This window comes from Canis lupus, chromosome 1 (assembly GCF_048164855.1).
Source record: "Canis lupus baileyi chromosome 1, mCanLup2.hap1, whole genome shotgun sequence".
Classification (NCBI taxonomy): Eukaryota; Metazoa; Chordata; class Mammalia; order Carnivora; family Canidae; genus Canis; species Canis lupus.
In genome coordinates this window covers 111,080,884-111,192,693 of record NC_132838.1, presented here as the reverse complement: position 1 = coordinate 111,192,693, position 111,810 = coordinate 111,080,884, and the positions used below count along the sequence as shown (strand labels likewise).

The 111,810-nt window shown below is 52.2% G+C and overlaps 4 protein-coding genes, 1 long non-coding RNA gene, 1 other non-coding gene and 1 pseudogene across 10 annotated transcripts; 5 read left to right on the top strand and 2 right to left on the bottom strand.

Moving 5' to 3' along the window:
* The first annotated feature begins 7,989 nt into the window (after positions 1-7,989).
* PVR (PVR cell adhesion molecule) lies at positions 7,990-28,306 on the top strand. 3 transcript variants are annotated; one of them, XR_012007021.1, is made up of 9 exons: positions 7,990-8,256; positions 11,093-11,452; positions 15,784-16,086; positions 17,035-17,152; positions 19,693-19,841; positions 20,690-20,806; positions 22,547-22,578; positions 23,016-24,223; positions 27,855-28,306. XR_012007021.1 is itself a non-coding variant. In XM_072774812.1 (8 exons), exons 1-8 carry the CDS (start codon positions 8,190-8,192, stop codon positions 23,085-23,087), a joined length of 1,218 nt encoding a protein of 405 aa, XP_072630913.1. In that variant the 5' UTR covers positions 7,990-8,189; the 3' UTR covers positions 23,088-28,306. The 3 variants fall into 3 exon arrangements, 1 of the variants encoding a protein (XP_072630913.1); XR_012007014.1 differs by having other exon boundaries at positions 23,016-24,447; XM_072774812.1 differs by having other exon boundaries at positions 23,016-28,306.
* LOC140608673 (haloacid dehalogenase-like hydrolase domain-containing protein 2 pseudogene) lies at positions 12,882-14,613 on the top strand (annotated as a pseudogene).
* A 65-nt stretch (positions 28,307-28,371) lies between the features above and the next one.
* CEACAM19 (CEA cell adhesion molecule 19) lies at positions 28,372-49,020 on the top strand. Its single transcript, XM_072784366.1, is given in 8 exon segments — positions 28,372-30,230; positions 31,276-31,302; positions 31,305-31,643; positions 43,998-44,148; positions 45,550-45,596; positions 46,477-46,562; positions 47,462-47,506; positions 48,195-49,020. Coding segments are annotated over 8 exon segments (804 nt in total). The 5' UTR covers positions 28,372-30,175; the 3' UTR covers positions 48,249-49,020.
* Positions 30,483-30,664, bottom strand: LOC140608983 (small Cajal body-specific RNA 16). Its single transcript, XR_012010982.1, has one exon.
* A 14,538-nt stretch (positions 49,021-63,558) lies between the features above and the next one.
* On the top strand, positions 63,559-70,322 carry CEACAM16 (CEA cell adhesion molecule 16, tectorial membrane component; the record flags this gene model as incomplete). The annotated part of the gene is made up of 4 exons (XM_072784253.1): positions 63,559-63,958; positions 64,280-64,555; positions 65,557-65,835; positions 68,019-70,322. Coding segments are annotated over 4 exons (1,359 nt in total), but the record flags the coding sequence as incomplete, so codon positions are not given.
* Positions 70,323-71,180: 858 nt separating this feature from the next.
* Positions 71,181-92,883, bottom strand: LOC140603961 (uncharacterized). Of its 3 annotated transcripts, none has more exons than XR_012007002.1 (3): positions 85,948-92,883; positions 74,175-74,392; positions 71,181-73,215 (listed from the first exon to the last, which is right to left on the bottom strand). It is a non-coding gene; the product is annotated as an uncharacterized lncRNA (long non-coding RNA). The 3 variants fall into 3 exon arrangements; XR_012007007.1 differs by having other exon boundaries at positions 71,181-74,392; positions 85,948-86,129; positions 86,340-92,883; XR_012007003.1 differs by having other exon boundaries at positions 71,181-74,392; positions 85,948-88,257; positions 88,981-92,883.
* Positions 92,884-93,889: 1,006 nt separating this feature from the next.
* Positions 93,890-103,116, top strand: BCL3 (BCL3 transcription coactivator). Its single transcript, XM_072774786.1, has 9 exons — positions 93,890-94,267; positions 96,006-96,159; positions 100,468-100,576; positions 100,711-100,915; positions 101,020-101,108; positions 101,278-101,355; positions 101,766-101,933; positions 102,054-102,171; positions 102,499-103,116. Exons 1-9 carry the CDS (start codon positions 94,012-94,014, stop codon positions 102,684-102,686), a joined length of 1,365 nt encoding a protein of 454 aa, XP_072630887.1. The 5' UTR covers positions 93,890-94,011; the 3' UTR covers positions 102,687-103,116.
* The last annotated feature ends 8,694 nt before the right edge of the window (positions 103,117-111,810 follow it).

Below are 111,810 nucleotides of genomic sequence, written 5' to 3'. Positions count from 1 at the left end.
ACTATATCGTGTCATTAAATATTTATTGGTGTGAATATTTAATATTTATATCAACCATTAGATTATCAGCTCCACGATAGCAAGATCTGTATCTGTTACACAGTCTGTGCTCAATGCTACAGCATGCACACTGTGGAAATTGGAAAGCAGTACAAATCAAAGGTGTCGGGGGATCTCTTTTTTTTTTTTTTTTTTTTTTTTTGAAAGCCAATTATCAACACCCTCACTGAAAAACAGGTGCCTAGAGACTCCATGAAGCCATCCAACTAGCCCTATCTTAAATGCCTCTGGATTATTTGTACATGAAAGAAGAAACACACCTCTTTCTTACTTATGCCACTGTTTTAATTTCATCGTTCCTTACAGCCAGTCTAATACCAATGGATACATCTAACCCTAAGATTTAAACCATAAAGTCAAAGATTTAAATGACACTTGGCAAAACAGGTAGGTGCAGAGGAATTAGGCCACAGTGAAAATGTGAGCCAAGAACAAAATCATATCCCAACATCCCCCCAGGGGTGTGAAAAGTGCTGTCAAAAGTAGAATATACACAGGCGCCTGGATGGCTCAGTGGTTGGGTGTCTGCCTTCAGCCCAGGGTGTGATCCTGGGGTCCTAGGATCAAGTGCCCCATTGGGCTCCCCGCAGGGAGCCTGCTTCTCTCTCTGCCTATGTCTCTGCCTCTCTCTCTCTCTGTGTCTCTCATGAATAAATAAATAAAATCTTTAAAAAAAAAGGTAGAAGATGCAGGATTAGAAAATTGAGAATCTCGTACTTGTTCTTCTTATTCTGTGACTGGACAGACACAAAGTCACACACTTTGTGTTCAGGCATTCCATACATCCCAGGCAACCATATCTGTTAGGTGCTTGAAGGCCACAGGCAGAATCCAAGAAGGAAGAAGTAGGAGAAAGGAGATAGAATTTCTAACTTCTGGCCATAATTCCTCCCCATTTTCCTTTTTTAAAAGATTTTATTTATTTATTCATAAGAGAATAAATGGGCTCCTGCAGGGAGCCTGATGAGAACTCAATCCCAGGACCCTGGGGATCATGACCTGAGCCCAAGGCAGACGCTCAACCACTGAGCCACCCAGGCATCCCAATTCCTCTCCATTTTTGCATCCATTTTGCCAGGGTGCATTTCTCTTCACTACTATTTTTTTCTCTTCACTACTTTTTTTTTCTTCACTACTATTTTTGATAGATTGGCAGTAGCTACTCTAAGTGGTGTACTGAGAGTTCTGGGAACCCACACACACTCACCAGGAAGGAGCTCCTGTATAGAGTAAAAGCTCAATGTTTCGGGAAGCCTGGAATAGAGTGTTGATGGCAGCCCCATATTTGCCTCCCTTGCTTATCAGCAATGAGTCAGACTCTCTCATTCCTAAGAGATGAAAAGAACCTCTGGTTCAAGACCTGCCCAAAATATACTGTGATCCACAATTAGAGAGGCACAGCAAGATTCCTAGGCTAATTCAACGTCTGGTTCATTCACCCAACAAATATTTACCAAGCACCTTCTGTGTGGCTAGGTGCTAGACACATGGCCCAGAATAAGACAGACATGCCCTCAGAACTCTGTACTCACAGAGTTCACAGATTCCATCTCCAAAATTCAAAACTCCAGCCTATTCTTTTCCCAAGTCCTCAGCCCTCCCTGCTTCCTGCCACTACCACCCCATCTCTTCCTTATTGGAACACACACAAACTCTCTTCCTCAAGCTTTCAAGCTTGCAGGCTTGTTCTCTCTCTCTCTCTCCTCTCTCTCTCTCTCTCATACACACACACACACACACACACACACACACAACTTCATAAGAAGTTTCTTATGAATTCCAGTATTGACAGAAAACACAACAATGAGCTAAGGTGGAAAGATGACTAATAGATAACAATCAGATCAAATAATTGCTAAAGCCATTCATTCATTCATTCATTCACTTATTCATTCATTTATTCAACATGCCTTCCTCCAGCCCCTGGTCAATGTAGAGCCCTGTACTGGTCAGTACTGGGGACACAGGACTGACCACAGCAGCTGCAGCCCTGCCCCCACCCCCGGGGCTCACTGTCCAATAGGGGAGAGAGAACCATCTCCAGCAGTGACAACCCAGAGTAGTTCATGCTGGGATGTGGGAGCTCAAAAGGAACTTCTGATCCACCCTGGGAGTCCAAGAGGGCTTCCTGAGGAAGGGGTCATCTGTACTGAAGAATACACTAAGATGATTAACAAGAACAACCATGTCCCTAGAAGGTGATATTTATGCTAATGGACTTTAATGTATCCTCTCTGTTTATTAATCCAAACCCTAGAAAGTGGGTGCTATTATTAGTCCCATGTTGGAAATGAGGAAGCTGGGGTGCCTGGGTGGCTCAGTCAGTTAAGTGTGCACCTCTTGATTTTGGTTCAGGGCAGGATCTCAGGGCCATGGGATCTGTCCCTGCGTCTGGGGCTCTAAGCTCAACGGGGAGTCAGCTTGAAATTCTCTCCCTCTTCCTATACCCCTCCCTTGCTTGCACTTCTCTCTCTCTCTCTCTCTCTCTTTCAAATAAATAAATAAATAAATAAATAAATAAATAAATAAATCTTTAAAAAATAGAAATGAGGAAATTGAATTCTCACTACCCTGGACCCTGCCCCCATGGAACTTACTACAGCTTAGGGGACTTAGGAACACCAGAAGAGGGATTCCCCAGCATGGGAAACCAGGAAGGCTTCTGGGAAGAGGCAAGGGCTCAGTAGTGAACTGAGTAGTAACCATTGCCGGGTGGAGAACAGAGGAAATGTGTCCCAGCCTGGAGATGAGCAAACACGATTCATTCAGAGGGACTGCAAGGGCTTTGGCCTGGCTGACTTATAAAGCAGAAGAGGAAGTGACATCAAGCTGTCATCAGTGGCCAGGTCATGTAGGAGCTACAATGTGGCCTTTGTCCTTCACACTGCAGAGACCTATCTGTTAGAGGGTATGGTTCTGATTAGTTACCAGTGATAGAAGTCGGCTGGGGAGAGCAGGCTTCGTTTCCCTCCTTGGGTTGTGAAAGGCTTGTGGGATTTGGAAGGGAGGAAAGACAGAATGACCATCCACCATCGGGAGGTACCACTACAACCCTGCATGCCCGTGGGTGTGGGGGTGGGAGCTCAGTGGATGTGGGGGTGGGAGCTGGCAGGAGATGACGGAGAGGAAATGCCCACTCTGGGTAGCCAGTCAGTTCTTGGGCAAGCACAGGCAGGTGGTGGTGGTAGTTTGGGAGTTTCTTTCCATCTTTTTCCTGCCTAGCCTCAGGGTATAGAAGATGAAAATTGTGCCCTAGGGCACCAATAATAGATTCTGCCATTTGTGAAGCACCTAAACCAATGACTTTTTTTAACCGTATGACTTCCTTTCAAATAACTTATTGAACCATTACCATATGGTTTTTTTGATCCCCTATTTTATGGATAAGAAAAAGGAGGCAAGAGCAATGATCCAGGTGGTTTAGGATCACCAGCTATTAATTGGTGAGACCAGAATTTGAACCAAAAGAGTAACGTTCCAAACCACTGCTCCCTCCTCTCCTTCTCCCTCTCCCTGCTCTGTCTCCTCCACCCATCTCTCTCCCCTGCCACTCTTTCTTCCTCCTTCCCCTCTACCCAGCCTCCAGGTTTCTACATCAGACCTTTGGGACCAAGCTCCACATCTGAAATTTTAGAAGCTCCAGCTTACTGCTATGAGGGCCTCTAGGTAATAACACGGCACTGCCATCATCTACCTTGCTGGCAAGAGTGCTTCTCCCAAAACACACATGCCCCGGCCCTTGGACCCAGCCAATCAGCTTCTAGGAACGCATGGAACTGATTCCGTCACACACCAAGGAAACAGTGTGGACGTGGTTACTCCACGTCCTGCAAGGACAAAGCATTAGAACATTGGAAATACCCAAAAGGCCCGTGCCCTGAGAGTAGGTTCAAAACTGATGATGTGTTCATGCACAGGAAGACTTTGACAAAAGGAGAGTGGTTGCAAGGAGCCAGACCACCTTCAGGGCTCAGAGATGGGGAAAGATCGCGGGTGGGGCTGTAGAACATCTTGTCTCAACCTACCCATTCCAACTGGCACCACTCACTCTCCCCCATCACATCCTCAATGAGGCCCATCCAGACCTGAAATAAGACATTTGCTTTAATTCAGTGATTTTGACACCATGGTGCTTTTGGCCTTCCCAAGTATTTATTGACTTAACTTTTTTGGGGGGTGGGGGGAGGTGGCCAGGAATACCAGCTATGGAAGGCCCTCTCCTACCCACTGACCCTCCCCTCACCTTAGCCCCATCCCTGAGACCCTCACTTTTCTAGACCCCATCTCTGGCTCCATCCTTAACCTTCACCCCATCCCTGACCCTCAGCTCTCCCTTGACCCCCCTCCCCCATTGACCCACTGAAGAGAAGCTTCAGTGGCTAAGGACTGGTATCATTCCTTTATGTGACATTGTTTAGGACCAGGGTTCAGATGGCTTGTTTTCAGACAGAGGCTCCATTCTTGTCAAAGAGGAGTCAGATGTCCAGTGGGGAAGAGGTAGAGTATGTGGTGAGGTGGGCCCCAAATCCGAAGCTCAAACACCAGCGGAGGAGGGGGTAGCCTCTCCCATCCAGAGCTCTGAGAGGAGGCTCTCCATGTTCAGTATCTGGGGAGCCCTGGAGGAAGGGGAACCCCAAAGGGTGACAGCATGGTCCAGAGGAGGAATGTAGAAGCAGCCACAGGTTCCGGATTTAGAGATAACTCAGCACCTCAGAACAAGAGTGCCAAAAAATTCAGAGATTTCCCCAATCAAGAAATGGGCAGAAGACATGAACATTTATCGAAAGATGATATACAAATGGCCAACAGACACATGAAAAAATGTTTCACATCACTTGGCATCAGAGAAATACAAACCAAAACTACAATGAGATACCACCTCACACCAGTAAGAATGGCAAAATTAACAAGTTCAGGAAATGACAATTGTTGGTAAGGATACAGAGAAAGGGGAACCCTCTCACACTGTTGCTGGGAATGCAGGCCACTCTGGAAAACAGTAAGGAGGTTCCTCAAGAAGTTGAAAATAGAGCTACCCTACAACCTAGCAATTGCACTACTGGGTATTTACCCCAAAGATACAAATGTAGTGATCCAAAGGGGCACCTGCACTCCAATGTTTATAGCAGCAATGTCCACAATAGCCAGACTATAGAAAGTCCAGACGTCCATCGACAGATGAATGGATAAAGAAGATGTGATAAATATATATATATATTTGCATATATTTTATATATATAATGGAATACTACTCAGCCATCAAAATATGAAATCTTGTCATTTGCAATGACATGGATGGAACTAGAGGATTTTTTAAAATTTTATTTATTAATGAGAGAGACAGAGAAGCAGAGACACAGGCAGAGGGAGGGGCAGGCTGGGCTCCCACATGCAGGGAGCCCAATGTGGGACTCAATCCCAGGACCCTGGGATCACGCCCTAAGCTGAAGGCAGATGCTCAACCACTGAGCCACCCAGGTGTCTCGGAACTGGAGGATATTATGCTAGGCGAAAGAAGTCAGAGAAAGACAACTATCATACGATCTCACTCATACGTGGAATTTAAGAAACAAAACAGAGGGTCATAGAGGAAGAGAGGAAAAAAATAAAATGAAATCAGAGAGGGAGACAAACCATAAGAGACTCTAAATCATAGGAAACAAACTGAAGGCTGCTCACTCAGCCCCCAGTGGGGGGAGGGATGAGGTACCTGGGTGATGGACATTAAGGAGGGAGCATGATACAAGGAGCACTGGGTGTTATATAAGACTGATGAATCACTGACCTCTACCTCTGAAACCCATAATATATTATATGGTGATTAATTGAATTTAAATAAAATAAGATTTACATTTAAAAAAAAGAAGAAGAGGGGATCCCTGAGTGGCTCAGTGGTTTAGTGCCTGCCTTTGGCCCAGGGCATGATCCTCCATGGAGGCTCCCTGCATGGAGCCTGCTTCTTCTCCCTCTGCCTGTGTCTCTGCCTCTCTCATTCCGTGTCTCTCATGAATAAATAAATAAATAAAATCTTTAAAAGAAGAAGAAAAAGGGAGGAGGAGGAGGAGGAGGAGGAGGAGGAAAAGGAGAAAATTCAGAGATTTCACAGAGACCAGCCTCCATGTTTCCATTCAGAAATTTACCTGCACCCAGGACAAGAGACATCAGGCATCAGAGCCACCCACCCACAGCCACACACCATGAGCGGGCACTAGGTCCAAGTCAAAGACATCAGCAAGAGACAAAAAACCCACAAAACTGGTCAAAACCTAAAAAGGGAATTGTCTAGAAAGATATAGGGATGTCACAGAACAAGGGTCAGAGCTGCTAGGGGGCCTGGTGGGGACCATAGCCAGGATGGGCAGAGCTGGGGACCAGGGAGTCTCCCAAGCTCTGTGTCTGAGTACATGGCTCTCTGAGTCTCTCTGTCACCTCTTAATTCTCTCTCATCTGGCTGTCTGTCCTTGTGTCTGCCTCTCCTCTCTTTTGGTCTCTCATCTTGTGTCTCTTTTTTCATATCTGTTTCTCTCTTTCTTGCTCCCTATCTCCCAGTCACTGTCTCTGAAAGGTGTCTCTATTCCTCTCATCTGTCTCTATCATGCTCTCTCTCTCTCTCTCTCTCTCTCTCTCAATCTCTCATCCTCTCATCCTTCTCCCTGTTGTATGTTGCTCTCTGACCATCATCGCCACCAGACAGGGTTGTGTTCTCTGTATTAATTAACCTGTTAACATCTGTTTCCTTCCAGCAAAAGGCGGGCTTTACAAAGGCGAAGATTTGTGTCTGTATTATTTTCTGCTGCCTCCCCGTGCCAGGAATAGTACCTGATTCAATGAATTTATGTCAAACTAAGAATGGGTGGAACATCATTCTCACCGACAGGATTATTCAATAACCGTGAACACATTGATACTAGTTGTTATTGTTATAGCTGTTGTCTATTGAGTAATACAGGAATTGGGCTAAACAGTGGCTTGTTTAAGCCTCATAAACCCTCCTGTGAAGCGAGCACTGTTATCATGCCCGTTTTTCAGGTAAGGAGGGCAAGGAGGAGCAGCTTGCCCAATATAAGCCCAGGCCTTGTCTGCCTCCAAAGTCCAGAGAGTTTCTGCCTGGTGGTTGAGAACGTGGGATCTGTCTGGATTGTAGGTCGGAATGTCTGCTCCCGCACTTAGCCAACTTGACCTTTAAAAAGTGAAGTAAGTCAGTCAGAGAAACACAAATATGAAACCATTTCACTTAGGTGGAATTTAAGAAACAGAATACAGAGGGAGAGGGGGGGACAGGTTGTTAAATAGAGAGAAGGAGGGGGAAGAGGGGGAACCAGGCTAGGGGCCTTAGGAGTACACTTGTTGGGCACCTGGGTGGCTCAGTGGTTGAGCGTCTGCCTTGGCTCGGGTCGTCATCCTGAGGTCCTGAGATTCAGTCCCCCATGGGGGCTTCCCCGCAGGGAGGCTGCTTCTCCCTTTACTTCTGTCTCTGCCTCTCTCATGAAAAAATAGAATCTTAAAAAAAAAAAAAAAAAATTGGGACGCCTGCGTGGCTCAGTGATTGAGCATCTGTCTTCGGCTCAGGCCGCGATCTCGGGGCGCGGCATCGAGTCCCGCATCGGGCTCCTTGCGGGGAGCTGCTTCTCTCTCTGTCTCTGCCTCTGTCTCTGTCTCTCACGAATAAATCAATAAAATCTTAAAAAAAAAAATAGCAGTTAAAAAAAAGTATACTTGTTGCGGTGAGCTCGGAGAAAGGTACAGAAGTGCTGGATCACTCTACTGGAAGCCAGGAATTAATACAACACTCTGTTAGGGACACTGCAACAAAAAAGGACAAGAGCACCGGGCGGGACGCCCAGCGCCCTGACGCGGCGGCTCCGGCCCCAGCCGGCTTGCGGCCTCTTCTGCGCAGGCGCGCACGGGCAGCCCCGCCCCGCCCCGCCCCGCCCCGCCCCTACTCAGCCGGCGCCGGAGAGCCGGGGTGCGGGTCGGTGGGAGCTTTTCCAGCGCCCGCGGGGATCCGGTGCTACTAGGCTGCCGGTTCTCTGGGCAGTGGCTGGGCGTCCGCGGCGGCCGGGGAGGGAGCGCGAACCCCGAGATCCGGGGAAGAGGCTGTGCGGAGGGGCACCCGGAGGAACCCAGTTATGTGGCCGCCGCCGCTGTGGCTGCTGCCGCTGCTGCCGCTGCTGCTCTGGGCACCCACGGAAGCCGGTGAGTCACCCCCGGGCGGGCCAGCGGCCGCTGGGCCCCCTCTCCCTCTCCACCAGCCTCCACCAGCAGATGCTCGGCCTCCCCGCGCCCCGGGCTGCGGAAACCGGCGGGCCCTCGGGCTCCCAGAAAGCGAGTTCGCTGCCATGGGTCCTGGAAAATTACTGCGGAGGGTGACTCACGGGCCGCCACCTCAAGTCCTGTGACTGCTCACCGGTTCTTCCCCCCACCAGATGCCAAACCCTGGCCCGCTGATCCCCACAGAGAATGCTTGATGGGGGAGGGGGGATAAGAGCGCGGTGGCACATAACCCTTTCCCCCTTCTGACCCCAAGAGGATGGCTCTAAGAGCATGGCCATTCATTCATTCATTCATTCATGCACGTCTGCATGCATTCAGCGCTTACTATGTGTCTGTCAGTGTTCCAGGTCCTTGGGGATACAGCTCTGAACTCCAGCGGGCCCTGGTTTCAAAACAGCTTTTGGCACTTTTAAAAAAGATTTTATTTATTTATTCATGAGAGGCACAGAGAAATAGGCAGAGGGAGAAGCAGGCTCCCTGCCGGGAGCCAGATGAGGAACTTGAGCCCAGGGATCGTGCCCTGAGCTGAAGGCAGACGCTCAACCCCTGAGCCACCCAGGCATCCCAATTTTGGCATTTAATGCCTGTGAGAGCTCAGGAGAGTTTCCTAAGCTCTCTGTTTCCACAAAATGTGTTGGGGATTGGGGTGGCTGGGAGGGGTTGGGGGGCAGACACTTTTTATGACTATGTCTTGGGAGGATGCTGAGCAAAGTTGGATGCACTTGGTAGCATAGTGATATTGATAATTCGTATGAACAGTTTATTTTTTATTTTTTCTTATTTTTTTATTTTTTTTGGTATGAACAGTTTTAATACTGAATGTAGACTCGGTCCCTTATCTCACCAAAAAGGTGACTCCCAGAACACCGGGCACAGCTCCAGAAAAGAGGAACCCACAGTTTGAGGCGTTCACAGAGGGCCACTAACCCAAACCTCTTAAGGAGATTTCCAATATGGGTCCCACTGTGACCTCCATTTACAGATGAGGAGATTGAGGCATGGAGAGGGGAAGTAACTTGCTCAAGGCACCAGCAAGAAGTAGCAGGTCCAATGAGTAAACGAAAAATAGTGGACAGGGCTCCCTTGACCAGGACAGAAGAGCCTGGTGCCCAGGATCCTAGGTGCAGGGTAGATCAGGCCCGGGGTTGGCCCTAGGCTATGCTACTCCTCCATTAGCCTAGGCAAGTGGCTTAACCCTCAGAGGTGCACCTCACCTCTCTGTCCAGTAGGAATGAAAAAACTAGTGCACATCTCATGGGGCCATGGAGAGGGTTGCAGGAGGCCACGTGTCAGAAAGCAGCTCAGTGTCTGGCACAGATAGGCACCAAAGTGTGGTTATTAGACTTCACTCAATGTCATCTTAATGGCACCTTGGCAAGGAGGAGACTTGCTGTTTGGTGAAGGAAAGTACCGGAGAAGGAGACCCATGTGCCCAGAGCCATGCAGCTCAGCAGTGGCAGAGCTGGCGTTCAAACCCATGTTAGCATGCTCACCACTCCACAATTGCTTGTGTCCAAACCATGCCCTCCTCCACCCAGCACGCTCTAAGCACCCCTGTCCATCACCTCCCAGCTTCTTCTTCCTCATAACACAATAATTATAACATTCACCTTGATAGAGCCATTGGGACATGCTAATCCCTCCACGTAGATTTCACTGTCTCCTCCACTCAACAACCCTATGATGCTATAACCATCCCCCAATTTACAGATGATAAAACTAGACTCAGAGGAGTGAAACCACCTGCACACAGACCCACAGTTGCTGAGTAGCAGTACCGGGGTTCAAAGAACTTAACTCCTTCCCACTGTCTCCATTATCTTTATTATTAAAAATAAGAATGTATAGCACCGTGTTTATTCATAGCAATAAAAGCCAAGACATAGTGAAGACCTACTATGAGCTGAGGCTGAAAGATTTTAATAGGGAGCCTGGTGGGTTAAAGGTCAGGACTGCCAAGTGTAGACTGCAGGGTTCAAATCCCACTTCTGCCATTTACCCTCTCTGTGACGTGGAGCAAACGACTCTCTGCCTTGGTTTCCCCATCTATAAAGTGGGGCTGACAGTAGTGCTTGCCTCAAAGAGCTGTTTAAGGACAAAATGCTAAGAGATGTGTGAAGCACTCAGAACAGCCCCTGACCTGTGTAAAGCAACCTGTGCTAACTGTTATTAGTCCCACATTACAAGCTGGGAAAGAATCAGAGAGGTTAAATAACCTGCCTGAAGCCTCACAACAGAGATTGGAAGGGATCCAAAATCCTTGGGTTATAATCGCCTCCCTTCTTGTGCCAGGATCCCCTATAAACCTCCCAATCAGGGTCCATGCATAGTAATACTAATACTAATATTACCATATTTCATAGATTCTAAGATTTAAAGTTTCTGCCTCCTTTTTCCTACCCCTCTATCGGACATCCTGTAAATGACAGCATCCCAGTGACACTGATAACACTGAGCCGATGAAAACGTTCTGGAACTAGATAGTAGTAATAGTTACATACATGACTCATTGCCACAGAATTGGGCACCTTAAAATGGTTTAAATGGCAGATTTAAGTTTTTAACCACAATATGGACCACAATTTAAAGCATCGATGATGCTGAGATTGGAGAAATACGGTAATAACAGCACAGCGAAGCTGTGGGGATGGTTGCAGACCCGGGTAGGGGCTGGGATGGTGGGGGTGCCAGTGGGCGGTGCCCCTCGGCATCCAGACCTCCAACGCCAGGTCTGACTCTGCCCTGTGTTTCCCTGCAGGGCCCGTGACAGTGGGTGTGCTGGCGCCGGCGCAGGTACATGGCCTCCTGGGCAACACTGCAGAGTTGTCCTGCCAACTGCCGCCACTGGAGCATGGGGTGCACGTGACACAGGTGACCTGGACCCGGCGGGATGCGGCAGGAGAGGACTTCAATGTGGCGGTCTTCCACCCCACGCAGGGCCCCAGCTTCCCGGAGCCTGGGCGGTTGGAGTTTGTGGCCGCCAGGCCCGGTGAGGAGCTGCGGGACGGGTCACTGGCCCTGCGGGGACTGCGCGCAGATGATGAAGCCAACTACACCTGCCGCTTTGCCATGTTCCCCGAGGGCAGCAGGAGTGCCCATACCTGGCTCCGGGTGTTGGGTGAGCAGAGGAGCACGGATTAAAGGGGGGGGTAGGGGCTGGGGGGAGGAGGTGCAGGGATGGAGGGGCAGATTCTGTGGGGACAAAAGGAGGAGATGAGGCAGTGATGGGAGGGCCAGAGTGGGGGCGGGGGGGGGGGGTATGCAGGGAGGGAAGTCAGAGAGGGAAGGGGCTGGAGGCTAGGAGGAAAGTTGGGATCCTGGAGTGTAAGATCTTAAAAGCTCTTGCAGGCTGAGGGCAGAGCATGGAGGAGGGTGGGTAGGAATGGGGAACAGGGGAAGTCAGGGGGAGTCCCGGCAGGGGCCTGAGAAGCAGGGAGGCCAGGGCTTGCTTCCCAGTTGGGTACTACTAGCTGGGCAAGTGCTTTCTTTAAAAAAACAAACGTATTTTTAAATTTATTTATTCATGAGAGACACAGAGAGAGAGGCAGAGGCACACACAAGGGAGGAACAGGTTCTCCACAGGGAGCCCAATAGGGGACTTGATCCCAAGACCCCAGGATCATGCCCTGAGCATGAAGACACTCAACCACTGAGGCACCCAGGCATCTCTTAGCAAGTGCTTTCATCTCAGATTCCCCCTTTCCTCGCCTGTAGAATATGCTTAGTGACGAGAGTGCTGCCCTCACAAAGCTCTCCTGAGAGTCTCAGGAGTTTATCCAGCTGAACCTTAGAACAGAGGCCAGCTGTGGGCTCCTGATGGCTGTCAACCACTGTTTCTATCTTTGTTTGTTTTTTTCTTAAAGATTTTATTTATTTATTCATGAGAGAGACAGAGAGAGAGGGGCAGAGACACTGGCAGAGGGAGAAGCAGGCTCCATGCAGGGAGCCCGCTGTGGGACTCGATCCCAAGACTCCAGGATCACGCCCTGGGCCAAAGGCAGGCACCAAACCATAGGATCAGAACAGCCACCCTGGGATCCCCCTGTTTCTCCCTTTGATAAGGAATTTGAATTATACCAACCAGAAGGAGAGTGACTCTGACACCGGTAGTGGAGGCTTTCCCCAGCGGGGCCCAGACACCCCCAGGCATTGTAGAAGACTCGTGGTTCATTTTCCTGAGCACTAGGAAGAATAATACAGAATATTTCCTCTTTGAAATTGAGTAGGAAGTCTCTATGCCTCCGTGAAATGGAGATCACTACGAGGATCACAGTGAAAGCTGACATGTACTTAGCGTTTAGTGGCCAGGAACTGATCCAGACCTTACAAGAGTGACTCCTGCACAATCAAGTGCTTGGAACCAGGGCCGAGCACACAGCACCCAACCATGGGTGGTGCTTGTCATTTCAGCAAACCTGGGACTTCAGGTCTTACAGTTCGGGATGAGGGTAAAACAGAACCAGTGAGCGGCCCTGGGCCCCGTTCCCGGCTTCTAGCAGCTGCGTCACTGGCGCCCTGGGGCTGGATTCAAGGACACCACCACCACCATGCTGCCTTTCCTGTTAGCAGGGGCCTTTGCTGAGGACGAAGCTGGGGGAAGTGCTCCACACTGTGGGTTAAAGCTCTTTTGGTGGATCTGGGTGGCACACTTCGCACTCAAATTGCAGCTGTGTGAGGCGCAGAGGAAGCTCATAAAAGGTTATATGGTTAACTTCTGTCATGGTTAGGTGTGTGACCAATACAACCAGAGAGAACAAGCAAGACCTATTGGAAAGATTGAAAAATTTGGTGTTTGAGATCTCTGAAGATGAAATATTCACTTCTCTGATTACAGCCAGAAATTTAGTAGAGCAGGGGGGCGCCTGGGTGGCTCAGTTAGTAGAGTGTCCGACTCTTGATTTCGGCTCAGGTCATGATCTCAGGGTCATGAGATCAAACCCCATGTCGGGCTGCACGCTGGGCATGGAATCTGCTTGGGGTTCTCTCTCTTCCTCTCCCTCTGCCCCACCCCCTACCCTCAGAACAAGCCCTCACTCACTCTCTGTCTCTCTAAAAAAAATAAAATTTCGTAGAGCAGAAACAGGTTGGACATATCCTACTAAGAGATGATCAGCCCCTACCTGATTTCAGAGAAATATGAACAAGTGATCCTAATGCTGTGGTCATAGGCTTGGCACCAGAACACTTTCATTATCAAATTCTGAATTGGGTGTCCTGGTTACTCCCGGATGGGGTGCCGTTCCTGATGGCTTTAGAGTAGGCCACAGACACCGAGGCCACTGTAGTGGGAAAACCAGAGAAAATGTCCTTTGTGGAGGCATTGCAGGGTGCTGGCCATGAATCTGAGGAGGCCATGATGATAGAAGATTGCGGGGATGATGTTGGTGGGGCTCAGAATGTCGGCACACTGGGTGTCTTAATAACAACTGGGAAGTAGCAAGCAGCAGATGAAGAAAAATACTAATCAGTCTCCTCAGCTTTGTGAGAGCTTCCCTTGGGCTGTAGGCCACATTCTGCAGAGTCTATCATGACCCCTTATGTGAATCAGAAGCAACTGGAAACACAGCTTCTCGTGTGTAGAATTAATCCCTCCCTAAATCCATGCCAGCACAGATAGATGCAGACCAACCCTCCTCTACTGTACATCAATTAGAAAGAAAGGTGTTGCATTGCAGCCAGCCCCTAAGCCTTGCTTATGTCTTTTGTTCTGTTTTGTAAAAGATGATGAGACTCAAAGAAAGTGTGAAAGCTAAGATTTTAGGCCATTCCTTTTAAAATAGTCCTCAGGTTAGGCAGGGCTGGGAGGGAGGTTCCATAAGGAGTCGTGTTCTCGGCCATCTCCTCACTGGTACTTTGGGAGGGGGCGGTGTTCGGATTGTGAATAAACTTGCATGGCATTTTGTAAATGAGAAGATAATGTGTTGAAAAGCGTATTTGGCTGTAGTTGTATTTTTATTTTTATTTTTGGCTGTAGTTTTAATATTGGGTTCAGCTGTGAAATCTATCAGACGTGCCCGTGGGGCACCTGGGGGGCTCAGCCGGTGGAGTGTCTGCCTCCCGGCTCAGGTCATGATGCCAGGGTCCTGGGATCAAGCCCCACATCAGGTTCCTTGCTTGGCAGAGAGCCTGCTTCTTTCTCTCCCTCTGCCTGGCACTCCCCCTGCTTGTGCACTCTCTCTCTCTCTCTCTCTCTGTCAAATAAATAAATAAAATCTTAAAAAAAAAAAAAAAAGAGGAAGAAGTGCTAAGTGGAATACAAGTCAGGAAAAGCAAAACAAATTGTCGTTCAGCCCAAGTGATCGAGTGAATTTGCTTTCACAGATGTAGAAAACTAGATTATCTACTAGATCAGTCCCAGCACAGTGACTTCTTTTTCTCTGCGTTAGCCAGAGATGACTAATTTAAACTTCGAACTTGATTTTAATTTAAAATTTCCTTTAATAACCTGTTCGTTACAGATGCCTATTGCATACTGTTGTCAGTTTTATTTTGGAAAGTTATGTAACATTAAAAGTACCAGTATTTTACCAAAAAGAAAACACACACACACACACCAAAAAACCCACAACCATGAGTCATATTTAAGAGAAATCTCCAGGGGGATCCCTGGGTGGCTCAGCGGTTTAGCGCCACCTTTGGCCCAGGGCGTGATCCTGGAGTCCTGGGATCAAGTCCCACATAGGGCTCCCTGCGTGGAGCCTGCTTCTTCCTCTGCCTTTGTCTCTGCCTCTCTCTCTCTCTCTCTCATGAATAAATAAAATCTTAAAAAAATAAGAGAAATCTCCAACCCATAATAATGCAACAATAACAAGCAATAATGAGGAAGGAAACAAGTGGAGCTCCAGGTTTGGGAATCACCAGAATAATGATGAAGGGTTTAGAGTCAGACCTCACATAAAAGCCCAGCTCTGTCCCATAGAACTGTGTGACCTTAAGCCTGTCTTCCCTTCTCAACCTGCAGAGCACTGCTCAGCCCTCCTCTCCTCCATGAAGCCCTCCTTCACTCCACCAACACCGCGGCACCCCTTCTGGGATTCCCCCACCCCAGCCTTGCCCACTGCGGGTTGCCACACTCTCTCGGGAAATCTGTCTTCCTCTTTGACGGTGTAGCCCCTGAAGGCAGGGCTGGGTCCTATCATCACCCGTGATACAGCCAGGCAGTGTATTCAATTCCTAATAATAATAGTGTTTCCTGAGCACTTATGGTGCCAAGTACCATTTTATATTCTCATTGCCTATGATCCTGTCATTATCTCCCGTGGACAGATGAAGAAGCACATGTGCCCACAGCCACCCAGCGGCTCAGGGACAGAGCTGGGATTTGAACCTGGCCCGCCTGTACTCTCAGCTAGCTGCCCCTCTCCCCCAAGCCTCCAACCCCTGCTGCTGTGATGTTTGTAGAAAGACCGCAGGCGAGGACTGACCGGTCCCTTTCCCTCCTGTCCGCAGCCCAGCCCGAGAACAAGGCTGAGTCCGAGGAGGTCCTGTTCAGCCCGCTCAGCCCAGAGCCTGTGCCCGTGGCCCGCTGCGTCTCCAGTGAGGGTCGCCCACCCGCCCGCATCTCCTGGCCACACCTGGACGGCCAGGCCAATGAGAGCCAGGTGCCTGGACACCTGCCTGGCACGTTCACCGTCATCAGCCTCTTAACCTTGATCCCCTCGAGCAAGGTGGACGGCAAGAATGTCACCTGCAGAGTGGAACATGAGAGCTTGAAGAAGCCCGTCCTGCTGCCCGTGACTCTCGCTGTGCCTTGTGAGTGTGCCCAAACGTGAGCAAGCACAAGGACCGCTACATTGTCTACACGGGGCCCCCTGGGCCACAAACAACACTATCCTTCATGGTCTGTACCAGCTTCTTAGGCGACAGTCCACGCTGCACCCTGGTTTGTCTACCCTGGCTCTCCTGGTCACTGTCTACACTGACACCCCACAGTCTCTCCCAACTCCCTTGAACCCGGCCTATGCACACTGCCTCCACCTGCTTCCCTAGGCAACTGTCTACACTGACCTTGCCTGCATTGCTACACTGTTTACTGCACTGTCTACCCCAACTCCCTTGTCCATTTTCTACACTGCCTACCATTGTCTACACTGGGTTTCTGAATATTCCCTCCTGGGCAGCTGCTACACTGATTCCCTCAGGTACTGTCTTCCTTGGACACCTGCAACATTGCCACTGGGTCTGAGGGAAGAGGGATCAACACTGGCCCCTCCCCATTAAAAAAAAAAAAAAAAAACAACACTCTGTCTCATTGGCCTTGCCCATGAGGACTTTGAAAAGTCCTCCCTGTCGATCACATTTGGGATGGATAAGCAGCAGCTGAAGCAGAGCCATCCAGGATTCTTCCTGGCAGGACTTGTCAGAGCCTTGAATATATGTTCCTGTGGGTTATGGGCACCTAAGAGGCCTTTTCTTACAGGAGACCTACAGAATGCCAGGACCTGGCTACCAAGGAAAATGAGTACAGAGGAGCAGGTCCCCAGAAGCCTTCTCAGCACCCCCCTAGCCCCCACCCTGCCAAGGACTTTTGGCCTGCTGTTCTCTGAAGAGATCCATTGCCCCAGACTCCTCAAAGGCCTCTCTGTCTCGGGCTATTCCTGAAGCCCATTGAGGCCTTTTCTCATTATGCCATGACCCCACGTATCTTTAGGCCCCTCTGAGGAGTCCCTGTCTCTGAACCTGTGTGTCTATTTCCCTCAGACCCTCCCGAAGTCTCCATCTCCGGCTATGATGGCACTTTATACATGGGCCACAGTGAGGTCACTCTGAGCTGTGACGTCCGCAGCAAACCGGAGCCCACAGGCTATAACTGGAGCACGTGAGTCCTGGGTGGACCTGGGCTCCAGGGTCTGAGGGAGGAGGGGGCTGTGGGCCTGGACTCCTGGGTCCGAGGGAGGAGGGGGCTGGGGGCCTGGACCCCCGGGTCTGAGGGAGGAGGGGGCTGAGAGCATGGACTCCCAGGTCTGAGAGAGGAGAGTTTGGGGCCTGGATTCCTGGGTCTGAGGGAGGAGAGCCTGGGGGCCTGGATTCCTGGGTCTGGGGGAGGAGAGTTTGGGGCCTGGACCCCTGGGTCTGAGGGAGGAGGGGGCTGGGGGCCTGGACCCTCAGGTCTGAGGAAGGAGAGCCTGGGGACCTGGATTCCTGGGTCTGAGGGAGGAGAATTTGGGGCCTGGACCCCTGGGTCTTGGGAAGAAGGTGGGTACAAGAAAGTAAAAAGAGAGAAGTCGACTTTAGACCCCAGTGAACTTTCTGTCTTGTATGAACAGTTTATGAGAGGTCGGTTCAGGTTCGCTGTTACACCTGCTCTTTTGCGTGGCCTGCTGTGTGCCGGTGGCCACCTCATCCCGTGTGATTCCCCACACTCCGCGCACAGGCAGCATCATCACCGCGCCCGGGGTTCTTTAAGCCGGGCCCCAGTAACCACCATCATCTGCACGGGTCCCGCGGCCACAAGGGTGTAGAAGTGGCTCTCAAATCAGCATCTGGCTTAACCTCCTAACCTCGGGACTGTGCCACCTCCCAGGTCACCTCATGTAACCTGCTCAGTCACTTCTGACAGAGCGGGTGCTGTCCCCATTCTCTGGATGAGGAAACTGAGGCGCAGAGCACTCAGATCTCCTTGGATTCATACCAAGGCTGGGGGGAAGAGTGGGGGAAGCAAAAAGCAAAGGAATCGATAGTTTTACTTAATTCGCATCGGGCTTTTGTTCTAATTACAATCAAACTTATGACCGTTATAGAAACTTCAGACAATCCAGTTATGAGCAAAAAGAAAACACTAAGAACGTGTAGTCAAGTGCCCAGAAATATCCACCGTTACCCCATACCCCTCCCGCCTTCTGTTCTCTACGCTTCTCTCCCTCCGTCTCGGGAACGCCTTTCCGTGTCAGCTCTCAGAGCCGCATCCCCGTGCTCCCCAGCATCTCATCGGGAGAATTTGTAGACATACAAAAAAAGCTGTAAGACTTTGCCAGGGAGCGCTCAGAAACCCCCTATGTGGATTTCTCCCACTCATACTTTCCTGGACCTGCTCAATCATGTCCATCAATCCATCCCTCTCTCCATCCTTCAGGGGTGTTTTGTTTTGTTTTGTTTTGTTTTGTTTTGTTTTGTTTTGTTTTTACCTCTTATGCACTTCAGAGTACCCGCAACCCCCTTTGCGGTGCTGCTGGGATTCCGTTCCATCCTATGTGCATGCCATCAATTATTTAACGCCCCCTGCAAGAGAGATAGGGAGCTCGCGTCCCTCTTGCTAGCATGCAGATGCCGCAGGGGTGATCATCCCCACCTGCCCGGCTCGGTGGATGGGCACAGCTGTGCCTCTAAGGAATCGTGGCCTTGGGTCTTCCAGTGAGTGGTGTTGGCTGACGCCTCCCCGTCCTGCCTCAAAGCACCGTGATCCAGGCTGCTGAGCCCACATGGCTGGGTTTCCATCCCAGCTCTGCCAAGCGCCCAGAACTCCGTGCTTGCATCTTCTCTGTCCATTAAACTGAAATGTGTCCGCTGTTTACCGTGTGCCAGATCCCACTGGCCAACACACCCTAGTAAATGAGACAGGCCACATTCCTTCCCGTCCTGGTGCTCTGTCCTAGCAGGGGAGGGAAACAATAAACAAAATAACATTGTGAGGTGTAGTGTGTCCGATGGGGATAAATGCTGGGAAGAGGTAAAGCAGAGCGGGGAGGGGTGGGGGGTTTTGCAGTTGCAATAAGCTGGCCAAGAAGGCTGTCGCTAAGGTGACGTCTGAGCCCAGGCCTGAAGGAAGTGAGGATGCGCCGTGCACATACCCGGGGGAATAGCATTCCAGGCAGAGGGAACAGCATGTGCAAGGACCTGCAGTGGAAGCCTAACTGGAGTGTTGGAAGATGAACTCGGAGGCCACTGTGGATACAGAGCAAAGGGGAGAGTAACAGACAGTGTGGTCCGAGGTATCTGCAGCCGGTGGATGGGGTCTGTGGCTGTGTTAGCACTTTGGGTTTATGCAGGGTGAGGCAGAAGCCACAGGAAGGCTCTGAATAATGAAAGGATGTGAAAAGTTAGTACTTACAAGATCTCTCCAGCTGCTCATAGGGGACAGTGTGGTGGGGGTGGGGTAGAGGCAGGGAGTCCCATGAAAAGGTAGCCAAGGTGGCCCAGAAGCTGGGGGATCGGACCGGGGTGGTGGCTGGGGAGGCCTGCAGAGGGGCTGGAGTCCAGAGAGGTTTTGGAGGTGAGATGGGTGGGACCCGCTGATGGGTTGGATGTGGGTGTGAGTGGAAGAGTCGGGGAACTCCAGGGTTGCTCTCAACTTTGATCAGAGACAGCATGAGTACACAGTGAGAGCTCACACCTGCCACTTCACCCATCTGTCTCTCCCAGGACTGTGGGTCCCCTGCCGCCCTCTGCTGTGGCCCAGGGCTCGCAGCTCCTGATCCATACCGTGGACGAGTCAATCAACACGACTTTCATCTGCCGTGTCAGCAACGCCCTAGGGACTGGCCAGGCAGAACTGAGCATCCTGGTCAGAGGTGAGGAGTCCCTTGGGTGGTAAGAATAGAGGGACCGAAGGAGGAAGTCCCAGCAGGATTCCCTCTGAGGGAGGAGTTTGGAAGTGCTCCCTGGTTAAGAGAGTCCTCAGACACAAGAATGCTTTCTGATTCCCATCTCCCCCCAATCCCCCTCATGAAAGGACCAATGCAGTCAGCTTTAGTCTCTGTTAACATCTGTACCACTGAAACTATTGTACAGCCTGCTGGATAACCCCCTCTGCAAACCCAGGGTTGGGTAGTTGCAGGAGGCTTGTCCCCAGGGTCTCAGAAAGGCCTTCCCAAGTATATTAGGCAAGAGTCTCTATCAACTGAAATTGATAGAAGGACAACTCAAAATAGTCTAAGCAAAAACGGGACTTTATTGAAAATGCACCTTCAGGTACAGTTGGATCCAGATGCTCCAACTGTGAAACCCAGGAACTTCCCTTTACATCTCTTGTCTCTGCTTTTCTCTGTGTTCTCAGGAAGGTGAGCTGTCCCTTGGCAGCTACAGCCTCCCATCTCACCCATCTAGTAATCCCAGGGGAGAGAATATACCACTTCCAGTAGCTCTAGCCAAAGTCCCAGGGTTGGCTGTCATTGGCTTAACTGGGGTCACAGCCTCCCTATGAATCAATCACAATAGCTTCAGAGAATGAAATGCTCTGACTGGCCAGACCTGGGTAAAAGTCCTGTCCTAGGAACCAGGGGGTGGGATCAGGTCCTCCTAACTATATAGACTGAGAGACAGAGCAGTAGCTTCCCTAAAGGATGAGGAGTAACGTTTAAGGGCAGGTGAAGACCCCAGAAGCCTCTGAACCTAACTCTGCTTCCTTTTGTTCTTGCAGAAAAACCTCCCAACAAGCACGGCTTGTCCACTGTGACCATCATCATTTGTGGAGCTGTGGCCGGGATCATTGTGGTCCTGGGGTTGCTGTTATATTTCTTGCTGTACAGACGCCCCCGTGAGTCCTTCCTCTTTGGCACATCTCCTGCCTGTCAGCAGTGAATGAGCATTATTACAACTGCCATGGTTGGCCACCATGGCAGCCTATACTAAGATCTATACTAAGCCCCATGCATGGCAGCCTCCTCAGTACCATGAGGTTCCCCCATTTTACACCTGAGGACACTTAAGTTCAGAGGCTCTTGTTCATTGGATCGGTGATTCCTTTTACAAATGTTTAGGGAGTAAGGGTAGCAGCTGGCACTCTGATCCCCACCTCTTAAGGTCCTGATGCTCTTTTTTTCTTTTAAGATTTTTTAGTTGTTTATTCATGAGAGACACACAGAGAGGCAAAGACACAGGCAGAGGGAGAAGCAGGCCCTTCGCACGGAACCCATGTGGGACTCAATTCCCAGACTCAGGACCATGACCGGAGCCAAAGGCAGACACTAAACTGCTGAGCCACCGAGGCATCCCAAGGGCCTGATGCTCTTGACTCAAGGGCTCCACCCAGGCTGTCCCTCTGCCTGGAGCACCCTCCCCATGGCTCCTTCTGGTGAAGTCCTTTGGCTGCATAAGAAGAGCTACATTTTCCAGAGCACTTTATACCTGTGGTGAAAGGGACTTTCTGTGCAATGCCCCTCTCAAATGCTCACTACCACCCTGCAAAGTGAGTCCTGCCATGAGCCCCACAGTAGAGACAAGGAAATGTTTGCTTGGAGAGATGAGGTCTGCCAACAGGTGCACAGCCAGAAGGTCAGGCAGAGAGGGCGGTTCTGTTGCCCTCAAAGCTTATACCCTCAACCGCTAAACAAAACTGCCTCCTCACAGCCCCGCTGGAGGCCGCCTCCTCCAGGAAGCCCTTTCTGATCTCCCAGAGTGAGCCTAGCACCTTTTCTGGTCTTCCCCATCCCCCATCCCAGCCCTTGCCCACTCTGGGATGCCACTGTGTGGGGACTTATCTGTCTCTCCAGAGAACTGTGATCCCCAGAACAGCAGAGCTAGAACTGTCATGGTCATGGCTGTGTCCCCAGCCCCACCTCCCACTGGGGGCCGGGCACACAGGAGACACTTGAGGAAGTATTTATGAAGTATGGCATCTCCAGGGCCCTCATTCTACCACTTTATTAATTGTGTCATCAAGGGCAAATGACCGACTCTCTTTGACTCAGTTTCCTCCTCTGTGAAATGGGAGTAACTGTACCTCATCATACAGGTAAAGTGCTTGGCGCAGCATTTGGCTCGTCATAAGCCACATGCTGGCTCTATGTAGGCTCTAATAACTATTGCCGCCAATACTATTACTATGATTAATCTGAACTCCATGAGAGTAGGGATTTGTGTCTGTTTTGCTCATAGCTGTACCTGCAGCACCTAGCATGCACCTGGCACAAAGTAGACATTTCCTATTTGCTAAATAAATCCCTGTTTGATGGTTGAGAAAACCGAGGCACAGAGAGTCAATTGCCTGAGGTCACACAGCTCCTAAAGAACAGGGCTGGGATTTGAAGCCTTCTATCGTATTCTAGAACCCATGCTGAATAAATATCTATTTATACTTAATAACTACATGAATAGCTGTGTGAGGCATATACCCCAGTCCTGTTTTACGAATAACCACTGTGGGGAGTGGCTCCTCCATGTCAATGGCAGAATTGGGGCCAAGAATTCAAGGGGCTCTGACACCCACATGTGTCCTCCTGCCATGCTTTCCAGCATTGTCATTCATTCCTGACAACTTCTCCTCTTCTTTCCCTAGGTCAGAACCAACGCAGCTCCACTGCTAATGGCGTAAGTATGGTGGTGGAGATGAGGAGGGTGTGGAGTCTGCATGGACATTCCCAAGGAGGGGACAGACACCTCTGGGCACCCACAGCGCTTAACCAAAAGCCAGCATGGTGTCAGGAGCCAGGTCCTGGATCTTTTCTCCAAATACCTGGAGCAGTGGTTCCCAACCTTTCCTGCTGGGCAGACTCCCCTGAAAAGTTTGCCCAAAATGCAGGTTCCCAGGTCCTTCCCTCTGAGAGTCTGGTCTGGTGGGCCTGTGCTGGGGTCTGGGGATCTGCATTTCCATAAATGACCCATGCCTCCCCACTCACGACCATACCTTAAGAAGTACTGCCCTGGCTTCCAGGGAGAGGGGAGGGGACAGGTCTGCAGCTGTTTTCACCCTGAGCTTCAGTGTTTGGAAGGGCCCTGAGGCTAAAGTTTGAATATCTGCCTTCTAGCATGTCATCTATACAGCTGTGAACCCTGATGCCAGCTCCTCCCAGGATCCACAGACAAACAGCCCCAGGTGACAAGGTGACAGTGTCACCACTGTTGGAGAGAGACTGGGACTGGGGAGGAATGGACTTTGCAGCTGGACCCTGGCCCAGTGGATGCAGTCTCCCTTCAAAGAGAGTGGCCACCCTTCTCATGCCAGACCTCAAGACGTACAGTGGCAGGTGCAAGTCCAGCTGTCCCCACGACCCCTCCCTCTCAGGTTCAGTTATTCACCGGAAGGAATCCCAGAACTCAGGAAAGTGGTTGTGCTCATGGTTACAGTTTACTACAACGAAAGTATGAGATTAAGATCAGAAGCATGAAAAGTCGCATGAGGCACCATCCAGAAGAGTCTTGGCACCAGCTTTCACTTGCACTGACAGTACTGATTTTTCCTGGCAATGATATGTGTCAACACAGAGTCCTGCCAACCGAAGAAGCTCAGCTGAGCCTTGGTTTCCAGGGTTTTTATTGGGGAGTCCATCATTGCAGACACCGGCTGACCACCCATGGAACTGACTTAGTCTCCAGCACCTCCCTACGGCAAAGCCTCACTATAAATCACACTGTTATCATAGACTCACTGGTGCTGCCCACAGCCCCAGGCAAAATAAGACTCTTATCAGCCAGGATACTCCCAGGGGCTTAGAGATTCCCTGCCTCCCAGAGCCAGGGGCAAAGGAAAGGGCTAAATCTTACTTTGGGCAAGATTAACCCTTTCCTGCATTGTCATTGTGGGGCCACACAGACTATTGCAAGTGCCAGCAAAGTTTTGTAAGAATCTGACCTCTGGCCTTGACCTTCTGAATCTCCATGTCAGTGGAATCCCTGTGATTACAAGAGAGAGCCGCCAGCCTTATCCAGAAGAGAAGCCGAGGCTGGAACTCAGCTGCTAGGGCACTCTGAGGAGCAGAAACAATGGTAGACATAAACTTGGAGGATGCAAGTTCCTGGCACCTTCTGCCAAGACTTGGGGCCTGGCATTGACAGGACATCGGAGGTTGACAGGACATCAGAGAAGGGGAGCCAGTACCCCACCAAAGAAAGCAAAGTGTCAAAAACAAGGAGGAAAAGGTTCTAGGAGAGCAGAAACCACAGCTGTGCAAGCCATACAGACGGCCCTCAGACCAGGGAGGATACAGCCCAACATCCCAGAGGGAGAACTTCTCAGGTACAACTGACCCATTTCTTTTACAACAGACTCTGACCTTGGAGGCAGGCACCAGAATTCCTCTAACAGTGAGACCTGTCTGTTGGGGAAGGACTTGGCAGGAAAGACCATGGGCCAGAATGCTAAACTGGAGCATGAGGCATGAGCTGCTGTACAAGAGAAAACAAGAAGTTCTTGGGATTCACTCAGGGTAGAAGGGAGAGTGTGAACAGCCTCCATAAGGGGTAAGGTGTAAGGGATGGCAAGGAGAGATAAATGGGAGGTTGGCCACATTGCTACTACATGAACCCCTATCCAGCCCCCAGCCCCAAATACTTTCTTAAAGTTAATTTATTACACCTCAAGTGTCTGTGTGCAGGGGAGGTCTTTCATAAGAATTGGAGACAGGCTGTTTTCTGTGAACAAAACCAGAGGTGTGGGAGCAAGAACCTGAGTCAAGGGGTCACTTGGGTGTCTCAGTGGGTTAAGTGTCTGATCCTACATTTTTAAAGATTTTATTTATTTGTTTATTTATTTGAGAGAGAATAAGCAGAAAGGAAGGGCAGAGGGAGAGAGAAGCAGATTCCCCACTGAGCAGGGAGACTGATGTAGGACTCAATCCCAGAACCCCAGGATCATGACCTGAGCCCAAGACAGACGCTTAACCCACTGAGCCGCCCAGGTGCCCCTAAATAGCACATCTTATTTTAAGATTTTATTTATTTACTCATGAGACACTCAGAGAGAGAGGCAGAGACACAGGCAGAGGGAGAAGTAGGCTTTCCGCAAGGAGTCCGGTGTGGGACTCGATCCCAGGACTGCAGGATCACACCCTGAGCCAAAGGAAGATGCTCAACTGCTGAGCCACCCAAGCATCCCTGAATAGCATATTTTAGATGGAGGAATTGTATCACCACAAACTTAGTGGCTTAACACACAAAATTCTTCTCTCACAGTCTGGAGGTCAGAAGTCCAGAGTCTCACTAGGCTAAAATCAAGGTGTTAGCAGGGCTGGTTCCTCTGGAGGCTCCAGGGAAGAATCCATTCCCTGCCTCTCCAGCTTCTAGGAGTGCTGCTGGCATCCCTTTTCATATGGCCCATCATATGGCCTTTCCTCCCCATTCTCCCACTTCCCTCCTCCAAATTTCTTGCCTCTCTCTTTCCTTTATAGAACCCTGTAATCACACCAGGCCCACTCGGGTCATCCAGACTGAGCTCCCTATCTCAAAGTCCTCAACAAGATTTTATTTGTTTGAGAGAGAGAGAGAGAGCATGAGTACAAGCAGGGGAGCAGCAGACAGAGGGAGAGGGAGAAGCAGGCTTCCCGCTGAGCAGGGAGCCTGATGCGGGGCTGGATCCCAGGATGCTGAGATCATGACCTGAGCCAAAGGCAGACGCTTAACCCACTGAGCCACCCAGGCACCCCCAGACACTTGTTCTGCACCTTTCTTTTATTACTAAGGTTTCTGGGAATTCTAAGAGAGTGTCTTTAGTGTTTTTACAAAAAGTCACATAGTGGGGTACCTGGGTAGCTGAGGACTTTTTCAACCAAGCCCCTACTGGATGGGCGTTTGTAGTATTTCTGCCCCTTTACCATTACAGAGTTGTAATGAGTGGCCTTACATGCTGTCACACCCCAGCTCATGTTGACACATAAGTGTAGGACATACTTCCAGAGGTGAAATTGCTAATCAAAGAGTATGTGCCCCTGCTGTTGTGATAGATACTATAAATGGTCCTTCCTAGAAGCCTCTGTGCTGGGCAATGATGGATGTGACCACTGGTTTCAGTGGGGGGAGCATCTGTGAATTCCACAAGAGCCAGGAGTGGAGAGCAGACCCAGAATTTTGGTATAGGAGTCAGAAAAACTTCACATAAAATTGAGAAAAAACCCGATGATCAATATTGCAGAAGGAAGGGGACAGTGTCTGATGGAGAGCCTAAAATAGCCCCAAACCCTCCCTCAGCTGACTCTGCTCCAACCGGGAGGAAAAGGAGTTCTGAGCCAATGCTCAAAAGGCCACATAGTGTAGGATTCCGTTTGCAGGAAATGTCCGGCGTAGGCAAATCCAAAGAGGCAGAAAAGCCATCAGTGGTGGCCAAGGCCTGAGGGAAGGAGGTGACAGTGAAGGACCACTTAATGGGTTCAAGGTTTCCCTTTTGCACGATTGAAAAAACGTTCTGGAAATAGTGGTGATGGTTGCACAGCACTGTAATGTATTAAATGCCACTGAGCTGCACATTTTAAATTGGTTAAAATGAGGGGCGCCTGGATGGCTCAGTTGGTTGCTCAGACCGTTGAGTGTCTGACTCCTGATTTTGGCTCATGTCATGATCTCAGGGTCATGAATGGAGCCCTGTGTCGGTTTCCACGCTGAGCACGGAATCTGCTTGAGGATTCTCTCCCTCTCCCTCTCTGTTTCAAATAAGTAATATAATATAATATAATGGTTAAAATTATCAAAAAATAAATGTGGTTAAAATGATCAATTTTTATTTTTTTTAATTTTTTAAAAGATTGTATTTATTTATTCTTGAGAGATAGAGAGAGGCAGAGAAACAGGCAGAGGGAGAAGTGGGCTCCCTGTAGGGAGCCCCATGCGGGACTTGATCCCAGGGCCACAGGATCATGACCTGAGCCAAAGGCTCAACCACTGAGCCACGCAGGTGCCCCAAAATGATTGATTTTATATGTTAGTTTTACTACAATAAGAGAAAAAATCTTTAAAAATTTTTATAGAAAAAAATGTTTCCCAGCTCTTAGGAGCTGAATTTTTAAGAACCAATTAAATTCATGAAGTGAAGGATGGGTGAATTTTTTTTTGAAGATTTTTATTTATTTATTTTTGTGTGAGAGAGAGAGAGCATGAGCATGGGTGGGGAGGGGAGGGAGAAGCAGACTCCCCGCTGAGTAGGGAGCCTGTCGTGGGGCTGGATCCTGGGATCATGACCTGAGCTGAAGGCAGATGCTTACCCACTGAGCCACCCAGGTGCCCCAAGGATGGGTGAATCTTAAAGAAAAAAATAGTATTCTAACTTTTAAGGAGAAAAGTTCTTTAATAAGTCTTTATAAGCACAATAAGGCAGACTTTCTTCAAGGGGAGGGGCCATTGCAATAGACCCATTGCAATGGGATCGTGTGGGGAGTGGGTGAGGGGTTAGATTCAACTCTGAACACAGCAAGGGCAAGTAGGACTTTATAACCAAGGAGCAGGTGGGGGGCAGCAGGTGGGATATTACTAAGAGGTAAATCAGATGTAAGGGGGATCCTGGCTAACCTAACCTGACAAGATTCTTACTGAAGACAGGCCAGGATGACCAGATATCACCTGGGGAGTGGGGGGAGCGGGGAGGAGGAACCTATCAGACGTGGAGGGCAAGTGCTATCAAGGGCCAATAGCTGACTTAGGAGGATACTTGCCAAATTTGGACAAAACAGACATGAACACAGAAGTCCAAAACTCAGACCTCATAGGAAGTGTGCGGGGGAGCCTAGGTAGAGGCCAGTCAATGAGAGAATCTCCATCAGTATATAAAAATGTGATGGTGAGAATGCTTCAGGTTCGTTCCAAGAGCAGAGAGCGCCCCTCTCCCCACTGCTCCCCAGGCCCAGATTAAAAACAAGGAACCGGATTGTCTGTTTCTACTCCAGGCACCGTGTGTGGAGTTCAGCTCTGCTACTCTGCTGTTTGTTCTATTTTCCACCACTCGTTGGCATCATCCTCAGGCTGGTGCCAAGATGGCTGCTGCATTCCTGCCATCACAACCAGACCCAGACCTGGAAAAACAGACCAGCGTGTCCTGGGTGAAGTTCCCCAGCAGCCTCTTCTCGGGCATCATTGGCCAGCGTCATCCACTGCTCAACCAATCCCTAGCCAAGAGAAGAGGACTGCTTGGGAGGCTTGGACCACTCAGGACCTGTCCTCTGGGGTTAGGGAAGAGCCCAGAGGAAGGCTGCAGAAGGGACAACAGAAGTCTGGATCTCTGGTATTTATTAGCAGTGACTCTCTGGGTAGTTGGAAGATGACTGAATGTTACTCTCTTCTTTTTGAGCTCATACTGTCTAAATTTTCCATATTAAACCTTGACTTTTAATAATGCAAAGGAATCAAAGTCATTATTTGAAAGAAACAAACTGAAAGAGAGATAGAGAGAGAGAAGCTTCAGCATGCAGAAAATCCAGAATAACTGGCTTTGCTTTATGCGCTGCCTCGCGCTGCTTACAGAGCCTCTCTCCAGGGGGTAGTGGTGATAATCTATCAGAGTCCCCCTGACACCCTCAACTCCACTCCTGCTGCACAACCAAATTCCTACTGGAACAAAGTGGTTTGGGCAATCTTGTTGCAGCCCAAACTCAGAGCTGTCTCCCCCAGGAAGAACGTTCCCATCACCATCACAGAGGAGGAAGCCAAGCCTCAGAGAGGTGAAGTCATTTGCTCCCAAGATCCCATAGCCAAGTGGTGGCAAAGTCAGGCTCACCAGCTCGCCACAGGGCTGTGCTTGGACTCTGCAATGGTTCAGCCCACCTGGACCATACCACCCCCCCCTCCACTCCACCCTGCAAGGTGGATCAACATCCAGATTTCTCTCTCACTCCAACCTGGGGACCCTTGTCTGATAGATGCCATCGCCTGTGACAACCTGGTGACATACACAGGCAAACTACCACTGACTTATGGCCCCCCCAAACTTAGTGTTCTGCCCACAGATCCAGAAACCTCAGCTGGCACTGCCCCCTTCAGGTCCCTACACGGGCACTGCCAAATAGTAATGTCTGTGATGGTGATGGAAACATTCTGTAGCTCGCTATCCAGTGTGATAGCCACTGGTCACAGGGGATAATTGATCACTTACTTGAAAGTGACCAGGTTGAGAAACTAATTTTGAAGGCATTGAATTTTAATTAACTTCAGGGTATATTTCAATCACCTTATGTGACGACTAGCTACAATATTGGCACAACCCTGGCCCCTCCGTTACTTAGATCCTATCCCAACACAGCTCAAAATCCCAGTGGATCCCTCCTTTCCAGCCTACTCCCATCCCACTCGGCGCCCCCTCAGCCAGGATTTTCAGCCTCCATGCCTTGCATATGCTGTTATAATGCTTGGTAAACCTCACCCCATTCCCACCCCACCACCTGCCTCATTGCTACTCCTACTCCAGGTCTCTGTTCAGATATCTCCTTCTCCCTGCCCCTCAGGCTGAGTGAGGCACCTCTTTGGGCTCTCCCAGCCCCCTGGGCTCCTCCATCCCAGTGCTGATCACCCTGGATCATCATTGCTTGGGGATGGGTCTGCTCCCCCCAACACAGACACAGAACTGTGAGCCCCGCTGGGGACTGAGGACAAAGCAAGAGGTGTCTCAATCACCACTGTGTCTGCAGCACCACTCAGCACAGTGCTGGGCACAGGGAGTGGGTGTTGGGATGAATGAATGAATGAATGGCCACCTACTAGTAGACCTGATTCCTTCCTTGAGCTTTAGTTTCCTCATCTGTGAAATGGGCATAGTTATGTGTGGTAGACGTTGGATGAGGCAGTTGTGTTGGGCCTATCTGCAGGGACCTGCCTGGCCCAGGGGGATTATTCAACCAGAGGACACTAGGACTCCTGTCGTACTCCTGTCGTGCTCCTGTTGTGCTCCTGACGTGCTCCTAACGGTCACACCTCACACTGGGTGGGAAGAAGAGGTTGAAGGGGATTAAGGGAGGAGTCCACGGGAAACCCCAGGAAGCTCCCCAGTCACCCTGATAAACTGGTTCAACCAGTATCTGCAGTCCATCCCGGAGAGCACAAGTGAAGCCTCTGGAGCCTGTGGAAAGGGGGTACTGGGGTTCGGCCAGTTTCAGCAATGTCTGGGAGGCACCCCAAAGATTCCCACTGAGCTGGCCCACTTCGCACAGCCAGGGCCCAGCCGTCCAGCCCTGTCGGTGTCTGCAGTGGCCCTTTGGCACCTCCACAAGACACCAAGATGGAGATTCCTGAGTGGGCCCAGCACTACTTCTCAAAGGGCCTCCTGCTCTTAGGTAAGGAGGAAACACACCCCAGGGCTGAGGGGAGAAGGTGGGACTCAGCCCAGGGGCTGAGGTCTCTTGGGAGAAAGGAAAGATTTGCCAGGGAAGAGGAGTAAGATTGGGGGTTGGAGAGGGTTGAGCTGTAGAATCACAGTGCCATATTCAATTTTACTTTGGAATTTTCTAGAATATCAGAACCATGAGGACAAGAATATTATCTGTTTGGGGATTTTTTTCGGGGGGGGTGTGTATTTTGTTCTTTTGTCCTATTTGCAATAACACATATGATCATCAAACTGCTGCTACAATGTTTACACCTGTTATTGCAAATTCAAACTCCAAGAACTATCCTGGGAATTGACTTAGGTCAGGCTCTGGCTGCCTGGTACAAGGCTGCGCCCACTACAGGCCAGGTTCAGCAACACAGGAGCCTTTCCTCAGATCATCACGAAGACAGGAATTTATTTGTATTTGTTTTCCTGCTATATCCCCAGTGCCTAAAAATCTAGGGAATTTTTTTTTTAAGATTTTATTTTATTTATTCATGAGAGACACACAGAGAGAATCAGAGACATAAGCAGAGGGAGAAGCAGGCTCCCTGCGGGGAGCCCGATGCAGGACTCGATCCGAAGACCTTGAGATCACAACCTGAGCCTAAGGCAGATGCTCAACCACTGAGCCATCCAGGTGCCCCTGAAATCTAGGGAATTTTAGACATATCATATACAATTGGTACTGTGGCATAAATAATATGTATTTCTGTAAGTATTGGTTACATGGATAAATGAATTAATTCAGAGAGTTCAACTGTTTAGAGGCAGACCACACAGCATCTTAGGGCAGAAAAATCTGCTGGACCAATGGGATGAGAAATCTGTGTCTTTCATATCTGGGTTTCCACTCCTGAACCCAGGGCAGACATCACTAATCAATCCCAGTCCTATTTCCAATAAACAGCACTCAGAGTCCTTGTCCCCAGATGAGGACATACAGGGAGAAAAATGCTATGGTTCCTGCCCAACATTTCTGATCTCAGGCCACCCTGTAACTCCCATAGCCTCAATCCTGGCCCTCTGGATCCCACAAGCTCTTGGGCTGCCCTACGCATCCAGAAGATTCCAGAGTATCCTCAAAAGGACCAGGACCTTCTCCTGTCTGTCCAGGGCATCCCAGGCAACTTTCAGGACTTCAACTGGTACCTGGGGGAGGAGACCAATGGTGGCACGATGTTATTCACCTACTTCCCCGATCTCCAGTGGCCCCAGAGGGACGGCAGTGCCATGGGACAGCATGACATCGTTGGCTTCCCCAATGGCTCCATGATGCTGCATCGTGTCCAGCCCACCGACAGTGGCACCTACCAGGTAGCTGTCAACATCAATCCTGCCTGGATCATGAGGGCCAAGACTGAGGTCCAGGTGGCCGGTGAGTGTTGTGCCACTGAGGGAGGGATGGGTTAGGCTAATGCACCCTGGAGGCTACCACAGGCCAGGACCTGTGCAAATACAACTTCCTTTGATTCTCTCATTCATCCATTCAACACAAACTGATGGAGCACCTCCTGGGTGCCAGGCCCTGAAGACATTGTGTGTATCCTCACATGCATCAACTGATAAAATATCCATTGAGTGTCAACCTTGTGCCAGACACTGAGCCAGACCCTGGAGAATGCACCATCTCATTTACTGCTCACAGGCATTAATTAAGGAAATACTGATCGAGCTCCCACTGCGTGCATGGGCCTAAGTGTTACACTGCATTTCTGTCTTCAAGTCCATTAAGTCAAGTATTTATTGATAAATCCACTCTGGGCCAAGTGCTAGACATAGGGTGATGGATAATAGCAGCTACCCTTTCTTGGGCATTTGTTACTTGGGCACACGCCCTCCAGAACATAGCTTCTCAACCTGGGCACCATTAACATCTTAGACTGGCTAATTCCATGTAGGTGGGGGCTGTTCTGGGCACTGTAGGATATTTAGCAGCATCCCTGGCCTCTACCCCCTAGATGCCTGTAGCATTCACCCAGTTGTGACAACCAAAATTGTCTCCAGACATTGCCAAATGTCACCCTCAGTTGAGAACCACTGCCCTATATTAATTCATGTGTATCTTAAAAAACAAACAAACAAACAGGTGAGGGACATCAGTCAGAAGAACATGTGACTCTTGGTCTCTGGGTCGTGAGTTTGAGCCCCACACTGGGTATAGAGCTTACTTAAAAATAAATAAATAAACTTTAAAATTAAATGAGAGGTACCTGGGTGGCTCAGTCGGTTAAGCGTCAGACATCAGCTCAGGTTATGACTTTGGGGTCCTGGGATCAAGCCCCAAATTGGGCTCCCTGCTCAGCAGGAGGTCTGCTTCTCCATCTCTCTCTGCCTCTCCCCTGCCTTGTGCGTGTATGCTCTCGCCCCCCCCAAATAAATAAATAAAATATTTAAAATTAAATTAAATTTAAAAACCCTATGAAATCTGATATGCCATTTACATCTCAATAGAGCTAGAGGAATAAAATAACTTCTCAACTCTCCCAGGCAGACTTGGTCATTAACCATCTGTGTCCCCAGAGGACTCTGGTCATCTCATTACCTCTGTGATTTTCATAATGTGCTCCGATGTGTCACATTCCAAACATGTCTCATGAGGAGAGTAATTCTTCAAAGCAAGAGAGTGAAAACATACTTGTCCTTTTATCATCCGACATCTACCACAGCAGCGGGTGGACACAGTGGGTTCTTAGTTAATGTTCGTTGAATAAAGAAATGAACAAAAACTTTCTCTCTCTCTTTTTTTTTTTTTTTTTTTGAAGAGAGAGAGTGGAAGGAAGGCTAGAGGGAGGGGGAAAGGAGAAATCTCAAGCAGATCCCACCCTGAGTGTGAGGCCTGATTTGAGGCTCAATCTCACAACCCTGAGATCATCATGACCTGAGCTGAAATCAAGAGTCAGACACTTAACTGACTGAACCACCCAAGTGCCCCTGAGTGAAAACTTTCAAAACCAAAAACTCCATGAGGCAGGTACCATTATTGTCTTCATTTTAGAGCTGAGGAAACTGAGGCAGAGTGGAGTAGACCAAGGATTTGATCCCACAAAGTCACAACGGCAGTCTGGGAGCTTAATCATTTCCTCTCAAAGCAGAGAAAAAGGGGTGGGGGGAATCTCCTTGCCTTCTTTCATACGTGGGATGCTGATAATGTGCATGTAAATAATAAAATAAGATCATATTTCAGAGACATTAACAATAGTTATAGCTAACACTATTTATATTAAATGCCTATTATATGCCCACTGTATGTATAATTCATTTAATCTTCACTGCAGTCCTGTAAGGTAGGTGATATTATTGGACTCATTTTATGGATGAGGAAACTAAGGCACAGAGAAGTTATGACTTGTCCAATAAAAAAAAAATTAGGGGGATCCCCGGGTGGCTCAGCGGTTTGGCACCTGCCTTCAGCCCAGGGCGTGATCCCGGGGTCCCTGGATTGAGTCCCACATCGGGCTCCTTGCATGGAGCCTGCTTCTCCCTCTGCCTGTGTCCCTGCCTCTCTCTCTCTCTCTCTCTCTCTCTCTCTGCCCCCCTGAGTCTCTCATGAATAAATGAATAAAATCTTTTTTAAAAAATTAAACAAGGTAATGTGACCTGGAATGAATGAGAGGTCATCATAGAGGCCTTGCCAAAAAAGTGACATTTGAGCAGAGGAAAGGAAGGGAGCCCTACAGATTTCTAAGGGATAGAGTTCCTCACAGAGGGAACAGCAAGTGCAAAGGCCCCGAGGCAAGACTAGCTTGGTGTGTTCAAAGCATATGGACAGAAGGATGCCATGGCTATAAGGCAGTGAGCAAGTTGGGCGTTAGGAGTTGAGGTCCGCGAGGCACACAGGGGCCAGGCTTGTCGGTTGTAGAGAGATTGAAAGAAGCCACTCGGGAGTTTAAAGCAGAGGACTGATCTGATTCACAGTTTAACCCAGCCACAGTTAAGTATGGGCTGAATCTTGTCTATCCAGAAAGAAGCGGAGGCTCAGGTGGAAAAAGGCATGCCCCAACTATTAGGCATCCAGTCATCGAATCAGTGACAGGGTTGGGATTCAAGTGCAGGGCCGCCTGAATGAGACACGTAGCTGCCTCTGCAGATGCGGAGCTGCTCATTCACCCATCCCTTCACCAAAGCTTCCCCCAAGTCCCTCTTCCTCAAGGCCACCTCTGTGTCTGGATTATACTGGGCAGTGCTAGGGACACAGTGCAGGCCGAGGCAGCCCTGGCCCTGCCCTGCAGGGGCTCACAGCCTGGCAGGAGAGATAGATATTAATGAATAATCACACACACACAACAGATCACTATGATCAGTGCAGGGACCATGAAGGAAAGGCACATACAGAGATGATGAGAGTGTAACTAGGGGTAGCAGGGAGGTTGCCCTGGGAAGGCACTCCTTCAACAAAGCTTGAAGGATGACCGGCAGTTCCAAGCAGAGGGGAAAGGAGCTTTGGGAGGTGTTTGGGCAGAGGGTTTGGTCTGTGCAAAGGGCCTGCAGGAAGCTGCAGGGCTCATGAACTGAGCTGGCAGGGGCCAGCATGACTGAGGCAGGAGAGCAGGAGGGGCATCCTCGGAGGCCAGTGCAGCAGGATGTATTCAAACCGAGGCTTGGGTTGTGAGGACAGAAGCTCTCTGCAACTGTCTCACGGTGTAGGGAGCCTTGTAGGGCCCCAGGGTAGCCCCCGGGATGTCGGCTCCAGGAGCCCTGGGTTCACAGCTGTCTCCTTGGAGCCTAGAACAGGGCCAGACACACTGTTGAATAAATGAATGGGTGGGGAGCCCAGCAGAGCTGGTGGGAAATAGTTGTCCAAAACACAAGGGCTCCCTCCTCCTCCTGGGGGTGCCATCTCTGGCCTCATCTCTGCTCAGGAGCTCCATTCTCCTCTTTGCGGCCAGGGTTTCCTGCCAGACCCTAACTGAGTGACAGCGCAGGCTTCTTTGCAGATTCTGAATCTCCTCTTGCAAAAGGCAGAGGTAGGAAGAGAGAAAGCTGAACAGAGAGACAGACAGACCAAGATAGAATTCTGGTTGGTCTGAGGTGCCTGGGTGGCTCAGTCGGTGGTTTTGGCTCAGGTCATGATCTAGGGGTTGTGGGATCAAGCCCCGAATTGGGCTCCACGCTCAGCAGGGTGTCTGCTTCTCCCTCTCCCTCTGCTCCCCTCCCCTCCGTCACCCCTGCTCATATTCTCTCTTATGCGCTCTCCCTCTCTCTCAAATAAATGAATAAATAAAATCTTTATAAATCATCATCATCATCATCATCATCATCATCATCTGGTTGCAGCCTGGTCTATAGCTTCCTTCCCCTTGAGTAAAGGGTCCACACCTTGTCCACGGGCATGGGATCAAGTTGGACAAACAAGATGATGGGGAGCCCAAGGCCAGGGGATTAGGGTGGGGAGGATGAAGAATTCAACACTTGCTCTCTCCATAATAATCATAACATTTTTATCTATTATGGTTTTGGTCACCGCTAATCCCCTAGTGCAGAGCAGTGCTTAGCACACATTAGGTACTGCGTAAATACTTGTAATTCCATCTCCCCTGTGTGAGCACTTACTGTATGCCAGGCACCTGTCAGCTGAGCGCTTTGCTGACCACACTTCATTCCCACTGCCACAGGAACCCTGTTGGGCCCTGGGATGATCCCCGTTTTACAGAGGGGCAAACAGAGACGCAGAGGGCCCACCACCATGCGGCTGGGGCAGGAACCAAGGCCCCAGCTGTGTCTGAGTCCATGTTCCTGGCCCTCCGCCACCTGGTTTTTTCTCAGCCCTGGTAGAATCCACTCCCTCCTGGGAAATGCCTTAGCTTCCAGAAGGCTGAACACAAACAGCAAGGAAGCAAAATGATTCAGCAAAAGGAAGAGCAAAGGAAAAGGCGGAGGGGATGAGGCATAGGCTGGGGTGGGTCCTCACGTCAGGAGGGGTCACCTCAGCAGCCAGGGCATTTCTATTTAAGGACTGCTGTGGCCCTAAATCCAGCCCCTGGCTTGAGGGGGGTGTGGACATGGCTGGGAACTTGTCCTGTGCCCTGGGTAATTCCCACACTTAACCTCTCTTAATCATGAGGGGTGTGGCCTTTAGTGGCTCAGATAGAAGGGGACACTGGAAAGCTGCATTCAGGGTCCCCTGGGTGGCTCAGTGGTTGAGTGTCTGCCTTCAGCCCAGGGCATGATCCCAGGCTCCTGGGATCGAGTCCCACGTCAGGGTCCCCGCAGGGAGCCTGCTTCTCCCTCTGCCTATGTCTCTGCCTCTCTTTGTGTGTGTTTCTCATGAATAAATAAATAAAATCTTTTTTTAAAAAAAGGAGGGGGAGCTGCACTCATTCAACAAACATCTTGAGTATCTCCTGTGTGCCAGGCACTGAGTTTAAGGAAGCAACAGACAAATCTCTGCCCTTTTGGGGTTTCTATGTTGGCGGGCATGTCCTCGATCAGGGACTGGGTCACCGGACAGTGTCCGAGAGAAAAAGAAGCAAAGAAAGCGAGTCTCTGGCAGGGCTCCCCAAGTAGAGGATTCAGAGGCTCCAGGCAGACTGAACACACAAGAAAGGCCCAGGACACCTAGGTCCCCAGCATACCAATGAGGAAAGAGGCTCAGCGAGACGGAGTCAGCTGCCCAAGGTCCCACAGCCAGTAGGCAGCCTAAAGCAGGCTCGAAACCAGAGATGGATCACAGTCATCGCCAGCTCGTGTCCCTTCCCCTGTAAACCCCGTCGTGGGGACTCGGGGCCTTCAAGCAACAGGCTTCTCCAAGCCCCCCAGGCCCTCTGACCCCAGGAAGTTCATTACAGAGCCCAGCTCCCCTTCACCGAACACATGCCAGGTGCTTCACACGCATTTCTCCTTTGAGTCTTCCCTGCCACCGCAAGATGATTCCCGTCCCACAGATGGAGAAACTGAGGCCCACAGCGGTTAGGTAACTTGCACAGGTCACTCAGCTAAGGGGCAGCAGGTGCAGGACTTGAACCCAGGCTGGCGGGCTCTGGAGTCCACACTTTTCGGACCTTATTCTGCTTCATCATGAACAACCACCATCGAGGACTAACTGGCTGGTGTCAGGATTTATGTGACCTCTAGTCAAATGGCCAAAGTTTTCCGAATTTGTTCCCCAAAGTAGCTGTAAAATGAGGGCAATTGCCCCTCCCGCCATGGATCGCTGTGAGGACCAACTGGGAAATCCAAGCGAAGTCGCTGTTTTTGAGGCCGTGGAAATCAACCAAGTCCAGCGCTGGCAATGAGGAAAGCAAAGGTGTTATGCTATATGTTGGCAAATTGAACTCCAATAAAAAGAATTTTTTTTAAAAAAGAGCCTTTTCAGCAAAGGCTATTTATTCAGAGCCTGCTGTAATAAGGGAGTCAACCAACCCCTATCACTTGCATTTAGGCAGAGACTCAAAGGCAGGCAGGTGGGGGGGAAGCTTCCTAGTGGAAGAAAGAGAAGACTTCAGCTGTCTTCAGCTCCTCCTGATTGGAGGTTGTTGTCACGGGGCTAGGTGGGGTGCCTATTTGGCTTTCTCCTAAGTTAGAAGCAGGGACAAAGTTAGAAGCAGGGACAAAAATTAGGGAAGCAGTCGGTTATTAATCATGTCCTGGCCACTTAGGGCCAACTCGTACAGAAGCTACTGTTTCTTTTCCCGGACTGTCACTGGAGATAGCAATCTGGCTTCCCTGTAAGTCTGACTCAAAGCAGGCTGGCGTCACCAGCTGTTTGTGAGAGGGCTGGTCTTCCTGGCAGTTCACCATAGGTTGTGGACTGGAATTCTTTTTTTTTTTTTTTTAAGATTTTATTTATTTATTCATGAGAATAGAGAGAGAGGTAGAGACATAGGCAGAGGGGGAAGCAGGCTCCCTGCGCGGAGCCCAATGAGGGACTCAATCCCGGGACCTCCGGGGTCACAACCTGAGCCAAATGTGTCTAGATGTTCAACTGCTGAGCCACTCAGGCGTCCCTGGAATTCTATTTTTGTATACAGTTTGGTCATTGTCCACTGTGGTCTCTCGAAGCACTTTTTTTAAAGATTTTATATATTTTTTTTTATTCATGAGAGACACAGAAACGCAGAGACATAGGCAGAGGGAGAAACAGACTCCTCGAAAGGAGCCCAATACGAGACTGGATCCCAGGACCCCGGGATCACGACCTGAGCCGAAGGCAGACGCTCAACCACTGAACCACTCAGGCGTCCGTCTCGAAGCACTTTTTCAGATGTGTTTGTATCTAATCAAAGATACACATGGAGAAATATGATCCACGGAAGAAGACCCAGATGATTCTTTGTTGGGATAACTGAGTATAGATGGTCCCAGGGCCCAGAAAGAGAAAAGCCAAAAAGAAAACTTTCAGTCGTAGAAGAAATCAAATGTGGGGCTCCGTTCTGGTTACTTCTTGATACGGAACAAACTCAGTGGTATAGAACAATGACCATTTTATTATGTTCATGATTATTGGGATCGGGAATTCAGACAGGGCACAGCAGGGATGGCTTATCTGCTTCATGATGTCTGGGGCCTCAGATGAGAAGACTCAGAGGCTAAGACTGGCTCAAACGCTAGAAGCTGGAATCATCCAGAAGTGTCTTTAGGCAGATAGGTGGAGGCTCACCCTGACTGTGAGCTGGGAACTTAGCTGGGGCTATCCATCAGATCTTTGTCAGCTGGTCTCTCCAGTGTGACTGCTTGGGCTTCCTCACAACACAGAGCCTGGGTTCTTAGGGGGAGAGCAAGTATTCCAAAAAACCAAAGCAGAAACTCTATGGCTTCTTCTGACTTAGCCCTGAAAGTCACGCAGCATCACGTACATTGTATTCTTTGGATTACAAGTGAGTCACTAAGATTAGCCGAGATTCAAGGGAGGGGTCTTAGACCCTGCTACTACATTAGAGAACGGTAAGATCATATCACAGAAGAGATCCTGTCGCAATCGACTTTGAAAAAGACAGTGATTCACAGGCTCCCTCTTTTCAAGTTCACTGTTTATGATGAAAGTCAGAAAATATAAAAAATTCTAAAAAGAGGACACTTGATCGTGTGATTCAGGCAGGGTTCTTGCTACTGGAAAAGAAACTGCTTCTAGCTGATTTAAGCAGAAAAGTAGATTAAAGGATCCTGAACAATTCAAATATTCTCCAGGGTGTCAAGGAACCAAGCTTAGGAGGCACTGAATCCGGATCCTCAGTACATCAGAATAGAGCCTTATTTAGAAATAGCATCTTTTATTTTTTTAATATATATTTTTTATTGGAGTTCGATTTGCCAACATATAGTATAACACCCAGTGCTCATCCTCTCAAGTGCCCCCCTCAGTGCCCGTCACCCAGTCACCCCATCCTCCCGCTCACCTCCCCTTCCACTACCCCTTGTTCACTTCCCAGAGTTAGGAGTCTCTCATGTTTTGTCACCCTCTTTAATTTTTCCTGCTCATTTTCTCTCCTTTCCCCTATCATCCCTTTCACTATTTTTTATATTTGCCGTATGAGTGAAAGCATATAATGATTGTCCTCCAATTGACTTATTTCACTCAGCATAATACCCTCCAGTTTCATCCACGTCAAAACAAATGATGGGTATTTGTCGTTTCTAATGGCTGAGTAATATTCCATTGTATATATAGACCACATCTTCTTTATCCATTCATCTTTTGATGCAGTGAAAAACCGAGATACCTGCACCCCAATGTTTATAGCAGCAATGTCCACATAGCCAAACTGTGGAAGGAGCCTCGGTGTCTATTGAAAGATGAATAGAAATAGCATCTTTAGGGATGCCTGAGTGGCTCAGTGATTGAGCATTTTTCTTCAGCTCAGGTCATGATCCTGGAGTCCTGGGATCAAGTCCCACATCAGGCTCCCTGCAGAGATCCTGCTTCCCCCTCTTGCTTATGTTTCTGTCTCTCTCTCTCTCTCTGTGTGTGTGTGTCTCTCTCATGAATAAATAAATAAAATCTCTAAAAAGAAAGAAAAAGAAAGAAAGAAAGAAAGAAAGACCATCTTTATAGAGGCAATCAAGTTAAAATGAGATCGCTAGGCTCAGCCCTAATCCAATACTACTCGTATCCTTATAAAATGGGAAATTCAGACACAGAGTTTTGTATGTGAACTTGCTCAGGGTTCTGATGTCAGCAGCAACGTTCAACACTGTGCTCTAAGGCATCTTTGAACGAGCTGTCCATGTACGGAGGTGCAAAGGAGGCTGGGAAATGTCTTTATCTGGGGCAGGCTTGTGCCCAGTTCAAGTTCGGGGTTCTCTTTCCAAGAGAGAAGGAGGCATGATTAATGCCTTCAGGGTAGCAAGATGACTTTACGGTTCCCAAGGCTCACAAGCCCACGCTTCCAGACCAGGGTCCCTTCCTCCGACCCCCTCTGGACCACACCGCTTCACTTGCACTCTGCTTGGACCAACCTGAGCCAATTAGGAAGGCCAAAGGAATGCAAGAGCGCTGACTGGCTTAGGTCTGAGCGGCTGCCCTTCCTGATGTGGTGGCTGTGACAAGGGATGGATAAGCTAAGGGAGTCTACCCAGAGCTGGAGGCGGGATCCATCCCTCCCTGAACTCCTGGAGGCTTCACATGGTGGAGGGGTAGAAGGTTCCAGCTGAGGAGACACCCACATGTCTGTAGCTGCGGCACAGGGGTGCAGGAGCACCTGGCTCCCGAGATCCCAAACAGACCAAGTTTGGCCACTCTCTGCAGACAAAATCCAAAGGCAGAGAGAGGAGAGGTAGGAAAACAAAGGGATTTATTTATTTCAGTGAGGCCAACACCAGGAAGACAGCACACTAGCATCTCAAAGACTGTCTCCAAAGCACTGAAAATACATCTAGGTTTATATAAGGAAGATGTGAGACAAAGGTCAGGGATACGTGCAGGTGGGCAGTAAAGGTCAGGTCAATTGTTGTCTCGGGGTCAGTCAAGAGGGCTCTTGCTGGCTCAGAGCAGTCCCTACTGCTTGAAGGGGTAGTTTCCGCTCCCATCACAGGATGCCTTGCACACAGAATCTTTTGCATGAGTTAAGAGACAAGCTGGAAAGAACTTAACCAATTAACAAGTACAGACTAAGGTCAGAATGGAGGTAGTTGAAGTGCTCTTTCTTTCTTTCTTTCCTTCTTTCTTTCTTTTTTTCTTTCTTTCTTTCTCTTTCTTTCTTTCTTTCTTTCTTTCTTTCTTTCTTCTTTCTTTCTTTCTTTCTAAGATTTATTTATTTGAGAGAGAGAGAGCACGTGCATGCAAACAGAGGGAGGGGCAGAGGGAGAGAGAGAATCTCAAGCAGCACTGAGCAAAGGGGCCCAATGAGGGGCTCGATCTCATAACCCTGAGATCGTCTACGGCCATACCACCCTGAACGTGCCCGATCTTGTCTGATCTCATAACCCTGAGATCATGACCTGAGTCGAAATCAAGAGTCAACGCTTAACCGTCTGAGCCACCCAGGTGCCCCTGAAGTGCTCTTTCATGTCCAATCTACCAACATGAACCAATTAATTGCATAATTAAGCAAGTAAGCGGGATCCCTGGGTGGCGCAGCGGTTTAGCGCCTGCCTTTGGCCCAGGGCGCGATCCTGGAGACCCGGGATCAAGTCCCACGTCGGGCTCCTGGTGCATGGAGCCTGCTTCTCCCTCTGCCTATGTCTCTGCCTCTCTCTCCCTCTGTGTGTGACTATCATAAATAAATAAAAATTTAAAAAAAATTAAGCAAGTAAGCTATGAAGGAAATGCCTATCAGGAGTCTCCTTGGCCTGGGGTTGTCAGAGAAGGCTTCCAGAGGGAGCTGGGAGTGGAAAAGTGAGCAGGAGTTATATAGAGAGAGCATGCCAGCCAGAGGGAACAGCATGGGCAAAGGCTGGGCAGCCCCAGACAGCGAGGAAGGGAGCTGTGGGTGATGGAACTGCATGGGTGGACAGGGCAGCAGGGGCCAGAGCAAGAAGATGCAGGAGAAGGGGCTCTGGATGATGTAAGAAGATGAGGCAACAGGGCCTGGGTGGAGAGGACAGGAACCGGGGGACCCTTTGAGTCAGCTGACCTGGCCTCAGCCCCACCCCACCTCCTGAGTCATTCACAGAAGCCACTGGAATTCCACTTGCTGTTGTGAAAGTCAAAAAGGAAGGAGGTGGGGGCGCCTGGCTGGCTCAGTCGGTAGAGCATGCAATTCTTGATCTCTGGGGCTTGAACTCAAGAGAGTTGCGTGTGAGGCTACTTAAGAATTAATTAATTAGGGGATCCCTGGGTGGCGCAGCGGTTTGGTGCCTGCCTTTGGCCCAGGGCGCGATCCTGGAGACCCGGGATCGAATCCCACGTCAGGCTCCCGGTGCATGGAGCCTGCTTCTCCCTCTGCCTGTGTCTCTGCCTCTCTCTCTCTCTGTAACTATCATAAATAAATAAAAATTAAAAAAAAAAGAATTAATTAATTAGTTAATTAATTAATTAAAAAGGTAGAAGATGCGAAAGCTGCTAAGTTCCAGTGTCTGGAAGAGGGCCTGCCTTCTATCTTCTGCCCAAATGCAACCTCTCGGGGCCTTAGTGTATCTGCAGAACGGGCCTGACTTAACCACCTCCCCAGGCCAGGGGGGCAAGGACCACATATGCCCAGACACAACCTATCTTCTTCCTCCCAGTGAGAAAAATACATTTTAAAACGGGTTTTGGACACTCTGAACAGATAAACTTTTAGGGAAATGGATGAAATAGGCGAATATTGAGTGATTTAATTATATACACACACAAATACATATATATGTGTGTATGTATGTATATATGGTGACACTCTAGTCCATTTGGAAATGATGGTCTACACTCCAGTCACGCAGAGCCTGATACAGTTCCTTCCCATCCTTCAAGGGTTCGTGGGACACAGGCCCCTCTTTTGGAAGCTACACAGAGTGGTCCTCAGGAGCTCAGGTGGCCCAGTTGTGATCCTAGCATTCATTGCACCTGGTGTGAGCCCTTGGGCAGGTTAGCTCACCTCTCCATGCCTCATTTACTCATCTTTTAAATGGCATAGATCTTACTTTGTTGGATAATTGAAAGAACAGTGTGTGTGTGTGCGCGCATTCAATCTTCACAACAACTCTACAAGGTAGATACTCTTATCATCCCCATTTCACAAATGGGAAGAGGCACAGCGAGTTTGAGTCATCTGCCCATGTACCCCAGCATTTTGACCTCAGAGTCTACAAGTTTAGCTGCCAAGAAAGGTTGGGATATAACAGGTGTTCAGCATGATATGAAAGACTGGAGGTCCTCATGGTGGGGGTAGGAAGTCAGGTAGGCTCCATTCCAAACCTGGCAGGTGGGGTTTGAGAACCCCACACATCAAGATCCTTTGTCCCCCCACAAAACAGAGGACATCCCCTAAAAGAATGGAGGTGTCTATCAACTAAGTTGAGAAAAAGCAGGCAGGTGGGGTGAGGTGGGGGGATGTGTCAGGAAGCAGATTTCAGGTTTGCCAAAGATGGTAGGAAATCTTAGGGAAGCAGAGATTTTGAGGTGGGGAGAGCCAAGGAGTTCCATCTGGGGGCGCTGAGTTTTACGTGCAGCAGAATCAACTAGACAGGTGGATGCTCAGCTCTGAAAAGCAGGAGAAAGCTCTAGGCTGGGGACAGGAAACTGCACATCAGTGCTCTATGGACAGTCACTGATGCAGGGGGGAGGGGCGTGGGGAGGCCCTCCCAGGACATCTCACAGGCTTCTCTCTCTCTCTCTTTCTCTCTCTCTCTCTCTCTCCCTCTCCCTCATACCCCTCAGAAGAGCATAAGGAGCTGCCCATCATACACCTGCCCGTGAGTGCTGGGATCATGGCTGCCATCATAATTGGGTCCCTCTCTGCCGGGTCCCTCTTCATCTGCTGCATTGCCCATCTCCTGTTAACAGGAGGCTGGAGGGGCCAGAGCCACAGGTACAGGGGCCCAGCCTCTCTGTCCCTCTGTCTTCTTCCCCACCTCTTGCATCCCACTGATTGATTCTTCTGGGAGTCATGTCCTCTGACTCATACACAATCTCATCAAATCTCAGAACTCTTTTTTTTTTTTTTTTAAAGAAGCAGTTTCTTTTTATTTATTTATTTATGTCACACACAGAGAGAGAGGCAGAGACACAGGCAGAGGGAGAAGCAGGCTCCATGCACCGGGAGCCCGACGTGGGATTCAATCCCGGGTCTCCAGGATCGCGCCCTGGGCCAAAGGCAGGCGCCAAACTACTGCGCCACCCAGGGATCCCCAAATCTCAGAACTCTTGAGGTGAAAAAGATCTTTCTATCCTATATTAGGCAGAATTTGCCCTGCGAGAGGCAGAAACCCTACCTTCAAATGGGCTTACAAAGAATTAAAAGGTTTTTGGGGGTCCTATATGAGCTTCAGGTATGGCTGGATCCAAGAACTCGATTTTGGCAAGAGGTTTTTCCATATACCTCTCAACTCTGCCTTTCTCAGTGGTGGCTTCATTCTCAGGAAGGACCTTCCCTTTTGGTGTGATGAGATAGCACCCAGGGGCCCCAGGCTTATATCCCATCAGCTCAGCGGCCACAGAGAGAAGACCACACCTAGCTCCTGACACCTCCAGCAAAAGCCCCGGGGCTGCTTCTCCCCAGCTTAACTCAAATCACATGTCCTATGAGGACCAACCACTGTAGCCAGGCGCTCGAATGTCCCAATTGGCCAAATCTGGGTTATTTGCGCAGCTCTGGAGTCAGAGGACCAACCCAGCTCCATGTGACTAGATGGATTCAGAGTGGGGAAGGGTTCCCTACCTGCCCTCCCCCCAAAAAAACAGACGTTATTACAAAAGAAGCAGGGTGGACAGGTGGGCAGGTAAAGGCATCAGATGGTGCCCACTTCTGTATGGAGGAGAGAGGCTGGGGCCTGTTTTCCCAGGAGACAATCTATTCCTATTTGCCGCAGTGATGTCATGTACTTTTTTTTTTTAATTTTTTTTTGTTTGTTTGTTTTTGTACTTTTTAAATAAAGGTATTCAAATGAGCTGATTCAAAGAGAAATATCAAGGAAATCGTGAGACAGGTGGATAGAGCAGAATCATTTGGATGGTCTGTATCAACAGTGACATTAGGGAAACATTACTCATTGGCATATGGCAGCAGCTGGGGAAACTGAGGAAGGACTCTGGGGCCAGGGATTATGGGAGAAGAGGTGGGGATAGGGTAGGTCTTGTCCTAACTCGCTCTGAAGCAGGGACCATCTCACTCTCTGATGGACTGATGGGCTTTTCCAGCTTCTCTTAAGTCTCTCTCCACCCACCCAAGCCTCTTACTACCCTAATATTGGTTCTCTCCATATGTCCCCAGGATGACACCCACAGAGAAGCCAGAGGCGCGCCCCAACCTCAATGCTGGTAAGTAAGCCAGGGGTCCCGGTGGCTACTGGCCCTCCTCCGGGCTCCTTCCTCTTCACCCCATCAGCCACACACACCCTCCCCCTCCTCTGCTGGGGACCTCCCAATCACTTCACCCCAAACCTGCTTTTCCTCCTCTTCTCAGTGGCTGGCACATCTAGTCCTGGCTGTTCCACTCCTGGGGCACCACACCTGGCCCAGGCTGGCCTCCCGGCCTCCAGGCTGGCCTCCACCCCACCCCCGGGCAGGGTGCTTCTAAAACTCTCACCCTGTCACTCCTCGGCTCAAAGGCCCTCCATAGCTCTTCCCCACCAGGGTCCGTAGGACAGGGTCAGCCTCCTTTACACGTCTCTCCAGACCCCTGCAAACTGATCGCCACTGTCTTTCCTGGCTTCATCTCCCACGTGTAACATTCCTGCCCTGCCCTTAAAAACAAAACAAATAAACAATATAAAACAATAAACAAATAAACAATATAAAACAAATTGAATATATATATATAATCCAGACAGGCCCAACGTGTCACAGCTCCTCAGCCATGGCAGGCTATCTCCCGCCAGCCACTCATGCCTGCTTTTGCGTAGCTCTCACTTCTCTTTCCAGTCTTGGCTGTCCCCTCCTCCAGGAAGTCCTCCCTGATCCCCCTTCCGGGAACCCTCGGGGCTCCCCCACTCACCCCTACCCACTCTGGGTTATCCCTATCTGGGGACAGATCTGTCTCCCCCACTGGACTGGGAGCCCCAGGAGGGCAGGGTCCCCAGCACAGGGCTGGGCAAGACAGGGATTTGCACAAGTGTTAGCTGAGTAAATGAGTGCTGACAGCAGCCAGCAGGGTCCTGTGGGACCTGCCAGCCAGTTCCTCCCTTGTCCCCTGCTTCAGGTGACCAGCACATCTATGAGGTGATGCCGTCTCCGACCCACCTGGTGTCTCCCCTCGGGGGCACAGCGTCCATGAACAACACCATGGTGAGCCCCCACCTGTCCCCCAAAGCCCCCTGGTGGCTCCCCTGGGGGTTCACTGTGGCATCTGGCACCTTGTCCCCCACTGCAAGAACACGACTCTGTGGGATGCTCCCTACTTTTTTTTTTTTTTTTTTTTTAAGATTTTACTTATTTATTTGAGAGAGAGAGAGAGAGCACAAGTAGGCAGAGTGGCATAGAGAGGGAGAAGCAGACACATGCTGAGCACGGAGCCCCATGCGGGGCTTGATCCCAGGACCCTGAGATCATGAGCTGAGCTGAAGGCAGATGCCCAACCGACTGAGCAACCCGGGTGTCCCCGGGATGCTCCCTACTTTAAAGCCACCAGGAAGAGAGTCTGGGAAGACACAACATAGAGCCTTTGTCTCTGGGGCATGGAGGCTGAGGGTGGGGGTGGGGAGGGCTCTATTTTCCCTCTTCCGCTTGTCTGTAGTTTCTCCATGGGGCGGATACGGGTGGGAAGGGATGATAAGAAGAATTCTATTGGGAGGCCTGGGTGGCTTAGCCATAGAGTGTAATCCTGAAGCCCTGGGATCGAGAGTCCCAACTCCGGCTCCCTGCATGGAGCCTGCTTCTCCCTCTGCCTGTGTCTCCGCCTTTCTCTCTCTCTCTGTGTGTCTCTCATGAATAAATAAATAAAATCTTAAAAAAAAAAGTAGAAGACGAAGAATTCAATTGAATAAGAGGAAAAATGTCAAAAGCCTAAACTAAAAGTGTGGAGCCACAGGTGTGGACGGGAGGCGGGGTGTGAAGGCCGTCATAGTCAGGACACCCAGGAAGGGGCGAGGCGGATTTGGAATCCAGGTCGGGCCTGACACCCAAGGCCAAAGGTTGGAGGGTGTGGGAGTGCCAGGGCCCCCCTCACCAGTGCTCTTCCCTTGCAGCCCCTGCCCCAGCAGCAGCCGGAGCCAGAGAACCACCCCTACCAGGTGTGGAGCTGGGAAGGGGGGTTGGGGGAAGGGCGGCTCCTGACAATGGGCGGGAGGGGGGGCGGCGGGGCCATCCTCACCTAACTGCCACCTGCTCTCAAGTCTCTAGCTCCCCGGAACACAGTCCAGCCCCTCCCTTCCTGGGGTTACACTTCCCTCCTTCTTAGAAGGATTCCAAGACTGCAAATTTGCGCAGGAGGAAATGAAGCTGGGAGAGGGAAGGGTGGCGCCCAGGGTCACACAACAGGTCAGAGCCCAAGTCGACCCCACTTAAGGGACCTATTCCTGGGCCTGGGCCCCAGCCCCTCTCTGTCCCCTCCCATCTGCCCCTAGATCTCTGTGTCCATGTGTCTCTCTACATTTCTCTGTACATGGCTCTACACCTCTCAGGATGGCTCCCACTCTTGCTGTCATTCTCTGGCTCCCTATGTCCTTTTCTCTCTCTCTCTCTCTGTCCCTCTCTCCTTTTCTCTGCCCTGTCCCTCCTGTCTTTTCATCTCTGTCATTCCGTGCCCACCCCTTTCTCTGGGTCTCCACGGCCTGGTGCCTCCGCCTCTTGCACACCTCTCTCCTTCTTGCTCTTCCCTCTCTCCAGCTGTGTTCTCCCCGTGTGCCTCAGGCTCCGCCTGGCTCCCCCGACCCCGACTCTGACCCCCACCCAGGATCCCTCTCTTTTTCTCCCCGCCAGGACCTGCTGAACCCCGACCCTGACCCCTACTGCCAGCTCACGCCAACCCACTGAAGAGGTCCCAGGCCCCTGAAAGAGCGAAAGCCTCAGCCCTCCCCTGAGGGCTTGGTGCCCACAGAAAAGCCACACCACAGACCCCACAGGACCAGGCCACCACACCTGTGGGGCCGACTCAAATGAAGACTCAGTATGGCATCAGGCAGGGGGCATGGGGGGGCAAGAGATCATGATGGGCCCAGCTCCTCTCTGACCCTCTGAGTTTATAACCTGCTCTCAGGGCTGGTCTGTCTAGCAACCTGGCCTGGGCCATGTGCCTGGGAAAGGCAGGCTCTTGCCTTCTCCTAACCCAAGGATCCTCACACACACTGGATGTTTGGGGGTGCGGAGAGTGGACTCAGGCCTGCCTCAAGCCAGACCTCACAGGCTCCTACTTGCTGGGCTGCTGTTGGCCCACAACACCCCACTCCTGCTCCCTGGTTGTCCTAGGAGCTCCTTCTGCTGGGGTCAAGGCAGCCCCCGGACACACAGCCCCAAACAATAAGGCATATGGCAGGGACGGCTGGCCTTCCAGGCCTGTGGCCCCCGATGCAGAACTGGCCGGTTACCACAGCTGTCGGACCCCTTCCCTGCTCCGGCAGGGCCAATCCAGTCCCTCTCGAGATCTGGTCTCTCAGAACCTGTGGCCAGTTTCTGCCTATTGCCTGGGACTCTGAATCTTACCAAGGCCCTCAGGCAGCAGTTCTCTTCCCTACCCCCACCCAAAACCCCGGTCCCAAATGTAAGCCCCATCTGTCGCCCCTTAATTTAATTACTTAATTTAATCACTCATTCAACAATAAATAAACTGTGTGTTATGCACAGTTCTGGACTCTGCGGCTTTGGGAGGAAACAAAACAGACAAAACCTTCTGTTCTCCTAGAGGGGCGCTATGGCAGAGGAGAGAGTCAGCAAAGTAACTAATATGCGTGGTGTGCTGGATGGTGATAAGAAGAGAAGGGGAAATGAGGAAAGAAGAGGGTTGGAAGTGTGGAGGGACTGTGATTTTCAATAGGAAGGTCAGAGAAGGCCTCGAAGAGAAGGTGACGATGAGCAAAGACCTAAAGGAGGAAAGAGAGGAATGTAGGGATCTGGAGGGAGAGCATTCCAGGCAGAGGAAGCAGCAAGTGCAAAGGCCCTGAGGTAGGAGTATGCCTGGGGAGTTCAAGGAGCAGCAAAGAGGCCAGGGTGGTGGGAGCAGAGGAAGGAAAAGGGAAAGAATGAGGGTGAGGTCAGGGAGATGAGGAGCAGCAGATAGTGCAGGGCACAGGGCCCCCCATCTAAGGCACAGCAGGCTGTCGCTTTTGCTCTGGAAGCTGAAAAAAAGACCATGTCGTAGGCTGAATAAAGTTGTCTATGTGCTAATGCCCTGTGAATGTTACCTTACATGGCAAAAGGGCCTTGGCAGGTATGACTGGGTTAAGGATCCTGAGATGGGATCCTGAGATGGTTATCCATGATCCTGGACGATCTCACTGGGCCTGAAATATAATCACAAGGGTCCTTCTGAAAGGGACCCAGGAGGAGAGAGAGTCAGGGAAGGAGTTGTAAGAAAGGAGGTAGAGATTGGAGTGATACAGGCCTTTGAAGATGGAGGAAGGGCCCAGAAGCCAAGACCCCACAGAGTCAGAGGGACGTGATGGGAGGAAGATTTCTGGGGACCCTTGCTGGCGTGGCAGACAAAAAGAGGCCACCAGCAGAGCCCAGAAACTCTGAACACAATCGCAAGAACACAGATTCTCCCCTAGAACCTCCAGAAAGCAACCCAGCCCCGCCACCACCTTGGTTTTGGCCCAGTGAGACCCATTTCAGACTTCTGACCTCCAGAACTGTAAGCGAATAAATTCCTATTATGTGAAACCACTACATTTATGCCAGTTGGTTACAGCAGCCGCGGGAAATTAACATAGAGGATGAGAAAGAATTCGCTGGAAGGGAAGTTGCGTCTCTTCCTGACTCAATATGCAAATACTCCCCGCTTAAGGATTTCTCCATCCCCAGATCTCTCAGGACACCCCAATCCTCTGGGCCGCTGATCCCCTGCTGCTGACCAGGTCACAGCAGGGTCAGCCCCAGCACTGGCTGTCAGGTGCAGAGTATGTGGGGGGACCCCATGCCTGCCTTCCTCTCCTCTTTTCTAGCAACCCCTGTCAAACCCCAATATCTGTTCTCTCCTTTTCCTCAGTAATAGGGTTTTGAACCAAGTGTATAAAAACTACATTTCCTGCTGAGCATTAAAAACTACATTTCCCAGAATGCCTTGCAGCTCGATGCGGCCATGTGACTAATTCCTGGCCAATGGGATGCGAGCAGAAATGATAGCGTCACACAGTCCCTCAAATACATCCCTAAAGGGAGAGCACTGGGGTCACCAGTGAGGTCTTCTTCTTCACCGCTACAAAACCAGGCGTAAGCATAAGCATGACTGACGGTAGCAACAGCTCCAGTAAACAGAGCCGGGCCTCTGTGTCTTTACTTGTCTGAACTTCTCAAATTCTCAGAATAGCCTTGGGAGGCTGGGACTGTCTATTCCCATTTTGCAGATGGAGAAATGGAGGCCCAGAGAAGGGAAGTGACTGTCCCAAGGTCACACACCATGTATAAAGAAAGGCCAGTGTTGGGGTCAGGATGAGCTGGGTTAGGCTGCAGTAACAAACAACCCCACCATCTCCGTGCCTTAAAATAGCAACGGTGGTTTATTTCTTGCTCGGGCTTCACGGTGGTCTCAGTGCAGAGGGCATGCCCAGAGTCAGGAGAGCTCGGCTTCACATCTCCTCATTCAGGAACCAGGCTCTCACAGTCGGTCACTGTGCCGGAAAAGGGAGGGGACACGGCAAAGCAGACTTTTAAAGGCTTTCACCCAGAAGTGACACTCCCACTCACAGCTCGTTGGCCAAAGGAGGGTACATGATACAACCTAATGTCAAGAGCGCTGGCAGGTGCAATGCTTCCGTGTATTCAGAATAAGGAAAACTGATATGTATGAACAGCCCAATCGATACCCCATCAGGATTCACACCAGAGGCCACATTCTCTGCCACGATGCTTTCCTGAGAGAACTTCCTAGGAAGACCCATCCACATCTTCATCCAGTGACTCATTCATTCATTCATTCAGCAGGTGCTGGACCAGGGTGGCAGGCCTCGCTGGTGGAAGAAATGCATAGAGCCAAGAGATATTTAGAATAAAACATTGGCAGAATTTGGCCCTGGGTTAGATGTAAGGGATGAGGGAGAAGAGTGTGTCAAAAGTTTCGTTCATCAGCTCAACGAACATTTATTGATCACCTGCTGTGTGCAGTTTTTCTAGGCTCTGATGAGATAGCTGAGAACAAAGCAGAGATCCCAGGATGCCTGGGTGGCTCAGTGGTTGAGCATCTGCCTTTGGCTCAGGTCATGATCCCGGGGTCCTGGGATCGAGTCCTGCAACAGGCTCCCTGCAGGGAGCCTGCTTCTCCCTCTGCCTGTGTCTGTCTCTCTCTGTGTGTCTTTCATGAATCAATAAATAAAATCTTTAAAAAACAACAACAGATATCCCTATCCTCAGAGAACTGACAACAAATGGCACCAAACATAACTCCCAGGGGAGTAATATTATGAAGAATGAACAGATGCCAAGAAAGCTGGGGAGCTGGAATGGGGGACCCCCCCTGGTGTCTGGTTTGCTGATGGGATGCAGGGGCATTGCATTCACAATGCAAGAGGACTAGGTTTGCAAGGAGTGAAAACATGTCCACATGAAAACTTGTACCCAGATGCTCACGGCACTGTTCATAATAGCCCAAAAGTGAAAACAACCCAAATATCCATCAGCAGAGGAACAGAGAAACAAAACATGGTGTATCCAGACAATGGAATATAATGCGGCCTTCGGATAAGGACCGAAGTACCGAAGTACTGAGCCATGGGACGACCTGGATGAACCTCGAGGACATGATGCTGAATGAAAAGAAGCCAGACACAAAAAGCTACATATTATATGATTCCATGAAAGGGAATTGTCCAGAATAGACAAATCCACAGAGACATCTAGGATTTGCTTCCTAGCAGATGAGTGGTCACCAGGAGCTGGAGGGATGGGGGGCTAGGAGTGACTGCTGAGGGGTACAGGGGTTCTTTTCGGGGTGATGGAAATGTTCTAAAATCGATCATGTGGATGGTTGTGTGGCCCTATGAACATATTAAGAACAACTGGATTTGTACACTTTTTTTAAAAGATTTTTTTAAATTTATTTATAGAGACAGAGAGAGAGAGAGAGAGGCAGAGACACAGGCAGAGGGAGAAGCAGGCTCCATGCAGGGAGCCCGACGTGGGACTCGATCTCGGGTCTCCAGGATCACGCCCTGGGCTGCAGGTGGCGCTAAACCGCTGGGCCACCGGGGCTGCCTGATTTGTACACTTTAAACGGGTGGATTGTCTGTTATGTGAATTATATCTCAATAAAACTGAGAAAGAGAAGGGAGGGAGGAGGGAAGGAAGAGGGCAGGCTTGAGAGGTCACTCTTGAAATTCACTTCGGTGAGTTGGCAGGAGGCAGCTGGAGACCCGGGGGCGGGGGGGGGGTAGTGAACATGGGTGCATGGTCGCCCCAGAAATGTCATCTTTTATCACTGGTTGGAGTTTGGGTTCATTGGGTCCGTCCTTTCTGCCAGACTTGCAAGCAGCACTCGTCAATGCAGAGCCAGCAGGGGGCAGCAGAGGACCACACAGGCCAACAGACGCCCTGGCTGCTCTGAGCACCTCTGCACCCCACCCCAGGGCACCTGTCCCCAGCCTCCGCCCCTTTGTGTACCCTTCTTTTTTTTTTTTTTTTTTTAGCCTTTGTGTACCCTTCTGAGAGCTCAGAGGATGCACCCAGCTGCCCAGGCCCAAAACCTGGGTGTCTCCTTCCCTCAAAGGGGGCAAACACCAGAACCTACCTCCTAGGCCTCCTGAGCTTGGGGTCTCGACAGCCCAGCCCTGGGCCAGGACGTCTCTCCCCATCACCTCCCCATCCCCCTACCTGGTCTCCTGCCCCCTCCCATCCTCCCACCATGAGACAGCCCAAGGGATCTTTCTAAATCCCAAACTCAGTAGTGCCTCCTCCCTGCTTGGAACCACCCATGGCTCTCCAAGTGCCCTTAAAGTCCAGGTTCTCATCATAGCCTGCAAATCCCTGGGAGGTCTGGCTCCTGGAGGCCCCTCAGCCTCCCTCTCAGCAACCCCTGACGCTCACCCCCACCCTGTGGTCTGCAGTCTATCATCCCCTGAACTGCTTCCAGGCCTTTCCCACTCTGCTCCCCATGCTCTGGGCATGCCCACAGGCACAGCACTCCACCCTGCCGGCCCCACCCCCGTTGGTCTTCCAGGTCTTCAGCTCAGACACCTCCTCCTCCAGGAAGCCCCCCCTGACACTCAAGCTGAGTCAGGTCCTTCTCCTGAGTTCCTCGACCTCAGCTCTGCCCACTCTGGGTGGTCACTGTCTAGAGATTTGTCTCGCCACTGGACTGTAAGCCCTGGAAGGGCTGGGCCAAGGCCACCCCGCGGTCACAGATGGGTCCCAGCACCACCCAGCAGGGCAGGCCCAGGGCAATGGATCAAGGAACGTGTGTGGAATAAGTGACACGTGGGCAGACTCGTTATCTCCATATCCTCCCTCGCTGTACCCGGCCACCTCCACTCATTCGTCGACAGACATTCACTGAGCAGCTACTGGACATCAAGCTCTGTTGAATGAAGCCTGGACTCCAGAGACATGAAGAGAAGGACAGGCCCCGACTCAGGAAGCTGGCGGTCTAGGGGGAGGCGACGTAACCTGGCCACGCACTGCGCTGAGCGCTTCACGTTTCTCAACTTACCTGATCCTCACAACGGTTCTGTGGGGGCAGCGCTCTGAGCGTTCCCATTTTACAGATAAGAAAACTGAGGCAGGGACACCTGGGTGGCTCAGCGGTCTAGCGCCTGCCTTGGGCTCAGGGTGTGATCCTGGGGTCCCGGGATCGAGTCCCACATCAGGCTCACTGCGGGGAGCCTGCTTCTCCCTCTGCCTGTGTCTCTGCCTCTCTGTGTCTCTCATGAATAAATAAATAAAATCTTTTTTAAAAAAAGAAAAAGAGGGCAGCCCAGGTGGCTCAGTGGTTTAGCGCCGCCTTCTGCCCAGGGCGTGATCCTGGAGACCCGGGATCGAGTCCCACCTCTGGCTCCCTGCAGGGAGCCCGCTTCTCCCTCTGCCTGTGTCTCTGCCCCTCTCTCTCTCTCTCTCTCTCTCTCTCTGAGAGAGATTTTATTGAATAAATCAATAAAATCTTTAAAAAAAGAAAACAGGCCTCAGAGCCTAACACCTGGCTCTCTCTCCTATTCATTCTGATCCGTCAAGGACCAAATGTCACCCAGGGCTGCGACCGTGTTGGGGTCCATGTGTCCAAGCAGAGAGAGGGCTCTGCCTTAGGAGAGGGCACCGCTCACAGGAGAGAGAGAGAGAGAGAGAGAGAGAGAGAGAGAGAGATCGCTAAGGTTGGAACTCCAGGCACTGTGTTGAGCAGCCCGATTTGGAAGAGACCAGTGTCCTCGTTGGGGACTAGGAGCCCCGGGACTCCTTCATCCTCTCCACCCAAGCTCACTGCCCCCCAAGGCTCACTGCGGACCCCCACTCCCTTCCTCTGAGTCCCCAGCACCACTCGATTCTCAGGGCTGTGGCTCCTCATCACACAAACGAGGAAGTGGCTGTCTGGGGAAGGAAATGGGCTGGCCCATGACCAAGACTGATTATGATTCATGGGGAAAACCCTTCCCTCCCGAACTCAACCCCTTTGTAGGCAGGGGGCACTGCCCTCTGAAAGAGTCCGTCTGGCGGGCCTGCTGCAGAGGTGTAGCCCCTGACGGCCCTGCGGGCCTCCTTTATCTGCTAACCTCCCTGGGGTGGCATGGAAGATTTCGCTTGTGGAAAGCATCCCGCTGCTGGAGTCAGCATTTCAAAAACATCGAGCCCTTTTGGGGTCCTGGCACGAGGAAACTTTCGGGGGTGTCGAAGGTGCTCTAAAACGAGATCTGGTGGTGGCTGCGGAAAATGAACTCTGTGCTATGAAAATCCTGCCCCAGGGGCACCTGGCTGGCTCAGTTGGTCGAGCGTGCCACCTTGATCTCGGGGTCGTGAGTTCAAGCCCCACGTGGGGTGCAAAAATTACTTAAAAAATCCCTAAATAAAAGAAGAAGAAAAGAAAGAAAGAAAACTATGCCCCAGTGAAGCTAAGAATGAGATGATGTTTATGAGACTGGAAATCTGAATACTGACTAGGTATTTGAAGATATTCAGGAAGTGTTTTTTGTTAACATTTTCACGTGTTAGGTAAAAATATGACATTGTGTGGTTTTCTTAATGAGTCCCTATCTTTTAGGGATATAGGCTGAGGCATCTATGAGTAAGACGATAAGAGGCTTGGAAGTTGCTTTCAAATACTATAGGTCAGGGGTAGCTAGGGAAAGAGCAGCAAGATTGGAGGGAGCTGGGAAATGTGTGGAATTTGGAAATTTTCCAAAATAAAGTTATTTTTTTTAAAAAGTGGGGCACTTGGGTGGCTCTCAGGTGATTGTGTGTTTGCCTTTGGGTCAGGTCACGATCTAAGGATCCTGGGATCGAGCCCCACATCGAGCTTCCTGCTTAGCAGGGAGTCTGCTTCTCCCTCTGCCTCCCCCCACCCCCATGTTCACGCCCACACTCTCTCTCTCAAATAAATAAAATCTTTTTTTAAAAAAAAGTTATTAAATTGTTTTTACATAACTCTAAATCCAAATCTACCCCCTTCCCATATTCCTGCTGGATAAAATGAGGCTCGAGAAAGACAGGACATCTAGCCAGGTTCCTGCTCAGGGCCTTCTGGACCTTTGGGGGCCCCCAGAGAACCTGACCTTCTCTCTCTGCTCCCCTCCATCCTCCCTAACTCCAGAAAAGCCCAGCTTCTCACACTTACCAACTCAGCCCCCCGCAACCCCTCCTTCCAGACCTAGATCCTTCTCTTCTGTGGCTCGTTGGCTCTCTTACCCTAAGCTGGGCCTTACCATCACCCCACTCCCCTACAAAGGGCCGTCTTGCACCCAAAGTCCTACTTCCCAGGTCCCCTGCTCCCTCTGCAACCACCTCTTCCCCCTGCCCCCTCCGTCACTCAGCCACCTTGCTGTCCTCACACTCACCAAAGACCTTCCTGCCTCAGGGCCTTTGTACTTGCTGTGTCTGCTGCCCCAAACACCCTTCCCCCAGATGTCCCCAGACCCTGCGTCATCTCCTTCATCTCCTTCAGGTCTCAGCTCACATGTCTCTTCAGAAAGGCCCTTCCTGACCTCCCTAGCTAAAAGAGCAACAACCCCCGTCACTTCTACCCTCTGGCCCTCCTTTATTTTTTTATAGCAGTTATCTCTCCGCGACATGATATGATCTATCAGTTTTTCGATTAGCATTGCTCTCCCTCCAACAGGATTACACCCCACAAGGAAAGGGATGCACGGTCCGCAGGTAGTTGGTGCTCAATAAATATTTGTCTAATGGTTGAAGGACTTGGAAAAACCCCGGGTGGACTAGGCGAGAGAGAGAAGGGGGGGTGGGCAGAGGATCCTGGCAGAGGGAAGGGCCTGTGCAAAGGCTTTCCCCTCTCTCCTCCAATGCACTCGTCCCGCCCCACAGGGCAGCTCAGGTGCTCTCCCCCGGGTGAGGACTGCAGGGCATCTGGGGTCCTTTCTCCCCAAGGACAGCCTCCCCAGGACCGAGCCCAGACCTCGCCTGGCAGGCGGGCACAGGAAGCCACACCCTGAGGTCAGGTCCATGAGTAAATATTGCAGCACCTAGGCCTCCCCTCACAGATAAGGGGGGGCGGGAGGGTCAGAAACCTGCTTTGGCCTCACCGAGGGAACCGCTCCAGCAGCCCCTGGGCTCCAAGGTCTCTGCCGGGGAGGATGGGACAAGGGTCCGCCACAGGGGCCCAGGCCAGTTTCCATCTAACAAATACTGACTAAGCCCAAGTGGGCGGGATCCCAGGCTGGAGACAGAGGGACAGGGCCCCAGGCCGGCTCCCCAGGGAGCTATTGACGTGGCTGGCCAGATAAGAGGGCTGACAAAACAAGATCAGGGAACCTTGTCCCCAGCCTGCCTTTGCTGGGTGGAGAAGATAAGGCTTGCCCACTGCAACCTCCTGAGGCAACGGCCCCAAGCCTCAGTTTTCTGGGCTGCAAAATGGATCCTCCAGGAGGGAGGGGGCACCCGATGACGTCATGGGTAAAACTGACAATGTCAAAAGGAATAAGAGCATCCGTGGAAACTAGATCCAAGGCCCAGCCAATTCCCCCCTCCCGGGTGGGGCCCGCGCCATCCCAGAAAGAACGCGAGCTACATATGCAGCAGAAGACATCCTGGCCTCACATGAAGAAAAGCACAAAAAAAGAAAAAAAAAGGTGAAATGCATTTACTTAACCCAACATATGCGAAATGTTATCATCTCTCTTTTTTTTTAATGTTTATTTTATTTTATTTATTTATTCATAGAGACACAGAGAGAGAGAGAGAGAGAGGCAGAGACACAAGCAGAGGGAGAAGCAGGCTCCATGCAGGGAGCCCGACGTGGGACTCGATCCTGGGTCTCCAGGATCACGCCCCGGGCTGAAGGCGACGCTAAACCGCTGAGCCACCCGGGCTGCCCAAATGTTATCATCTCAACATGGAATCAATATAAAAAATGAGGGCAGCCCGGGTGGCTCAGCGGTTTAGCGCCACCTTCGGCCCAGGGTATGATCCTGGAGACCCGGGATCGAGTCCCACGTCGGGCTCCCTGCATGGAGCCTGCTTCTCCCTCTGCTTGTGTCTCTGCCTCTCTCTTGCTCTCTGTGTCTCTCATGAATAAATAAATAAATAATCTTAAAAAAAAAAGGATGATCTATTTTTATTTTTACATTCTTTTTTTTTTTTTTTTTTTTTGGTTTGCAATAAGCCCTCAGTATTTGGTGTGGTCATTTTACTCACAGCTCATCTCAATTCGGATAAGCTAGTGAAGCTAGTGGCTCGTGGCTACCTGGGACACAGCTGGACTATTGCAATCCCCTGCCAGGGCCTCCCAGCACAGACCCTCACTCCCCACTCCTCTGTTACCCACAATGAAGCCAGAAGTTTCTATTAACACCAGAGCCCCCATCCCTTCTCTGCTCAAAGTGCTCTCATCGCTCTGGTCTCAGAGTAAAAGCCAAAGTCCTCCCATGGCCCACGAGGCCCTTCAGGATCGCTGCCCCCCCCCCCCCGTTCCCTCACTGGCCCCTCCACTCTTCCCTCCGCTCACTGAAACACTCCTGCCTCAGGACCTTTGCACTTGCTGTGTCCTGGGGAATGCTCTTCCCCCAGATTCAGCATGGCTCCCTCATTAAGTCTCTACTCCAGGGTTGCCCCCTACAACATCTTCTCACTGCTGGACATAAGCCAGTGCCCAAGCCACCTCTACTCCCTCCCCTGCTTTCTTTTTTCCCATGGCATTATCCCCACCTGACATAAAGTTATATGCATTTGTGTTTATTTGTCTATTGATTATCTCCCCAAACCAAAGGTCAGTTCCGTGAGGCAGCGATTTTTTTTTTTAATTTTTTTTTTTTTTTTTTATTTATGATAGTCACACAGAGAGAGAGAGAGAGAGAGGCAGAGACACAGGCAGAGGGAGAAGCAGGGTCCATGCACCGGGAGCCCGACGTGGGATTCGATCCCGGGTCTCCAGGATTGCGCCCTGGGCCAAAGGCAGGCGCCAAACCGCTGCGCCACCCAGGGATTCCGAGGCAGAGATTTTTGTTCCACTAATGACCGTAGCTTAACGCCTGGCACAGTGCCTGGCACATACTAGGTACTCAAGAAATGTCTGTTGACTGGTGAGGGAACAGTGGCACCCATGTACCCAGAGCCCACTCAGGTCCGGCACTGAGCCCCCCTCTCAGAGGAATCCCAGGGAGGTCAGTGTCGTGATCCCCCACTACCCATTGCACAGAGAGGCACAGGCCTCTGCCCGGGATCACCTGGTCCACTTTCTGCCCAGCTCTGGGCCTGGCATACAGCAGACACTCAAGAAACTTCGGCTTTCAAAGGACTCAAGGATCCAGGCTCATGTTCAGGAGCATCAGAGGAGAGGCAGGGAGGTGGGAGGGTGCAGGTGGATCCGGAAAGGCAAGGACAGCAGAGAGCCATCAGCACGACGCCACCAAGGCAGGGAGCCATGGCCGAGTCTGGACGACAGCCTGGATGTGTCTCAGTCCTCCCAGAGACACGGCCTCCTCACATCCTCAACCAGATAGCAAATCACCAGAAACCCGGGCCTCCCTGGGGACTCCTCTCTGTCATCCACACCTGGTGTCGGCTTCCACAAACACTGTTTGAACCCCAACCCTGAGCTGGGCAGCAATGGGGACACAGTAGTGACCACAACAGCCCAGGGCCTGCCTTCCTAGGACTCATAGTCCAGATGGGGAGACAGGCTCACCCTTTGACTGGGAGGACCCAGGGTGGTCAGGACTGGGACTGGGGATCCCAGGGTGTACCTAGCCCAGCCTGAGAGTCCAGAGGGCTTCCTGGAGGAGGCAGGCAATGAAATAGAGCAGAGGAAAGCAGGGATCTGCTGGCCGGAGAGGGCATAAGTGAGGCGGAATAACTGGAGCACAGAGTTCCCAGGAGGAGGGGGTGTCCATGAGGCTGGGCAAGTAGGCAGGGGCCAGGCCATGCAGAGCCTCGTGGGCCACGCCAAGAAGCTGGGCTTTCTCCTGTGGGCACTGGGGAGTCATGGCAGGTTCTGAGCACATGGAAGGAGGGAGGGTGAGACCAGGCCCATGGACCTGGGAGGATCTCCTGGGGGAAGCCAGATGAGGAGCAGGGTGATGCCTGGACCAGGGCAGGGAGGACAGGGAGAAAGAGAAAGAGCAGGTGCCACAGGGTGTGGCGTGCTAGGGGGAGAGAGGAGGGAAGCGTCAGGGACACAGTCCTGGGTCTCTCTGTCCCAGTGACAGGTGAACGGTGGCGCCATCCCTGATAAGAGGAGGAACAGGTCTGGGGGAAGATGCCAAGGTCAGTTTAGGACAAGGTGAGTGAGAGGTGCCCAGGGGACATCTGGGGGGAGGCATCCTGAATGGGCTTGGGAGAGGCCTGGGTCAGGACAAAGAAGGATGAGGTGAGGTTGCAGGTGGGGTGGGGGGAACAGGAGGCGCCAGGGCACCCACACTTCCCGCCACTCCCCCATCAGAGCCCCGCCCTGCAAGGGTAGCTCAGGACAGGATGCAAACTAGGAAGAGCAAACCAGGACAGGGGAGCCACTGGTACGGCCCTTGCCCAGATGCAGGCCGCTGGGGCCTGAGAAGGACCAGCGCCCAGAACCATCAAGAGATCAATATAACACATCTGTCGAAAACACTTTCCCCAGATCCCCCACGGCCTCTGCCAACCTCACCTTTCCAGAAACACCTCCCCTGATCCCCTCCTCCAGCTCCAATTTAAAAATTGGGTGGCTCAGCAGTTGAGCACCTGCCTTTGGCTCAGGGCATGATCCTGAAATCCGGATCGAGTCCCACATCAGGTTCCCTGCGGGGAGCCTGCTTCTCCCTCTGCCTCTGTCTCTGCCTCTATGTGTATGTGTGTGTGTCTCTCATGAATAAATAAATAAATCTTTAAAAAATAAAATAAAATAAAATAAAATAAAATAAAAATCACAAATGCGGGAACACCTCAGTGGCTCAGCAGTCTGCCCTCAGCTCAGGGAGTGATCCCAGGGTCCTGGGATCAAGTCCCACATGAGGCTCCCCGCAGGGAGCCTGCTTCTCCCTCTGTGTCTCTGCCTCTCTCTCTGTGTCTCTCTAATGAATAAATAAATAAAATTTAAATAATTACATATGAAAATCACAAACCCCCTTCCTGGCTTTATTTTTCCCCATTTACGTCCATCCAACATAATATTTTATTTGTTTACCCACGAACGTCAGCCCCACCAGCACCCAGGACACTGTCCAGCAGACAGGAGATGCTCTTGCAATATTTGTTGAGTAAAACAGCCCTACGAGGTGGGTGCTGTCATCATTCCCATTTCACAGATGAGGACGCTGAGGCCCAGCGGGTTCCATGACTTGCCCCGGGTCGTGGAGGTAGGGGACAGTGGACCAGGTCCCGTGCCTACACTTTTCATAATAGTAACACCAAGCAGACCTCGCCCTGGGGGCCCGTTCTGCCGGCTGCTGGCCAAAGGCCTGACACGGAGCAGCTCACCAACTGCTCTCAGGGTCTCCACCATCCCGGCTTTTCAGAGCAGCACGCGGAGACTCAGCAAGGGGCTGCCTCCAGCCCCGCTTCGCCCAAGTGCAGAGCCAAGGTCAAACCCGGACGCTTCTCTGGCCCCAAACTCTCCACGCACACACCTGACAGACAGGGCTGTCAAGGCCGAGAAGGGAAGAGGGAACGTGGGTTTCTTAGCCCCATACGGGGGCCGGTGGGAGCAGAGCCCCAAAGAGAGTGAGTAGCCGCCCAGCCTCCTTCCTTCTGTGTGGCTTTGCACACAGAACAGGGTTCAAATTCCCTCTCCCTGCAGGACTTTGGGCAAGTCAGAGCCTGTGGCCAGTGCCTCAGTTTCCCTCTCTGCAAACAGTGCCCACCTGGGGGGACATCCCCTGAAAGGACAAGCTGACAGTCACCCACGGTGCCAAGGCCAGGAAACGACAGTCGCTGGTTTTATTCCTCAGTGACCCCCACATTGCCAGGGAGGCCGAGGTGTGGGCCCCGAGTAAGAACTGCCCTAAAATCTTTCCCCCGCGCCTCCTCCTCCTCCCTGGCGACCTGGTTCTTCTCCTGGTACCAGACCCGGGCCCTCAGCACAAAGAAGGTTAGGCAGCGCCCCAGGAGGCCTGGCCGGGTCGTGGCCCCTGGCCCGTGCCTGCCACACCTGCTCTGGTACCCAAATGGGGCCCCAGATCCTTGGTGACTCGATCCCTCCAAATTCAGGTGATCTCCCCCGGCTCCAAATCACCGAACCCTCCCAGGTCCCGCGCCAGACAGAGCCAGGTCCCCACCAGGAAGGGCCTCGGAGCACTGGGACGCCACCACCGCCGTCTTCAAGACCAAGTTGGGGGCGAAAGATGGCTGTGACCGGGTGCAGCTGGCTCCTCCTCAGTGGTGAGCAAGAATGGAGCCCCCCACAACCTCAGCCCACTGGGGGGAAGGGTGGGGATCCCTGGGATCGGGAGAGGGAAGGTGGGAGCCAGCACCCAGCATGCTGTGTAGGGAGGGCATCGTTTGCTCCTCCAGGAGGCACCCAGCGTGGGGCTGGCCAGGGACGGCCACCCAGAGAGGTTTGTAGGGTGAACCTCAGAAATTTCTGGAATCAGGGCGTGAGCTCAAGCAGAGGAGCCGCTGATCCTGCTCGCTCGCTCGGTGTGGCAGAGCCATACTGAGCCACGGAAGCTTGTCCGGGGTGAGCTCTAGCCAGCAGCTCGGCCTCTCCCTGGGATGTGGCTTTGGGCAGGTGCCTTCCCCTTCTCGACCTATTTCCCCGTCTATGAAACGGGCTAAACTCACAGGGTCGTTTGAAGGTCATAACAAGCAGCATTGGCTAGCGCCGACTGTGCCACGGGAGCTGTTGGTAACGTTGCCCGTGTGTTCACCACCACCCTAGGCAGGAGGCCCACTCACGACCCCCCACTTCATAGACGAGAAACCGGAGGCTCAGAGAGGGGAAGCCAGCAGCCGGGGTCACACAGCCAGTAGCAGCAGGGCCGAGTGCTACACCGAGAGCACTCACCCCTAGCCCTAGCTTTAGCAGTCTGGAAAGTACCAGAAACCAGGCCAGGCATGCGAGCACTTCTTCCCTGAGAACTGCCATGGACACCCATTCCAGGCCTACACACACACACGCATACGCACACGCACACGCACATGCACACATACATGCACACGTACAATTCCAACCCAAGCAGCCCTGACCAGCTAGGCAGGTTTGGGGCTTATCTGTCGGGGTTGAAAGGAAAGGGGTGGAGTCAATTCATCACACCCCTACTTTCTGCTGTGGTCAGACCTGGAGAGGCAGAGAGCTGAGCCGGGGCCTAGATGAGCCCGCCTGATTGTGAAAGCCTCGGTCTGGTGACTCTCAGGACGGGAAAACCCTCTGGGCCCCATGCAATCCAGAGTTCTTGCAGGCTGAGCACGTGCTACACACTCGTGTGCAAGGCTTTCTGCCAGATTCTTGGCACGGCCCGACAAATTCAATCCTCAGGCCCACTCCAGACCCTGCACCTGGCCAGCACTTATTGAGCACTTACTGTATACCAGGAACACGTGTGCCAGGAGTGCACATCTCCTCCTTCACTGAACGAAGGCAGTGGTCAAGCCGACCTCATCCGGGCCCTCTGGCTCCTTTTCCTCAGCCACTTTTCTGAGCGTGGGGGCCGAGATCTCCATCACTCCCGAGCCCGCCCAGCCAGCTGAGGGGGACAACGTGACGCTGGCCGTCCACGGGCTTTTGGGGGAGCTGCTTGCCTACAACTGGTACGCGGGACCCACTCTCAGCCTGACTTACCTGGTGGCCAGCTACATTGTGAGCACGGGCGACGAGACCCCTGGCCCGGCCCACACAGGGCGGGAGGCTGTGCGCCCCGATGGCAGCCTGGACATCCAGGGCGTCCTGCCCCGCCACTCGGGCACCTACATCCTGCAGACTCTCAACAGGCAGCTGCAGACGGAGGTGGGCTACGGACACTTGCAGGTCTATGGTGAGACACCCCACCCCCGGACTCCCCTCTGCCGCAGCCAGCCTTCCCACCTCCTTCCCAGTCCCTCTATAAAAAAAATAAATAAATACATAAAAAGAAGGTAAAAATTTAAAACCAAAAAAAAGACAAAATAACAATAAAATTAAAATGCTCACCTCCTTCAGGATGGCTTCCAGGATTACCTCTTATCCCATTCTTTGCCCCTCCGGCGGGGTACAGGGACACCACCAGGATCCAGCCATGCCCCTCGACCTGGGGAGGGGGGTGGCCGGGGAAGCAGGCAGTGCCCGGCCCCCTCCCCCTCTGTCTCTTGCCCCACAGAGATCCTGGCCCAGCCCGTGGTCATGGCCAACAACACGGCACTGGTGGAGCGCCGAGACACCCTACGCCTGATGTGCAGCAGCCCCAGCCCCGCTGAGGTCCGCTGGTTCTTCAACGGCGAAGCCCTGCCCATCGCCATCCGCCTTGGCCAGTCCCCCGATGGCCGGGTGCTGACCCGGCATGGCATCCGCAGGGAGGAGGCTGGAGCCTACCAGTGTGAGGTCTGGAACCCGGTCAGTGTGAGCCGCAGCGAGCCCATCAACCTGACCGTGTACTGTGAGTCCTCCTGGCCCCACTAGAAACACCCAGTGCCCAAATCTCATAGATGGGTAAACTGAGGCCAGGAGAGGGCACCCGAGGGCACACAGTGGGTCAGTAGATGAGCTGGGCTTAGGAGCCAGGGATCCCTCTTAAAATGCACTTGACCCATCGCCAAAGGACAAAAAACCACCCTAGAAATGGAATAATCCTTCAGTCTGAAGCAGTACCTGCAGGAAAGGACACAGGACTGGTTGGTTTTGAAAGGGAGGTGGGAAGGGAGTGGTGGGTGGGAGGGGAGGTAAAATTTAAAAATGTAACCAAAGCACGGAGTCATTCCCAGGGGCAGCAGATATGCAGTGTGGAATCCGGGGCAAATAAATCACAGAGGTACGCAAGGGCCGCTAATGTAGAAAAACTTAGAGCCTAGAATCCTACCACCAGGGAATGCTGGATTTAAGAAGCACTGAATTCTAGACTCTGAGAATCCTAGAAACTCTAGAAGCAGAAATTCTTAGAACCTTAGAATTGAATTCTAAAATCTTAGAGCCACCCAAACCTAGAATTTTAGAAACATAGATTTCTAGAATCTTAGAATCCTAGAACCTAGAAGCACTGACTCTTGCATTGACTAGAAGCATTGACCCTTGGAGCCCTAGAATTCTAGACTCTTAGAGTGACTTACGAGAAACTGATAGTCTAGTCTTCTTCTTCTTCTTCTTTTTCTTCTTCTTCTTCTTCTTCTTCTTCTTCTTCTTCTTCTTGGGCCATAGATTTCGAAAATATCTTGAAATTTGGTCTGGCCCAACACCCTCTCTTTACAGAAGAGAAAACAGATTCCCTGAAAGGGGAAAGTGATTCTCGGGATCCTAGAGCAAGTTAGAGATCTGTGTGGGATCCAGAAAAGACCAGAGCTTCCTCCCTCCACAAGTCCCCAGGGGCCCAGCCTGGTGGAGAGGAAGCCAGGGACTCGCCTGTCCCTCTACTGCCCCGTGTCTCTCTCCCTCCTGCCCCCACAGTTGGCCCAGAACGCGTGGCCATCCTCCAGGATTCTACTGCCCGCACAGGCTGTACCATCAAGCTTGACTTCAATACATCCCTCACCCTGTGGTGTGTGTCCCAGTCCTGCCCAGAGCCCGAGTACGTGTGGGCCTTCAACGGGCGTGCCCTCAAGAACGGGCGAGACCACCTCAACATCAGTAGCATGACAGCGGCCCAGGAGGGCACGTACACGTGTATTGCTAAGAACCCCAAGACCCTGCTTTCCGGATCTGCCTCAGTGGTGGTCAAGCTCACCGGTGAGTTGCCCCCGGCCTGACCACCACCCGCTCCCCCATGGAGGCCCAGGTGGACCGCGAAGGTTTGGCCACTCCTCCAACAGTTAGGGCACCATTGGCCCACCAGATCATTGGAAATTAAGAGATTCTCAACCCATCCTTTGGCCAAGTGACAAAGTGGCATGTCCGGTGGTCCTCCCCTCTTCATTTGGGGGACAGAAGGAGACAGCCCATATCCTGTCACTCGGAAAACAAAGAATGAATCAGACTCTTCCCTGAGGGGTGACAACGTGAGAAGGGAGCCACCTTGTCCGCACTGTGCAGGAGCAGAGCGGGAAAACATTCAGACGTCCCTTTGTGTGAGCGCCCCCCCCTTCTAAATCCAGCCCGCCACAGCTGCCGAGGGCCTTGGCCCATCCCCTCCGCGCAGACAGCTGAACTTCTGTGCAGCCAACTAGATGATGCAGTGATCTGGCCCAGATGACTGTGTGTGTACACGCACAGGTGCACACACACATACACACACGGAAAATCACAGCCAGTTGTTGGCAAGTGGAAAAACACAGCCAGGGAGGCATTGCCTTGCCCCTGTCCTTAGACAGCCTGGGGACTGGGGGTAGTATAGACACAGCTGGTGTTTTGAGAGCTATCAGGATCCTCAGGGGACACTTTCTCATCCCCTGGGGATGGTGGCTTTGAACATGAAGGCCTCGTTAATTCTGCCTTGGTTCCTTCCCAAGCGGCCACTATCCCCCAGGGACAGTGGGAACAGTCCTGCCCTCCTTCCCTCCCCCTCCCTCCTACTAACAGGCTGGGTCTCATCCAAAGGGTGGATACTCTTTCACCCAAAGCAGAAATGGCATCCCCAGAGGTAAGTGTACCTCCTGCCCCACCCCACCTGGGGCAGCTGGTCTTGGCAAGAGACAGGGGGGTGTACCAGATGACCTCAGGTGCTGCCCCAAGTCCTGCCCGTACAGGCCAAGATGGGGGGTGTCGAAGTGTGCAGGTATGTGCAGGGAGTGGGTACAGCGCCCCCAAGGGCCTCTTAAACTGTCAGCAACCCTGTGGCAGGTGCCAGGGAGAGACAGAGGAAAAGGAAACCACCCTGCCCCCATCTGGGGGAGACTCTGATCTGATGGAGGAGATATGGTCTCTGCTCTTGGAGAGATGATCCTGGAATAGGGAAGCATGACTTCCTTATTCAAGGAACTGCCAGTCAGAGCGAAGAGGCAATGCCTCACACTCCATGGACTTTCAAGCAGTGATGGAGGAGACATGACATGCACCCTCAGTGAGCTTCCAGTCAGATGGAGGAGACAGTCCACACTTGGGGGAGATTTGGTACTCTGATGGGAGAGATGTGGTCTTGAGGAGACATGGTCTTTTTTTTTTTTTTTTTTTTTGAGAATTCCTAGTCTGATGGGGGGAGACACAGTTCCCACCTCTGCGTTACTCCCAATCTGATGGGGGAGTACAAGCCCCCCCACTTTCTAGGAATTTCCAGTCTGATAAGATAGGCATGCTCCTATCCAACCTCTGAGGTCCCCAGCCTGATTGGAGAGACCCAGCCTAATAATCTGGAATTCCAAATCTGATGGAAGAGACATGGCCTCCCACCCTCTGGAATCTTTTGATTTGATAAGAAACTATATAGCCCCCACATTCTGAGACCTCTTGGTTTGATAGAAGAGATACGGCCTGGGGTATACAAGTCTCAACTCTCTGGTAAGGGAAACAGGGCCCCCATATTTTGAGAATTTTCAGTCTCATAGGGGAGATACAATGCCCCCCCCCATATTCTAGAATTCCCAATCTGATAGGGGAGACATGGTCCCTGTATTCTGAGAACTTTCGATCTGATGGAGGAGACATGGTTTGACTCTCTAGGGTCATCTAGTTAAATGGGAGAAATATCCCCCAAGGGCTGGAAATTCCTAGTCTAATGGGGGAGTGATGGCTCCCATCCTTTGGGGTCTCCCAGTCTCATGGGGGAAGACACAGCTCCCTGGTAGGCATTGTTGGGATACAAAACCGACCTCCACTATCACACAAGTCAGCTCCTTCCTCTGTCTCCTTCCCAGCACCTCGCACGGGGGGAGCACCAGCCAGTTGTGGGGAGGCATGGAGGAGCCAGCTGAGGGGAGGAGGGGGATGCCATACCCAGTGCAGGCCAGGCTGACCCAGCCCCCTCACTGTTTCCTCAGCGGCAGCAGTTGCCATGACAATTGTGCCTGTGCCGACCAAGCCGATGGAGGGCCAGGACGTGACACTGACCGTACAGGGCTACCCCAAGGACCTGCTGGTCTATGCCTGGTACCGCGGGCCTGCCTCCGAGCCCAACCGGCTGCTCAGCCAACTGCCGTCAGGGAACTGGATCGCAGGCCCCGCACACACAGGCCGGGAAGTGGGCTTCGCCAACTGCTCACTGCTGGTGCAGAAGCTGAACCTCACGGATGCTGGCCGCTACATGCTCAAGACCGTCACATTGCAGGGCAAGACAGAGACGCTGGAAGTGGAGCTGCAGGTGGCCCGTGAGTGTATCAGAGGGGGCAGAGGGGGTCTCTTTTCAGATAGAGGCTTCCAAGAGGAGGCTTTGCATCCTCCATAGGCTGGGAAACATAGATCGAGGTGGATATGCCTACCCATCACACTGCAAGAAGGGACTTAGTCTCCTCCATCTGACTTGGGGATCTCCAAATGGAGTTCTTTCCTCTTCCATCAAACTGATGACCTAGACTAGGGGTAGATAGGCCTCCTCCATCAGACTGAAGGCCACTACAGGGGGCTTCCGTGCCTTCTCTCTCATACAAGAGGTTCACCAGACTGAAGGTTTTAAAAGAAGAGACATAGTCTGAGAGTAGGGCATCCTTTTTCCTGCAGATGGGTAGACTCTAAAACACAGGAGATATTGTCTCTGCTACTATATTGGGAAAATGGGCTAATGATGGGAGTTTACCTCCCGAGTTTACATCCCGACTAGATGTATAGAATGAAAGTGGATCATACCTCCCTCTTTAGACTGGGAGATCCTAGACTATTGGAATTGTGCCTCATTCTTTGCATTACAGTAAGAGTATGAACAGAATTTCTACCATCAGAGGGTGGAATTTTTTCATAAAGTGAAATCCTCCGTTAGGATAGAGGCTTCTAGATGGTAGGAATCGCATCTCTGCCCTCAGACAAGGCGTTTCCAATGTTCAAGAACAATGTCTCTTCCAACAGCCTGTGAATTTTCCTGATGTTGAAGACCATGGCTTGCCCATCAGAGTAGGGACTCCCAGAGTCAGGGACCATGTCTCCTCCATCAGACTGGGAGCTCCCAGAGTCAGGGACCATGTCTCCTCCATCAGACTGGGAGCTCCCAGAGGCAGGAAACATGTCTCCTCCATCAGACTGGGAGCTCCCAGAATCAGGGATAAGGTCTCCTCTATCAGATTAGGGGCTCCCAGAGTTAAAGACCATGTCTCCTCCATCAGACTGGGAGCTCCCAGAGTCAGGGACCATGTCTCCTCCATCAGACTGGGAGCTCCCAGAGTCAGGGACCATGTCTCTTCTATCAGACTGGGGGCTCCTAGAGTCAAGGACCATGTCTCTTCCATCAGACTGGGAGCTCCCAGAGTCAAGGATCATGTCTCCTCCATCAGACTGGGAGCTCTCAGAGTCAGGGACCAGGTCTCCGCCATCAGACTGGGGGCTCTCAGAGTCAGGGACCAGGTCTCCTCCATCAGACTGGGCATCCCTGGAGATCCAAGAGGCCATGTCCCTAGGACAGGTTTCATCACATTAGACCAGGACACTGAATGACACTGGGAACTAGGTCATTCTCCAGTCTGGAGTCTCACCTCCCACCATCAGACCAGACACTTTTGGAAGCCCTAAGTCAGGGATGGCGTCTCCCAGCTCAGATGTGAAGCTTCCAGGATCAGAAATCAATCACTGCCAGGTACCCCCTAGACATCCTCTTCATCAAACGCTGGTCCTGGGGCAGTGCTGGAGGTAGAATGCTCTGCGATGGCAGCAGGCCACCCCCCTAAAGCCTCGGAATTCCTTTTCAACCTGTCTCTCTCCTCACAGTCAACCTCCCTCCCCCGCATGAGGACCAACGCCACCTTCCTGAACCTGAACCTGACACAGGCTGAGCGTGGGGCGGTTGGGGCTGTGGGAGGCTGGGGGTGGGCAGGGGAGCACGAGGGGTGGGGGCACTGGGAGCTGATCCTCTACCTCCCTGACAGCTTTTTCCACCCTTTTGCCCCATGCCCCCCTCAGCCCTGGAGTAGCAGCACAGCTGTGACCGTGGGGACCTCCGGAGAGAAGAACTCTTCACACCGTCCTCCGTCCTCCCCGTCTCCTCCCTCTCAGTGGAGGACCACTCGCTCCCAGTGAGGATGCCGGATTGGTCGTGGTCAGCTGCTCTCCTGCTTCCACGCTAGAGTTAGAACGGACAGGGCCCTACTCCTTCGCTGAGTTGTTGGAGAACCACAGAGGCCATAAATGTCCTGGTGAACACATGTATGTGTCAGCCTCTCCTTCTATGATCGCCAACCCTGCCATATCCTGGTGGCCACACTCACCTCCTTTCCTACCTGGGGTTATTCTCAGTTTAGGTGCATGCATGCACAGGGATGCCTAAATGACAGTGAGGCAAGTCCCTACTGCTCAGTGTCAGGGCCTCAGGCTCTTCCCACCCCTCCTCAGGTTATAGCTGATGGTCCTGCTTCCCAGTGGGTCAAAGGCTCCCCTTTCCTGGGACACCAAACAGAGCTGGGTTCTGGAGGACATGGTCTTCCCCTATGCTGCACCTCACTCCACTGGGCCCGAAACAAGGCTGCTCAGGACAGGCAATGACCAAATTTCTTGTGAGGGGTTCCTTCTATTTAACCAAAGATGTTCCTTTTTGTCCTCCATTGTCCTGGGATTGCCCTCACCCCATGTCTCTCTCAAACATCACCTGCACAACCCTAAAAATATCTCCTGTATCTTCTAAATGCAAATGGGGTAGTGTGGGGATGAGGAATGGAGAGCAGGGGGAGTGGAAACCAGAGAAAGGGTGTCTTCTAACTCCTGTCACAGGCCCTACTCCGATGTCCCAGAGGAGACAGATTCTTAGTGTTGGTCAGAAATGGTGATCACAGACTCAGCTTGAAGAAGAAAGAAACATTTGGGCAGAAATAGAAAGGCTTACTAGAGAGATTGCCTAGAAACTTTCAAGAAAGACCCTTTCTGAGGACGGCCACGCTGAGACGGGATGGCGGGAGGTTAAAAAACAGAAAGAGAATTATAAAATCCAGATTATGATCCACCATTTGCCATGGATTCACTAGACCCTCAGTTTAAATACAAGCAAAAAGGTGGGCTTAGGATAGTTTAGAATTTTTTAATCATTTTGTTAGCCTCAGAACCCTTCAAATGCAAGGTCACATGGTAGGTGATATATTACTTGAAAAAGCAATGCAATGAAAGTAGATATCAAGTCAAAAGCTACAGCCCTCTCTCCCCCAAAGTTTATACACAGTTGAAAAAAAAAATCTCAAATGTAAATTAAATAAATCTTGCACTACAGAGGCAATTACAACGCAAAGTACCAAGGATCAGATGCCAGTGAACACACTAGATATAGAAACCTGTTGGATATGGCCAAAGCCACCCTTGGAGGGGGGGGGAATGATAGCCTTAAAATGATTAAATACAATGGGAATATTAAAAATAAAAGAGTCTGAAGATGAAAAAAAAACAAAAAACAAAACAAAACAAGCTTTCCACTCAAGAAACTAGAAAACATTCACAAAATACACCAAAGAAAAAAAGGCAAGGCAAACACAACCCCAAAGGTAAAAGCAGAAGCGGTGGGGGATCCCTGGGTGGCTCAGCAGTTTAGCGCCTGCCTTCAGCCCAGGGCATGATCCTGGAGACCCAGGATCGAGTCCTGCATCAGGCTCCCTGCTTGGAGCCTGCTCTTCCCTCTGCCTGTGTCTCTGCCTCTGTGTGTGTGTGTGTCTCTCATGAATGAATAAATAAAATCTTAAAAAAAAAAGCAGTAGTGGATGAAATATAAAACAAAACATAGAGTTAGTCAAGAAAACCTAAAGCTGCTTCTTTGTTGTTTTTTGTTTTGTTTTTAATAATTTTTATTTATTTATGATAGTCACAGAGAGAGAGAGAGACAAGCAGAGACATAGGCAGAGGGAGAAGCAGGCTCCATGCACCGGTAGCCTGATGTGGGATTCGATCCTGGGGCTCCAGGATCATGCCCTGGGCCAAAGGCAGGCGCCAAACCGCTGCGCCACCCAGGGATCCCCTAAAGCTGCTTCTTTGAAAATGCAAATGGACTAGACAAACTTTTTGCAAGTGTGATAAGAAACAAAGAAGACTCATATCTACATATCTAATATCTAAAATAAAATAGGGGGCAGCCCCAGTGGCGCCCCGGTTTAGCGCCACCTTCAGCCCAGGGCATGATTCTGGAGTCCCAGGATCGAGTCCCGCATCGGGCTCCCTGCATGGAGCCTGCTTCTCCCTCTGCCTCTGTCTCTGCCTCTCTCTCTCTCTCTCTCTCATGAATGAATAAATAAAATCTTAAAAAAAAATTAAAATCTTAAAACAAATAAATAAAAGAGAAACTGGTCTGGTTGCAGTAGAAGGTTGGTTTCTGGGTAGATGCACAATAAGCATATACATCAGGGAAAAGAGTGGGGGGTACCTGTGAATAGCTCCCCAGCAGCCACTCAACTTTTCCTCTTTGGCGATGGCAAGCACTGCCTCCTGTGAAAGAATCTGAAACTGTCAGGTGCTCACTTTCCCAGAGGGCTGTGCGGCTGCAGGTGGCCATGTGACCAAGTTGTGGCCAGTGAAGGAAGGAGCCAGCCGGAAGTTCTGTCCACTGCTTCTGGCCCGGCTGAAGGAGGTGATGAGAGAGCTCCATGGAGTTCGAAAGCTCTTCTTACCAGGTTCAGTGGTCTCCAATATGAGGTTTCCAGGAAGTGCAGATAGACTTGGGCCCAGACTCTTAAACCCAACATCATGCAGGCCCCAAAATGGGAAATGGTGCCCATGCTCTACCCCTCCACCAAGTTCACATAAGTCAGAGAGACCTATTTAGGGCAGGTGCCTAGGCACCTCAGTTAGAATTTCTCTTCAGTGGCTAGGAAAAGATTGGACATAACTCAAGACAGGGAGAGAAGACGACAATATAAGATGAAGGAGAAACTGGTGAGAGGAACTTACGTGGACAAAGGGGTGTTTCTCTCTCACATGAAAAGTGCCCAGAAGCAGATTGTTCAGAACTGCAATCAGGGCTCCGTGGTGTCACTAGAGACACGGCCCCTTCTGGGTTTCCGCGCCATCGTTCTCAGCTTGGGGTTTCCATTCTCTTGGTCTCCTCGTGGTCCAAGATGGCTGCTGGAGCTGCCTCATCAGTGTCCCAGGCAGGAAGTGGGGGAGTGGGGGGAGGGGTGGACAAAAGGCAAACACAACCCCACACAGGTTATAGACTGTGCCCCTTTTAAGGAAACTTCCCCAGAGTCCCAGCCTACAGCTTCCACTTACACCTGACTGGCCCGTTCTTAGTCACATGGCCACCCCAGCTACAAGGGAGGCTGGGACATGTAGTCTTTCCCCTGAGGATATCTCTGCCCACCCCCTCCCCAAACAACTTCGGGGTCCTGATATCAAGGAAGAGAGGAAGAATGGATCCCAGGTGGGCAGCTGGCAGGCCCTGCCGTGTCAGACCTTGGAACTCCCACTTCCCCAGCTGGACAAAATGGCCTTTCTCATCTAAGTCCAAAGGGACATCACTACAGCCACGGGAGCAAGGATTTGGAAAAGACAGTGGTTGTGTTCAACTGGGGGTTGCTTTGTGCAGTGCAGAATGAGGCCAGCCGGAGGGATGCAGTGGAGGGAGCCAGGGAGGAGGCAGCTCAGGTTTCTAGGTCATTCGGATCTCCTATCCTCAGGAGGTGGAGGCTCACATGTCCCTAGAACCAAAGCTCCTGTCCTTCTAGGCATTTCTGGGCTCTTGAACTGAATCCTTCAGGAGGTCCAATCCCCTTCTGTTAACAGTCCAGGAAAGAGGGGCACCTGGGTGGCTCAGTGGTTGAGCGTCTGTCTTTGGTTCAGGTTGTGATCCCAGGGCCCTGGGATCGAGTCCTGCATTGGGCTCCCCGCAGGAAGCCTGCTTCTCCCTCTGCCTATGTCTCTGCCTCTCTCCCTGTGTCTCTGATGAATAAAAAAACAAAATCTTTTTAAAAAATTTAACAGTCCAGGAAGGAAAAACAGGAACCACGAAATAAGACTAGCTCCTATATCTTGAGCATTGATTGTCCTTTGGCATGCATACCCATCCTCAAAGAATTTCTACAACCAACCTCTCGGGTCGTCGCTGCCAGTTTCTCCATTTTGCAGAGGAGAAAACTGAGGCAGAGCTTAAAATCCTCATTGTGGGTCCCGCAGTTCCCAAGGCTGCTGGTAAATCCCCTTCACTCCTCAGCAGGGCAGTCTGGTCAAAGGCACAGGCGCAGAACCCAGACAGAGCTGAGTTGGCCATGTTTAGCTGTGGGGCTTGGGTCACATTGCTTTTCCTTACCTGTAAAAAAGAGAAGAAAATTAGGGCCCATGCCTAGAGTCGTTGAAAAGAGTCACTCCAAGTAAAGGATCTAGTGCAGAAAGAAGTTCTTGGTAAATGCTTTTGGAACGTCGGTGTCAGCTTTTGGCAACAGGCACATGGAAACGTCACAAATAATGACTTTTCTGTAATATCTTCTTCTTGGGGAACTCAATCCTACCGTACAGGTTCTTCTCGATTGATGCAATACTCACACATGCTTGAAAATTGTAATCACAGAGAGTGGCTTCCAAGAAAAAAGTAATAAATGCGTGTGAGCTTTTAGAATCAAGATGCTAATCATGACTGGCTCCGGGGTAACATGCTCTTAGCACAGATTTTCTGACTTATTCCTCACAGCTTCCCTTTGAAAGGGGGCCACATTACCCCAACTTCTAGTTGTTTATTAAAAATACACAGCCCGGGGTGGGTGCCTAGATGATGCAGGTGGTTAAGCGTCAAACTCTTGGCTTCAGCTCAGTTGGTGATCTCAGGGTCCTGGGATTAAGCCCCACATGAGGCTCCTCGCTCAGTGCTGAGTCTGCTTAGAGTTTCTTTTTCCCTGTGCTCCTCTACCCACCCCCCAAAATAAATGAATAAATCTTAAAAAAAAAATAAAATAAAACTCATCCCAGGTCCCTACCTGGCTCCAGGAAACCTGTGTCTCCAGAGAAGAGACCGGGAAAATGAATTTTTTACATAAATGGCCTGGGTGAGTTTTGTCAACTGGGAAGTTTGAAGGACCTAGATGCAGGGGAGGTTTTGACCAAAAAAAGGAAAGTGGGGGGAAGCAGAGGAGGCAATTTGCCCAAGGCTACTCAGCCAGGAAGGGGCAGGGCCACAAATTGGCCCAGAGAGGGCAGGAACCAGCCCAGGATCACACAGAAGGGGGGGTCAGGAACCAGCCCAGGATCACACAGGTTTCGGGCTGAAGGCTGAGACTGGGGCTCTCGTCTACCCCAGCAGGTTGAGAGCAGCCTCCCACCATCCCAACAAAGCCATGAAGCCCGAATGGTGCTTGGGTCCCTGGATTCCACTAGCCATGGGTGGGGGCCAGACTCTGCCCTGTTTCTGCCCCCATTCCTCCCCCCTCACCTAAGATGCCTTTTCTCAAGTAACCCTTCTGCACTGGGGAGGGCAGGGGTGGGGGCGGGAATGACCTTGAGGCCAGAACACACAATGGCCCAGTCACTGTCTGGAGCCCTGCCAGTGAGAGGAAGGAAACCTGCCCTGTTTTTTCTCCCCTGGGCTGGAATGTTGATCCAGGATGGAGAGAGAGGAGGGTGAGCAGAGAGAGGAGGAGGGAGGAGGGGAGGGAGGAGACATGAAGAAGGAGAAGGATTAGAAGTGTGGGGTGGGGGTTCCTGGCACCACCAGGGTGTGCCAAGGCCAGACTTTGGGAACCAAGCATGGTCTGCTCAGCTCCAGCCCAGCCTGACACACAGTGCAGAGTCCAGAGAGGACATCCCAGCACCCTAGGGTTGCACAGGACCAGGGCAGCCAAAGGGTCTCACCTTTGCTGCTAAACACAGGCAAGAGCTCCCTGGGTTCCCACAGCTACCTTCAGAAACAGGTGGCAACACTCCCATCCCCCAGAAGAGGAAACAGGCCCCCAGAAGTAAGGTCACATTTCTGGAATCATCTCCCTTTTGGATCACAGCCTGCATCGTTCGCCTCTCCTCTCACTCCACTCTGGCCGCACTGGCCTCCTGGCTATTGTTTGAACAAACCACAGAACTCCTGTGCTGGGGCCTTTGCACTGGCCTTTCTTTCTGCCAAAAATGCTCTTAGCCTAGATACCCGAGTCACTCCATTCAGGTCGCTGCTCGAATGTCACCTCCTCACAGGGCCCCCTGAACACCCAGTGTCGAATAGCTTTGTCCTTCATAGCATTTATGACACACACACACCCAACTTTATATTCTATATTTCTTTCTTCACTTGTGCACTTTCTTCTCCACCGAAGTGTGTGATCCACGAGGTGGGGATTTTCTCTCTTTTGTTTGCTACAGTGAGTCTATCACCTAACTTAGTGTCAATAGAGCCGGTTCCTTCTAGAGCCTCCAGGGTGTCACTCAGCCTACCACAAGGTGGGACCTTGAAGCTCAGAGGAGCTGGATAGAAAGTTGGCAGGGAAGGGACACCTGGGTGGCTCAGTGGTTGAGCATCTGCCTTTGGCTTCTTAATCCCTTCAGGGAGCCTGCTTCTCTCTCTGCCTATGTCTCTGCCTCTCTCCCTGTCTCTCTCTCTCAACCTGGATCTCTCATGAATAAATAAATAAAATCTTAAATTAAAAAAAAAAAGTTGACAGGGAAAAGCATTTCAGACAGAAGGCACAGAATGTGCAAAGCCCAGGAGGCAGGAAAGCAGATTCAAGGTCAATATGGCTTGAACGTGTGGTGGTCCCCTTGAGCAGGAGTCACAGGGTGGGGGAGTGGTGGGTGCTGGACAGGCTCTGTCTCAGGTTCTAACACCTCTGGCCACATGTCTGGAGGAGACATAAGAGCAGGGAGCCCAGCGAGATGGTGACTAACAGCAGTAGAGACAGGAGGTGATGGCAGCTGGGTCGGGGACAGGCAGGGAGGCCATGGAGATGGAGGATAGAATAGATTTTGAAGGTGGGGCTGGCAACGTTTGCTGATGGACAGGACGCAGTGGAGGGAAGAGAGGAGTCAAGGGGTCTCCAAGCTTTGGGCCTGAGCAGGTAGAGGCTGGAAAGAAGGTTTGGGGGCGTTGAGAGGCCAGTGACCCGGGAAGCGGCCCAGACCCCAAGGCTCCATGAGGGAAGTTGGCATAAGTTGCGGACTGTGGTTTTCACCCACCTCGAGGGGCCTCTTACTCTCTCCGCCAACTTCCCCTGACGCCGGGTGGGGCTGGCCGTGTTTGTTTCCCTCTCCGTCATCCGTTTTATGATGGGGAAGGCTGGTTTTCCCCTAACCCAGCAGACACCTCTTCCCTCTGCCTGGCCCTGACCCTCCCGCCTTGGGAAGCCCCGCGCCAGCCTCCTGAAATGTCCCTGCAGGACAGAGCCCCTGCCACCCGTCTATCCAGCCAGATGGGACTCGAAAGGGGAAGTGGGTCACCCAGAGTCACCCGGCATGTGGTCAACTCCGGACTTCGGGGTCTCGTCTCCTCAGTGCTCGCAGCCCTGGGAGGCGGGGTGGTGGGGTTGTGGGGAGGAGGAACCAGCAATTCTTTCCACATTTCCCATGGGAAAATTGGGGCTCCGAGGGAGGCCTGAGCTCACCCAAGACACTCCACAAACAGGACCATCGGGATTGAAAGCCAGCTCCTGACAGCAGGACGGCTCTGTTCTGAGCTCTGAGGACAAGGCAAGGGGTAAACAGAACACGGCCCTGTCCTGCCAGGATGCAGATGGGGTACAGACTTGTCACAGATTTGTCACAGATGATGACAACCCAACATTGGTCAGGGCTGAGATAGGAGAGTCCAGGAGCCTGGGTAGGGGAACACCTGACACCTGACCCAGCCAGGGCGCATGGAGGGCTTCCATGAGGAGGTGACCTAGAGGGTGAGCAGGAGTCAACAGATGCCCGTGTTCCAAGGAGAGGGAACAGCACAGGCAAAGGCCCAGGATTAAGAGGGAACCTTGGAGCTTCTCGATAGCCATGTCCCTCCGCTGATTTTTTTTAAACACTTTTAAAATATTTATTTATTTATTTATGACATAGAGAGAGAGGGGCAGAGACAAAGGAGGAGGGAGAAGCAGGCTCCATGCAGGGAGCCCGACATGGGATTCGATCCCGGGTCTCCAGGATCACGCCCTGGGCCAAAGGCAGGTGCCAAACCGCTGAGCCACCCAGGGATCCCTCCCTCCGCTGATTAAACTCTCCTGTGATGACGCTGGCAAACTCTTCAGCCTCTCACTTATTGATTAGAATAAACATTCCCTGGCGTTAGGAGTTAGTGTCAGGCCCTGTGGGGACATAGCAGTGCCTCTAACGGCCCCTTGGGACTGTGACCCTGACGTGGGGCATCAGGGAGGGCCTCCTGCAGGAGGAGGCATCTACTCCAAAACCTGAAGGGGTAGTAGGAGGCCTGCTGGGAAAGAGGCAGGGAAGGGTGTTGCAGGCAGAGGAAACAGCCCGTGCAAAGGCCCGAAGGTAAGTTCTGAGTAGAACAAGCAGCTCACGTTTCCGCTGAAACACAAGGTGGTTTGGGAGAGGCAAGAGAGGCCCGCCTTGTGGCCTGTGTGTGGGCTTCCTGCCGGTGCACGCGGATCCCTGGAAAAGTTGTGAGCAGAGGCAGGCAGAAAGGTAGACTCGGAAAGAAAGTCAGAAAGACGTTCCCCAGCTTCCACGTGGAGGACGAAGCCACAGAAGCGCCAGGTGGGGTGTTGCAGGGTGGAGGAGACTGGCACCCGGGTCTGAGGGAGGCAGGATTCGGGGGGCTCCGCGGTCCTGCAGCTCTGGATGGGAAGCCTGGCCCGCAGCCACCACTGGGTGGCGCTGGCACCCCACCAGCCAGGCCTGCGCCCGCACAGCAGGCCCAGAGCCCGGCCCGACCGCCGCGGTGAGGGGAGCAGAGCTGCCTCCCGAGCTGGGGCCGGTAACTGGGAGATCTCAAGCCCGGGAGGCCGCCCAGACCCCAGGGCTCCAAGGAAAGAGCCAGCTGAGCTGCAGACACGTTCTGTCATCACCCTGCAAGCTCAGACCCGAGCACCTCGCCTCCACTTCCAGACTGGAGGATTTTTACCTCTCCCCTAAGACTGGGGTTTACCTGTCTCCTCCATCTGATTAGAAACTCATCATCTCACACCTCAGAATGGCCCCTCCTGGCCTCCCCCAACAGACTAGAAACCCAGACTAGATACATGCTCATCCGGGGAACTGGAATTCATCTTCTCTATCCGATTTGGGAAATTCTGCTTCCCCCATCAGACTTGCTGAGGGCTTCTTATGCCCCCAACCAGCTGGGTCTCATTTCCACCCTCCATCAGACTGAGGAAACTTTTGTCTCCTGATTAGACCAAAGGGGAAGGCTCTTCCACCCTTGCAAAGCTCTGCGGGGCCTTCTATCCATGGAAGGAACCGTGCCTGATTTACAGACAGGGAAACTGAGGCACAGCCCCATGGGCTGCAGATGCTCTCCTTCCCCACACCTGCCCTCCGCCCTCCCCGCACCCTGGGTAACTCCCCTGGCACTAGGAGTAGGGGAATTTTGCCCGCTGGCCTCTGCGCTCATCTGCCCTTATCATTGGCACCTGGTGGCCTGGGGTTAAAGTCTGGAGCTCGGCTTGGGGCTGAGGGAAGGGAAGGAGGGAGGGAGAGGCAGTGGCCTAACCCACAAGGGGTGGGGGAGCAGGGGGACTCCCCAGAAGGACGAGCCCTCAGAGCTGGGGAGGGGAGGCGATGGGCTGGCGACACTGTGTCCATGCAAGTGGCGGTGAGGTAGGATTCGAATCTCCCCGCCCCAGCTGCTGACTGTGTGGCCTTGGTCAGTTTCCCCAGCTGTGAATAGGGTATGATATTTCTCCAGCTGACTGTGAAGACTCCCTGAGTTCATGCCAAAGAAATCCTAGGGACAGTGGCCAATAGTGGCCCCTCCATCCCTCCCCTTCCCCAGAAGGTTTCCTCCTAAATCTCTGGAATTGACTTTCCTTCCTCTATACCCACCTGCCCTCCCAACCCAACCACCCACACAGCTGCTCTCCCTGCACAGCCAGAGGGCTCTTCCCCAAAATCACCCCGATCCCAGCGCAGGAGCCGCTACGGCTCCCCCGTGCCCCTCAGAATACTGGCCACAAGCTACTGGGCACTGTGCCACCTGACCGCTGTTCGCCTCTACCCTCCTTTCTGTCCTTTTTTTTTTTTTTAAGATCTTTAAAATTTATTTATTCATGAGAGACACAAAGAAAGGCAGAGACATAGGCAGAGGGAGAAGCAGGCTTCCTGCGGGGAGCCCGATGTGGGACCCGATCCCAGGATCCCGGGATCACAACCTGAGCCGAAGGCAGAAAGATGCTCAACCACTGAGCCACCCAGGTGTCCCCCCTTTCTTTTGTTCTAAGAGATCCTTGTGCTCTCTACTTTCAAACGCTTCCCCACTCACTTCAGGTCTCTGCAAAAACATCACAGCTCCAGGAATGTCTTCCCTGATCGCCACAAAGCAGGTCTGCTTTTCCTCCCTGTCTTCGTCCTCTGCACCCCTCTATGCAGCTCCCACTACGGTAGAAAGAACATGTATCGAGGTGCCACCTTCGAACAGCCTCTGACCTCCCTCAGACCTCAGCCACTTCTCACCATCTGAGCTGCCCCACCCCACCCCCCATCCTGGCCCAGCCAACCCTCACTACAGGTGCCCCCGTAGCCTGGACTGTTACAATCCCCTCTCTGGGCTCCCTGGGCTCCCTGCCTCCGTCCTTGCCCCCCCACATGTAGCCAGAGGGACTCTGTTAAAGCCCAAACCAGACCACATCCCTTCCCTGCTCAGAACCCTCCATGGCTCCCACCTCCCTCTGAGCAAAAGCTGAATTCCTTGCAGTGACCCACCGGGTCTGCTCAGCAACCCCCGTCTCCCCAAGCTCACGTCCACTCCTCCACTGCGCACTCTGCTCCTGCCACGCTGTTCTGACAGCCAGTTGGAACCGCCTCGCCTCGGGGCCTCCGACTATGCTGTTCCCTTAGGTCTAGGACACTCTTCCCCCAGATGCCCACATGCTTTCTCTCACCTCCTTTATGTTTTTGTCCAAATATCACTCCTTATAGGGGCCTCCTTTAACCACTCAATTTAAAACACACACACACACACACACACACACTTTATTTAAAAGGGTGGGGGGCAGATGGAGGAGAGAGAATCTCAAGCAGACTCCTCTCTAAGCGTGGAGCTCAATGAGCAGCGGGGGGGGGGGGGGGGGCTCAATCTCCCAACCCTGAGATTATAACCTGAGCCGAAATCAAGACTTGGAGGCTCAACCGACTGGGCCACCCAGGTGCCCCTAAAACACACTTTAAACCACTCCCCACCCCAGTCCCTTGCCAGCTTTATTTTTCTCCACAGCAAATAGCAGATGTCTTTACTTTCCTTGTCTTATTGACAATCTGTCTAGGGGACTGGACTCTGTCTCCCAGGGGGCTGGAAACCTATTTGTACGCCAGCAGAACAGGGCCTGAAATACCTGTTGGCACAGTGAGTGGATCGTATGTGTTTATTTTGAAGAGGTAAGACATTCACAAGTCTCAAAATCCAAAAAGTACAAAATGGAAGTGAGGAGTCACCTCTCCACCATGAACCCGGGCCCCATCCCTCCCCAGATGTGCTCCCCCCTCGCGGTCCCTGCTGTTTCCAGTTGCTTGTGTTTCATTCCAAACACTGTGCACAGACAAGAAAATATGTGCATCCATTTCTTCCTCCCTCGCCTGTTTATGCCAATGCCACACACTTTGATCCTGCCCTGCACTTTTTTCTCCAGCAGCACTTCTGGAAGATTCCCGTCCAGGGAGTGCCTTATTTTTTTCTTTCTTTCTTCCTTCTTCCCTTCCTTCCTTTCTTTTCTTTTCTTTCTTTCTTTCTTTCTTTCTTTCTTTCTTTCTTTCTTTCTTTCTTTTTTTTTTTTTTTTTTTGCAAGCAACTGCGTGGATGGTAACCACATGGAGAGAGCTTTTGTCACAATTATTATTTATGAAGAGTGGCAGGGGGCACCTGGGTGGCTCCATCGTTTAAGCATCTGCCTTCAGCTCAGATCATGATCCCAGCCTCCTGGGATCGAGCTCTGCTTTGAGCTCCCTGCTCAGTAAAGAGTCTTCTTCTCCCTCTCCCTCTGCCAGCTTGTGCTCTCTCACATTCTCCCTCTCAAATAAATAACATCTTTAAAAAGAGAGAGAGGGATCCCTGGGTGGCTCAGCGGTTTAGCGCCTGCCTTCGTCCCAGGGTGTGATCCTGGGGTCCTGGGATCGAGTCCCACATCGGGCTCCCGGTGCATGGAGCCTGCTTCTCCCTCTGCCTATGTCTCTGCCTCTCTCTGTGTGTCTCTCATGAATAAATAAATAAAATCTTTAAAAAAAAAAAAAAAAGAAGAGAGAAGAAGAGAGAGAGAGATTGAGAAGTGCGGCTCCACCGGCCAGGAGCTCAGATCTGTCTCACAGACCCAGACTCACATCGTAGCTCTGCCACCAGCACCCTTGCACGCTACTGGCGGGAGTGCAAACCAGAACAGCCACCTTGGAAAACAGTTTGCCAATTTCCCCTGAGGTTAAACATACACTTCCCATATGACCCAGCAATTTCATTCCTGGGTATTTACACAAGAGAAATAAAAACCTATGGTCACACAAAAACCTGTATGCACATGCTTATAGCTGCTTTATTCATAATCACCAATAACTGGAAACAACCCAAATGTCCTTCAACGGGTGGATAAATAAGCAAACTGTGGTCCACCCACACAGCCAAATACCAAGCGACAATGAAAATCAACAAGCTACCGGCACACACAACCGTATGCATCAGTCTCAGATACATTCAGCTGAGTCAAAGAAGCCAGACTCAAAAGGCAACATTATTCCATTTATAAGACATTCTGAAAAAGGCCAAATGATAGGGACAGAAAAATCACTGGGGGTTGCCAGGGGTGGGATGGGAAAAGGTGCCACCACAAAAGACTAGCATGAGGGGATTTTGGGGGGTGATGGAAATCATTTGCAATTTGATTCTGGTGGTAACTATACAAATGCATATGCACACAGCTACGACGCTTAAAGAACAGTCTACCACAAAGAGTGAATTTTACTGTATGCAAATTTCTTAATTTTTTAAAGGCTACATGCTGTATGATCCCATTCCTAGGACATTCTAGAAAAGCAAAACTATAGAGATTAAAACAACAACAACAGATTAGTGGCTGCCAGAGGCTGGGAATCCAGGGAGGGTTTGACTACAAAGGAGCACAGGGGTAGTTTTTGGCAATGGAATTGTTGGGTATCTGGCATATGATGTGATCATAGGACTATAAACTTTTATCAGGACTCATCCAGTGTACACACTTAAAATGGGTGCGTTTTATTATATGTAAATTATACCTCAATAAAGTTGATTTTTAAAATATTGTCTCCCCTTGCCCTTCCCCGGCTGTGTGACCTGAGGCAAAGCCCCTAACCTCTCTGTGCCTCAAGTGAAGGAGGAGGGAGATGAGGGGGGACAAGGAATCGAATTCAGGGTGGATGCTGAAGTCTCAGATCTCTCCCATGGGTACACGGGTACATGCAAGGAACATTTATAAACAAAACAGAAGATCTTTGTGAGCCTTTAGGGTGGAACTGGTGACACAGACCTGCGCTGCTGACAATGGCTCCTGTGTCTCAGGAGGGCAGGTCCTGGACTGAGCTCTAGCGGGTCTTACCCAGGTCCCTTTGAACCACTGGGCACTCCTTGATTGACCTAGAAAAGCCAGTAGAGCCATCCCTGGGTCCCAGGGGGACCGTATCAAGGGGCACAGTTCAGCATCATAAGAAAGCCTTTTTCTATAAGCAGATGGGACTGACACACCCATTCCCTGAGGTCTCAGTGTTTGTTGGGTATACACACCCCGGGCCTGCCCTCACGGGCTCACACACAGGGGAGACTGGGCTGCCCCCAGACAGGGACACGACACCCCAGAACAGTTGGGGCTCTGGTGGGGAACCCAAGAAGGGCACCGGACCCAGCCTATGGAGAGAAATCAGGGAGAGCTTCCTGGAGGAGAGGCTACTGGAGTTGAGGCTCTAGTATGTTTATGGAACACCTACCGTGTGCCCTGGTTTGGATCTCTGAGAAAGGTGTATTTTTGAGGCTGCCTCGGAAAGGGTGTGTGGCGACAAGAGGGTGGGGGGAGAGGCCACTATTGAAAGCAGGGGTGTAGGTGGGGGCAGAGCGGGAGATAAGGCGGGAGGGAGGTGGTGCCTGGTGCAGGGGGGTGTTCTGTGGCAGGAGCCTGGACTTTCTCTCGCCGATGCCCAGGTGGGAGCAGGCTCCCCAGGATCCATCCACACGTGCCAGGGGGATGAGAGGAGGCAATGGGAATGAGAAGTGGCGGGCCTGAGTCAGGGGGCCCTTGTCACTGGAGCTTCCTCATTTCTGAAACTTTAAGACAGTGAGTCTTAGATTTGCCAAGAATGCATTTCTCTCATTCTTTGGTTCCTAAGACTCTCTGACCTGATCATTCTTGATTCTGAAATTCCACTGGTCAGGACGCCTGGGTGGCTCAGTGGTTGAGCATCTGCCTTGGGTTCGGGTCGTGATTCTGGGGTCCTGCATGGGGCTCCCCACAGAGAGTCTGCTTCTCCCTCTGCCTGTGTCTCTGTATCTCTCATGAATAAAGTCTTTTTAAAAAATTCCACTGTTCTTTGCACCTCAAGTTCCATAGTTGCAAGTTTCTCTGATCCTTTGATCCTAGGATTTATATTCATTCATTCTGCGACTATTTATTGAGCCTGCCTCCCGTTTTAGGGGCTGGGAACACAGAAAAGAACAAAATGGGTAAGATTCCTGCCTCAGGGGAACCCACCCTTACTGAGCACTCACCATGCGCCCGGCACCATTGTAGGTGCACGTGTGTAACTCGTTTAATCCTCCAACTAACCCTGTGAGTTAGAGACCCCTTATTGTCCCATTGCGTGAATGAGGAAAGTGGCCCCAGGACTCTGGAACGCCTTTTTCCAGAAAGTCTGAGACTCGGGAATTTTTTACCCTTAAGAGTTTCTGGTTCTAGAATTTTTGTTGTAAAGATTCTGTTGTGCTTGGATTCCAGTAGACAATGAACACAGGAAAAGGTACTCAACCTTGTCATTGAGCCAGGAATTACAAATTAGAACCACCATGAGATTCTTGCACGCTCTCTCTCGCTTTCTCTCTCTCTAACACACACACACACACACACACACACACACACGCATGCATGCAGGGTGACTCATATTTTGAAAGTCTGGCCAGAACTAGTGCTGACAAGGATAGAAGGCAAGTAGAACCCACAGAAGATGTTGGAGATGAAGGAAAAATTGGTTCAATCACATGGGAAAACTGGCCGTATCTTGCACCACGGGACACATACCCATCATCTGCCCCATCCTATGACAACTCCACTCTTGGGCATTGCAGGAAAATGGGTGCTCACTGGCACCAGGAGATGCACAGAGCGTCGTCAAAAGAGCCACGTGTCAAAATCATTCACACGCCCATCAACAGGAGACGCATTCACAAATTGTGGTATATTGTGCAAAAAAAAAAAAAAAAAAATAGTATACAGCCAGGAAAACTAAGGCACCCCCACAGACACAAGACTACGAACGCACCTCACAGGTATAAAATTGAGTGTAAAATCCCTTTATTAAAAACTCAAAACTGTAGTGCTCAGGTGTGTATTTATAGGTACTGAAGGTATAAAAGAAAGCCATAAAACCATAAAAGGATATGGGTTACTCTGAGGGGAGGGGAAGTGTTAGGGTTTGGAAGAGGCACAAAGGCCATTTCTGAGCATAACTAACAGTTCCCTTTATAATAGGTAGTGAAATGGAACATTATTATTTTATGCAATTCCCCACCTTATATTTCATGATTTGAAGATATGTGGGTTGTTGTTGCTGTTGCTGTTGTTGTTGCTGTTAATCCCACAGTTCCACATCTCTCTGGTCCCCCATGGATGACTTGGTTCTCCAGGGGGCAGAGTTCCTGAGCCCAGAGGGAGGAGAATACAGCGAGAACCCACAAGAGGAGAATTTGGGATCTGAAACACACAACGCGATTTGATTTTCCCAGAAGTGAGTGGCAGATGTGCTGTGATGCTGTATAACCACAGGCCAAAGTGACAAGTTCGGAGGTGGGTAATGTCCAAAGCAGACACCACAAGCCAACAGCCACCCCACCACCACCCCTCGCAGCCCCTGCAGGGCATAACCATAGGAAGCCCCGTTTATCCCATCTCTCAGTCTCTCACCAGCCAGCCCAGAGCCAGGTTCCTCCATGGGGATCTCATAATGCCTGGTGCCAGCCCCACGCTTTTCAGATGTGCAGACAGCCTGCCCAGACAGGGCTGCAGAGCTGAGAGGCAGCCGTGCTAGGGTTTACTTCCGCCTGGCGACAAAGTGAGGTGAGGGGGACACAGACCCCTGTTCCTCACTCTCCTGGGACGGTGTTGGAGGGCGGGGGTGGCCCCTACCGAGACAATGGGACAGGGGAGGTGAGTCCACTGTGGCCCTGGCTCAAATGAGGAAGAGCCTGGCGTGATCTTGGCTTTCCCAGGAGCCCAGGGAACTTTTGCATCTGTATTTTTAGGCCCTGGTGGCCGCAGGGGTGGTTGTGGCCTCAGGCTGGGGAGATGTCGACTTCCAGGAAAAAAAGGCTGGCTTTTCAGGGAGGGTGCTGTCCCTTCGTCCTGGATGGGCTCTGTGCCCTGCCCTGGGGAGTAGGTTTGGAAAGGGAGGGTGCTCCAGGTTCACTGGGGGAGGCTTGCCCGCATCTCAGGGAGCAGCTAGGTTGATGGGAAAGAGATACTTCCCCAACTCAAGTCTCTAGAGGCAAGCACTAACCTGATGGAAGAGGCAGGCAACCTCTTGGGTAATTCACGCCTCATATTTAATATTGGGGACAAGATTAATCTCACTCTCACAGGGCTTCTGGGTCAATGGCCGACTCAAGCTGTGCGACTCAGTGAGAGAGTCTGATGGAGGAGTCACTCTCAGGGAACTTCAGTATGATGGTGGAGGCATGCCCACTATCTTCAAGAAGCTCTAGTCTAGTCTAATAATCGTCTGAATGTCCCCTGGAAAGGGGTAAAAGGTCTCCCCTCAATTGAGAACCACTGTCCTAGACAGATGCGGGTAACATGCCACGTCCTCTCCCAGGAACTCCCAGTCTAACGAGAGGCATTCCCTGAACCACCCACCCAGGGAGAGTTCTGGGTCTGATAGGAGAGGCATCGCTCACTCTTAGAGATAGCTAATCTGCAGAGGTGTCACACCCTCCTTGTCAGGGAGATCCTGATCTGATGAAGGAGAAAGAACGCAACTCAGAGGCTCGATGAACTCCTACACTAATGGGGGAACAGGTCCCCACCTCAAGGACCTCCTGGTCTGATGGTGGAGGTCTTCCTCCCAGCCTTGGGGAGCTCTAGTTTGATGAAGGAGGCAGCCAGCACCTCCCCCACCCAGCCTTTTTTCTTGTTCACTCTCCCTCCTCCCTTGCCCGCTGAATGAGGGCTTCCCCTCCCACCTCTGTGGTGTATCCTAGAATCAGGGAGCTTCTACGGGAGGACACCATGGTTTCCCAGCCCTGGGACTTCCCTTCATCCGTCAGCCCAAGACCAGGGCCCCATGGGGGTCAGACATGCCTGCCCTGCAGCTCACCTACCATCCCTGGCTCAGCCCCTCAAGGCAGTCACAGAGATGACACCAGCCTGCTACTGAGCTTCCTCGGTGCCAAGCTTGCCCGGGGCTTTCCACACCTGACTCCACCGGGGCCCTACCCTGGGAAGGACGGGGTCCATCCCCACCTTACAGAACAGGCTCAGAGGGCATAAGCTTGCCAGAGGCCACATAGCCAGAAACTGGCAGCATGGAAGGTAGACCCAGACTTGTCTCCCTCCCAGTGGATGAGCATGACGTATCTGTGCCAGGTAAGTGTGCCAAAGGCTTTACTGCTGACTCACGGGAGCCTCTCAGCCATCACGTTACTATTCTCCTGACTCAGAAGGGGAAATTGAGGCTCAGAGAGATCAGATGCTTCTCCAAAGCCAACCGGGCAAAGACGATACTCACGCTCAGATTGTCTGACTCCAAAGTCCAACCATCTCCGGATCCCGTCCTCCAGAAAGCAGAAGCTTAGAGTCAGGAGGGCAAAAAGTTAGGGAGAACAATCTGTGAGGAAGGGAAGAGGAAAGCAGGATTGGGGAGGGGGGAGGGGACCATCAGGCCACCAAGTCAGCCCCAGGGGGAGCTCCTGCAGCAAAGACTGCCCAGTAGAGGAGCCCCACAGTAGGCAGAAACGACCAGACCCCCAACCTCGCCTGGCTCAGTCAACAGCCAGAGGCTGCCCAGGAGATGGTGTCCCCGACTGGCAAGCTGAGGCGGAACTTGGATGAGCCAACTGTGGGAGGCTGTCGGCCAGCCATCTGCACGCCTGGCAGCCATGCCACAAGTCTTTTCTTGAAGGAGGATCCAAGCTCCGTGCCTCTGAGGCAGCCCCTCCCATACTATATTAATAATAGCCATCATGGAAAAATGAAACCTTCCATTTATTGAGACCTTACTCTCTGCCAGCTTGGGCTGATGTGCATTAACTCCTGTGACCCTCACAACAACCTCGTGAGGATTCACTGTTTTGCCCCCATGCTATAGACAAGGAAACTGGGGCTCAGAGAGGGTAAGTCATTTGCCCAGGGTCACACAGCTGGTAAGTGACAGAGCTGGGGATTCGAACCCAGTTAGATAGTGAGCCCCATGTACAGATGAGGACACTGAGGCCCAGCATGACACTGCCTACCAGCTGTCTACCATCACCCCCTGGAACCCCTCTGACCTTCCCAAACCCCCCAACCCAGGGCAGATGCCAAGATCCATAGATCTCTCCCACCGCATCACCTCTGTCTAATCAAGGCAGCACATGGGGCAGAGGGTGTCTGGTCTCAAAGCCTGAGGAGAGATGTTGCAATCCTCTGACTCAGCGTCGTGCGTGCAGACCCAGCAAGAGGGAGAAAGGGGAAGATTAAGTTTTGGCCAAGGCCCCAGATGGGCTGATCCTTCTTGGTGCCAGGGGTTCCAGAAGCTGCCAAGGCCCCAGGGTGGGGAGGAACCAGGAGGTACAGGCCATGCTGCAGGAAGCTGGCCTGCATTCACTCCTGGGGGTGGGGTGGGGGCCGCCTCTGGGAGCAGAGCTGTCTGCAGACCTAGGGTAGACTTCCAGCCCCAAGCTGTGGGACCTTGGGCAGGGCCCACCAGTTCCAGGCTCAGGTCTGATTTCCTCTTTCTGTACATTTGTTTGCTCTCTCTCTCTGATTCTCTCTTAAATCTAAATCTATACCTTCCTACTGCACTGTGACCTTCCCTCCATCAGCTCCACCTCCCTGTGCCTGGAGGCAGCAGAGCAGTGTGCAGAAAGGCTGCAGACCCTTGGGGGCCCCTGGGGGGCTCAGTGGGTTAAGCATCTGCCTTGGGCTCAGGTCACGTTACCAGGATCCAAGGGTCCTGGGATCCAGCTCAGCAGGGACTCTGCTTCTCCCTCTCCCTCTGCTGCTTCCCCCTGCTTGTTCTCTCCCCTACTCTCTCTCTCTCTCAAATAAATAAATAAAATCTTTTTAAAAAACAAAAACAAAAAAAAAATGGGCAACCTGGGTGGCTCAGCAGTTTAGCGCCGCCTTCAGCCCACCGCGTGATCCTGGAGACCCAGGATCCAGTCCCACGTCAGGCTCCCTGCATGGAGCCTGCTTCTCCCTCTGCCTGTGTTTCTGCCTCTCACTTTCTGTGTCTCTCATGAATGAATAAATAAAATTAAAAAAAAAACAAAAACAAAAAAATAAAGACTGTAGATCCTGCAAATCTCCAACCACAACTTTGCCTTTTTTGTCTCTGTTTCCCCTTCTAAGTCATTCCTGCCCAGGGGAGAGGGGTCTGGAATTAGAGAGGAGAGGTCTCTAACTGTGAGAGGAGAGGTCTCTAACAGCTGTCTCTGGGACTGGCTGCCCCTCCCAGGTCAGCGCAGGCAGCAATCAGGGGACACAGAGATCTGGCAGAACGTCTCGATACTCCCTCCACTCCATGCGTGTCCTGCCATATGACCCTGGGCAGTGACCTCACTCCTCTCTGCTCGCTTCTTTCTCTGTAAAATGTGGGGGGGGGGGGTGGATTTCCTCACAATGTATCAAGAGGATCAAGTGGGCCAGTTCCTAGTGGGAGTTCAGCCCACAGTGAATGGGTCCATCTTATCTCATCTCTGGATAGAGAGGGGTGACAAGGAAGGCCTGGCCTGATGAGTTAAGGCAGGCACTATGGAGACAAGAATGGGCGGCATTCATTCCTTCATTCCTTCTGCACCCCTGGCCTCCATCTGCTCAGCGATCCTGTGAGGCAGGAGCTGTTAACTCCCCCCACCTATAAAGTCACAACAAAGGTGCAGAGAGGGAAAGGCACCCATCCAAGGTCACACAGCTCAGACACAGCAGAGCTGGGCCTCAAACCCAGGTCCCCAAGCCCATCAGGAAGGATCCTAATTTCCTCAATGAAATGGGTCCAGCTGTGGAGACTTCGTGACTGATTGGTAATGATAAAAATTATTGTTCCTGTGGTTATAATAAGACTAATAATAATTGCAGCCACGTTGCATCCAGCACTTCCTACACACCAGGCCCTGTGGGATGGAAGCACTAGTTTCTTGATTTAGTCTGCTTTGTGGATACAGTCAAGTAAGTGCGTTGGAAGTCACACAGCTCATGAAAACAGAAGACAGGACTTGCACCCAGGCCTCAGCGGGGAGCAAGCATCAGAACAGCAAAAGGCCCAGGAATGAAGCCGATGGGAGCCCAGGGTCTGGAAAGGCCCCAAGAGCAAGGAAGCTGCCCCAGGCCCACAGCCTTCTAGATGGAACTTTCTTCCTTCTCAGGACCTTTAACGGGTACAATCTTGGCCCTTCCTTCCCTGCCCCACCAGGGAGGGATGTGGGGGAGGATGAGAAGGGAAGAAGCAGTAGGAGGGAGGAAAAACTTTGGATACAAATATCCAAATACAGATACAGTACAGTTACAAAGGGCGGCCTGCATGAGGGAAAGTGGTTAGACACCATGCAGGACTTCCAGGCTCTCTCTGGGAAGTTTCTGGGACTCATCGGGGACTGCCCCTGCCAGCAGGGGGCCTCCAGAGCTCAAGGCCAGAGAGGGGAGACCCTAGTTCTCCCCGCCGGGGGTGCAAGGAGCCAGGGGGGAAAGGAGGGGGCAGCCATCCTGGTTCCGCATCCTCCATTCCCGACACTGGAGGGAGGTGGTTGAGGGAGCTGGGACTTTCCTGAGCAGTAGAAGATTCTGGGAAATTAGACAGCTGCAGGGCGGGGCTGACTCCAGGCCTCCCTTCTCTTCCCTTCCCTGGGTCCCACTTGGTCCCAAGCACGCCTCTCCTCGCCTCTCCTCCGTCTGCCCCAGGGAGGCCCTCTTCAAACTGCTCCTCCTCCCTCAGACCATGCTGTCCATCCTCAGAGCCTCAGGTCTTCACCCTCAAAGCTCCTCTTCCCTCAGAACACCCCCCACCCCAACTCTGCTCCTCCCTCAGAGCTGCTCTCTTCTTGGTTCTTCTCAGACAGTGCCTCCTCCTTCAGAACTCCTTCACCTCTCTGAGACCCTCCTCCCTCAGACATTCATGCTCTCCCTCAACCCCTCACCTCCTCCCTCAGACCCTTTCTCTCTCCCTTCTCCCGTTCCCTGAGACCATGTACTCTCTCAGACCTGTCTTCCTCCTTCCAAGCCTCCTCCTTCAGACTTTTATCCTTCATCCATCCTCAGACTAAGCACCGCCAGCACTCTCTCTCTCTCTCTCTCTGCCAGTCCTGCCTAGGCCCAAAGCCATTCTTCCACCTGCTACAGAGAGACAGGGGAGTAGGAGGAACTTGGGTGTCTTTCCAACCCCTACCTCGTAGGGTCACCACCTTGACAAGCCCCGCCCCCCGGAGGCTCAGCTTCCCCTTTTGTGCAGTGGGGTGATGCTCCATATACCACCCTGCGCTGTTTGAGAGTCCCCCACAGGTGAGGTCTGGGGGGACACGAACAGCAGCACCCAAACTTTCCAACCTAACTCCTTCACTTCTTCCCCGGGTGAAGCTCCCCCAACATGAGGAGGCAGGGGTGGACACTGACCCCATTTGCCAGAAGGCCAAACTGAGTCCCAAGACAAAAGACTTGTCTGAGGTCCCACAGGGGGCAAGCCCCAGGCCTTGTTTCCCCATTACATGGGCCAAGGAGAGGGTGGGGGGCGGGACCAGAGAGAGAGAGGCAGAAAGCAGAGAAGGGGGAAGGGGTGAGGCCTCTCTCTGCCCACAGCTGCTCCTCACATCCCGGGTTAACGATCCACTTGGGGCGGGGCTCGAGTCCTGGGCAAAGTCCCTTCCCGGGGGGCCGGGGCCCCACACCGACTTTCAGGGGCCCAGAGACACAGGCAGAGATCGGGAGACAAAAAGAGATGGGGGCGGGGCCGGAGACGGGGATGGAGGGACAGCGTTGCAGATACGGGGGGCGCTAAAAGACCCGGGGGGCCTGTGTGCCCCCTGGACAGATCCGTAGTGCGGCCCCCATTCCTCCGCGCCCCCCCCTAAATCCCCAAAGCCTCCCCCTTGGCCTCCCGTAACTCAGTGACCCGGACTCAACCCCAGCGACGGCCCCGCCCCAAGGGAAATCCGGGAAAGCCCCGCGCCGAGGCGGCCCCTCCCCGGGGCGGAGAGAAGGGGCGGGGGCGGGGCCTCGGGGAAGGCCCGCCCCGCCCCGCCCCCCAGCTCCGGGCGGCCTCTGAGTCATGCCCCCAACCCGCCCGGCCTGTTCCCCACCCACCAAGCCCGCCCGGAGGGGAGGGGAACGTGGGGGGGAAGGGGCAGCCAGACCGCCCACCCCACCCCACCCCACCCCACCCCGCACCCCGGGCCCCGTAGCCCGGACTCTGCGCCGCGTCTCCACGTCCCTTGCTGTCTTCCTCGTCTCTCCCTCCCCGGGTCTCTCCCGATCGATCTCTTCGCCCAGAAGCTCGAGCTGGGTAGAGGGGCCCTTCAGGCCGAGACCCACTGTGCACCCCATCCCCTGAAGCGAAGTTCTGACGCACGGCTGGGCCACACGGAGGAGGCCGGGATGGCGACAGGGCAGGCAGAGGGATGGCAGGCACTACCGTCCGCGCTGCTGGGCGCCTGCCGAGGGCAGTCCCTGACCTGGGTGCGTCTTTTTCCTCCCGCAAAGGAGGAAACGGCTCGGCGGAGGGAAGTGCCTGGTCAAGGTCACCCCGGCGAGGAAGTGGGAGTCGGGACTCGAACCCGCGTCCTAGTGAGCCCGGGGCCTCCTGGAACCCCTCCCTGTGGGAGAAGCTGAGATCAGACCGTACCCAGGAGACAGGAGACAGGAGACAGAGAGAGATGGTGAGAGGCACAGAGGACAGAGAGACAGAGCGAGAGACCCAGAAAGACACGTCTCCAGCCCGCAGAGACCCAGATACAGAGCTACAGAGATAGAGACAAGTAGCCAGAAAGAGCAAAACACTGAGGCAGCGCCCGCGAGAGGCCCGCAGCCGCAAGGGTGGGGACCCCGGCCCCCGACCCCGCCCCCTGCCCCCCCACCAGCGCCGGGGCCCAGCCGCCGGGGGCGCCGCGGGTCGGGAGGGGGCGGGCGCGGGGCGCGGCGCGGGCGGGACGCTCGGAGGGCAGCACCGCGGGGCGGCGGGAGCGGCGGCGGGTCCAGGAAACCCCTGGGGCGGACGGGTGGCCCCGGGGGGGCCGGGGGCGGGGAGGCGGGCGACCGGCACCGCCCCGGCCGACAAAAGTCCCTTCAGTTCAGCCGGCGGCAGGGGAAGTCCCGGCGCCCGGCGCAGCCACCCTCCGGTGCCGCCGAGCCGAGCAGCGCTCCGGCCGCCCGCTCGGCCGCCGTCTCCGGCGGCCCCATGCCCCGATGCCCCGCGGGGGCCATGGACGAGGGGCCCGTGGACCTGCGCACCCGGCCCAAGGCCGCCGGGCCCCCGGGCGCCGCGCTGCCGCTCCGCAAGCGCCCTCTGCGCGAGCCCTCCCCGGAACCCGCCGCCCCCCGCGGCGCCGCGGGCCCAGTAGTCGGCCCGGATCCCCTGGGCGGCGGCCCCGACTCCCCGGCGGTCCCCGCGGCCCCCCACGGACTGGCCCGGCCAGAGGCGCTTTACTACCAGGGTGAGTGGCTCCCACGGGTCCGGGCCAGGTGGGGGTCAGACAGGGCGCAGGGTCACCAGAGCCAGGCAACAGAGATCAGGATGCAAATACAGGGGCTCCCCACGGAGCTGAGAAACAGGGGCGACGGAATCCAAGGTCCCAAGGACCTCGGGCTCTGGGGAGCTGCGAGGGAGCAGGGCCTGAGGTCCCGGGGACACGGTCATGGGAACCTCAGGGAGCAGTGCCTTCCGACATAGATATGGGGGTCCCAGGACACCGGGTGTCAGGGGGTCCTGGGGGACAGAGCCCAGTCTGAAAGCCATGATAGGAAGACCCAGGGGACAGTGCCCAGCAGGACAGATAGGGACAGATTCTTGCGGAATCAAGGGGGCAGAGCCTATAGTCCCAAGAACACAGAGTTATTAGCTCTTTAGAACCCAGATATTGAGGATTATAAAGACTCAGTGCTTTGGCCCAAGAAACTGGGGTTCCTGGCATCCAGGTATGTGGTGTCAAAGGAAGTCAGAGAAACAGTGACTCGGGTTCTAAGAAGTCAGATATGGGAGGTGTCAGCACATCAAAATCTCAGGAACCATGATCTCAGGGACTGGTAGGAATCAGGAGAACAGAGTTTAAGCACCCCAATATCTGGAATCACAAGGATCCAAGGAAACAGACGCAGATAGTAGGGGTCCTGAGGAGCCAGCAGGACAGAGAATCTGGGGTCCTGGGCACCAGTTATGTATGGTCACACAGGCTCAAGGTCTCATTGGAGGTCACAAAGTCAGGTGGCCACAAAGTCAAGGCTTGGGAATGGAGGGTTCTAGGAATGGGGGGCAGGACCGGGCGATTCTGGGAGTGAAGGATTTAGGGTCAGGATGAAGAATTAAGGGGTGTCCAGGCAAAAAGCTGCAGGACACCAAGGCCCGGTACTGGGGATACAAGGGTCTGCAAACTTGGGGGTGCATGAATGGGGGCCCCCAAAGATCAGGAGATGAGAGAGGAGGCCAAACAGCATTCTCCCTGTCTCCATCCCTGATCTCAAGGAAGGGGCATCCCTTACCACAGCTGTCCCCACATCACCCATCCCTGAGTCGCCCCAAAGCTGCAGAAAGCCCATGCCTAGTGCCTCCAGACTTTGGCCCAGTTCCTGCACCTTCCACACCATCAGAGTAGAGCAAGTTAGAAAACCTCAGGGTGTGCATCAGGAGGCTTGCCACTGCCTCCTCTTTCCCATTCCCTGCATGAGAAGCCAGGCCTCAGTTTTCTCCATCTGTGTGATGGGTGGATATGGCTTCAACTGCTGCCATGGTTGGCATCTGACATTGTTCGTCTCCTTCTGACCCACCCACCCTTCTCCCCAACTCTCTACACAGTCACCCAACACCCAGTGTTTCATCCATTCTTACTTCCCTCAGCCACAAATTTACTAGGCAAACAGGCCCTCAGGTCCCCCTGCTGGGTGATGATGGGGCTCAGGCCTGTCCTTAAGGAACTCTGCCTAGGAGGAGATGGGGAATCAGACACATGAAGAGATAAGTGATAATGACAGTGACCAGGGCTCACGGAGGACAGTGAAGGGGGAAGCTGCTGGACCCCAGATGGATGTGAAAGGCCACTTTGTCTTGGGCCTTTCGGGCCTGGTATGAAATGCAAAAGGGACCTTAGCAAACAGGGCAGCAGGAGCGAAGGTCTGGAGGTAGGGGGCGGGTTGAGGGTCTGTGAGCTTGGCCTCACCCTTGTCCTTCCTTCTGTCCAGGACCTTTACTTCCCATATACCCCACCCCGAATATGGGCTCCCTCTTCCCTCTCCTGAACCTGCCTACACCCCTGTACTCCATGGTGTACTCCATGGAACATCCCTTGTCGGCTGACATCGCTGTGGCCACCCATGCAGATGAGGACGGAGACACGTAAGTAAAGCCCCCCCCCCCCCCATAAATGGAAGAGCCAGCCCTCCGCCCACCTCACCCACCACCACACAGGGGCACTCAGCTTCCTCTCTGAAAAATGGGCAACCTGAGCGCTTACCTCCTAGGACTGTTTTTGAAGCAGGCAGCTACAAAATTTTTATCCAAATCCAAGCATGAGAGGGGCGCCCGGCTGGCTCCGTCGATAGAACATGCAACTCTTGATCCCAGGGTTGTGAGTTCAAGCCCCACATTGGGTATGGGGATAACTTTTTTTTTTTTAAGATTTATTTATTTATTTACTTATTTATTCATGAGAGACAGAGAGAGACAGAGAGAGATGCAGAGACAAAGGCAGAGGGTGAAGCCGACTCCATGCAAGGAGCCAGACATGGGACTTGATCCCCGATCCTGGGATCACACCCTGAGCGGAAGGCAGACGATCAACCACTAAGCCACCCAGGCGTCCTGGGGATGATTTTTAAAAAATAAAATAATCAAAGGTACCCAAATATACCCCAAAATTCTTTTTAAAACTCCAAACAGGAGAAAGATATTTCATTGATTGATTTGTTATATATGAATTATACATGTTAAGCTCTTAGCACTGAGCCTGGTAGGTTATAAGAACTCAGTAAGTACTCATTAATTAATATCATTGCTATTATATACTTTATGTTAAACCCAGCACACGTACACACATAGAAGTAAAAATTGCGCAGAACAAGAGACCCCCTTAATAGATGGGATCTACTTTGTATTTTCTATTCTAGACTCTTCCATTGTTTCAGGGTCAGAGGTCAGTCGATTGATTTGAGGATCCCTTAAACCGATTTCACAAATTCCATAGTTCATCATCACCTGCAGTTGAAAACGTGCCCTTGAGGCCGCTGAGAACCCCTGCAAGGAAGGGTTTAGCTCTGTGCCCAGTGCATAGTCAGCGCTCAACACACTTGACCATCGATTATTACTTCTCCACCTAGGTTTGAATTTCAGCTGGCCACATTCTCACCGTTCTCGGCCAGAGTTTTCCCCTGTCAAAAACAAGAACTGTAAGCGTGTAAAAGTCTGTGAGGCACACAAGAAATCTCTTCTATAAAGCGCTTACCTGGGAATTGGTTTGGGGACTGGAAACCAAAGGTAGGGATGGAATGGACAGGCTCATTGCTGCAGAAAAAGGGGCCATCACTGGCCAACTTGTGACTTCACATCCCTGAGCCTCAGATTTTCCCTTTCTGGAAATCGGGGCTCATACAGGACCTATGAAAATTAGGATTCAGTGCAGTTGATGCCCATGCGCATAGAACATAGGCCAGGGCCAAGCACACAGTAGGTCCTCTATGCAGGGGGATGGGGTGTTCTAACAGAGCTCCCGGGGTGGTTGTGGGCCATCCTGTGAGTCCAAGCAGGAGAAAGTGCCCAAGATACCTAAAAGGCTGAATAAAACTAGTTCCCTCCCACTGTGGGTACCTCTGGGGTCATCTGTGAAATACATTTTATTTGTATCTGCCCCCAGGGGTGATTTGTTTGCAGCCTGCGAATGCAGGGTGCAGAAGGCCATTGGCACAACCAGCCTCAAATGCTGCGCCCCACCCGCCCTCCCCTGCCCTCCCCCGCTCTCCCCCCTCCCCTCCAAAGCAAACACTTCAGCCTCAGCTGCCTGTTGGGGGAAATCCCTTCCCGCAGAACTTGACCGCAGCCCAGCTGCTCTGCCTCCCCCACGTCAGCAGCCGTCACTCACTCGCAGCCTCCCCCTCCTGGCGTTCAATCTAACCTTAACCCCTTTCCGCTGGGGCCGAGACCTTACCGGAATGGACAGCTGGCTAGCCTGGGGGTGGGGGAGGGGGACACGCTAAGTCTGGGTCCCCAAAGCAGCAGAGCTTCGTGGGGAGCCTGGACTTCTAGGGACTCGAGAGAGCAAGAATCTCGGGGCACTGGGAAGGTAGAGAAGAGCAGAGGTCGGGGTACTGTATTCCTTGACCCCTGAGGCGTTAAGGAACAGGGTCCAGCGACTGGGAAAGCTGGTATCTGCAAAGAGTTAGGGCACCGTATTCGGGTCCTAAGAGATCTCGGGGGTGGATGCCGGGATATGGGGGATAGGGAGCCAGCTGGAGGCAGAGCTCAGAAGGGTGGAGTTCCAAAGGGGCCCTTAGGCTGGAAAACTTGGGGTCCTCCCCGCCACCCCCACCCAGGAAAGCTTGGTCTTTTTGTTTGGCCTCCCTCCTGCTCCACCCCACGCGAGGATGGAAGTGGGGGTGCCGGGGGTGGCCGGGGTAGATCCCCGGCGGGAGGCTTCCCTCCCCCGGGAGCAGGAAGCGGAGCCCCGCCCAGCAGACCTGTTACTGGAAGTCCGAGGGCTGGGCCGCCCCTCCCGTCCCCACTTCCTCCAGCCCCGCCCCACCCCCTGCAGCCCGCGCGTTTATGGGAACTCAGGCCTGGACGGTTTCTCTGAAATCATTCGCTCCCTCTGCCCTCACTTAACCCCGCCCGCCCCGAGAGGGACCCAGGCCAGGCTTCCTGGGAGATGGAGGGAGGGAAAGGAACCTTTCTCCGCCCACCCCCACCCCCCACACACACCCCAGGCCTAGGTCCGCCCCTCCCCCAACATTTTCCTTTTAAATTTGGCTTTCACGATTCGGGATCCAGGTTCCGCATTTCACCTGCAAAGCGCCTCTTGGGAGGTGGGCGCTATTGTGGGCTCTAAGGTACCAAGGAGAAAACCGGAGGGGCACGTGACTTTGCTCTAGCACAAACAGCTGCAACCCTGGCCTGGTTAGCCCCCCAAAGCCACCAGCCCCGGGAGCGGGGGCGGCGGGGGGCGGGGCGGGGGGGGTTGAGGTTCCTGCACGATCTCTCTCCACCGTCACCCGTCACCGAAGCACTTAGAGAGCTAGTTTAAAATGCGGATTCTGGAAGCACATTTCACAATGGGAAGGTTCACCTGCCTTAGCATGGCTCTGGTTATTGGGAAATATTTTCCAGATCCATGCCAGTGGGGATGAAGGAAGAACTGGGCAGAAATGGGGCTGTTGGGAGTCTCAGCAGGGCCTTAGCTGTCCAATGGGGAATAGAGCAGCTGCTGTGGCCTCTAGAGATGGGGCCAGAAGACTAGGCCCTCTATGCCAGCACTGACCAGTCACTGGATGCCACGGGATGGCAGCTGCCCCCACTCATGACCCAGGCAAGCAGTGCTTTTCAGCAGAGGGTAATTCCCGGAGAGAGCTGATAGGCGACAACCTTCCCAGAAGCTGGGAGAGTGAGTCCTTTGGTCCGGAAGGAGGGAATCTGAGTTGTGCAGCCAGTGTCCAGAACAATGACTCCATCCCAGTACTCCCACCTCCCCTTTGGGCAAAAATTCCTCCACACAAATGCTTCTGGGTTGGAGGCTGAGCGTAACATGCAGTCACAACAGATGGAGAGTACTTCCCTGGGGCCCTAGAGAGAGGTGGGAACAAGCTCACCGGCCTCAAGGATGGCCAGGGATCACTGTGACGGATTCATTTATTCAGTGCATGTTTGTGGAGCACCTGCTCAGCACCAGCTGCAGTCCTAGGCACTGGGCAGTGACCAAAGCAGACAAAATGCCCTGCCCTGGTGGAGCTGACATTCTAGCTTCAGAGATTCAGACAGGAAACAAATAAACTACAATGTTGGGTGATGATGTAGAGGAAAATTAGGCAGGGGAGGGGGGAAGGGGAGGTGGCCATACCATTTTAGCAGAGGCCCAAATGAGGGGAACTACGCAGTGCAGATTATCTGGGGGATGACTGTTCCAGGCAGAGGGAACAACCAGTGCAAAGGCCCTGGGGGTATCTGGGGATGACAGTTCCAGGCAGAGGGAACAGTCAATGCAAAGGCCCTGAGGGGCAAAAAAAACAAAGGCCCTGAGGGGCAAGCATGCTAGTTTTGCTTGAGGAACAGCAAGGAAGCCAAGCAGAGTGAAGAGAGCAGATGGAGAAGAAATCAAAGGGATGGAAGAGGGGAGGCAAGATCACATGGGGCCTGTTTGGCCTTGATTCTGAGAGTTCTGAGCAGAAGTGGCACTTGACCTGATTTAGGTTGCAAAAGGGTCTCTCTGGCTGCTATGTGGGAGACAGACAGCAGGGCAGAGGTGGAAGCAGGGAGGCCAGTGAGGAGCAAACAGTCCAGGAGGGAGGTGATGGTGGCTGAACCGGGAGGGAGGGAGTGAGGGTCAGGAAAAGTGGGTGGATTCTGTATATACTTTCAAACTCCCCAGCACATGTTGGGAGTTAGCACCACTCAGCGTATGGAGGTGAGAGATGACCACCCCTAATGCTTGTGATCCCCCAGGCCACTCCACATTGCGGTGGTGCAGGGCAACCTGCCAGCTGTACATCGGCTTGTCAACCTCTTCCAGCATGGGGGCCGAGAGCTAGATATCTACAACAACCTGCGACAGGTGAGCCTGGGGGGCTTGGATCCGATGGAAGAGAGGACTAAGTCCTAGAAGCTGGGGATCCAGACTCGGAGATCCTCAGAGACAAGACTGGGGACACAGGTCCAAGCAGGTTCCTCATAGTCTCTGTTCCACAGACACCGCTACACCTGGCTGTGATCACCACACTGCCATCGATGGTGCGGCTCCTAGTGATGGCGGGTGCCAGTCCCATGGCCCTGGACCGCCATGGCCAGACGGCAGCCCACCTGGCCTGTGAGCACCGCAGCCCGACGTGCCTGCGGGCCCTTCTGGACAGCGCAGCCCCGGGCACCGTGGACCTGGAGGCCCGCAACTACGACGGTGAGCACCTACCCCGGCGCCGGTGGGGCTGTCTGGCAAGACCTGAGGTCCTTCTGGGGTCCAGCGCCCCTGGCCCAGGTTAACTGAGAATTCCTGTCCCTCAGGGCTCACCGCCCTGCACGTGGCCGTGAACATGCAGTGCCCCGAAGCCGTGCTGCTCCTGCTGGAGCGAGGTGCTGACATCGACGCGGTGGTGAGCAGGCGCGGCCGCGGCTCGGCGGGAGGAGCGTGGGGGCGGGGCTTGCGTGGGAGACCGCGAGTGGGTGGGGTGGGATTGAGGTGCTGGACCAAGAGCCTGGGATACGGGCCGGCTGATTGGGCAGAGCTCGGAGAGGCTCAAAGAGCTTCCCTCCCTCCTGCAGGACATTAAAAGCGGCCGCTCCCCGCTCATCCACGCAGTGGAAAACAACAGCCTTAGTATGGTGCAGCTGCTGCTGCAGGTGGGTCGGCGCCCGCGCGGGCCTCTCCCCGCTCTCGGCCGCGGCACGCAGCCTGCGCTCCAGCTCTGGCCCCCGCTCTGGCTCCGCTTCCAGATCTGCCCCCTCCTTCTAGGCCTCGTTGTGTCAACCCTCTGACTGCCCTCTTGTCCGGGGCCTTCTCGCTTGCCTTCCCCCGCCCCCAGAACGAGCCAGGCCCGCTGCAGCGACGACGGCCTTGCTCACCCTGCGTCCCGCGCTGTCCTTGCGCCCGCCTCGCCTCTGGACCTTCCCTCCCTCCGGGGGCGCCCCCACTCCGAGCGGCCGCGTCCAGCCCCGGGTGGTCAGCCCGGGCCCCGCCCCCGCCCCCTGCCGCGCACCCCCGCGGCGGCCGTCCCCGCCGTCCCCCCTGACGCGACCCTCCCGCCCCGCAGCACGGCGCCAACGTGAACGCGCAGATGTACTCGGGCAGCTCGGCGCTGCACTCGGCGTCCGGCCGCGGGCTCCTCCCGCTGGTGCGCACGCTGGTCCGCAGCGGCGCCGACAGCGGCCTCAAGAACTGCCACAACGACACGCCGCTCATGGTGGCGCGCAGCCGCCGGGTGAGTGCGCGGGGAGCGGGCGCGGACGGGACCCCGGGCGACGCCCGCCCCGCGAGAGCCCCGGTGAGAGCGAGCAGCGCGGGCCGGAGCCGCCCGGTGGTGACCCCCATCTTCCTGCAGGTCATCGACATCCTGAGGGGGAAGGCGACCCGGCCGGCGCCCGCATCACAGCCAGAGCCCTCCCCGGAACGCAGCGCCACCACCTCCCCCGAGAGCAGCAGCCTCCTCAGCTCCAACGGTGAGGACCGAGCTCCCTGCCACCAACCTCTCAGCGCCCCCCCCACAACCCTCCAGGCCCCCACCCCTCCTCCCCCGGAACCCTCCAGGCCTGTGTACCCTTCCCTGCCCCCCTGGAACCCTCCAGGCCCCCTTCCCTCCTCAACCCTCCAGGCCCCCTCCCCTCCTCAACCCTCCAGGCCCCCTTCCCTCCTCCCCTGGAACCCTCCAGACCCCTTCCCCTCCTCCCCCCGGAACCTTCCAGGCCCCGTACCCTTCCCCAGACCCCCAGAGCAGGCCTAGCACCTTGTGTCCGGATCTGGTGCTCACCACTTTCTTCTCCCCACAGGTCTCCTTTCTGCGTCCCCCTCCTCCTCGCCCTCCCAGTCTCCTCCCAAGGACCCGCCTGGATTCCCCATGGCTCCCCCCAGTTTCTTCCTTCCTCCCTCATCTCCACCTGCCTTCCTGCCCTTCGCTGGGGTCCTCCGAGCCCCTGGCCGGCCAGTGCCTCCCTCGCCAGCTCCAGGAGGCAGCTGAGAGGGATGGGGGGGCAGATCTCAGACTCATGCGGAGGGACCTCCCTGCCCTGTGGGGTCAACCCTCCTAGAAACTGTGAAGACCTTACTCTGCCCCCCCCCTTCAGGACCAGGATTTGCACAGAGGCACAAGCATGTACCCATAAGCCCCCTCTTCTGAGCAAAGATATTCTCCTGCCTCCACTCAACTTGTGGCCCCCCCAGGCCTTTTACCCCTGTTATTCTCAGGCGCCAGTCCCCTGTCTGGAATTCCACCCAGATTCCTTCTCCTCCCCCAGAGCTGGTGGAACCAGGGAATAGTCACTCCCCTCCCCCCACCCCCCCAGCTGGGTGAGGAGGGGGAGATGGGCCATAGCCAGGCACTGATAACAATGTAAATTATTAGGCATTTTGGTTGGATTTCTTTTGTAATAAACTATTTTTGTACCATACCCAGGCTTGGCAGGGCCTCTTTCACGGGAGGTCTGGAGGAAGTGTGCTTGTGTGTGTGCACAGCTGTACGTCCTACCCAGCTGACTCCATGAGTGACCTTGTGGGTCTCAGACTGATGATGGTAATGATGGTACATGTGGGTGACCCTGGCACTTCTAGTTTGCCCATTCTGTTGTGTCACTGTGCCACCATTTCTGAGGACGACGTAGTGTGTGACATCCTTCCGGGGCACCATTTCGGATTCCATAGTGACCCCAGGTGTCTGCATGTGTGTGTGTGTGTGTTTTTATTTATTTATTCATGAGAGACAGAGAAAGGCAGAGAGACAGGCAGAGGGAGAAGCAGGCTCCCTGCGGGACTCGATCCCAGGACCCCAGGATCATGACCTGAGGTCATGGCAGAGGCTCAACAACTGAGCTACCCAGGTGCCCCTTGTATGTGTGTTTCTGAGGTTTGTGGGTCCCAGTTGGGGAGCTGACTGTCATGTGATTGATGGTCTCTGGGCCTGTGTGTATGTGTGTATGTGTGTGTGTAGCAGTTGTGAGTGTTCCCAACATTGAAACCTGTGGTCATCGTGTGATTCTTTGTATGACTGCCTTGCTTGGTCCACCGTGTGTTTGACTCAGCAATTCCAGAGCCCCCCTGACATAACAATGTTTGGGTCTTAACTCTGTGGATGTGTCACTTCTTTATCACACTTAACATTTGTATTCATCTCCCATCACCCCTGTCACAAAGCACCACCAATTTAGTGGCTTAAAATAACGGATTGATTCACTTACAGTTCTAGAGGTCAGAAGTCCGAAATCAGTTTCATTGGCCCAATGTCAAAGTGTCAGCAGGGCTGTTTCCTTCTGGAAGCTCTAGGGGAGAATCCACCTCCTTGCCTTTTTCAGCTTCTAGAGGCTGCGTTCCTTGTCTCATGGTCCCTTCTATCACTTTGACCTCTTGCTTCCATCTGCACTTTTAAAAAGATTTTATTTATTTATTCATGAGAGAGAGACATGGGCAGAGGGAGAAGCAGGCTTCCTGTGGGGAGCCCAATGCAGGACTCAATCCCAGGGCCCCAGGATCATGACCTGAGCTGAAGGCAGATGGTCAACTGCTAAGCCACACAGCCATCCCCCCCACCTTTTTAAAGATTTTATTACTAATTTATTTGATAGAGCAAAAGAGAGATCAGGAGGAAAGTGCAAAGGGAGAGAATCTCAAGCAGACTCTGTGCTAAGCACAGAGCCTGACATGGGGCTCAATCTTGTGACCCTGAGATCATGACGGATGCTCAGCCCAGGGAGCCACCCAAGCGCCCCTTCATCCGCACTTCCACCCAGACCTCCTGCCTCCTTCTTAGAAGGACCCTGCAATTATACTGGACCCACTGAGATAATCTAAGTTCCTCTCTTCATCTCAAGATCCTTAATTTCATCACATCTGCAAAGTCTCTTTTGCCATTTAAAGTAACTTCCACAGATCGCAGGGATTAGAATATAGGGATCTTTCAGAGCCTTTATTCAGCCCACCCCATGCTTCAATCAGAAAAGCAACATTACTAGGAAGTGGGTATATGGATAAGAGACTTGTTACAGGAATTTGAACACCGGAAAGAAGATAGATGTAGGGTGGAGGAGACCGAGGACAAGCTGGCACCCCCAAGGAGGAACTCAAATCCACGTTGGTATCCACTGTCCCCAACCTTGATGAAAGGGGTGTCTTGTGGGAGAAGCTGGTCCAACCATGGTCCAATTCTATTGGCATGCGTGTGTGCATTTCTGAATGATGGTGAGTTCTTTTCTTTTCTTTTCTTTTCTTTTCTTTTCTTTTCTTTTCTTTTCTTTTTTTTCCTTCCTTCCTTCCTTCCTTTTTCTCCGGGGCCTCCCTGAACCTCTGGCTCTTCTTTAAAAAAAAAAAAAGGGAATCCCTGGGTGGCTCAGTGGCTTAGTGCCTGCCTTTGACCCAGAGCATGATCCTGGAGTCCCAGGATCGAGTCCCATGTCAGGCTTCTGTGTGGAGCCTGCTTCTCCCTCTGCCTGTGTCTCTACTTCTCTCTCTCTCTCTCTCTCTCTGTGTGTGTCTCTCATGAATAAATAAATAAAATCAAAGATTATTTATCTTTGATTTTATTTATTTATTCATGAGACACTGAGAGAGAGGCAGAGACATAAGCAGGTCCCATGCAGGGAGCCTGATGTGGGATTCAATCCCGAGACTCCAGGATCATGCCCGGAGCTGAAGTCAGATGCTTAACCGCTGAGCCACCCAGGCGTCCCAAACCTCTGGTTCTTCTTCTGTCTTGGCCACTGTGACATTTCTGCTGACACCACTCCATGACATGTTGTATCTTTGGGGCTGACTGCCTTAATATCTTCTTGGGAGACAATGTTAGGAATGACCGAGTGTATGAGCAAGCACATGGGAGTGCGTACACATATGCACATGCATTCGCATGCACATGCTTTGGGGTGCACTCTCCCTGGGTGACCTATCCTGGTCCCTGACTTAGCTGGCTGTACGTCTTTGTATGTGTTTAGGACCATGTACCGGTGTTTCTGAGCCTGCTCCTGGGTCACAGCAGCCTTGCAGGTGCCTGACCTTGGAAGGTCCACTTGCTTCCTATGGGCTGCTGTAACAAATGGCCACAAACAAGGAGGCGTAAAGCAACAGAAAGTTATCCTCTCACAGTTCTAGAGGCCAGAGGTCTGAAATCAAGGAGTCGGCAGGGGCACACTCCCTCCAAAGGTGCCTTGCTCCTTCCAGCAGCTGCTGGGCCCCCATGTTCCAGCGTTCCTGGGCTCAGGGCTACATCTTCCTCCGCCCTCTCCTGGATGTGTCTGGTCTCCTCTGCTGCCTCCTGTAAGGACATGTATGTCAATGGATTTAGGGCCCATGTAGATAACCCAAGAGATCCTTCCCTTAATTGCATCTGCAAAGACCTTATTTCCAAGTAAGGTCATATTCGCAAGTTCCAAGGGTTAGGATAGGGATGTATTCTGGGGGGAGGAAGAACCACCATTCCCACTATGGAGGGTGACTGTTCGGCCCTGCAAGCTGCTGCATGTGAGAATTTCCTGTGCGATGATCCACACACACACATAAGGCCACTCACAATGAGTGTCTCTCCCACAGAGCGTCAGCCGTGGGAGGGCAGTACAGGGCCTTCTTCCCTGCGGCCCCCCACAGCAGCCAGCACACTGCCTGGCATGAAGCATACCCTTGAGAAGTGATGGGTGGATGAATGAGCCTCCCCCACCCCCACCCCCTACTCTGGCCTCTGTGATTCTGGCTGCATCTAGTCTCATATCACCTTGTATGACCCCTTTGAGGGTATTCATAGAAACATAGGGGCTGGGCAGCCCAGGTGGCTAGGCAGTTTAGCACCGCCTTCAGCCCAGGGCCTAATCCTGGAGACCCAGGATCGAGTCCCACGTCAGGCTCCCAGCATGGAGCCTGCTTCTCCCTCTGCCTCTCTCTCTCTCTCTCTCTCTGTTTCTGAATAAATAAATAAAATCTTAAAAAAGAAAGAAAGAAAGAAACAAACAAACAAACATAGGGACATCTGAGTGGCTCAGTTGGTTGGGCAATGCTTTGGCTCAGGTCATGATCCTAGGGTCCAGGGATCAAGTCCCACATCTGCTCCCTGCTCAGCGGGGAGCCTGCTTCTTTCTTCCTCTCCCTCTGTCCCCTCCCCCCCCCCCCCCCCAGTTCGCGTGTGCTTTTTCTCTCTCAAATAAATACAATCTTAAAAAAAAAAAAAAAGAAAGAAACGTAAATATTAGCAGCCATTTACTGGCCATGACAACATCCATATTCCAGATGAAAAAACTGAAAGCCAGATTGGAAATCTCCTGTCCAAGCCCAGGTCTGTGCCTCCAAAGTCCATGCTCATAATCACGGGGCCCTCTCACCATGCAGAAAAGCCGTGCATGGTTGCAACTATTATTTTAACTGGACACGCAAGGCATGCACCCATGCACGCGTTGTGGGCTACTGGAAAGGATAACAAGCAGGTGTGGCATTGAGAGCACAGGGTCTGGAGTCAGGACTGAGTTCGAGTCTTGCCTTTCCATTTCCTGGCTGTGTGACCTTGATCAGATGACATCTCAGGCCTGAGCCTGTTTCCTCATCTGTAGAAAGGAGGCACAATAACGGTGCCACCATGCCAGTTTGTCAGGAGGATTTTTTTTTAAGATTTTATTTATTTATTTGACAGGGAGCGCACAAGCAGGGGGAGTGGCGGGGAGAGGGAGAGGGAGAAACAGGCTCCCCACTGAGCACAGGGCCCAACCTGAGGCTCAATCCCAGGACCCTGAGATCATGACCTGAGCAGAAATCAAGAGTCAGATGCCCCCCGGGGTGCCCCGAGTTGATGAGGATTTAATGGGAGTATGGGTGCCGGGCCTGGCCCATTATCCTAGAGTGCGTGCTGGGAATCTCCTCGTCCTTGTGAGTCCAGGCTGTGGGTGATGAGCCTCTTTGTGTGAGAGAAACTATCTCCAGGTTCAAGAGCTGAACCCAGCACTGACCCTGGTAAGTTACTTCTCTAAAACAAAGGATCTAGCTTCTCCACACACGGAAATCCCCTCTCAGCCTCCTGACCTTGGGACTGGGCGCGTGTCCTTACACACCCATCCCCCTTAACAACCATCCCCTTTCCCTTGCAGAAGAGCAGACTCAGGAGCGGGGAGGAGGTCCCCATACAGGGTCTCTAGCCCCCCAGACCTCACAGGATTAAGCACACACCCCTCACCCACTGCTACCAAGCCTGCTCACCTTGTCTCTGACAGTCAGCCCTAACATTCAAAAGCCAAAAGTCACATTTTCAAATGCATTTCTCGGGGGGCCCCAGCCCCTGCTACAAAGTTTCACTTACTATCACCACCTTGGGTAAATCCAGACACTCAGTCAGAGAATGTCTCTTCAGGTGCATGCGTGAAATCCGCTAAATCATCGATGCCAGTGCCATTCCCGAGAAACGAATTTAAGAGCGTGCCAATGAAGCAGAACACATCTGCTGGTTAGGTGTGTTTGCAGACCCTCACGTAAGCCACGCCTCCATTTTACAAAAAGAGAAACTGAGGCCATGGGAGGGTAAAAGTGACTCGGTGAGCTTATGGGTCCAGGATTCTGGGATTCATCATAACCAAGCGATGGAATTTGTCACCAGTCATGGAATGACCAACATCCTGTGCCTTCTGAGACGCAGTCTGGGTCTATGCACCCAGACGGACACGGCATCTCTTCTGGAATATTCTTGCCACCAAAATCTAATGATGAGGAAATATCAGATAAACTCAAAACCCAGGGGGACATCTTACAAAAGAACTGACCTGGCATGTTCAAAAATGTCAACCTTGCAACACACAGAGAAAGTTGGAACAATCATACCAGACAGAGTCGAAGAAGACAGTAAACTGAATACAACTCACAGCCTTGGTTTGGATACTGGGGAGAAAAAAACGTTTTGCGAGGAAGGATAGTTTGGAGGCAAAACTGGTAAAGTGAGTCTAGGCTGCACTGTTAGACACCAGTCCTGTACGGCGGTCAAATGTCCTGATTTTACGACTTGTGTCTGAGAACATCCTTATGAGTGGAAATATAAGTGTTTAGGGGCAAAGGGGCTTGATGTCTGAAACTCACCCTCCAATAATAGTTCAGAGGGGAGAAAAGCAGAGAGAGCCAATGATAGAGCACACGAGCAATTGTTAATTGGTGAATCTGGGTGAAGGCCACATGAGAAGTCTTCGTCCTGTTGTTGCTACTTTCCTAGAAGCTTAAAATGATTTCAGGGGACGCCTGGATGGCTCAGTGGTTGAGCATCTGCCTTGGGTTCAGGTCGTGATTCTGGGGTCCTGCATGGGGCTCCCCACAGGGAGCCTCCTTCTCCCTCTGCCTGTGTCTATGCCTTTCTCTCTCTGTGTCTCTCATGAATAAATACATAAAATCTGTTTTTTTTTTAAAAAAAAAGGGCAGAGCCAGTGCTCTTTAAAAAAATAATAAAATATGGGGATTCTTGGATGGCTCAGCGGTTTGGAGCCTGCCTTTGGCCCAGGGCGTGATCCTGGAGGCCCTGAATCGAGTCCACATCAGGCTCCCTGCATGGAGCCTGCTTCTCCCTCTGCCTTTCTCTCTCTCTCTGTGTCTCTCATGAATAAATAAATAAAACATTTAAAATAAATAAATAAAATGAAATCATTTCCAAAGAGAAAAAATGATTGCAAATTAAAAAGTCATGGTTTAAAAGTTGAAGGTTCAAGGCTTTGTGTTTCCATGAGTATCTAAATCTGTCATGCATTTGTGGTCAGAGTTTCAGGAGCTGGGAGGGTGAATTTGCTGCTTCAGACAAGGCTTCGGGGCACGACCCGGGCCTTGGGGCGTGGTCAGGGGGCGTGGCCAGACGCAGAGGCCTGGCTGGGATGAAGAGCGGGCTGCAGCCTGAAGGGCGGTCGGAACCTTGGGGCGTGGCCAGGGCCCCGGAGGTGTGGCCAGGGTCTGGGGGCGTGGCTTGAGAGACTTTCCCAAGGGAGGAGGTAAGTTTGTACTTGGAGCGCCCTCTCGTGGCTATACTGGGGCCTGGCCTCCACACTTTTATTTTTTATTTTTATTTATTTATTTATTTTTAAAGATTTTATTCCCTGTGGGGAGCCCGCAGGGGAACTCGATCCCAGGACCCCGGGATCACGACCTGAGCCAAGAGCTGACACTCAACCACTGAGCCACCCAGGTGCCCTGGCCTCCGCTTTTTTTTTTTTAATATTTTATTTATTTATTCATAGAGATGCAGAGAGAGAGAGAGGCAGAGAGAGAAGCAGGCTCCACAAAGAGAGCCCGACGTGGGACTCGATCCAGGGTCTCCAGATCACGCCCTGGGCTGCAGGCGGCGCTAAACCGCTGCGCCACCGGGGCTGCCCTGGCCTCCACATTTAAAAAAAAACACTTTATTTTTCAGAAATTAAAAAAAAAATCTTTTTTTTTTAATTTATTTATGATAGTCACAGAGAGAGAGAGAGAGAGAGAGGCAGAGACAGCAAGCTCCATGCACCGGGAGCCCGACGTGGGATTCGATCCCGGATCTCCAGGATCGCGCCCTGGGCCAAAGGCAGGCGCCAAACCGCTGCGCCACCCAGGGATCCCAAAATATATCTTTATTGAGATGTAATACATACACCATACAATTCAACTATTTAAAGTGTACAATTCAGGGGATCCCTGGGTGGCTCAGCGATTTAGCGCCTGCCTTTGGCCCAGGGCGTGACCCCGGGGTCCCAGGATGGAATCCCACATCCGGCTCCCTGTGTGGGGCCTCCTTCTCCCTCTGCCTGTGTCTCTGCCTCTCTCCCTCTCTCTCTCTCTCTCTCTTTCTCTGTGTCTCTCATGAATAAATAAATAAATCTTTAAAAAAAAAATCTATTCCTCAAGGCAAATTTATTAAAAAATTAAAAAATAAAAAATAAAATAAAGTGTACAATTCAGGGGCACCCGGGTGCCTCAGTCAGTCAAGCATCTGCCTTTTGCTCAGGTCAATATCCCGGAGTCCTGGGATGGAACCCCATATCAGGCTCAGTGGTAAGTGGGGAGTCTCCTTCCCCCTCTCTCTGCCCCTCCGCTGCCCCCACTCATGTGCTCTCTCTCTCAAATGAATAAATAAAATCTTTAAAAATATAAAGTGGGGCAGCCCCGGTGGCCCAGCGGTTTAGCGCCGCCTTCAACCGGGGGTGTGATCCTGGAGACCAGGGATGGAGTGCCACCACGGGCTCCCTGCATGGAGCCTGCTTCTCCCTCTGCCTGTGTCTCTGCCTTTCTCTCTGTGTCTGTCATAAATAAATTTTTTAAAAATTAAAAAAAAGATTTAAAAAATAAATAAATAAAGCAAGGATATTGTCCCTGCTAATCCCTTTAAAAATAAATAAATAAATAAAAATATAAAGTGTACAGTTCAATGGTTTTAGTAAATTCAAAGAGCTGTGCAATTATTACAACCAATTTATTATTTTTAATTTTACTTATTTATTCAGAAGAGACACAGAGAGAGAGAGGGAGACACAGGCAGAAGGAGAAGCAGACTCCCTGCGGGGAGCCCGACGTGGGACTCAATCCCAGGACCCCAGGATCACGTGGGGAGCTGAAGGCAGGCGCTTAGCCGCTGAGCCACCCAGGCGTCCCATTACAACCAATTTAAAACCATGTCTTCACCCCCAAAATAAACCCCATATTCATTAGTAGTCACTCTGTATTTCTCCCCAACCTCCTTCAGCTCAGGTGATCCCTAATATATTTTATATAGATTTATATAGATTTGTACAGATTTGCCTATTCTGAACACTTTATATAAATTTAATCATACAGGCAGCCCTGGTGGCTCAGCGGTTTGGTGCTGCCTTCAGCCCAGGGCGTGATCCTGGAGACCTAGGATCGAGTCCCACATCAGGCTCCCTGTGAGGAGCCTGCTTCTCCCTCTGCCTGTGTTTCTCATGAATAAATAAATAAATCCTTAAAAATAAATACATAAAATCTTTAAAAAATAAATAAATAAATTTAATCATACAGTATATGGTATTTTGTGACTGGCTTCTTTCACTTAGCAAAATGTTTTTGTTTTATTTTGTTTTAATTTTTTTTTTTTTTAAGTAGGCTCTATGCCCAGCATAGAGCCCAATGCAGCACTTGAACTCATGTCCCTGATCAAGACCTGAGCTGAG

Coding starts and splice junctions, on each gene's coding strand:
- PVR (XM_072774812.1), top strand. CDS start 8,190: ATGTGGCCGCCGCCGCTGTGGCTGCTGCCGCTGCTGCCGCTGCTGCTC. Junction 11,453..15,783: donor TACCTGGCTCCGGGTGTTGG/GTGAGCAGAGGA, acceptor TCCTGTCCGCAG/CCCAGCCCGAGAACAAGGCT. Junction 17,153..19,692: donor ACAGGCTATAACTGGAGCAC/GTGAGTCCTGGG, acceptor TGTCTCTCCCAG/GACTGTGGGTCCCCTGCCGC.
- BCL3 (XM_072774786.1), top strand. CDS start 94,012: ATGCCCCGATGCCCCGCGGGGGCCATGGACGAGGGGCCCGTGGACCTG. Junction 100,916..101,019: donor GGAGGCCCGCAACTACGACG/GTGAGCACCTAC, acceptor CCTGTCCCTCAG/GGCTCACCGCCCTGCACGTG. Junction 101,934..102,053: donor TGGTGGCGCGCAGCCGCCGG/GTGAGTGCGCGG, acceptor ATCTTCCTGCAG/GTCATCGACATCCTGAGGGG.